The sequence below is a fragment of the Vanellus vanellus genome (assembly GCF_965231255.1).
Source record: "Vanellus vanellus genome assembly, chromosome: 2".
NCBI classification, from domain to species: Eukaryota; Metazoa; Chordata; class Aves; order Charadriiformes; family Charadriidae; genus Vanellus; species Vanellus vanellus.
Window position 1 is genome coordinate 60,474,686 of NC_138906.1, and position 119,445 is coordinate 60,594,130.

At 46.4% G+C, this 119,445-nt stretch overlaps 1 protein-coding gene across 1 annotated transcript; it reads left to right on the forward strand.

The window, feature by feature from the left end:
- The first annotated feature begins 39,479 nt into the window (after window positions 1-39,479).
- EEPD1 (endonuclease/exonuclease/phosphatase family domain containing 1) lies at window positions 39,480-108,134 on the forward strand. The gene is made up of 7 exons (XM_082479894.1): window positions 39,480-40,620; window positions 77,746-77,797; window positions 96,667-96,777; window positions 100,092-100,226; window positions 101,547-101,679; window positions 107,280-107,474; window positions 107,582-108,134. The coding sequence occupies exons 1-7, from the start codon at window positions 39,767-39,769 to the stop codon at window positions 107,779-107,781; spliced, it is 1,680 nt and encodes a 559-aa protein (XP_082336020.1). The 5' UTR covers window positions 39,480-39,766; the 3' UTR covers window positions 107,782-108,134.
- Window positions 108,135-119,445: the final 11,311 nt, after the last annotated feature.

Genomic DNA, 119,445 nt, shown 5'->3' on the forward strand with positions numbered 1-119,445 from the left:
TTTCACTGGGCTTTATTTAATCAGGAATATTTCCCTGCTAGTATAGCTCCTCCGAGGCTATTCCTCCCCGCCTTGATTTTAATTCAGCGTGTTTTTAATGCACTCTTTCTATAGCTGCTATCCGTATCAGAAAGGCACCTCTGCAATATATAACAAACAGGCGAGCGAAAGAGGGAAGAGGAGGAGGAGGATGGAGAGGTAGGAGCACAGATGCCTCTGCAGCAGGCACCGGGTGGCTGGCTCTGCTGGAGAGGACCGGCTGGCAGCTAGTGCTGAGAAGCTGGCGAAAGGCTTCTCACACGGCGTGCCGTGCCGTAAGCCAGCAGGCGGGGAGTTGGGAGGATGGCAGGCATTTTAGTGAGTCCCAGTTAACATCTGGTGCAGGGAAAGAGTGGGAGGGGAGGAGAGGGGGGGAAAAAAAGACAGCCTGATTTCTCAGAGTTAGCTGCCAACTTCTTTGCTGCCTTGCCAGCTCCTAGCATTCAAAGTCGTGAGGCGGCCCATCCTTCGCCTGGAACCACAAGATGTTTTTACACCACAAAAACCTCCTAATATCCTCGGCAAAAAAAGCAATAGTAAATGCCTGGCTCTTTCTGGGGAGGGGATAAGGGCAGGTTTTCAAGCACTGGTCTGCAGGCAGCAGGGCTGGAAAGGTACATGTGATGAGCAAGAGTTGATGCCCTCACAGAGTGGTTGTGGGGACCAAGCCCCCGCTGCTGGGATGCTGCCTGTCAGCTGGGGAGGCAGCACAGATTTTGGGCAGTATATGTTGCCTCGGTGTCCAGATTCTCCACGTTTCCTTTGGATTTCTTGGGTTTGGATGGCCCCAACTCAAAAGTCTGACATAGTAAAACTCCGAAGTCATGTATAGACGTACTCCAAACTGGGTTGAGGGGGGAAATGTGGCCTCACTTCTGTACTTGTGGCACCAACACAAGTTCTGACTGGGTTGTGGGGTGTTTTGTATTAAAACTTCTCTTTGCTCTCAATGAAAGCTGAAGAGAAGAGGATTGGGGTTTTCACATGTTTGGGCCTACCTACCCTGTCGTATTTTGTTTCGAAGCAGTAAACACTGTACTTGGTCAACTCTTCCTGCCCGCCGTTGCCGCCGCCTCCTCCTCTTATGTTTCTAGCACCTGCCAGCTGAGCCAAAATCTGTCAGCAGAAGTCCAAGTGCACTTCCTGACCTGCCAGCCCACCCAAAACATCCTAGCTATCCCAGCTTGCTTTCTTCAACCTTCACCCAGGGCTTACCGGAGCAGATAAACCTCTTTCCGTCGATGACGGGGCATCTATATCTGAGACACCTGTGCGAGCCTTAAAATTATTAGCAAAAAAACCTCAAAAATGTGTTGGCCACCGGGAGAAGAGTGTTTCCTTGGTAATTCCAGGAACAGTCTGACATTACAACACTCTCCCTTTGGAAATGGCATCAGTGGTCAAATTTGTGCCCCCAGTGCAGGGTTGTTAGGTATCTCTTATCGCCCTTTCCCACGCCCTGCTGGCAGGGACAAGGCAAGAGGCTCTCAACCTTCATGTGCAATCTGGGTCCCACCTGCACAGAAAAATCTGTTGATGTTATAGCTGTTTCTCTATGGGTTTCGTTCCTCTTCCCCTCCTTCAATTTGCGCTGTGTTTTAGCAGATGAATGTGTATGTTACAGACCACGGAGAACTGAGCTGCAGACAGTATAACAGATCCGTTATGCCGATATTCACACCACTGGAATATAAGGCAGCTTTTGAGAGGGGAGACACCACAAATACTTCTGTGATAAACCCGTTTTGTAAAGGATTTGCGGCCACCTGTAAGAAAATCAGCAGTAACCTTACATTCCCTTACACTGATTTCTAGGCTGAAATACTGAGAGCAAGATTTGGTTCAAGGGACCATAGCATTTATAGTTGTTGGCTAGATACTGAAAAACAAGCCTATTTGGTCATTCATTAACCAGGAAAAAGCAAACAAAATAGAAGATCATTCATTCAAGAGGCAGTTTATGCTCACCGAGTTGAAACAAATGTCTTTATTCCATTTATGAAGTAATTTTCTAAGCAATTAGTTTCATCCTTAGCCCTTATAGTCATGATATGCTGACAGATATTTTCCCACAGCCCAGGTATTTATCATTGGCAAATGGCTTTTCCATAAACCCCTCCCTGGCTTTCTGGGGATCTTGTTTTGTGAAGAGATGACAGTTGAGTGAAATGTGCTTCCCAAACCCTTTTTACAGTTTTAGCTTGGTTGGACACCATCGCTGGAGGCAATAAATTTGTTCATCAGAGTTGTAAGAATCCCTGCAGACACATGAGCTTGTGGGATAACGAGCAATTCAGTTTGATGTGGCTGCACTCAACAGAGCTACCTATCGCTATTTCTGTCAGACCTTTGGGATGTGGGAAAGAAAAGATTTGGGGTTTGTTAGTCTGGGTGTAACTTGTGCATTGAGTAAGGTCTTGGAGTGATGAAGCACTTGAGTGAGTTCATTGACCCAAGTCGTCTTAGTCAAAATACGTAAGGTTGTGTTTAATATCAAGGTGGGCTCCAAGAAACATTTATTTCTGAGAAATCTGATCAGAGACCTTTGGAAACCCAGAGTCCCTGTCTGTAGGGAGGCCACCGCACTTTCAGGTCTTGTGGCTCTGAAAGGACAAGCCTTGAAGAACATGCACACTCCTCTTGGTTTTGGTGTGACCATAGGCACCCTTGAAGGTAAGTGTGTGCTCGAGTGCTGTGTTTGTTCAGGGCTGTGCTGAATCTTTCTGAGAAGAAAGACCACTTTTATTAAGATCTGTTTGCTACTGAAGACCTGTTGCAGTAGTTTTTACAGGGAAGATGTTTACAGCGTGCGATGTGTGTTGCATGAAGCTCATCGGTATGGTAAGGAAAACATTAGTTCTTGCAGGCCGGACACCAGTGTCACCTAAGTGATAGTGGCCTTGTCACTGGCGGTCTGTTGAATATTGACAGTATAGTAGCAGAGGCTTCTCATAGATTACACATATCTATCTTTTAAGAAGATTAGATGTGGGCAACTTTGGATGGAGGAAAGCGGAAGAGAAAGGGTTGGATGCAGCACCATCAGCTCTGTAAATTTTGTAAACTTTGTGAACTCTGTAAATTTTAATTTACTTGATTCTGGGAAACTACCAGTGTTTTAACTGTTGCTTAGAGGCTGGCAAAGATGGTGCTTGTGCCTGAGAGCTTTGCAAGATGATTCTTGTCTTTTTCTTGTTTTGTTTTTGGTTTTTTTTTTTGGGGGGGAGGGGTGGAATTAACAAATAAGGCAGTCCCTAGCAATTTTAGAAGCTCGTATCGATATGAATAGCAGCCTAAGACAAACGCCTTGGTCTCTTCCTGACATTTGTGGCGATGAGTCATCTCAGGAACGGACCAGCCCCATGTCAGCTAACTCTGCCCAGGCAGCCAGCTACTGGTAGCTGCTGGGAACCTGCCAGGGTGGGTTTAAACCGGTGGCATGGGGAGGGGTGGCACCGTGGGCAGTGAGGTTTGGCCTCCTCGCTGAAGACCTCCCCCCCCTCCTGCCCAACTCTCCTCCAGCTGTGCATCCCCCAGGCTGGTCCCCCAGCTTTTGCCTTCGGTCCCGCTAATGGCGGCCATCGTGTTGCTCGTCCCCGCGTTACCCCCACGCCCGACAAGCTGAAACAAGACAACGATGACTCCATGAGGGTAACGGAGATCTATTCTGGGGAAGCGGGCCAGATTTATGAGCGCGAGCATGTTAGTTCCCTGCGTGCGTCTGCCGTGGCAAAGCCCCACGGATGGGCTGACATTTCAGTGCATCCTGTTTACGCTGCGGCTCAGACAGCGAGCAAAGTATTTTTAAACAAAAATGCAGATCTCATTGTAATCACCCTGTGTTGAGGAAACAAACATTTTTGCCACAATGCAAAAACAAACATTTGCTCAAGATTTAGGATTCCTTTCCCTTAAGCTATCTGCAAAACGCAAACCCTGACTTTTTCCCCTCCTCTTCCACCCATTTCCTCACTGCGGTCCTGCGAAATATCTGATGGAGAAATGTTTGCCATAGGTGACGGTTTCATATTTTTGCATTTTTCAGCATGCCAGGAACTCAGTTGCGGAGCATTTCTTATTTTGAAATGTTGGGCACGTCTATCTGAATCGACTGACTGCTGCTTGCACTGCGAGCAATGCCTGTATTTTGAAAACATCTTTATACTGAAAAAGAAAACAAAACAAAAAAAAAAGAGGCTAAAAATGACCCTGGTTGCTAAAAATACTGCAGACAGGAATAGAGAATTCACTGCACTATTTTGCAGGCTCACGTGTGCTTTGGGTTTTATTATAGGATTAGAGCTGCCAGACTATGCCGAAGGCTACGGCTGAGTTTCCATTATAAGTCTGCTTTTGGCTTCTCCCCAAAACCGCAAAAGGCTTCATAGATGCTGCAAAATCCATAGATAGGTGGACTTTAGGATGAATGTGTGGGTGTATGGGACTTGCTTTGCTTTTCGTAGCTAAATTTTGAAGTGGGGTGCCTGGAGCAGCCTGGCTGCAGAGAACATCACACCCTGGTGTGTGTCTTCCCAGTGGCCGCTGGACCAGGGACCAACTGCTGCTGTGGCCACCTTGGCTGAAAAGAGCTGTTGTTACTGGAACAAGTACTGGGTTTCACCTGTCCCACATTACACCCCGGCTGTTTGTGCAGAACCGTGATGGGGACAAATGTTGTCTGAAAATTGGCCATTGTCCTACCAAAGTTTTCTGTCCTACCTTTGTCCTCCTAAGGCTTGTGAAGAGGACTAAAAGGCAGGAGGTCCAAAAGACCCTTTTGTAGAAGACACTTAATTGTGAATAGACGTCAATGACAGCATTGACACATAAACAAAAGCATATAGCAAAAAAAAAAAAAGCAAACCCCAATGATGCCTTTTCATGTGACAGAAAGTAAAAGTTTCAGGATGGTTTCCAAGCGGGGATCCCCTCGGGGTACTGTATCGGGCTGACGCTGCCTCATCATCCTTCCTGCTTTCCTTTTTTTTTATTATTATTATTATTTTAAACGTGGTTTTATTCTTCAACAAGCCGAATACATTATTTTGCAAGAGCTTAATCTATAAAAAGCAACAAGTATGCCGAAGCCTGCCTCAGCTGGGAACAGCTCTGCCGCTCCGAGTTATCAAACTCCATTTGCACAGCGCATGCCAGGACGGGAGACAGCAGTACCTGAGGGGACTGACCCAGATAATTTGAACAGCATCATCTCTTTTGCTACTAGCGATGGAAAATAGCTGCTGCCGGTCATTACTGTAAAGACCTGAGTGGGCAAACGGAGACCACCAGCTCTCCCAGTGCTAAAACTGGACAGAGAGGCCAGCTCATCACCCTGCCTTGCACCATCGCATCTCTTGGTCAGGTTACGTCTGCAAAACGCATGAGGGATTTGGAACACCTTGCAGCTGGCGGTAACGATAATAAGGCTAATAAATAGACCGGTTGCTTGCGAAATGATCATTTGTTCCAAAATAGTCCTTATTAATAGCACAGGGATGGCGGTGGCCATCTGGGGCCTCTGCTATGCAAACTGCTATAAGAATTTGCTCAGGCTTCGCTTTGTTCTGTGGCTGGCGGGGAGCTGCGCTGCTGCTGGTTTTGTCCTAGGTCAAATGGACGCTTAAAACTGGGGAATGTTTCCCTGGTGAAATCTATTTCCAGTCAAAACATCTATTTGTTGCTCTACGTGCTTCATAACGTGACCACGAAAAGCATGGAGGAGCATACTGACCCCTTGAGTAACGGGGCTGACTCTAGGAGACTGACCCCTTGACAAACTTGTCCTGTTTAATTTCTTAATGGCATTTCAGAGCTAATTAAAACTCTCCCATGCAGATAAGCAAGAAGAAAACAAACAAACAAACAAAAAAAAAAAAAAAAAAAAAAAAAGGAAAGAAAAATCCCCCCCAAAGGTCAAGTGACACCACAAGCTGTGATGAATGTGTCCATTTGTCACCTCGGGTGCGAGGCTATCCAGAGCTGTGACATTTCCCTGGTAAAGTCAACAGCAGCTCCTTGGTTCGTAATGCAGCGTGCAATTTGCCTGCCTTTTCTTTTTCCCTCCTCCCATTTCCAGTTTGAGGACGTGACAGTCTGTAGCCACCCCCACTTCTGTACCGGTGACTCAGCTGGTCTCACGCCTGTGGGGTGCGGAGAGCTGCAGGACCACCCCAATGAGACCTGCCCTGTCTGGGAGATGGGGGGGACCGAGGGACCGGCTGCTGGGAGAGGGCAGATCTGTGCCAGCAGTTCATTTGGGGATGCAGGCACCATTATTTGCCCGTGCCGTGTATTGGCAACGAGACAGAGCCAGGTCTGCTGTCTTTGTGCTTGACTCTCAACTCCTCACCTCCTGCTTGCCCTGTGGTTCGGAGCAGCTGCCTGGTGGGATGTTTAGGCCTACGTGACCCAGCTGCCTGGGGAGGAAACCAAACCAGAAGCCGCTTCCACGTGCACACCGAAACCAATCCAGCCACCCTCTGGGGTGGCCCAGACAGATTCTGGGCCCTTGTGGCAGGGACGCCCAGTCCTCATCTGAAATAAAACCCCTGAACCACTTATAGCGTGGAGGCACCAGCTGCTTCGGTCCATTGACCCATTCCTACGGTGCTGAATTACTTGCTAATTATAGCGGAGAGGTAGACCTCCCCCCTCCCCCCGCCCCTGCCCTGCTGAGCTATGCCAGTCTTCCCAGCAAGCTGCTGGTAAGGTTTACTGGTATCTGTTACCATCAAGTGCCAGGACTTCATCCTAGCGCACAGCTGGCTCCGGCTGCACTATGCCAGTGAGGGCCTGTTACATTTAAATCTTGCCAAGTTTTAGTTTTAGAAGCAAAGGCTCGAAGCTATGAGGCCCTCCTCCACCCCCCGCTTCCCGCTGGCATGTGGCTGTTGGGGTGCCTGACATCGTTCATGGGGAAGCGATGGCACGAGGGGACACCACGTGTCCCCACCACAGCTGGCACAGGAGGGGCAGGGGAAAAAAAAATTAACCGTGAGTCGTGTGCGAGTGGATTCAGAGCTGCTTCGCTGCCTCCCTTCTCTGCACCCTTGGTGACTGTTTTGGGAGATGTTCAGAAGAGATGCAATCTCTTCTACAGTCGAAGTCAAAGCTGCCTGCCAATAATAGACATGTTCTTTCTCTTTAGTTCACCCACACAGGTTGATACGTGGTTGGTTTTGATGTTGTTTTTTTTTTGTATTATTAAGTATCAGGGAAGGCATTTTAAAGTTATAATTGGAAAAAAAAATATATATAACTGTTCCTTGTGTTGTTGTTGGGTTTATTTGGCTCAACTGTATTTTTGGCTTGGCTTAGAAAGTCTGTGCTTGTTTGGTCTGCTTTGGCCTTTCTGAGAATGTACGCTTGGTACCTACAGGGGAAGAATGAATAGCGAAATGTAGCTTTTCCTAGGGTTTCTGAACCAGGCGCAAGAGCCTGTGCTTTGACCTGACCTGCGAGAAGACCCCGTGCTGCATGTTAGCTGCTGTGGCAAACTGGCCGGAGGCAATATCTTTATTTTCCCTTCCTTCTGCGGCTGCTGCCTCTGGCACAAGTGTGCCACAGGCACACAACGTTACTGAGGGGTTTAATGGAAAGGGGTAGGAGAGGTGATAACCTGGAGCCTAGACAGGGATGAAGGGGATGAGAGAAATGGGGGAATAAGGTAGGTGAAGTGGACAAGAAGGAGATGTGTGTGGGTGGGAGGATAAAGAAACGAGGGGCTCCGAGCTGTGTACTATGCTTTTAAGAAGAGGCTAATGGTGGTGCCAAGTAGACAGAGATGTGCAGGGAACTATATATAGACACACCTACAGACTCATGCAGATAAATATGTCTCTTAAGAGGGTATAAATGATACGAGCATCTGTATACACGCACATCATCTAACAACAAATGACTTCCGAAACCGGTACTTGTCAGTGCTCATATCAGTACTGATCTATAAATCCAGCACAACAGGTCCGTTGTTCTCTAAATAGCCTGTTATTTTGATCCAGTATAATGCTTGCAAAAAATCAGGAGACAAAACGTAACGTAGGTAAGTGAAGTAAATGGCATAGGAACAAGGATGAATGATGCCCTACAGGGCATGTGCTGGAGAAAACTCTGCACTTCCAACTCTCTATCTCTGGACATTCTGAAGATGAGGACTCTAATTGCATTAAACACTTTGTGAGGGAAGGACCGATTTGGGACATTAGCTGGGCACTTTGATCTTCCCATCTGAAGTCTGTTCTCTGGCAGCACATCTTTTTCACCTGAGCATTCCCAGGGATTAGAGAAAGTAAAATCATTGAGGGGGGTGGGAAATAGCAAAGAAAAAAAGCTCTGAAACACTAGCTAGGCTGAATGCACTTTTCGGGTGTCCTCTGGTGTTTGCTGACAAGGAGTTACATTAGAAAAAGGTTAAATAAGGGCCCCAAGTACCAGTGCAGGGCACATACTCTACAAAGAGATACCTGCAATGGGGTTGAAGCTGTCCCTCAGTGGCTGGGATACTCTGTGCTGGAGCTGAGAGCCATTTGTAATTAAAGAACAGCAAATTCAGTGGGATTTGAGTCCTTTTCACAGAATCCAAGGAAACTCCCAAGCCGATACTAAATTACTACTCAAAAATTCAAAGGTTTATTATTTATTGCATGTGTCATAATAGGATGTAGGAACTTTGGCAGTGCTCTAAGCAAGCAGAAGAAAAAAGATAGCTTATACCTCTAAGAGCTTAGCTGGGGGTAAAAACTTAATGGTATATGCAATGTCACCTGCAGAGACCCACAAACCCCCAGGGAAGTTTAATCCCAGTGTGTGCAGAGTAAGCTGCTATAGGAAACGGAAAGCTTTTCCGTAAGTCTGGCTTTCTGGGCTGTGGAAATTATGTGCCCCGAGGACCTGGATCCTTGATTTTGGCCAAATGGTTTCACAGCAGCACCTGAAGCAGGGGCTGGGGTTCGGGGGATGACCACGCCAGGGTCCCTCACAGGGGGAGAAGCTTGTACTGGGGCACAGGTATCATCTGCACTACGATTTGAATTGGTGTTGCTTTGTCAGCTTTATTTCTTTACGAAGAAACATTCCGATTGAGGACTTTTTCTTTTTTTCTGTTACAAACCCAGGTTCTGATCTTATACCTGCTTCTGCAGAGAAGGATCCCAGTGCCTGGCTGATGCCTTTATCTCTTTACCAGCTGAAGGTAGCAGTAAAGCATTGAAATTGGGCTGGAAATTACAGAGTAATCCTAACCCAGCATCCACCTGTTTGTCACTGAGATAATATGGAAGCACTTCAATTAAATATAAAAGCCCCCTGGCCTCTTTAATCCAGTAGCTTAAGACCCTTTTAATATATGTGTGTGTGTATATATATATTTTTTTTTTTTTTTTTTAATGCCTGTCCAAAACAATCTGTCCCCCTTGTTTTTGCTTTTTGGCCATGGGTCAGCATTTCCCTTCTGGCTTCAGAAAGGCTGATAAGACGTCAAAAGCTGGGCTGCAGCCAGGTAATCAGGTCACTGAGGCAAAATTCAATCAAATGCCTTTTCGGTCAGTGTCACTCTGGCCCGAACAGCCCCTGGAGCCACAGCTGCCTGGCAGCTCTTGTCCCCAGAGATAAGCTCAGGGCTGACCTGCACGCAGTTTTGGTATCCGTTTAACCATTTACGCCGTTCTGCGTGGGTTTTGGTGATGGGGTTGCCTTGCTCTGCCTGTGTGTGGCTGGCAGCCGGCGCTGTCCCCATTTGGGGCTGCACTGCCCCATCTCTGGGGTGTAGTTCCTGGCTCTCAGCTGATCTGTTTCATGGGCCATCTAGCCATCCCTTGAGCCCTTGTGAACTGATGGGGCATCTACCATTAAGCACCAAGAGGCGACGAAGCTTGATGAGGCTTTGCATGAAGGACCGCCTCTTTTTCTTCTTTTTAAATCTGCCACCTTCACTGAACATCCAGAAAAAAAATAGTAGCAAAAGAAGCTGCGTGGCTCACGTGGCTCAACAGGTTTCAAAGCGATGCTTTCTTCTGCTGTCAATGACCGAGTTCTGCTCTGCAGACTGGTCCTGTCAGGAAAATTAGCCGCTTCTGCTAGCGTCTAATCCGGAGCCAAAGCTGAAAGATGAGACAAGTCAATTTTCCGCTGGGTGTGCCTTAATATTTCATTGCCAGCATTGCACAAGCCGCAGTTCCCCTGCATTATAAAATGGCATAAGAAGGATGCAGATCCCAGAAACAGGCTTTCTTAATTTACATCTCACGAGTATTGTTTGTCAAATGCAACTCTAGTAATTGCTTGCTTTCCTTTTCTAAAATGTGCTAGCAATACACTGAAAACATAATAGGATACACACATTTGGCGAGCTCTTTCCAAGGTTTTGTAGCAGACCCACTGCTGGATTCAATAACTACAAATTGAATTTTTCATGCAACTTCTCGCTTCTTAAAAATGTCTCCTTTCAAAATCAAACCCCCCAAAATAATTTGTGAAAATACTTAATTTTCTTCCAAAAATTTTCGTGTTGTGTGAAATTGGATTTTTTGGTAAGTGGAAAATGTTGTTCTTGTTGGATTAAAACATCTCCAGCATTTCTGGTTAAATGGGTACGTACTGAGCCAGAGCAAAATGGATTAATTTCTTAACATCCTTCTCTGGTGCATTGGAATAAAATAGCCAGTCGGTATCCAGCTGCTCTGTCCATCGCAGCTTGAGCACCGTCCAGACAGATACTTCCCCAAATTAATTCTCACAGCACCCAATGGGGAAGAGAGAAAACCAGGAGCCCATGATTAAATCATAGAATGGTTTAGGTTGGAAGTGACCTTGAAGATCATCGAGTTCCAGCCCCCCCGCCATGGGCAGGGACACCTCCCACTAGACCAGGTTGCCCAAGACCATGTCCAGCCTGGCCTTGAACAGGGGCCTGGCCCCTCCAGGGATGGGGCCTCAACAATCTCTCTAGGCAACCTCTTCCAGTGCCTTACCACCCTCAAAGTGAAAAATTTCTTCCTAATGTTTAATCTAAACCTGCCCTCTTCCAGTTTAAAGCCATTCCCCCTCGTCCTATCACTACATGCCCTAGTAAAAAGTCCTTCCCCAGCTCTCCTGTAGGCCCCCTTTAGGTACTGGAAGGCCACAATAAGGTCTCCCCGGAGCCTTCTCTTCTCCAGGCTGAACAACCCCAACTCTCTCAGCCTGTCCTCATAGCAGAGGTGCTCCAGCCTTCTGATCATCTTTGTGGCCCTCCTCTGGACCCGCTCCAACGGGTCCATGTCTTTCCTATGTTGGGGGCCCCAGAGCTGGATGCAGTGCTCCAGGTGGGGTCTCACCAGAGTGGAGTAGAGGGGCAGAATCACTTCCTTTGACCTGCCAGCTTTCTAAGGCTTGAGGATCTCTTACTTCCAAAAAAAAAAAGTGGCTGCTGGGATTCTCAAAAGCATTGTATCTTCTACTGAACTAGATAACACCACTGGGAATCATGCGTTGGGCCACGTAGCTGTTTGCTGCAATTCCCTGAGTGTGGCTTGGAGGACATCAGAAGCACTACTACGGTCTGCTTATCCTTCTGGTTCTCCTCCATAGCCAGGCTTTGAGTTAAGTTTCTTTCCTCAAAGATGTTTTAAATGAATGAAGCAGCTGTTGCTCATCCTAATTGATTGTAGTGAAAGTTAGAAGTGCTAATTAGCTCTCTCGCACCTTCTTCCTATTTTTATCCACTGCTGTTGAATGCAGTGGAGAAGCCATTGGATGAAAGTCCCATAGCGCGGTGGATTTCTCTGCTAAAACTTCTCCTCCGCAGTGAGGGGATTAATAGTAGGTGAAATTACTAGCTGTAAATCCAGGTGCCTGGCTGGCTCCGCTTTGGTATGTTCTTGAATGTTTCCCTTCTTCCTGCTCCGTAATTTCTGACTAATGCCACCCCACCCATTGCTGATCCTCTTTTATAACGGGCTGTCAATCAAGGCAGATCTGACCTGTGACCTACATGATGAGGAAGGCAACGAGGGTGTTTGCACCCTCAGAGTCTGTGTCCGGGTGTCTCTCCAGCTACAGGCACACAGCACAGCCGTTCTTACCGCTTCTCTTGGTAGCCCTTCCATGCTTGGTCACCATCACGATGTGCCCAACAAATGTTGTGCTGCTACGAAAACCTGTGCTTTGAGTCGAACATGTTTCTCCTTTACCTGTTTCCCATCACTGGCAGGTTGTATTTTTAAAGGTCATGCAGGCACAGAGTGAAATACGAGCATCCTGCCTAGTGCAGCTCCGGGCTGCTGCTGAAGACCTGTATTTTTTCTCCGGGAAAGGCGGGGAGAGAGGGGTGGGCTGGGGGAGGGTTGCAAACCTCCCCGCTAGAAGCACAGCCGCTTGGGAGAGAAAACGCAGGAAGAAGAGGAGATAAATAACATGGCAGTATTGCAAAAATATAGCAGTCCTGCAGAGACAGTCGCTTCTTGTTCAGCCTTCGTTTGCTGATTGATATCACTAGTGCCTCCCTGATGTGATATTTAAGTTTCCTACAGCACTCCACGTTCGTATGCCATGCGTTCCTTTACCATTTATCTTCGCAGATGTGGACACAGAGGCAGCAAAAGGTGAAATGCCTTTGCTAAGGTCACAGAGCAGATGTAGGAATCGGGAACAGAAGGTGGTTTTTCTACTTTCCCCTTTGAAGAAGAAAAAGGCAATGAATTTTGACCAAGGTCCTCCAGATGGTTTTAGCGGGACCAACGCTGCAGCTCCAGCTCCGTTGGATGCTTCTTGCTTCCATGGTGCAGCTTGCTGAGACGGTGAAAGAAAGGTAAGAGTAAGGACAGTCCCATGGGCACAAAAAAAGGGTTATCACATGCATCTGGAAAATAGAACTTTGGGCCAAATGTTGCAAGGGTTACCAGTCACACCTGAGCTTTGTGCCAGGGAGGACACGGGGTCCCATGTGGTACACAGGAGCTCTGGGTGTGGAGTGCTTCCAGCATACACCAAAATACTCCAAGGGACAGATTCAGAGAGAAAAAGCTTTGAGATTTCAGCCTGGTAAGAGCAGTGGTTTGCCACGTCGCAGGCTTGGTCCTTGAACTTACTCTCCAATAATTTAGAGAGGTTCCTGCCTCAAGGAGCTAAAAGTTTCTGGTGACACCCTTTTGCTGGTGAAGTTCAGGAAGAAGGAGCACTCCATCAGCCTAAACAGTGTAATCTGACAGCCGTTGTGGACTGTGGTTGAGGAGAAGGATTTGGGTTTGCTAGGGTGGAAAGTGAGCTGTTACAGGGTGAGAAGGTTTAATTAAAACAAATAAATAAATAAATAAAATGAGCATTTTTAGGTTTTTTTGCAAAATCTTTGAAGGATTAAAGAGATGTCCTTTAGGACAGTTAAAGGAAAGTTAAAACTAAATATTCAAGGAATTGATAAACTTTGGATAAAAATGAGAAAAGTCTTTGGGTTTTCCCTGAAAAAAGGGGCGCAGATGAGTGTGAGGTGAGCAAAATGAACGTGCCCTAAGGGGAAGGAGCCCCAGTGCCTATCCATCTGCAGCCCTGGGCAGCACCGGACCCATTGTCGCAGGAGGATGAGTCATCTTCTTCCCGCTTCAGCCCAACAAGGAGGTGAAGGCACCCCAGCACTGGGATGGTCTGGGATGCCTTTATGGCCAGCTGAATCGTGAAATACACCTTGGTTTTTGCAACTAGAAAATTACCGTTATAATTTACCCAGCTGACACAGTGGATCAAATCTCTTGCGTTCGCAGCTACTGCTACTTCAGCTGCAGGAGTTCTGCCACCTTACGCGAGCAATGAACTGGGCTTGAAGTGTGCATTTATTGTGTCCTTTTCTCCCAAGTCCTGTGTGATCCAAACCTTTTCATCCACTCATACTGTATAAGCTTTGCGCTTTTTTCCTGGACCTTATTTAGTACTTTTCTCAGGTTTTGTCTTCGGAGGGAAGCGATGCGCATATTTACATAGGTACCTACGTAGGCTCACTGTGGTATGTAATTGAGACTGGTTTCTTTCCATCTGTGTTGTTTTGGAAGGGAGTTAAGATAAACCATAACTGGGCTGCTCTATAGCACATAGAATAACTATTCTTCCACAGTTATACCAGTATAACTTTTATCCATAAAATTATACATATTTAATATCAGTGGCAAAACTTTCCCAGAGAGCTGAGCCTTTGGTGTATTCCTCCCTGAGGCTGCCCTCTGGTTTGTTTTTTTTTCTTTAATTCAAAGCTGACATATGAATGTTTTGGGTCAGCAGTGAAACTATGATGAAAAGAAGAAGAACATGGAGAAACTCTGTTATCAGACTGACCTTTCCTGGCAGAGACTCTGAGTGACGGAGGCTGGAAGGACTGACCCCGTGGCTTTGACCAGCTAACCTCAATGGCTTGAAAGTAGATTTTTTTTGGCACAAATTATGGGAGTAAACCTGAGCACAGGGAAGCCAGCAGACACTTTTCAGCTTTCGGATGGGAAAGCAGAATTCAGGCGTCTCATTAAGTGCAGGGATATTTTTTTGTGTAGTTACTGTCAGATGTAAGGGAATTTGTAAAATCTAGTTCATGGACGCATGGGGCAGTACTCAGGAGATTAAAAACAAAAAAAAAAAGAGTCGCTTTCTTGCCCTATGTCTCTTGTGACTACAAAAATATGGAAAGGAGAGCAGGGAGAGAGTTGAAAGATGCACTCGGGGCTGTGGGGATGGTCCCACAGCATCTGCCCCACAGTGTTGGCATCAATGACCCGATTACTTTCCCCCCTTCTTGTCTGGCTGCTGTAGTTGTACAACAGGACCAGTATCTGCCCTGGGGGGTCACTTGATGTAGTTTCATGGAAAAAGGACTGCAAAGACATCAGTGGTGTAGGGCTTTCCATCTTTTGGCATGTTTCTGAGTCTGGTCCTTGGAGTTGCAGGAGGGAGAGATGAGCGCCTGGAAGTCTTAACCTGCCCGTACCTCTGGGCTGTCGTTGATCCCTTCATGCTGCACCATGAGGTTAAGGTCTACAGGCTGAACATGAGTCTTAAAATCAGCTGCGATCCCACAGTTTGTAGATCTGGTTTCCTTTAAAGCAGTGTAAGCCGTAAAGAGTTTAAAAAAGGAGAGACTCTGCCAGATTGGGCAAAGCCAGCAAAGATTTATAACTCCGTGATTTTTTTAATTTCCCTTTGTTCCAACGTTAAACATTTTCCCTTTCAGCCACTTTCACTGGGCTGCCAGTGCCAAATGAAAGGAATAGGAGCATTCCAGGGGAATAACTGGCAGTGGTTTAAATATTCCTTCACCTTACACATGCTGAGCTTAAGAAGTGGTGACTTTCCATCACGGGCCTCCTGGGTCTTTCAGTTGGGTTCAGAAACTTGTGTAAAGTTCAAAGAAGAATGCAGGTCTGGAAGATATAAAGCAAGCCACGGAAAAATAGGAGTGAGGTGGAAGCTACCCAGCTTTCTATATTTGGAAATCAGAGTATGTGCACTCCCAGCAGCTGTGAGTAATTATATTATAAGGGGAAAAAGCGACCTAATGGGTTCCAGCTTGCCTGTGGTGGCACCGTGCTTTCGAACAGCCGGGTACGAATCACAGGGGTTCAGAAATTTCATTTACAACCCGGGGGCCAGCTAGAAATTTGCAGGATGTACCGATAATGTACAGCCACATGCTGCCAAAGGTGCCCCCCCCCCCCCATTGAGTTGCTGTTGGAAAGTCCCCATTTGCCTCTGCAGCAGGGACATCAGCAGCGTTTGCTGCCACCGCGGTTCTGTGCTAAGACCATTCTCACTTGTGTGATTAATGAATTTTAGGACAATTTCAGTGTTATTGGGTTTTTTCCCCTCTTGGAATGCAAGTTTTCAGTTCCCACTATGATCTGCCATACCTTAAAGGTTCAGGAGGCAAAATACTAACAAGAAAAGCAGCAATGTGTATTTTTGGGGGATGTCAATCCGGTAGGTTGAGGTGCTGCTAATGGGGCCAGATGACACCTACCGTGCCCGAGATGACCGTGAGCACTGGGATGCCAAAGACCTATAAGGAGCCAAACCCTTGTTACAAAGGAATGGCTCTGGGGTGGGGAGGGAAATGAATTAAAAAGTCCCATCTAGCAGATCATCAGCTGCAAGAAAGTCAGCACTGAATTTTATAATGCCCTGTAAAAAAAAAGAAAAATCTTTTAAAATGTGATAAATTGTATTTGAATAGGATCTGCATGATGAAAACGATTGGTCTGGTTTGCCCGAAAGCTGGGAGCAAGCCCATAGCCCCCGCACAGCAACACCCTCTGCTCCTGCTTTTGTGCTCTCCTGCCTCCCCACTCCTGTCGTGGCAAGTGACAGGCAGCATCCGTCCTGACCCCATCTCCTGGCTGCCAGTCATGGATAACGCAGGGATTTATTTTATTTAGTGTGAAGTGAATGCTTCTGGTGTTGAGGACGTTAAAGTTGAGCTCAAACGTAGCTCTCCCCTGGAGCTTGCATGGGGGATGCCGTGCCCTCAGCCTCCATCATTAATGCTGCTTGTGCTTTTTTCGGTCTGTGCTATCCGCACAGAGCAACAGCTGACCCAAACGCTGACAGCCACAGGTCATCTTTTTGCTCAGATCTTATCATCATCAAAATCTGGGTGATCAGGTGCTGGAGAGAGATGTGCTAATGGATCATCCCGGCCCCAGAGAGCCTAGTCCTTCTCTTTGGATCCTTGCTGAGCTCCCCAGATCACAACCCAACCCCTATAGCCCCTCAGAACCTGTAGCCAGACGCAGGTTGGCTTCTTGGACTCCCCGTAGGAGCTGCTGGGCATGAGTCATGCCCAAGTAGGAAGAAGGCAGCCTGCGGTCCTGCTCTGTGCCTGGGGCTGGAGCAGCATTAGGAGCCCTTGGGCCAAGCCTAAGGCTACAGGTGGATGCAGAAGGACACATTTAGCCATCACAGCACTGTGGGTCATTAGAAAAGCAAGTAGGACTTTAAATATAACGGAGCACAAATGTATGGCTTCATATTAAAAGGTATGTTTTTATCTAGGAAAAGGTTAAGCCCCAGGGAAATTAACTGGGTGAAAAGGGAGGTATTTAGGACAGTCAGTGCTGGGAAGGCATCTGGGGAGGAGAATTTCCTACCTGCCTAATGAAACTTTATACACTGACATCCACCCAGGTAGACCTATATTTCAGGGAAGTGTTAGAGGCCAGACAGATCTCCCTTTTAACTTCAATCCCAATTTCTTTCATCAGACGTACAAGGCTCTAATGAAATATATTTTGGAGAAAAAGATCTCCGGCATGGCAGAACTAAAGCAAAATGACTTCAATTTTTTATGGCCTATGTTTCTAAAAATATAAATGACTAATAGAAATCATGAAATATTCACAAAGTCAGTAATCCACGTTTACGGATAATGCTGAATTACCTCCAAAGAAATTCTTAAATGGGAATTTAATGGACATCTTTGAACAGAACGAGAAGGTTTCTTCTCCTCAGCCTCAGTCGTCAGAGGAGGAGCTTCGGGGAACTGCTAAAGCCTGTCAGTACAGCCTCACCAAAAGTCACTACACAGTCCTGCTATGGCTGTGGTGCATCTCTGGTGACAGGAGCTGGCTGCCTACTTAGCTGGTGCTGTGACACACTGATGGCTTCGGCAGTGTGCAAATTTCCCACTATCCAGGAATGTAAAATAGCATTTTTCTCTTCTGTGCCAGCGGATGCGAGGGTCTTCATGCCAGGGTATCACCAGGGGCTAGATTGTGGCTTTGGGAGACAGAAGCAACTCTGAGGTCCTTCTCCATCCCTGCACAGGCTGCCCAGTCCTGGGGTTGGTGGGAGATGGGAAGGGCTGCATTCTCACGGGGTCCCCGCCGAAGGGTCCCAAGCAGAGGGATGCACGCAGCTCTCCGGAAGCAAGTTCCATTTCAGAGCAAAAAAGCACTGACCTGGACTTGAAAAGCCTGAGATTTGACATCTAGTTCTGTCCCCGACCAGCTCTGTAGTGTTAGGCAAGTGGTTTCACTTCCCCATAACTAGTTTTCCACCTGCAAAACCTACCTGAGTTTTGCATCCCCCAGTGGGAGTGAAGAACTGCCCAGAAGGTACCTGTGACTTGAAAGTGGGTAAGCAGCCAGCACAGCCCTGGTTCAGGACACCACAGGGAAGCAGGCTAGTCCGGGCCTGCAAATGTTGCTGGGGAATAGTCTCGGGAAGACTGATTAAAAAATAACTTTAAAAAAAGATCAAGTCCTCTATGGTGACAACGTGGTTTCATCTGCTGAAGTCTCCCCAAATCCTGGTACTGAATGTAGATATTGAGGAACACGGGGCTTTACAAACTGCTCAGTATGTTTTTTGAAGAGGTTTGCAAATCTACCTAGCTTTCAAAATGTTGTATTTTAGGGTTTCTGTGGTAGTCCATTAATCTAGATTGAAAGCATGCTTGAGCTTGAGGATAGATGATGATCCAGGGATGAAATAACCTTCCCTTTTCCTTCTGAGAACCAATATGTTTTCCACCTGGAACAGGCTGTTAGAGGTTTATTAGACTGTTTCTCTTTCCCCTCGGCTTCTAGTTTCCTAATTATTTTTATATTGTTTGATTCATCAGTTGAGGACTATTTTCCCCTGCCTTCTCTTCTTCCTGTTTACTTTTTTCATTCTGCACCTAGAAATGCATGATTCTGAGCAGAACTTTCCAATCCATCACATCTGAGGGAATCTGAAATGGGGTCAGACAAGTTCACCCATCCCTACAGGATAATCCTGCCGCTCTACAACAGTCGCTGCATGTACTGCAAATGCTACAGGCTGCTGTTAGAGAGAAGGTCCCTTCGCAGGACTGACAAGAGAACTGGGGATGTATTAAATGGAGATAGTCCATTCATGGGAAAGTCGGGAGCAATCCTGCTTCTGGGGGGTGTTCACTTTAGTCATCCCCTCTCTGGGAAGGATGCCATGTTGGACTTCTTTGCTTTCCTTGCAGTAAATCTGGAAACCAGTCAGCCAGGTCTTAATGGTTGTCACACCGCTGCATGCCAAGGTCATTCAGAAAGTCACTGGTGACAGATGGGGAAAAGCAGCTCTCCCTGCTGCGAAGGCACAGGCTGCTGCCGTTAGAGCTGGTTTCTCTTCTTCACGCAGGGCCTGGGTGCTTGCCGCCAAGCACGAAGGAAAATCTGCAAACTAAGTCGACGTTTGCAGTTTCAGAACATGAAGAATAATTTCCTTCACTGTTGCCAAGGCAGGACTGAAGGCAAGGAGCTGAACGGCACTGACGCCCTCCAGCCAAGGACAGCAGCAGACACTCGCCCCTCTTGTCCCTTCGCAAGATAAGCCATTCCTGTTTCTGATGCTGGGTGTTAACTCCTTCTGGAAACACAGTGTCGAAGGACAATTGCAGTATATTACCAAGGTCCAGCGCTTCCCTTAAGAAAATACATAGCACTGAGGAGACCTTCACATTGCACCTGAAGCAATGCAGAGCCACATGCGCTGGCTGGAACAGCCCTTGACGTTGCATGCAGATGCACAGAATTAGGGCTGAGGCGGTCTCAGAAGGTCCTGGTAGGATTACTCTCTTAAAGAGGCATTTCCTTTTGGATGTCCCTCCTGGTGGCCCAGCCTGCTTAAGCCAGGCTCAGCAGAATCCACCATCCCCCACCTTCCTCTTCTGGGTTACGCTTCCCCTGTGCCCTACCAGTGGGGCTGGCAACGCTGCTTGTGAGGACACGGGTTACCCGTTCATAACAGTGATTGGAGTTAAAAATAGCCCCCCGGAAAAACCTCTGGGGAGAGAGAGGCTAATGGAAGATTTGGCACGGAGACTCATAAACCAGTTCTCATTCACTCTTGGGAGATGAGGAGACCTCCTGGTCTTCCCCCCACCCCCAATTTTTTTATCTTTTCCTCTTCTTCTCCCTTTGGATCTGGAGCATTTATGAGAGGCAAGGCAGTTGCCATTTGGCAAATCAAAGCCTTGATGGGCCACTAAAATGTATGCTGTTCCTGTCTGGGAGACATCAGTGAGACCAGATAGGAAGTTTCCCCTTCTTACACAGTTCCCAAAACATCTTGGCTTCTCTGAGAAGGGCCAACACTGACGAACAAGGTAAATACATGGACATTTTGAGAAACTCAAGCAAAGTTTGCAGCTCCTTACGTGCAGCTAGTCGGGGTGAAGCCAGAGCTATTTTTGCCGTTTTGGACCTGATCTGTGGACCCTGATGCTCTGTCTGTTCTGGTGCATCGCCCTTCTCAGGTTAAATCTCAGCACCCGGGCTGTTGTGGTGGGCTCAGGCATGCGCAGAGGTCACTAGAGCTTGCCAAAGGGTAACTTGAGTGACACAGAATTGAACATCGAGCAGAGAAAGGATGGTGGTTTCCATTTGGTTGAAAAAACAAGGTTCTGGCACGGCAGCTCCACACTATTGCTCTGACAAGGTGTATTGGGAGTACACATGTCAGGAGGAGGAATGTACAACACTTCCCCACATAAGGAAAGCTCCTTAAGCTTTGAAATGTAGTTCTGGGTCAAGCAGGGGAAGGAATAACCTTTTTAGCTTTACGATTGAGCTAAGATGCCATTTTAAACCAGTTTGGTCCAACATATCCTGGCTGAGGAAATTGCATCAACCAAGTTTAGACTGAGACTTGCCTTTTAAAAAGGGAGTAGCTGAATTTAAACACCCACACACACACACCTTCCTAGTAGCAGGAGAAAGTCACCTTTCTTCAACCCAAATCTGTTCTGTGGCTGGGGCAGGTTCTTGGCCGTCAGGGTGATGGGTTTCACCACTCCCACGGGGATGTAGATCTGGGTAGAGGGCAGCAAAAGGAGACCCCCTTAACAAATGAACCGGGTGACACTCAGTCTTTGGAGATGATCCGACTTGCCAGTGAAGCTGAATGGAAAACAAATGACACCCTCCCAAGCCAGGGAACACTGTAGGTGACAGAAAAACACCCTATTGTGGATGACAACTGTGTTTTCATAATTGAGCCAAAGCCTTGGGGTTGTGGGAGAAGATGGCTGAGATGTCATGGTGGACCCACAGTGAAGAAGAGCTCTGCACCCTCTCCCTCGGAGACACCACTGTGGTTGTACCTCTGATCACATTGAATCCACGAAGACGGCAGGTTATGTTGAACGCAAAACATGGAGCAGCCCAGGTTGTCTGTTCACCTCACCCAGTAAGTCTAAGCCCCACGCGGAAGAAATCTGGTCCCATCCAGAAACTCCAGACTTACGTGAATATTTTGCGCCATTCATACCTCTGGTAGGAAGACGTGTACACATGGGATCTGCATTTCTGCCTCCTACTTCCATTGCTACAGTAAAGAGCATCAAAATCTGATGTATAGTTCAAAGCATTTGCTTTGATGCGGTTTTGAGTCTTCCCGGCTTTGGGTATTAAAGTATCTTAGTTTTCAGTAATAGGTCACATCGTGTTTGCTGATTTTATTAACTTGAATAAAATAAGATAAATCTTATTTAGCTTTCACAATGTACCCACCATGCAAATGCCAACTGATCTGGGTTTAAAAACAATCAAAACCTACAAAAAAGGAAGGAAGATAAGTATTTTTAGCTCTGATTCAATGCACAGCAGCAAGCCCTCCGTATATGATAACTACGAGGGAGGAGTGATGCACAGGCACAGAGAGACTTGGGAGAAAAGAGCAAAAAGGGAAAAAAAAAGACAAGAGGAACTTCTTAAGCTATTATTGCTACTGCAGTCTTCTTATCTTTAACCGACTACAAGAAACAATTGTATTACAGTAAAATAATTACTGGGCTACTGAGGGCAGACAGGCAATTGCAATATTCCCAGAGTTTTCTTCCTTCCCTTTCCTGAAAATACTTAAAATAATTGGTAAACAAAGTGGGTTATTTATAAACACAGACAGACTATACAACCCAAACCAGGACAGCTACACAAGGAGGATGGAAACAATTATTTGCCTGGGATTTGGAGCCATTTAAAGGAAAAGCTTTCCCTTAAAGAAATGGTGCTGTATACCATCCAAGCTAACTTCACAGCTTGCTGTTAAATACCCAAGCTGCTTTCAAAATCTACTTGAGGATGCTGAACATATAGTTTTAACTCCTAATGAGGTGTTAAGTGGCGCAGTAATTTATTTCCTTCCCAGGGGCTAACTATCATGTCAGAAGGGAAAGGGCAGCTACCAGCCTTGACATTTTGGTGATTCCCTGTCAGGACTGGAAGAATTATTATTGCCTTTTTCACCACAGGGCAATGAGCTCTCCTGGTGTCAGCAGCACAGTGGGATTTTTTTTTTTTTTTTTTTTCTTATTCATATTATAGCAGCCTCTGCTATTCCTACTCAGGGCTAAACACTGCAGGAAGGATGACAAAGAAGCAGCCTGTGCTTGGGGAAGCTCGTCAGGCAATCTCAGCAAGATGAGGGGCTCCCACTGAAAGCCAACGCTGTGCCAGCTCGTTAGGCGCTATGGGGAAAACATCTCCGAAATGACATGGGATGCTAGCTACTTGCTGCCTTTTTTAAGCATCAGGTTTTCAAACTCAGCACAGGCCATCTCTAATCAATGTGGTTTTTAAGCCTCAGCTGTCAGCTGCTTTTGAGCAGAGCCTCTGAGGGCAAAGCTGGGGAGGGTTTGCGAAGGCTTTTTAAGCACAGACCAGGCTGAAGTCAGGAGGAGGTAAATATTTCATTTTGGTTTAGTTGCCCTGTGCCTGTGTAAGCGCTGCTTTGCTGAGACACGGTCTAGTGTGCCAAGCAGGAGAGTTGGTAGCCTTGTGTGGCCACAGAGCTCTAGCTTAATTTCTCTGCCAGTGGTGCTCATTTGGTGAGATGAGGCTGAATGTTAATGATTTCTTAGATGAGGGCAATGTAAGAAGTCAGTCTGTCTGCAAGGTGGGAAGCACTATGAAAGAAGTTACTAAAGCATACTAATAATGATGAAATACAAATAAGTTCTTGTTCTTTTGGGGTATGGCCTGGCTCAGTAAAGATGAGCTGTGTGGGCTGTCGTATATGTTCTCTTTTGGTGATAAAGGTACCGCACCACACTGACACCTAATGCCCCGTATGCTCTGAAGAGCGTGGTTGTGCATGGTCATGTTTGCAGGTGGGACTGTAAAGGGGAATGTGGAAGCAGAAGCCAGCTGGCCTAGGGCCAGAGCCTGCTGAAAGGTAAATATTTAGATCAGAAATTTGTTTGTTTGTTTGTTTTTTCCTTTTTTTTTTTTCTCTCTTTCTTGCCCCCTTATTGCTTATGTCTCCTGTTTATAACTGGTTTCTAGGAAATTGCCAGCAGGAAACATCGCTACCGTTCTTGAGTCTTACAATGAGGTTGCTTTGGTGGGACTGGTATTAGCTTCAGAGAAAGAAGCACGCGGCCTCCTGATTTCCCTGGGTTAGGTAGGCTTTCTCCATGCTGTTTTGTTTGGCAGAGCCCTGTTTTTCATCCTCTCCTACAACAAAGTCTCTGGCTCGGTGAAGATAACATCACAGCAAAGGCTTGTCATACCTGTTGTCCAATTACGTCAGTCTGTAAAACAAGCTCCAGGTGAACAAAAATAGCTTTGACGGTATGAACTATAGTGCTCTGTTTTATGACTAATTTCAGTGCCTTGGTGTGATAACTTAGATGCTGTCACTGTTAAGACTATACAGTGCCTCGGTAACAGATATGAAACTCGGAGTTAGGCCTATCTTATTTCTTTGTCTCTCTGTGTTTCTGAAATGGACTTTGCCACGTGTCTTTTCCACCCTGAAGTCTAAGCTGGGAGGAGATTTAACATTTTCCCTGCCCTATCATCATGGGGCCATTTTAAAATTATTATTTATTTATTTGAGTCCATCCGTCCCCTGGTTCTCACCGCCTTTTGTAGCTGTGGCGTAGTCCCTCTCTCCCAGAGGACGGTGCCAACAGCTGTCGCGTGCGTTGCTCGGCTTGAAGTACACTGGTGAAAGCCCCAGCTCTTGTAACACAGGAGGTCACGTTGCCGAGGTCATGCAGCCTCTTAAAAGCCGTGCAAATAGAGACACCTGAAGAGGACTTCTTCCAGCAAAAGAAACACAAGCGTGCGCGCAGGACCACTAAGCCAGTAAAGCCCATGGGACTATGCACATGCTGCAAGATGAGGAGCTGCTTGAAAGTTTTACGGCACGGAGGGTCATGCCCCGTCTAAGACAAGGTCTTCCAAGACGTTCAGCTGCACTGCATGATTCTGAGTGACTTCATGGCACAGGGAGGGGAGGCTGGTGAATGGAGGCCCCCTTTGTGTTGCGCAAAAAAAAATAATGTCTGCAGCGGAACTAGACCAAAGTTCTCCTCATTTGGACCACTTCCCCTCGCGCTCTGCAGTATGGTTAGATGTGAGCAGCATACTGCATAACCATAGCTGAGGATGCCGGCATTCACTTGGTTGCTTGCCTACTTAGACATGGGGTTATAGGGTGCCAACTTCCAGGGGTATATGCCTCTTTTTAATTGCCTCTGCATTACTCACTTGTCCGCTGTCATTTATCACACTGCGGGAGACCATTTTCCAGTGACTGTGCTCCATTCTGTTGTACGTCACCTCATCTAAAATTAAACGCCAAAATAAAATAAATATTATCCTATCTGTTAAGCATTAAGTATTGAATAGGGGGTTTAGCTGAAGAGTTAGATGCTACAGTTCACTCTGACATAGTGAAGGATAAAGAGGATAATAGGAAGCCCTTGCATAGCTAAGCTTTTTAGCTAAGAAGCCTTATGGTATATGGTTTGATCTTGTTAATATATTAATCTGAGTCAGGTGGCCAAGATTTCACAGTTCAGAAATAAAAACATCATGAGCAATGATTCAAATGCAATACGTGCCCTTGCCAAAAGCTGTTATAGTACAGTAACGTTTTGTTTTCATGTCCATACAGAAATTCCAGTCTATGGATACTGCCTTGGAAAATTGGGGAGCTGGCAGGAGAGAGTGCTGAAGGACAATAATATTTGCCTTGACTCATGCAGGATAAATGCAGCGTCTGGATGATGTTTCTCAAAACAAATGGCTCTCCCCATTTTCTCTGCTGTCTGGTTTGACTTGACAGGGTTGTCTGTATACAGGATGTGCGATGGAGTAGTTCCAGGGACACGGGGACAGATCATGCTCTTTAAATTCAAGCATTTCATTTTATTCTCTAGTTTTTCAGTTGTAAAAAGAGGTTAGTGGCACTTCCAGGTGGAACAATGATGCCACGAGGAAAGATTTCTGCACGAGGAAAGATTTCTATGATGTTCCTGAGGTGCTTTGATTAGAATGACTGGGGGGAGGACCCCAGCAGATGACTTCCAGTCCCACATCAGTAGCTTTTGATCTCTCAGAGCCGTTCCTTTTAAAGTGTGGCAGAGCAAGTACCTCTGAGCATTTTGTTCTGTGACCTAAGATCATCAGACACGTCCAGGGAAATACCTTCACTTGTGTTTTCCCAAAGGGTTTCCTCCTTGCATGTCCTATCCTACAAGTAAAGGAGACTTATGTATTAGGTCTGAACTTTTCTGTTAGGAGAAAGGAGAGGAGATGAAATTATTTGTGTGAAGCTATATATTAACCCCTCTGGCCATTTTCAGAGATCCATCATCGCTCTCTTCATTTGCCTCAGCCCCCTGGCCACTGCCCTGCTCGCCACAACCTGCAAGAGATCCTTCTTGGGGCTTTCAGTACGGTGAGAAGACTCATCTGGCCCACGCAGTCCTTACCCCGGCTCAGAAAAACATTTATTCTCAAATATTCCAGAGAGCTTAGTTTCATTTTTATCCATTACTGTAAAATAATTCCTTAATTGAAGAGACTGAAAACCTGAAATCTCTCTAGTGGAGAGACACTCGGGCATTTTGGTTTTTTGAAGGCTTGGGGGCTTATTACAGAGGCAGTAGGCTGGGCACAGAAGCAAAAAGACAAAGCTCTGAGTGTTTAAAGTCTTCATTAAAAATGAATGTATTTTATGAATGTTCTCTTCTATGTGTAAGTTCACTTTGCTGTGAAATTCCAAGTTCTCAGCAATGTGATCCTGCTGGAGTAGCATTCTACAAGCAACACGAAGGCTTTTACTGGATCTTGTAGGACTGCACTGATTTCTGGGGTCTTGCAGACCGAACTCAGTACAGCTTATACTTTGTAGGAATCCCCACTGAGGTTTGAGGGGATAATAATAATAATTAAAAAAAAAAATTCCTAACAAGAGCCTTGCAGAAGACTCCATCTGGCCCTTATGTAGGAGATAACCAGGACCATAGTCTTCTGTACAGCTGCTAGTTGGAGAAATCGCATGATTAAAAGAACTGCAGCATAGGACTCCTTCCATTAGCAGGGACCGTACCTGTATCCAGCTTCTGTATTCTCTCGGCTGGAAGCACTGACTACGTGTCTGGTCTCTGACAGACCACTGGTCTCCCGAAGGTACAAGTTCCTGAGCTATGTGGCTCAAGAAACAAGGTGCTGAACATGAGCAACAGCACTCTGGAGTCGCTCCTCGTCGCGCAGGCACAGCACTAGTGGCTACGTCAGCCCTGAGCGCATCTGCTCCCCGCAAAAGATTGGAGCTCCTGCTCAGACGAGCGCTAAGGTTAAATGGAGCATGGCTGATAGTCCTGAGACCTCAGAAGAGCGTGATCTGTTTTATCGCCATCACGATTTTCATTAGCAAACAACATTCCAGGGAACAAAATTAATTGGAAGCGGTAGTTAAATTTGATTAGCTTCAGCTAGTTTAGAAAGCTGGAGGCGGGGGCATTTTAAGATTGAACACGCTAAATTTTTGTTTACAGTATGGCGTGAGGCAAGGAAAATGGAGATGGTTCTTCACCGGGAATCCAAATCGGGACTTGCGTGCGTCTCATCTGTCTCTATTCTGAGTGCTGATTATTTTTTTCCCCTCAGTCCTTTCCTGACATTTTTAAGCATTAAATGTTAATGTAATTAAATGCTAATTTGACTGCAGCCTCTAACAAAAACAGCATGCATTTTTTTCATACTTAGAAAGCTTCACGAGTGTGGGAGTTTACTTCTTTTCCTTCAGTTTCCTCAAGTTTTGGAACCTCTCTTTCCAAAAGTGATGCTAGGAACCAGTACATGTGTTCCCAGCCTGTGACGTGACCATCAAAGTGCAGAAGAGTGTAGCTATGGAACAAACTGTGGACACTTTAAACCTGCAAACCTGGCCAGAGTGATATATCGTATCACGTGCGTTGATCTCTGGGCTATCCTATTAATGCAATTAGTCATAATCTGATTATTTATTATAGATGCTACCAAAATATAATGACTGCAAGCTTGCAAGGACTGTTTCATCCTGTATTGTGCACAGTCTTAACGTGACATTAGTATTTGATATCTTTCTTCTGAGGGACAGCAGATCCTATTTACTGTGGGAGATGGAGATCCACTTGTGTTACTTCTCTTTTGGGCTGTGCTCTCAAATGAAAAAAGGGTCCCTTTCCTGAAGCAGGGGTAATTGTCCCTTTCTGTGCCAATGTAGCATATCGCACAATGAATACGCGCACACCATGGTATCTATGTTTGGTCCTCAAAAGAAGTAAGTTAAGGGTAAAAGTTCCTGTTGTCAATTATGGTAATTTTTACAAAGTAGTTGGCTGAAGTTAAGTCCTGCTATAATTGCTGGGACTCCTAAGCTCACACATCCCCTTCGCATAGTAATCATAGCTACAAAAAACTCCTCAAACTTTTTATAAGGAAATGTTCTATTGTTTCAATTTGCTCTAATCAGAGCCTGCTCTTTGCATTAGAAAATCAAATTCCATTTACAAGATGAATAATTCCCTTGAGTTCTCTCTGCTTGCATTGTTCTGAGGTGATCGAACTTCTCCCTATTTGGCAAAAAAAGCCTGCCAGTTTTTTCTCTCTTAAAATTATCCCCATATATCATGCAGAGTGACAGCAGAAAAAAAAAGCTCTGTGATGTTGCTGGTTGAAGGCTGCCTTGCTTCTCCTTCCCCAGGGAAGGCACCTCTCCTTGATTAGGGAGTCTCTCTGCTGGACCATTTCAACAGAGCTTTGACTCAGGACTCATGAATTTACTTGTACGGTATTAAACCACTATCTCTGTTCCTGCAGAAGCAGAAAAAAAAAAAATCTTAATTATTTGAGAGCAGATGGATGAGGATTTTTTGCCTGTTTTTTTGTTCCAGTTAGACCATGTATCTTCTTTGACTGTCAAAAATAACACACAACTATAAGCTACTTTATCAGTTTAAAATGGGATGGTCACCCCCACGGATCTGCCAAGAATGGATATGAAACTACCAGTCCCATACTAGCCGTCCTCTATTCCCTTCCTCTCCCTCTCGTAGTTGTGCTGTCTGCAGCTCACCAAATCCTCCCCCAGCTCCTATTTACCAAGGCAACAAGTCCAAGACCACCATCTTCTACAAAGCTGCAGAACAATTTAGGGTGGAAGGGAGATCATCTAGTCTGACCTCCTGGTCAAAGTTGTTGAGAACCACAGTACCGTTGAGTTTTAAGTATCTCCAAGGGTGGCACTTCCTCAGCTTCTCTGGACTCCTGCCCCAGGGCTGGACCACTCCCATGGGAATATTTAGGGGGGAAAGATTGCGCATAATTTTCTGCTGAAATTGAATACATTGCAAGAGTTTAATATTATTAAAATTAGTTTTATTAGTCTTAATAATAATAACTAGGCCATGGTTAGGTGTGACAAGTTTTCTCCTCTTGCATCCAGACATGAGAGTCCCTCTCTTCTATCTCAGCAATCCTAGCACTGAGTTTGAATCTTAACACCACTTTAACATTTCAGAGGCATGAGCAAGGGTCTCTTGGTTGACAGGGAGAACAAAAAGCCATGGGCTGACAGAGACTTATGGGCAGAGCTGTCTGGAGGAGATAAAGCCGCGAAGATGCTGGGGGTCCAAGAGAAACCCTTGCTTCATCCCATGCGTCCCCACCCAGCTCAGCCTTTGCCTCTGCTCCTCTGCCTGTGCTAACTCCGAGTCATAAACAGCTCTAAAGAGCAGGAGTGGATGCCAGGGGAAAGGCAAGTAGGTGGCACAGAAGGTGGGAAGCAAAGAAAATAGCTTCTCCTGGATCATTTGCTCCTGGATCTAAAATGCTTCTCAGCTGGTCTGATTATGAGCCTCTTGTGATGGCATCATATGAGTCACAGAGCTGTTCGGTGAAGCCACTGGCAACTTAGAAAACAGCATGGACAGTGTTGGATGTCTTATTTGTTCTTTATCCAAAGATCAAAATATGTGACCATTAAGTATCTGACCCTACAAAGTGACTCATTATAGTGAGGTGAACCCCTTTACAGCTGGTTCCCTTAACAACATAGATCAGTCAAATATTACAGATTTTTTAAGCCTTTAGGAAAAAAATTAATCCTTTAAAGTTTGGTTTGGTTTGGTTTTTAACAGGGAGCTTGGAACAATTGTTTGACATAACACAAATGTCCAAAACTTTTGGCAAAACGGCTTTTTCTAATCAAGGAAAATTTGTTGGGAGATTCCATTTTTCTAAGAATTTTTTTTTTAAAGCTTAATTCAACGTTTATAATAAAGATTATAGTTGACTTTCTGTTGAATGTTCCAGTTCTGGAAAGTGAAACTACTTGATAAAATCTTTTTGAACATTTTGATTTAAAAATGTGAGTTAGAGAATACACTGAGAACTTCCTGGAACATGGAAAAGAGAACTATTTTGGCCTTTATATAAGCAGCTGTTGCTTTTTATTGTTGTTTGGTTGGGGTTCTTTTTTTCTCTTTTCTGGTTGGGTTTTTTTTCCCCACTTGATTTAAGGTAACACCAATTCTTGTCTTGCCTTTTTGTTCTCACTCACCGCGCCTGGCTTGATCTCCTGGGAATCTCTAACCCTGAAATCCAAGGGGAAGAATGCCCCTGGCACTGCTGTGGGACTTGCAAACACCTTGAAGAACTTGTCTCTGAGTATTTACTTTGGCTTATGATCCCCCAGTAAGTTGGTGGAATGTTTCTGCTGGGCAATGCACCCGACATTACACCTGCAAGAGTCTCTGCCTGGCAAAACCAAATGAAATTCAGAGCTTAACAAAGGAGAAAATACAGTGCCTTCTCTGATCCGAGGGATTTCTTCTCCAACAATGTTTCTTTCATGATTTGTTCTTGTGACACAGAGTCATCATTGTGCTTTAAACCATTACCAGCTTAAATCCAAAGGCAATCTGCAAATTTGTGTCGCCTTATCTAAAAGCAGCAAGGACAAAAGAATACAGATGGAGCAAAACTCCTTCTCCGTTTCTTTTCAATCTAGCGCAAAGACGGCGAGAACCGTCGAGTGTTTGTCTTTGGCAGAATTAGCCCTTTCAAAACCAGATGGTATCAAGATCAATTGATGTGAATGTAATTTAGTGTCCCTGCCAACTCTTAGCGTGCGTGGCTGCCTATCTCAAACACTCCCTGTGAAGGCCACGTGCTGATACCCTTCCTCATGTTGGGCAATCCCCTACTCTCCAGCTAGTCGTAAGCACACTAGAGAAAGTTGGATTCAACGGGGGCGGTGCAGATGGCAGATCCTCATGCACGGTATGCAACGGCATGCTCGGCTCCAAAGACCTCGCTGAGCTGGGCCAGCAGCCATTACAGAAACCTGCAGACCTCTATTGATATGATAGATAATGTCTATATTGATGTTCTCTAAAATAAATGGAGACCATTCCGTGTTTTCTCTTAACCTGCCTTTCTAAAACCTTACTGCCCTATGCTATTAGGAGTAATGCCTGCGAGCAGTAAAACGCAACGGGAAAAGCTGGAAGGAAAAAAAAATAATAGTACGAGTGATGCCTTGTTTTGCCGAAAATCAGTGTCCCCACCCCTGTGCAGCATGAAGGCGATAGTGGACTTAGTAGCAACTACTTCCTTAGTTTGGGTAACTCATACCTGGCAAATCTAACAGCCTGAGAGGTGAACTGTGGGCAGCCTGACAACTTTGCCTGGGAGTGCTGGATGTCAGGCAGGCCAAGAGAACTGGCACATCCAAAAGAGGTACCTGACACCTTGAAGCCCAAAGCAAGGAGGTCACCGTGCAGTCAGCCCTGTATTAAACACAGAGTGAGTTCACCTCTAGTTTGGGATGACAGTATGGTACATATACTGAAGGAGCAGTGTTTGTCGTCTGGAGGTGCTTGACTGCCACAGCTTGCATGTGTGTGTGCATGAGAAACAGTCAGATTCAGCAACTGGCACCACTGGGACGGGGCCTTAGTCAGCTTAAGCGAGTCATTCATCCAACCATTTCTCTGAGCTTATTCTCCCCACTGAGTGTCCCGTCTTCATTCTCTCCTATCTTAGGAGTCACGCTGGTGAGATACCAGCATCTCCTGATGTCACTTGGTAGGTGGCAGGATAGGGATGCCCGGCACCTTGCACCATCAGGAGATGAGAACGTCTCCTGAGTCATGGGAGGAGCACCTTGTGTCCCATAATTGTCTGCCACTGCGTAGGTTAAAGGCAGACGTGCTCCATGACTAACACAGGAAGAATGTGGCTCGTGTATCAGGTGGCCAGGGTGTGTGTGTGTGACATGGCTATCTGCAGTGTGAAATCAGAATTAATCAACTGCATGCTTCGGGACGCTTGGGAGAAAGATTAAAACTTGATTTCAGGATATATAGTGAGATTGTTTTTGAAGCAGGAGCTGCTGGGAGCCTTTCCTGAACCACAGCAAAGTCTGAGAATCCATCACAGGAAAACCAGAAATCCCACAATATTCAGAACGATGTTTGCATAGGAATTAACAGCCAACCAATATCTGCTGTGTTGTTTTCATGTTGAGTCACACTAGGGAAGACACCAGATGAATAGGAATGCATGTCCTGCAGAGCATGGGGAACTCGTGCTGCTGACATAACACAAAAGCTCGTGTAAGATGGTGACAGCTATTTTTCTGCGTGGCTCTCCAAAATTTGGAAAGCCCTCTCCAGAGCAGATGATGCTTGGCTAGAACAAGGTTTGGAGATGTGAGCATGACCTCAGCAATAACGTCACATACAGTAAAAAGAACAGTCTGACATCTTGTGTAGTTTAAGCCCTTATTCAGGAAGCAAACTCCTTACCCCAGGCTATGCGGTCTTTATTCCTGTCCAGCAGTACTTCATAGTCCCTGTCGTTCCAACTAGGCCATTTATCAGAGTACCTATTATTTGGCATAAGCAAGGACTGGGATATAGGCTTAAAACAGGAAGAATTTCAGGGCTGTGGGTTTTGTTTTGGGGGAACTGTTGGGTTTTTGCAACTCCTACAACATCTGGCAGTAATTCATCAATACTTTGGTATGGCAGCTCTAAGCATCATGTTCTTGACAGTAATGGTGTCATTGCATAGCTATCTTCCTAATCATGTTAGGATTCATGAGATCAGCTAGAAACAGCCTTTGGTCTCTACCTAATGGGCCACCCTGCTGATTCCTGTTTACGTCGTTGAGCCTTTCCTGCCCTATCCGTGGCTCAGTTATTCCTCAGTTTGAATGGATGCCGTGGCTTTCTCCTCCCTAGGTCTCTACCGACACTCATCTTGTCAGTTCTGAAACGTCCCTCTGATCTGTGAAGACTATTTTGAATTTTGATCCCACCCACCAAAGTCCTTGCAGGACCTCGGGCTCGGTGCCACCCACGGACTTTGTAAGTATACACTCTTCACCCGCTCTGTTATTAATTTGCTGTTTCTTTCCTATCCCTCAAGCCAGTTGCCCTGTCAAAGAAAAAAGTGAGGCTGGTAAAGCCATGCTGCCGTGTTTTTTGAACACCTAAATATCTTCCAAGTACTTAAAATCCTTATTTGTGCCAGCATCTTTCCAGGGATCAAAGCTTGGTTTAATGGGTCCTTCATTTTCTGTTTTAAATAGCTCAGTGGTGTTCATCTCCAGGTGCTTAGGGACTTGCTTATCCTCCAGTGGTCCAGTGTTGCTCAGATGCTCTGCTGCCAATTCCCCCAGATGCTGCTGACCTGAGTTCACCTGTCTCCTCCAAGCAGTCATCCTACAGGACCCGGTTCTAGAGGAAGACCTCTATACCGTCCTACTTTCCTACCTGCTTTAGGCTCTCATTTGAACAAACCTGACTTTCAGATGGAGAACCACATGAGTCAACTCCATCGGCAGCACAGATCCGCCTGCTCACGTAAATCAGCAGAGCACCCTCGTGAATGATCTTGGACATCCTTCCTCAGTCTTTATGGGAACTGGATCAAACCTTCATAGAAGAAGTAATGATTAGGCAGCGAGGTGTCACTCAGCAGGGAGGTTCCTCAGAGAAGTTCAAAGTCTGCTGGGAGTGGTTGAGGTCATGAAACCATTTTAATTGTTGGTGCAGGACTTGAAATGTAAGAGACAGATTTTCTCAAGAGAGTAGAGCAGAGATGCTCGTTTACGCAAGGTGCTATGTTTTGTGTGAAAAGTCTTAAACAAAATATTTACTGTTTCATAAACCAATGACCTGATCCTCAGCAGAGCTATGGCTTTATACTAAGGCTCTGTCCTCTGCAGATCTCCTCTGAGAATTTGGGGCTGAGGCAAAATTTGACTCTGTGATTTATTTTCTTCTTAACAAACAGAAGTTTACACATGAAAAGGCAGGGACGGGAAACAGATGAATCTTAGCACAAGTAAACAACATGAAGACCTGAATGACCTCTCCTTACATCTGAGAAAATCAGGAGAACTAAGAGTCCAAGTTTTGCCTCTCTGGATAATTTCAGGGTCTGAAGCACCACTGTTCATGTGAATGAGAAATAGACACTGAGGTCTTAAAAAAAATCCCAAAGTAAAACCCGCAAATAGCGGAAGTTGTAAGTAATATTTAAGTCTGGGCAGAATTGCACTGGCTGCTGCAGTAAGTGCAGAATCCCTTTGAGTTAAAAAGCTGTCTGTATGAGTTAACTAATTAATGTTCATGAAGCTCTTTGAAAAGTCAAAACATGAAATTGATTTTTTTAATGTTTCTTTAAAATTTGTTAACAAGAAAACTAATTATGTTTTAACTCTTCATGTAGTAGGTGGTTACCTAGTAACTACAAGTAAGTTATAAATGATAAATAATGCAAAATAATAATTTATTGAGTGAAACAACAGAACGATCAGGAGATAAGCCTCAGTATTTATCAATATTTCTGGCTCTAGAGATCAACAAGTTCTACTGCTTTTGAAATGCAAATATTTAGAAAGGACTAATGGAACACACCGCCCGTGAAGTCCATGGTTCACTATAAATTAGCGAACCGACTCGCTTGCATTTTAAATCTCTACCTGCCCCCAAGAGGCATCACCTAAAGACATTTGAAGGGTAAGAGGTCTATATGATGAGGAGCTGGCTGTCCAGCTGTTCATAACTGAAGCGCTGTGTGAAGTGCTGAACGCTGTATTGAACATCCCTTTCCAGCGTGTTGATTTACCTCCCCTCTCCTCTTGCTTGGCTCTCGAGGTGCCTAAAATCTCACTGCCCATATCTTTTTCACAAAAATCCCCTTGATGCTTGCTTTTGGTTGGAACCATGGAAAGCTTGCCCAGGGTGAGAGCTTAGACACCTAGCTCACAAGCTACAAATTCTGACTCTACCCCCTGCCAAATTCACAAAGTAGTGATTTGTGGGCATTTTTACCAGAGGCTTGCCAGACTAGGCCTCAAAGAAAACATTAGTTGTGACACAGGTCCACTGTAGCCCGTGTTTCTCACCTGGGAAGTTCAGGAGATGCCACCACTGGAGGGCCTGGAGCAGGCAAGCTTCTGCAAGCATGGCCTCAGTGACTTTGCCTGGGGTGAAGGAAGGACTAGATTTTTTGATTCCTTTCCAGTGACCCAAGGGATATCTGAGCGTCACCTCAGATGTGGGGGGATGAGAATCAAATTCCCCTGCTGTCTAAGGATACTGGAAACCACATCCAAAGCTCTGCTGGAAAATGTCTTCTCTAGTGTGGGTTCCTCTCATTTCCCTCCAGGATGAGCTGTCCCACCATGCACTGATGAAAGAACGGTAGAACAGTGGTTGGGATCTCCTGTAGGAGGGAAAGGTCTGGGTTTCAGACCCAACACCAACCAAAATTAAGCCCTAATCAAGGTATAAGGATGAGTCACTTCTGCTCACCCTTCTGACTATTTCTCTGTAGGATGTGACACTCGTAACTTGGCAACCCAGCACCGGTGACATCACTTAATCTTTTTGCAACAAGTTTGGCAGCCATATAAAATGCCTTACAGGAAAAAGAGCTCACGCCATAGACATTGGATTCCTAAGAAAAAAATCATGTGGTTGTGTTCTCTGCTATTCTGCTCGTCATCCCCTTCCCAGGGATTTTATTACTGTGTGGGCTAATTTCAAGCAAATTTGAGAGGTTAAATGTCTCAAAAATACAGAGTTCCTACAAGTGCCACAAAAACTGATGGCCACATAGAACAGACATCCAAATTAGTGACCCTGCCAGGAGACTAATGGATACTCGGTGTTATTATTATACATCAGAATATCAACAGAGGAAAGAGCCATCAGAAATCAGACTTCATAAGCCCCACCGCTCGTGAAATTGCTAACTCCTACTTATGACTTGTCTTCACAAAACACTGTCTGTCTTCTGCCTCGGGCATCTGTTACAAGTGTTACTGGAGATGTCCTCTCAGAAGGAAAACAATTACTTTAATAGCTCCTTTAAATAAAAATACAGGCTCTGCCATTAATCAGCTGCCTTTGCAAATCTTTGCCCGTTAAGGGCAGAGTGCAGCAGGTCTGAAAATATTGTCCCTAGGAGGGTGACTGCTCCTCAGAGCCAAGCCCTTGCTCCCAAGGGCCGTGTAAGCAAGGGCTGGAAAAGGCCCTGCCATCACATGGTGGGCTGGGAGGCGTTGTGATTGCTGCCTGGAGACTGAAGGCAAACTCTGTGGTATTCTGTTGAGCAACATCTTCCTGGCTCCTTCTAGCCCTCATCATGAAACAGAGTGCATTTGTTTAGAGTCTCTGCCGTGTGGAGATGCTGCATTTTGGAAAATGTGAAAATAGGTTAATAGGTTTTTTTTTTTTTTTAGGACTATCTTAAAATGCTGAGCAGTTACGCCCTTCAAATGTAGTGGCCTCTAGGCTGATTCTTTGCATGAATTAAGTCAAAAGACATTGCTCAGCAGTATCGGCGTCCACTCCATCGTTTTGGGTTCAAGCAATTCCATATCCTCCTTAAACATTGCCTTTAAAGGCTTTTAAATGCTGCAAAACCTCCTTCCTATGGAAAAAGTTGGGTTCTGTTCTTTCCTCTTTGAACAATTCCTGCAGGGAAGAGGAGTTTGAGACCTCCAGAGCTGGCAAGGAGATGACACTACCCTACCCCTGGGTTTCCCGCGTGGCCAGATACTTGTCCCAGTGCCACTCAGTGGACCAGGAACCTGTTTTGCTAGCTGCTTGGGGGGACAGGATGTGAGCTGGTCAGCCTAGGAGGGCTCTAGACAATGGCAAAGCAAGCCCAAAATCAACCACAGGCTGCTGGGCAGTGATAAAACCATCGTTCCACAACTGCTTGCTTCATAACTCTACCCAGTGACACACCAAAACCACTCTGCGTGATGGGCGACGGCTGCTCCTGTGGACCTTTTTCAGGTCTCCTCCCCTCTCCTCTCGCTGCCGAAGCCCGCCTGGCCCTGCGAGGTCTTCCCCAGATTGGCACCCTCCAAGCAGCAAAACTCAATTTTGTCCCCGCTGAGAGGTTTTTGGTTTGTTTTTTGAAGCCAGCCCTGGCAGGCAGCCAGCTGCTGTGGTAGGGAGTGAGTGGCAGATCCTGAGGAATTAAGCCACCCACGGCGTCTTGGAGCCCTCTAACCTGTTGGGGCTGACGGAGATCCAGGAATCCCAGCTTTGTGGCCGCTTGCCACGTTAGGGTGCCGAGCAGCCCAGGGAGGCCACCCCGCCAGCCGGGGAGCAGCAGCGGGCAGCGAGCAATCGCTTCTTGAATAAATTTAAATACACCGAGCTTGGGATTGGATCAAAGATAAAATCTAGTATCTACCTGGGTTTCACAAGATTTATTTTCAGTTGCCTGCACTGCACTGGCTGTCCATAATTTCGCCATTGTTTTTTCAATCATTTACTGGCTGCACCCCATTTTTAGCTCTGTCATGTTAACAGATTGCCTAACACTGATGTCAAGCCAGTGGACTCATCTTCTTTTTTTTTTTTTTTAACCTTTTAAAATATAAAGCAAACCTGTACCTTTTAACATCTTTTGGCACTTCCAAAAATAACAAGACCTGTCAAAAGTTGACTTGGAGCTCAGTAAGCTCCCTGTACCTGTCATTTTCATAGTGTTGACAAAAAAATAAGGGTAAGGGGCTAATGGAGTGATAACACACACCCCCCTTCTCTCCCCTGTACCCTGCATTAGCACGGGTCATATTCTGGATTAGGCGATGGGACACCCATTGCATCCCTCTGAGCTCCGCTCTCTCAGCCACGTCCAGCCTTGCAAGTTATCTCGGTGCTGCAGGTTCAAAAAATGTTGAGTAGTGCTGGACGAGATGGTCATCTGTTATTTTCTTTCTGGAGATGCTCCTGCCTTCTCCCCAAAACACAGGAAACCTCGTGCCGCCTGCAACGTAAATGATGCCTCAGACGGATTTTGGTGCTTTTCAGCTTCAAAATTTCTTTAACGAGCCTGGATCAATTTGAAGCAACCCGCTGTAGAAAGCAGAAGAGTATGTTCTCCATTGAGATAACAGCTTGTGGAGCTATTACCGTAATAATATTGCCTCACAAAGAATACTCGTTTCAATGGTTAATTGTTTCCAGCTCTGCGCTGGTATCATCCCAGCAGGATTAGGCCCAGCATGATTTCTGCTGCATTGGCCGCTGTTATCGCAGCGCACAGAGCACTTTCCAGTAGACGTGGAAGCATTTAATCACCTAAGCGAGCACTTTCTCCACTCCAACAGTCAGCAGAGAGCCAATACCCTAATGCAGCCAGTACCCATTCCCGTAATGATAATTAGCTAACTCTATTGCTCGGGTGAACAGAAGAGAAATGTCTGATCCGCAGCAGAACATCCAGTGCAGTGCCCCTGCACAATCCCAAAACTCGGTGCAGCCTGCGCTCCCTTATGCACAACGCATTCTCCTCCCCCAAGAAGCCGAACAAGTTCAGCCTTTTATTTTTGGTGAACCCAAATAATTTCCATTACTTATTACTGGTATAAGCTACTATTACAAGCTGTTCGATTTTCATTAGAGGGCCAAACAAAAGTCTTCATGTTGAAAATATATGTGGACCATATTCTATCTGGATAAAAGAAATTTATGTCTACTGCCAGCATCAGGCAGCATCAGGGCATGTAGCAGGCATCTGCAAGCCAGTGTTGCTCTTTCTTTCATTTTTTTTTCCTCCCCCTTCCTTTCAATTACACCCACCGATTATATTTCGGATTCATTGACATTGCAGTCACTCTTGTGTGGGCACAGTCAAGCTAGTTTTAAATGAGCTAATTTGGCTACGGATAGCATTGCAGGCACCGCAGCCTGGGACTCGATGCAGTAGAAGCCGGGGTAAATACTTTGGTGGCTTTACCAACGCGCACTGCGGTGGGCTGCTGTGGCTCTCGGGGCACGAACGAACCATGTTAAAAACGGGTCAGGCACACGGGTGATACACGGTGGCAGTTTTGGTGCAGGGTGGTGATACTCTGTCTCAGGGAAAGGCTAGGAAGCAGTAGGACCAGGGGCCATGGGCTGAGGTAGACCTAGCGTGCAGACCTCATACATCCAAAAGCATAATTCAGTTTGTCGAGCACTCTCACAATTTCTTAAGATGCTGGGGGGGGGGGGGGGGGGGAGAGCGAAGAAAAAAAAAAGGGGAGAAAGCAGACTTTACCCAGATGTATGAAAGCATAGTGCCTGCAACAGAAAAAAAAAAAAAAAAGCCGGTGGAGATGACAGATGAGGCTCTCATGATGTTTGAAAATGCACTTATGCCCAGCCAGCTGCGGGGAGGCAAGCCCGAGGAACTTCGGGGAAGGGAATGCTGCAGAGAGCGTCTCAGCACCTGGGACCCCGGCGTCCCATTCACCCGGAGGAAGAGAAAAGCCCGCCCTTAACTGCAAGGTGACAGCAGCAGGGCCATTTTTGGGTGCCCCGGGGGCCCTTTGCGAGCCCGACCCCACCTTTCTCGTGTGGGCGCCCATGGTGGGAAGAAGGAGGAGGTCACCCCTCCTCATCCATCCCGGCCCTCGGGATGGATGTGCCAGCCATCCCGAGGGGGAGTCCCGCCGGGACGATGGCGCCCGTAGCCCCGGCCGGTCCCCGCCGCCGCCGGGCGGGGGCGGGCGCGGATGACGCCCCGGGAGGAGGAGGCGGTGGCGGCGGCGGCTCCCGGCTCCGCCTCGCCCGGCCGAGGGGGCGGGAGCTCCCGCCGAGCTACTACTACCGCCGGCGGGGAGCGGGGCAGCGGCAGGAGTCGCCGTGAGCGCTGGGGGCTGGAGCGGAGCGGCGAAGAAGGAGGAGCAGAAGGAGGAGGAAGGGCGCGGGGGCTCTGGGGTCCTCCTGACCGGGCGTGTCGTGTCTGTCTGTCTGTCTGTCCGCAGGGTGCCCTGCAGCCGTCCGCGGTCCGTCGTTCCCCCGCCCCGGCGCGGAGCCGCGGGGCGTCGCCGGCCTCCCGCGGAGCGTGGGAGGGGGGAGCGTGGGTGTCGATGAGTCGCGGGTGGGCAGCGCCCCTCGCCCGCTCCCCCGGCTCCGGCGGCGGCCGCCCGGCGCGGTGGTGGTGGTGGTGGTGAGATGGGGGGTAGCCTGGGCTGCCACCGCTCCATCCCCCGCGACCCGGCGGACCTGTGTCACAGCCGCAAGTTCAGCGCGGCGTGCAACTTCAGCAACATCCTCGTCAACCAGGAGAGGCTCAACATCAACACGGCCACGGAGGAAGAGCTGATGACCCTCCCCGGGGTCACCCGGGTGGTGGCCCAGAACATCGTGGAGTACCGGGAGTACATCGGCGGCTTCAAGAAAGTGGAGGACCTGGCGCTGGTGAGCGGGGTGGGGGCGGCTAAGCTGGAGCAGGTGAAGTTCGAGATCTGCGTGAGCAGCAAGGGCAGCTCGGCGCAGCACTCGCCCAGCTCCCTGCGCAAGGACCCGGCCTCCGAGCACCACCTCTCCGCCACCAAGATCAACATCAACACCGCCACCCCGGCCCAGCTCATGAGCATCCGTGGCATCACCGAGAAGATTGCCCACAGCATTGTGGACTACCGTAAAGAGCACGGGCCCTTCAAAAGTATTGAGGACCTGGTGAGGATGGACTGCATCAATTCTTCCTTTCTGGACAAAATCAGGCATCAGATTTTTGCAGAGCGGTCCCGGCCCCCTTCAACGAACACCAATGGTGGCCTCAACTTCATGGCCAAGCCTCACCCCAGCCCCACTTCTCTGAGCCTCCAGAGCGAGGACTTGGACTTTCCTCCTGGGGGTCCAACCCAGATCATATCCACTCGCCCCTCTGTGGAGATGTTCGGGGGCCTGAGGGACGGCAGACCCGTGCTGAGGGTGGCTACCTGGAACCTGCAAAGCTGCTCCGTCGAGAAAGCCAACAACCCGGGTGTGCGGGAGGTTGTGTGCATGACGCTGCTGGAGAACAGGTAAGAGGCAGCCCCTCGCCTGTAGGCCCAGTTCCACGTGGGATTGTAGGTTAAAGCCCTTGGGGTTTGGGCACTCTACAGTCCCATTGTGATGCTAGTGGGACTCCCTCCTTCCTGGGATTCTTAAATGTTTCTTGCCTCTTGCATGGAACCCTGTTTGAGTCTTAACGCTGGGGCAGTAGTGACTGTCCCCTGATGAAGCTCTGTAGTCCTTGAAAGGTGGTGGACCTTCTGAGGAGGTACATATGTATTTACGCACATCTGTGCAGGGAAGACTGAGCCATTATGGTTGGTCACATTGGCCCTGTTAGTAGTTGGTCAAGGACTGTTTCTCTGTGAAGAGGCCTTTGAACAAGTCAAGGAGGTCTCTCTTGCCAGAAGCTCGGGGGGTAATAGCAGGGGAAAGGCTGCTCTGTATGTACCCTCTTTCTTACAGCGTTTCCCAGAGCATCTTACTACCACTTTGGGAGGCAGGATGCAGTGCTGCAGAGCTGCCAAGCTGAGACCTTCTAGTGTTTCTTCTCCAGTCTTGTTTGGGTGGTGACCTCCTTAACCTCAGCATTAGGTCTGCTGTCTGCTCTCCATCAGACCCACTCCTCAAATCAAAAATGTTTCAGAACACAGTCAGTGTGGTTTGGGCTGTGTAACGAGCATGGAATGCCATGGCTTGTCCCATGAAGGTGACACAGCTCGTTAACGAGCGGTGACAGGGCATCTGCTGAGCTGGAGGGACCACTCATCCTTGGGAGTGCAAGACATGGGGCAGCTGCCTGGGGAGGCTGTGCCGTCCCTGTGGCAGGCAGACCCCTGATTTCACTGAGCTGGTCTATTTGTGGTGTGCTCAAGTGAGATGGTACTTCTGCTGTTAATGGCTGAGAAGCTGAGAGCTGTAATTTTTTTTTCTTTTTTTTTCGGTAAGGTAATCAGGCAACAGTGTCTCTCTTGCTAAACTTTCTGCTTGATACAGAAATGTAAGAATGCAATAAGGATTTTGAAATAACTCTCGCCCTTTCCTTTCCATGTGTGAAATCTCTCCCAGCTGATCTGGCATTTAGTTTACAGCGTTGGGAAACTAACTTTTCTTTCTGGCTGCCATTCAAACTTCCAGCTGGAAATGAGTAGGGACAGGGGACTATTGGACTTCTGCAAAATGGATAGTGTGGGGAGGGGAAGTGCTGATGAACCGTTCGTTATCTCTGGTCGTGCCGAGAGCTCTGTCCTTTTCCAGTAACATGCTGAATAATGGCTCTTGTCAGAGCAGTTGCGGAGGTCAGGCACATGAGAAAGACGGTGACAGTGATGTGGCGTCCTGCGCTGCGGTACAGTATTCGTGGTCAAGGGTACCTCCGCTGTGCACTGCTTGAGAATCCGATGCTCCCGCATAGGAAACATCTGTCATTTTGCAGCCATCGTTGTTTGATAGCCAAAATGGAGATGATAGCCCAGCAGGGGTATTCAGATGTTACGCTGATGGCTTCAGCCTAACCTCTTTTAGTATTCCTCAACTTCTTTGCTTGCTCAGGTATCCCGTGCTTCCCCTTTCACTGCCTCTTTTGCGAGCAGTTGGTTGGCTGGAGCGGACCTTAGGATGAAGTCTGGTGGGATTGGGTATCGGGGTAAGGGGCAGAGGCGGGCAGACCTGCTGAGGAAGGAGACATCTCTGCTTATCACTAGTCTCAGGATTATTCTAATAATCGAGTTTTGGAAGAAAAGTGACTTTGGTGATTTATTTTTATTTATTTACATATATATATGAATATACATATATATACACATATATATAAAATTATTTTTTTTTAAGGACCTCATCCAGTAAAACGTTGACTGTCTGTCGCTTCTGCATCTTCAGCATTTGGGGGGAAAAAAACCACCCCAAAACAGTCCACCTATTAAAAAAGCTAGGCAGAGAAAGTGACTCGTAAAATAAGCCTGTGTTAGCCCAAGCTGGCCACTGTGTTTGCAGAGTGTGGCCCTAGCTGTTTGTTTTATTTTTGCTTGAACTGCATGATATTTTGTTTCCGTCCAGCTTAGCAAGCAGGTACTCAGTTGTACTGGGTGGTGTGAAAGGTCTCTCTGATACTTTGAAGTTTAAGAGGGGCCTCATACAAGTACTTGTTTTAGTTCTGTTTTATTGCACGTATATGTGCCATCAATCACAGAGGGAGAGTACGATGCAATTGTTTTCTGTACTTGATCCTCTTTGTGATAACATGAGAAGCTGGAAAGAAATGAGGGTAACGCGCATCCACAGACAAGCCTGCAAAACTTCCCTGGGAAAGTAAATGTGGGAACAGGACAAAAAAAAAAAAAAAATCGACACGGTGCAGGAAAAACCTATACGTTGGGAAAAGTCATACTCAGCACCTCGGGGAGGAATTTCCTCTTGCTTGCGGTAGCGTTGCTGAGGTCAGTGGAGCTTTGCAGCCGTAGTAAAACGGCCTCAGCTGAGGGCAGAACCTGCCTTCTTTCTGCGTGTGAACTCCATGGTCTCCCTCCCGGCTCCGGTTGTGTACCCTGGGGACTGATAAAACGCCTTGCAAACTAATCTTTGCCCAGGTAAATCAACTTTAGTTGATAATCAGCTGGAGAAATTCAGCTCTTGCTTCTGCAAGCAAGAATACACCGCTGCACGGGGCTCACCAACCCTTCAGCCTCGTGAAATCGGTGGCGGGGGGGTGTGTTCAAGGCTCTCTGTGTGCTCAGCAGATGTCCCACACATCCTGCTGAAATCTCCAGCTACGACCCAAACTGTTGCCTGGTGGATCTGAAGGCTTCTTAGCCTGACAGTAGACAGATGCTCTCGTGAGCTGTGCTGATGGGCACCTGCTTGCTGAGGTACTTTGTGCACAGCCACCCTCACGTGTGTAAGAGTGCTCCTGCGTGCCGGTCCCTTGTAGTCTGGGGTGGTCCCAGGTGGTCTGGGGTGGTCTTAGGAGCCGGAGCACTGCCTTGTTGCAGCACTGCTGTTGGAGGACCTGCCTCAGCTAGCTTTTTAAGTCCAGGAATAAAGCACAGCAAGTCAAGGTGACTGTATTAAAACTGTGTAAAGAGCAGTAAAGAATCTTAATCTGAGATCTTGGGGACTTTCATGTCAGCTGAAAGGGTAGTTTAGATTTTATTTGGTTTTTGGTTGGGTTTTTGTTTTTTTTTTTCTTTTCATGACCAGTTCACAGCAAGTAGCTTTGAGACCTCTTGGTTGTTAACAACGGGAAGATTACTGCTCATTTGCAGGTGAGGCTAGAAGATGGAGGAAGATGAAGGTCCTCCTGTCTTCCAGCCCTGCATAGCTTTTGCAGTGAGGGAACAGTTGTGCAGGAAGGAAAAAGGGCAGTGCCTGCTTTCAAAACAAACAAAAAGCAAGAAAATGTCGTCATATAGAGTAATCTGCTGAAGGGGAGGAGGGGGAAAAACCAACCCAAAGCCTCCACACTTGCCCAGAAGTGCAAAATTTCTTTGGAGCAGCAAAGGGAATGTATACCAAATCGGTTAGCATGACTACTACTGCGGACTTATTTTGAAATTCATCACTGCAGTACAAAAATAACGAAATACAGCAAGGTCCTCACCCTCTTTCTCATATTACAAGGATCTATGTTTATCACGGTGCTCAGAGTGGAAGAACAAGGTATTTTCATTCAGAGAACTAGAAGGTAATTTTAGAAGAGATTAACTTGATGAATGTGGAAGCAAGCGTGACACGTAATTGGATTAAAGTATCAAATGTGGGGTGAATTTGCCCAAACCTGTGATGTTTCTTGCAGGTGTGGTTCTGCAAATCTGGGATTTGTTGACAGGAGATCAGAGCTGGCCTGTCTCGGGTTGCAGGTCACCTCTTCCAGCTGTGCTCCACCCTCGGGTAGGCATGAAGGAACCAAGAGCTTCTTCTCATCAGAAGAAAGAAAAATGTAGGGTTAGGGTAGCACAATCGAAAGGGTGAGCAAGCTCAGGTCAAAGGCGGCAGGTGTTTTCATGGGGAGGATAAGCAGCCCCAGTGGAGATGTTTCCTCTGGCCAAGGTCGGTGGAGGTCCCCCAGAGCTGTCCCATACCCAGGGTCCGTAGGGAAGGGCATTCTTTCCACTCCTCATCCATACCTGCCTCAGACCTGCTCCTCCTGGCCGTAAACTGAGCTCGTGACTCCCACGACACCCCGTGACTGCTCTCTCCAGCTGTCACATGCCGAGATGCCTGCTGGGTGACCACATCAAGGAGTATGATGCAGGTGCATGCAACACCGACCGATGCACAGAGCATGCTAAAGATGCATCCTCTAGTTTAACTGCTTGCTTGAAAGGAGCCCAGCTTATGTTCCTTCCCAATGTCAAGCAGTTCATGCTGCTCTTTCCCTCTGTTGTTTGCCTTGGTCAGCTTTTTGGCGTGGTTCCATCTTCTAGATGCAAAACATATTAGTTATAAAGCCTTAACACCTACTGCGAAAATCACTGAATCATAGAAATCCCCAGGTTGGAAGGAGCCTCCAAAGATCATCTGGTTCAACCTTTCATGGGAAGGGGAGCCTAGATGAGATTATCTAGCATCCTGTCCAGTTGCACATTGTAAGCCTCCAGCGATGGGAACTCTACTGCGTCCATGGGGAGGTTGTTCCTATGATTCATAGTTCTCACTGTAAAAAAAAAAAAAATAATATATATATATCCATTTTTTATATGACTGTGGAATAACAAATACAAGTAAGGTTTGCACTTAGCACATTAATTTTTTTCTTTTCCTGGCTTAGTTTCTTGGACAGCAAGCTTCTGTCCTTACCTTTGCGGAACACGTCAGCCCCTTCCCACCCCAGCTTTGTACCCTGTTAGCTGTTTTCGCTTTCGTTAGATAGAAGCATAGGGGTCTCTCAAAGGTAAGAAGTTGCCCTCAATTTCAGTGGCTCGGTCCCAAATTTGTGTTCCCTGCTGGGGGAAGGATAGGTAAACCTCAGGCCAAAATTGCCTCCTGGGAGGCAACGGGTGGACAGGCGGTCCCCAGGTAACCCTCAGTGTGCCACCACAGAAGCTCTTTCTCCTAGTCCTAACCTGCCCCAAGTAGGCGTCCTAGGGGAATGGTTACCCTAAGCACATCCTCTTATCACCTAAAAAAAAAAAAGAATAAAAAGGCAAGCTCTGGAGCAGCCTACTGCTGTGCTCAAGGAGATGAGGAAAAAGCCATCGCGTTCCGGTCCTCGCAGTATGCACTGGAGGCAGGAGAAGCAGGTTCCCATTGCTCCCCTGCATTAAATAGGGTGGAGGGCTTGTTTTTGTGTCCAGCCTTTTAATCTGGACTAAGAGGTGGTATAATGCTTACAAGGGGCAATTATTTACCACCGGGGCTCGATGCTTTGGCTGGGGAGGGATGCGGTGTGGTACCTTGCCTGCTGGCTTGTCGCCGTGTTTCCCAGCAGGACGATGGAAAGGGATCCCACCCCTTCCAAATGGAGGGTGTCGCTTTTTTTCTCACGTTCCTCACGGCGGCGTATGGTAGTAGTAGCGATGGTTGTACTTGCTTGCTTCGGAGGCTCCACGCCAGCCTGTATTTGTTATTTCTACTCTGTCGCTGCAGCCCTCGGTGGCCCCAACAAAGCCTGGGGAGGTGTGTCTGGTTTATGTCTCTCTCTTCATACAGCTGCTTGGTTTTTCTCCCTCTCGGATTAATCCTAGGCTGGAGCCTTGCCAAGAATAATTCCCCTGCAAGAAAAGATCAGGAAAGAGGGCCTGGCTCGAGTAACCTGCCCCTGCTAATAAGTCTTAAACGGCAAAAGAACAAATACACCCTCTTCTCCTTATGTAATAGGGAGGAAATCCTGCCTCCTGCGACTTCAGGAAAAACTTGAAGAAAAAAAGGTATTGTGAGATGGTATCTTCTTATGTGCACTTCACAAAAGGATTTTTATGAGCAATAGAAATACAGATGCATGTAAAACATTAATTTGCACTTTCTAATACCTCTGAGGACAAAATAATGGGATGATGGAAGAGCTGTTGTGTTTGGGTTTTTTTGCGTTGGCTATTTTGTTGGTTTTGGGGGGTTTTGTGGACTTCCATCTATACAAGATCAACAATATTTTACTTGCTAGAGACTAGTGGGAGACTGAAACTAACTTCTGCACACCATCTGGCAGGGGAAGGCAGCAAGATCTTCTCAGGTCAGACCCTGAGTTATATCGTTTTCCAGTGAAATGAAACTCTACCAGTTTACTCCCGGTCAGGATTTGGCCCATTCCTTTGCCTATGTCAAACCACACGAAGGCTGCGGAGCTCAGTGCTAAAAAGCACGACCGTCTCCCTGGGCATCAGGGCTCTTCTGCAGTACTGCTCCCACCTTGGGCAGGGATCCCAGACCCTTTTAGGACTGCTGCTGGGGGAACAGGCGATGTCAGTTAGTTAAAGTAAACTAAATAAATTCCATTTCCAAACCTCTGCTTCATATGGATGCAGTACTGAGACCCTCTATGTGGGCATCACCTGCTCCTCCTGTAGGAGGTGGGTCACTCGCTCCAGATACTTTGCAACTCTGGAGTCTCTGTAGGAGACATCTAAAGCTGTGGGTGAATTTACAGCAAGATCATGGAGGGTGTACACCATCCCCGTGTCCAGACTCTTGGAGAAGGCATCCGGAGCCATACGTGCTGCCAGAGATCTCGGAGGTGGATGCGCTGAGCTGCCTGATCCTACTTGGTCTCTGTTGATAGCTGTGGATCTGGTGGGTTTGCCACAGCTTTCCTCCCTCAGACATGACGCAAGAATGTAGGACGGGCCCTTGAAATCTCCCCTGAGTAACCTTCCCAGAGACTTTCTCTTTTAAAGAGAGATCTGGACATCTTGTCGACTTTGAACAACTGCCTCAGTGTATTCCTTGAGCATCTGAGAGGCTGTGTCTAACCAGCTGTTTTCATCTGCTTTGAAGCTGAGATTGCGACTGGAAAAATGGTCCAGTTAAAGGCCAGTTTATCCACATAAAATAAACCTTGTTCTTCTCCTTTTTAAAATTATAATCATACCCTGCCGCTGTTACTTGTGCCGTAAAGCCTGACTAGAATGGAACAGATCAGTGGGGAAAGCGTTTGTTCGTATATTATTTTCCTCTCCCAACATGTGTACTTGATACATCTGGCAGCACTTAATGGCTGCGTGGTTTCCATCCATGCCATCTGGGCTATTCTGCACATTTATTTCATGTCACTGGCTTCATGTTGCAGATTGCAGGTATTATGGTAAACCAGAGCTGCCAGCTTACTCCTGCAGATCCTGCAGGATTTGCTGTCCTCCACGCAGCAAAGATTAAATGGGTTGCCTGATTTATGGTAATAAATCGGGGAATTGGTAAGTGATGCTATGCTGCCTGCCCCCGAATCATGAGCAGAGGCCACAAGACTATAACCTCATCCTGCTAGACTTTTCAGAAAGCTTGTGCCACGCGACTGTAGAAGACAGACTAAGTATCTAAGCATAGGGCTCCATCCTGTCAACAGAAATCTTTAACGCTCTGTCATTCTTCTGCGGTTTGGTGGCTCACGGTACAGCTGCAGGAAGGGTCGTTTTCCAGCTTTGGCTTTAAAGAGAGCAATAGGCGCATTCCTGAAGGCAAAAGCTGCCGTTGTTCTTACCAGGAAAGAAAGACCAAGGGGCTACAAACATGGAAATTAAATATGCCATGTTCTTCAGAAGGTACAAGCGGAAACTCGGTTGGTCCCTCTTAACTGGAGGAAAACACCATCTCTTCAACCAAGTGGTGGTCTGGCTCACTGTGAACGTGAGTCTCCAGCTGTGTTAAACAGGGACATTTAAGAGAGAATCTGGTTGTCCAGATTTAGCTGCACCCTTCTTGCTGGAGTTGGGCTTCAGTGTGTTTCTTACAGCTGCATTGTTAGGAGGACCCTGCTTCTTCCGTCTCTAATTAGCGTTTCCCTGGGACTCTTGCCCAAATACTAATTTCAAGGCTTGGTCGGATGAGCAGAGAAAAGTTGATAGGACACAGATTACAGTGTGCATGTAACTTATTTTTAAGTTGCATTGTTCTCCACTGGGATGCAGGTGTAAGCTGACAGTCGGAGGCACAGTGTCCTCACTGAAATAATTACAATACGCTGCAGTAATTTCTCAACACTATTATATGGTGGGGTGATGGGGACAAGAACCGTGGCGCATTATTAAAACGCTTAAAAATAGGAACTCAGTAGCTTCTTCATTTCCAGATTTTGCATTTATTATTTTACATGTGGGACTTTATTTAAAACAACAACTGTAGAGAGTCCAGCGGAGGGCTATGAAGGTGATAGAGCACTGGAGCATCTATCTTATGAGGGAAGGCTGAGAGACCTGGGCCTGTTTAGCCTGAAGAAGGCTGAGAGGGGATCTCATCAATTCTTATAAATATCTTAAGGGCAGGTGTCAAGAGGATGGGGTCAGACTCTCTTCGGTGGTGCCCAGCGACAGGACAAGGGGCAATGGGCACAAACTGGAACACAGGAAATTCTCTCTCAACGTGAAGAAAAACTTCTTTGCTTTGAGGGTGACAGAGCACTGGCACAGGCTGCCCAGAGACGTTATGAAGTCTTCTTCTCTGGAGATAGTCAAAACCTGCCTGAATGCGTTCCTGTCCGACCTGCTCTAGGTGAACCTGCTTTGGCAGGGGGGTTGGACTAGATGATCTCCAGAGGTCCCTTCCAACCTATACCATTCTGTTGTTTTACGAATAATAGCTAGCAATCCCCACCGATTTATTGGACAATAAAAGCGCGTGGTGGCTTTGCTGAGGGGAGGGTGAGACCTACCAAAGACCTCCTCTCCTATGTTGGAGCTGTGGATGTGCTTTCCACCAGGCTTTGGGCTGGTCCCCTCCCTTGTCTCGGGCCTGGGTGATTCACGGCAGGTTCTGAAATGCCCTGTGAGTTACCGACAGCCAGGTGGGCATCACGTCAACAGCAGATGAACAGTGAAAGGATTATGTTGGCTGTGCTAAAAAGAATGTTTTCTGTCAAGTAAGCCGTTTCGTCTCACCCTCGGCGTATGCAGCATATCCACATCCCGGTCAAGCCGCGTGGCATTTGCAAATGGCACGAGTATTTTAAACTGCTCGGTCACCGTCGGGGAGGATCGGCGCCGCTGACCTCCTTTCCATCCCCACTTCTGGGGGGGGGGTTGTGCAGGCAGGAGCCAGTCCTCGGCGCCGAGCTGTGATTTTCAGTGCCTGTGGTAAAATTATTAGAGGCCGGTGAGCGAGAGAAAATACATTTACCCTGCTTGCGCCCCAAGTGTGTGCGCTGTTCCAGCAGTTGAGCTGTGCATAAAAATATAATAATAATAATAAATATTAATTCTTAGGGAAAAATACATTTGGGATTATATCGTCTACACTAAGGATGGCCAGGACTACTGTGGTTACTAAAAGCACTGTGGAATAAATGCAGCCAGCTTGCGCAGAGGGGGCTGGAGTCCCTCTGTCTGATGCCACCTGGCACCTCCTGTCCATGAGGGACCCTCAGGATTATGTCTGCTGTCTGTCTGTCCATCCTACCTCTGCGTCTGTCACGGGGTGGTGGGGGGGGAGAGCTCATAGCTGTGCCCTCCTGCTCTTTGTGGGCAGCATCTCACAGGGCAGAGCTGTTCCTGGGAGCAGTTTGTGCCATAGGTTTACTGATACAGATGAGGAATTCAGAAAATTTCCTTTCCCTTCTGCGTGGCTATTTTTGGGGTTTTTTTTTGCTGTGGTTTTGTAGGTGTTTCAGGTGACGTGCTGGAGCTCCTGTGCAAATTTAGCTACAACAGCTGTCCAAACCGTTCACAGCTGAACAGGTTTTTAATGGGTTACTGAACAGCTAATTGATCAACGCGGCTTTCGCGTGCGCGGCAGCGGCAGCCGCCTCCCTGCCCGAAATCTCTGGCGCTCGTGACATGCTGCCAGCCTTACCCTCCAACTCCTTTATTTTTATAGCTCTGTTTTTTTCCCCCGCCTCTGCTTACTTGCTCGGTCGGAAGCCTGTGGGTGCGGAGGGACAGGCGCTCTCCCGCCGGCCACCCAGGGCTTGCTCCAGCCATGGTCGGGGTGATGGCCGGTCGGTGCCCTCCCTCGCCCGGGCTGGGCTGGCGGAAAGGTTAGCCAGCGTTCTGCCCAACGGGAAGTGGCGTGCTGTCGGATACGCGCTGGATGTTAACTTGGAAACCTTGCGGTTTGGTTTCTTTATTTATTCTATTCACGAAAACAAGAGCCAGTGCAGCTCCAGCTCAATGCCGCTGAATTGCCGGGTGGCGTGGCAGAAGCAACTCTAATTCGGTATTGAAAATGAGCTCTAAAATAGGCAAGTTTGTTGCTTTTATGCATGCAAGGTCAGTTCCACAGGTTTGCTGTCAAACCTACTGCTCGTGGCGTGTAAAATGACTGCCTTACTCCTCTTTTTTCTCCTTCGAAGCAGACAAAACTATGGAAAAGTGTGAACCCCTGTCAGGAAGGATAGTCTTAGCTGGGAAGGACCCATATTACTTGATTTAAAAGAGTTTGCATTTTAAACAAGGCGTCAATTTTCCAGTGGTAATATCATCTTAAGCTAACCTAGGCAGATGTGGCTCTTCCACGGGAGGCAGCGATGGGGTCCACCTGCATGAGGACCACCTTAGGGAAGTCTTTGAGGTGCTCCCCTCTCGTGGGGCTGATGGTGGTGAGGCCCGTACTGGTGCCACAACACATGGGAGAGGAAGAACCCTGTGTCTGCATGAAATCACCACCAAGTATAAAAAAAACCATCAGAGCCACTGCTGAATTAGGTGATAAAATTAATGTTAGTGGCAGGAAAATGCCCCAGCGGTACCTGACTACCCTTTGCAACCTTTATACTGGCCAGCCCAAGTTTGCCTATAATTTTGGCAGCAACAGTAGTGCAATTTTTGGCTGTCTATCTGTATTTTCCTGCCAGTCCTTTGTACAGTGCCTTCCCTTATCTTTGGCGGTGTTTACACTCCTCTTTCATCATCAGTGGAGACTGTGCTACCAGTGCTGCCCACTGTCCTCTGAGCTGGCCACCCTCCCAAGAACGTGGCATTGAGCAACGAGGAGGATGTGGCCTGGGTGAGGGTGGAGGGGTTGGTACCGCTGGCAGATAGCTCAGCCTTATTTCCAACATGCCTCGGAGGGATGTCATGGTAAAAGTTAGCCTTTGGCTACCGAAAAACTCCCCAAAGTTCTTGTTTTAGTCGCTTCTGAGTTCTCTGCCGCAACGTGGCACCGCAGAAAAGGAAACCGTGGCTTAAAGGACAAGATGAAGGTTCAGGGATTGAACAGCCCTCACTCAGCAGCTTGTGGATTTAGCAGATATTTGAGCAATTTCCACACAGAGCTGTTGGCAGTAAAAATTCTGGAAATGTTGCCTGTGGATGAAGGTTGTGCTGCGCAAGCAAAAGCCACCGCTAAGCATGTGGTGTTTCCCATTTCTTGTTTAAACCGAGACCACTTGGGCTTGGCTGTGGTTTGACTCGCTTCTCCTTCCATTTTTGGCTTCAGCGTGCGTGCACAGGGTACAGCAGCTTTTGCGAGGAGCTGTGTGCAGGGATGGTGGTGGCCCTCGATATTGCACATCTGCGCACCGGAATTTGGCAAAAAGAAAGTGAAAGTGAGAAGACAGGCAGATTCCTGTATATTGATTGTCCATAAGTTGAAAGGAAATTGCCTCATAAAAACTGCCTCTATCTTTGACCTGACCTTCAAAGCTTGCTCTCGTAACCTGAACGTGACCCCTGTCCTTGTCCTCACTCCAGTCCTACTGAACCTGAAGCCTTTTCCCTGCCTTTGCTTGCCTTTTAAATAGTCTCGCCACACCTCGAGCATTTCCAGTTACTCCATTTTGATCAAGCCTTTGCTTTCACACCGTGAGGGCTGAATGGTATCACTTCCCACCTGCGAGGCCGAGGACTTCAATTTCCTTGCATCATCCGTGATATTTCCCCCAAAATCATTCTAACGCTGCCTTCTCGTTCCACAATGTGCCGCAGTATTTCTTTCTCCTCCGCAGAAGCCTCTTGCCAGGCAGTTTGAAAATCAGTACCTTTTAAGTTATGTCAAGTTTCGGGCAAAACCTGCTTGAAAACTGCAGCCTTGCCTTTCATTTCAGGGGGCGTTGCGAACGCTTGCAAATAGAGGAGGCTCCGGTACCATTGCTTTAAATGAGAAAAGTATTTATGGGTTTGATTTTTCTTCCTCAGAGGTAATTAAAGCTCTGCAGAAAAATACCTTCTTAACTTCCTGATGTGTTGGATGTGGAATTATTTTTAGCTTGCGAGAGCAGTTGTATAAAAGGAGTTTGTATGTACGTTAGGAGCTTAGCAGCAGAAGCGCTCAGCATTTTTGTCCTATCTTCAGTTGAGCCTACCTGATTATGCTGCACGGGCGCATGCTGCACCGACAGTTTACAATTCCTCTTCCATATACATCTTATCTTCCTAAAGATAGCGTCTGGAGACGTCAGCTCTGTGAGGAGAGACTGATGAATTTATATCAGAAGAATCTTTTTGTCTAGCAGCTCTTCAACACGGTGCGCTGTTCAGAATATCTCTTAAAAATAGAAAGTACTGGAGGAATATCAACTTTGTCATGGTGGTGTCATTTGTCTTCAGTGCCTACGTATGGCTTGATTTGGCTAAACTCTGGGATTTGTAGGAGAAAGCCTGAGTTGTCCATGCAAGAATCTCTGTGCCCCAGTTTTTAAAGTATTTATTTATCCATTTTGGAGTCTACAGCCAGATCAGCACTAAATGTGGGTACCCTCTTAGTATGTAAGCGTGTTTTTGCTAGGGATGTAAGTATGATGGTCTGAAAACTTCAATTCTTCTGGAGCAGAGATTTGCCAGATGGCTATGCTGTCATTCTGGGGTTTGGGGGATTTTTTCTCCTTGCCTTCTCATGAGATCTTCCCAGGGTCATTATAACCTAAAGACTTGATCAAATGTCGTCGGTAAACTTTGTACATGTATTTATCTGCTGCAGGGCAATTTCATGTTATCGGGGAACAAGGGTCATACAACAGCTTGAATCCACTGTCCAAAGAAAGTACAGAGATTGTTGCTTCCATTTTTATTATTCCCAGTGCCTGGCTCAAGTTTCGTCTGCCAGCTCTGCTCCTCAAAACTGGCATGCTCTTGGAAACGCTGCCGAATCTGGAAGTTTGTTCCCATTGAGTTGGTGGTTAAACTTTGGTCAGTTTGCTTACGCCTTGTTTCCGTTCTCCTGGATGCTGCATCCAGTTAAACACTTCTGCAAGTTTCCCCTGTCACCCTAATTTTGTATGCTGTTTTCCATGGTGTGATTTTGTCTTGTGGGTGCAATGAATGGCAAGCTTGATATTTTAGTACTGCATTATTGCCAATAAGTATTAAGTCATTGGTTTGATTGTTTTTATAGATTGATTCTATGTCACAACTTTCGGAGGCGGTCATGCTAACAAAACCTGTGCAAGGCACTCCTCTTCAAGTAATCTGAAATGCTTTCCATGGAGCAATGATTACTTTATCCTCAGAATAATCCAGAAACGGGATTGAAAACAGTGTTTTAAAAAGGTTATTATTTCTGTTCCATGGACTGCAGGTGCATAAGCACCATTGAGAAGAATCACTGGAGCCTTCTTTCTGTTGCTTTAAGCCCAATATTGAATCCAATAAAATAGACACCAGGGCTCAGCATGCAATGTTCTCCCTTCTTCTCCCTGGGGGTGCCCGTGTTGCCACCTTCACTGTTTCTCTGCCAGCTTTGTTCAAGCCAGAGAAGATCTATGGCAGAGCGGAGGCATGGCATCGTGGTGGTTGGCAGGGCATGAGGGCGAACCGATGGGGAACTTTTTTGTGAGCATCCGCACAATTCTGTTTCATGCCCTCTGTGTAGTTGGCTGAGAGCTGCTTTATCCACCTTGAAGCTCGTTACAAGACGTGCGAATTATGTATAAAGCTGCACAAGGCCTAATTTTGCACGGCCATGCAGCCCCTCAAGCACGGTCTCCTCCCGTCACCCCTTTCTAACGTAGGGTTGCACTTCAGCTCCAGTATCTGGAGAGCTCTGCGTCTGGCCTAGCAGGCTTTCTCATTCCCACAGAAGATCTGTGTTTCTAAGACTGTTTTGTGTTGAAGCCTCTGACCTAAATAAGGTTAAGGATCTGGACTACACAATTAGCACCCAGTGCCAGAAAAAAAAAAAAAAAAAAAAAAAAGAAAGCTGAGCTCGGGCCACCGTTCCCCGCTTTGCCAGGCCCCGGTCTGCGTGCGGGGGCTCTGGCGGTCCTCTTGCATCCTTATGCTTTAAAGGCCATTCTTATGTCCAGACGTCTCCGAGCCTGGCACGCAGGGGTACTCTGTGGCTGGGAAGCTTTCAGAGCTCCTTCCTGCATGTCATTGTGCAGCTGGAAGCTGGGATTGCTTCCAGCTCCCCGAAGACACTCCGACATTGTTCCCTCCTAATCCCCTCCTCCTCGTGGAGTATGGTTTTTTGGGAGGCTAGCATGTTCCCTTGTTGGCTTTCCGCGCGGGAAGACTAAGCAGCGGTTCATGGGAATAACGTAACCCCGAATTAGCGATGAGCCAAGGCGGAGGGCGGCGGTATGGTGTGACAGTGGTACGAGGGCTCGGCTCTGCTGCGGGCTAGCAAGGATGCTTAATTAGCCGGGCTGGCTCGTGGCGCTGCTGCATTTACCTGCTTGCTGGCCCGCCGTCAAGAAGCACAAATGTTCCGCGTGGTGCAGCTCCCGGGTTTCAGCGGGAAGAAGTGATGCTTCCCTCTCAACCCCGCTGGCAGTCGCCCGGGGTGGGGGAAGGCGATTTGCTACTGGTTTGCTGTTTCTTTTTGTGCTTAGGTAGGCAGGGGAAATAAAAGCAGGTTAATGGGACAGGGAGGAGGGTGCTTTCTACTGAACCGGCCTTTTTTTCTTCCCAAACCCAGGTACAAGGAGAGAGAGAGACAACAAGGTAATGAATATATAGGTATATTCAAATACCTTTACAAGGACACGTTTCAGTGCAGGGATTTGACCTTGGAGGTTTGGATTGCATCATTTATAAGATGGTGGCCTTGAGGTCAACCCGCCTGACACCTGAAGGTGCCGCTCCAGAAGATGTTGTGCCGCTCTCGAGGCATTCACAGACCTAAGGAGACAGAGGAAATGAGGGACGAAAAGGAAATTTATTCCAGCTGAGTTATTTCACCTTTTCCTGCCTTCAGGCAGGTCAGGAGCTCAGGTGAAGTGAGAACTTCTCCTGATACACTCGACTGTGCTTCTGTTCACTCCGCTGGCCCTTCTGATGTTATTAGCTGTGGGTGTTTGGAGTGCTAAAGGAGTTGATTTGAGGAGAGGGAAGCTGGGGTAGAATTAAAGCTGTGGTCTGACGTGTGTAGAGGTGTGCTAGAGGGACTCATACGCACAGTTTGGTAGCTTGTTTTTTCTTTGGGGTGTCTTCTAATTACAAGAACCTGTAAACGGCTTTACCCATGAGTACCAGCTAGCTCCACTGGCATCCCTAAATGGATAGTGTGTAGATGTAGGAGTCCCCTTTGCAGGGCCGGGCCCTAACCTTCAAGTATCGCCTGTTCTGAATGTTCAAAAGTCATGAAGATATTCTCTAAGAAAATAACGGGATTGACTCAGAGCTGCATTTACAATTTTTGCAGAATATTGAGCTCCGTAATCTTTTTGCATTCATCCCTCAGAGCTGTGCCCTGTGGAAAAGGCTGCTTTCTGCCCTGGAGAAAGGAAAGCCGAACTGGGAGGTGGGCAGGATTGCTTCACAGCCAGGTCCCACGTTGATAAGCAAGACCTGCCATTGTCCACTGTGAGCTTTGGGGCACGTCCCGGTATGAGTTGAAGGGCACGGCAGCCGGAGGCGTGTTGCTGCCGCTCCTCCGGATAACCCACATCACTTTCGCCTCTCACATCCTGTAGGCACGATGAGTGTTTTGCTTCTTGAAAGAAGGTTTCGGCGCATTATTGTGTTTTGGGATGGGGGTGGGGGAGAGAGGAAAGCAAAAACCCAACACCTTGGCTCTGCTGGCTTAGGAAATCAGGTGGTTTGCCTGCCACGTGAGAGATTTCTTCAGCAAGGAGCTGGTGGCGTGGTGGTTTGTGGTGGTGTTGACTAATTAGTGACAGCAGTGTTTTCCTGCTGGGGGGGGGGGGGGGGGGGGGGGGGGCGGGGAGGGCTGATCCCAACAAACTGTTAGCTCACCTCGTGGTGTTACCCAACTGTCTTTGCACGCTGGCTTTGCATCTTTGCAGGCATGTGTCAGCCCTGCTTACTCATCTGAAGAGGCTGTCTCCCTGGTGCTGGCTTTCTTGCTGTGTGTCAGGGCAACGTGGATTTATTTGGGTGTTTTATAACTGAGTAGAAATTCCACCGTTGTTACCACGTATGCACATGGATAACGGCTTCTTACAAGACTGGAAATAAGCTGAGTTGTCTTTGTTTTTTGTAAAGTAGCAACGGGTATGCAATAATCCGGGTTTCTTTGCATAGGCAGAATCATAGAATGGTTTGGGTTGGAAGGGACCATCTAGTTCCAATCCCCCTGCCCTGGGCAGGGACACCTTCCACTAGACCAGGTTACTCAAAGCCCCATCCAACCTGGCTTGAACACCTCCAGGGATGGGGCATCCACAGCTTCTCTGGGCAACCTGTTCCAGTGTCTCACCACCCTCATAGTGAAAAATTTATTATTAATAACTTATCTAAATCTACCCTCTTTCAGTTTAAAACCATTACCCCTCATCCTCTCACTACACTCCCTGATAAAGAGCCCCTCCCCATCTTTCCTGTAGGCCCCCTTTAGGTACTGGAAGGCTGCTATAAGGTCTCCCCAAAGCCTTCTCTTCTCCAGGCTGAACAGCCCCAACTCTCTTCTCAGCCTGTCTTCATAGGAGAGGTGTTCCAGCCCTCTGATCATCTTTGTGGTCCTCCTCTGGACTTGCTCCAACAGGTCCATGTCCTTCTTATGTTGGGGGCCCCAGAGCTGGAGGCAGTACTCCAGGTGGGGTCTCATGAGAGCAGGAGAGAGAAGGTGTGCCATTTTTGGTGAACTGCCTGTGTGTGCCCACTCCTGTGTGGTCTGCCAGGCTTCAGCTGATGGGATGGCAGGAGGTTTCATAATGATCCTCCCTCTGCTCTTTGGGGCTGTGGGAAGAGAGGACCCTGCCATCCATCCCAGGGCTCTCCCTTTGCAGTGAAGGGAGGAGCATCTCTGCTGAGGATATGCTCCAGTGATTGCTCAGCCTCTTTTCCTGTCCTTCCTGACTATTAAATTGTGCTTCAGCCCTAACAGTAAAGTTTTTGCTTGAACTTTTTGTGCTTTTCTCTGAAAAGGAGAATGAATATTTGAATTTCTCCTTTCCGCTCCTTTCTTCTACCCTGCTTTTCTGGGAAAGCTGTCCTTAGCATTTTTCTGTGTGGTTGTGTCATGAGGTGTTACTTATGTTGTCATCTCCTCCCTGTGCGCTCCTAAAAGAGGAAGGCATGACTGCTGCCTCTTCTTGTTTGTAGCCTTTCCTCCCCAAGTGTACCGCTTTTCTCATCCTCTTGTGTCACTACGTGGTCATTTGCACGTGTGGCACTGTCCCAAGTGTAACCACCCGAGCTTGCGTTCTTTGCCTCACTGAGCATCCTGTGGACTCGGTAACAGGTTGACTTTGCCCTACGGTGTCACCCAGAGACCTGTCATACCCCTCTGCTCCATTAGGACTCTTTTTCTTTCCTCGAGCTCCTTCCCCTGAGGACGGTGCTGCTTCACTGTGACCTTATTGAGAGTGAGATACCAAATTGCAACCTTGCGCACAGCTTTTTTCTTTAGTGAAGTGCTGGTGAATGCTGCCATAACTCCTTTCTTTTCATCATCTGTGACGTGGCTGGTCTCTTCCTGAGTATTGGGGTTGGAGGCATTGGGGAGGGGATGATTTTCTTGATCATCTTACACATATATGCCATAGTAGAGTTATCATTTGAATAGTATTTGATTGCTTAAACTAGATTGGTGAGCATCCAAGGAGCCGTGGGCAGGTCTGTTGTAGGACAAGGTTGTTGCCACGTTCTGGAAGCCCCGGGTGCCTGGTTGGTACCACGCTGGGAGAGCAGCCAGCCTAATGGGGGAACAGATGTCTTCTGAGATACCGTTCTATGGACTCCCCTTCATCATGAGAAGGTGTGGAGGCTTTCCTTCTCACTGGATATCCTGGCCACCCAGACTGCAAACCCAAATCAGTCCCATTGGAGGAATTAATGTGGTGCCGTGTCTAGAAGCTTCGGTACCCTTACATGTGCTGTATAGCTGCTTAAAACCGCTCTGCTTAGCCAAGGTGAATGGTGAGGGGAGTTGGTCGTTGGTTGAGAAAGGAGAATGGGGCGGGAGGCAGAGGCCTTGAGTTTAGTCATGGAGGAATAAACAGGAAAATAAATTAAATCACCTTTTTGATGCATATGGGCTGTGAAGAAATGCTAGAGTTATCCCCTATTAGAAGTCCAATAAACTCTATTAACCTTTCTTAACGCTGCTAGGAGTTGCATAACATCAGGAACTGTTTTCTCCACCTGCTTCTCACAGCACAGAGGCTATGGCTGTGTGGTGGGTGCTATTTTCCTCTTTCCTCTATAAAGCAAAAAAGACATGGGTTAGTTGTTTTGTTGTTTTGGTTTTTTTTTGTTTTTGGTTTTTTTTTTGCCTAACCAAGAGAGATAGGAGAACTTCCTCTTATTAAATCCTGTGGCAATGCAATCCCAGCCACATAATATCCGACCGAATTGAAGCACGTGGAGACGTCTGCCTTCGGCGATTTTTATTTTTATTAGAGAGAGAGGGAGAGAGAGAGTCAGTGTTTCTCCTCTTTAAACGTGAATCCTAGTAACCCCTAAGACGTCTGGCTGGATCCCTGCCTGCGCAGGGTTACTGCAGTTCAGGGAGTTCACGCCGCTCGCAGCAGGCTGCATCCACGCGCCGGCAAAGCACCTTAAATCTTTGCCCTGCTCACGTTGTGTCACGCAAATAAGAAGACAGTGAGAATCATGCATTTAACTAAATCTCCTTTTCATGGCTCTTTGAAAGGCTTTAAAAAGATATTTTTTTAATTTTTTTTTTTTTTAAATCCCCAACAAGCTCACAGCCTTTTAAAATTAGAAGGATTTGGGGTTTTGCTTTTAAGTTTACCTGTGTCCTCTCTAAATGAAAACCTTTGGTGACAGAGCTGACACAGCACAATCATATTTATTGTCCCCTGTTACGCATCTGGTGAAGCCTATATGACAAGTCCACCTTGCTTGAGACCTTAAACCTTGCTTCAGAGCTCAGTGGATACTAGCAGGCTGGTTAAAGAAAAATCCTCCATAGATGCAGCCCTCTGCAATTCATGTAATGGTCGTTTCTATAACTTCCTATAGTAACTGGTTAAGTATCCGTGTGCTGGCGCTATACTGTGACAGTTGTGGCGGTTTGCAGGCATCTGTGTTTAATGAGAGCTGCCTAATGAAATTAATGTCCCTTTTGGTCCTCCCAGCCTGTGTGATTCCTTAAGTGCTCTGCTTCTGGTTTGAATTTTTATTTATTTTAATTTGTTTTAAATAGCATATGGCCTTTTAAGACTAAGCTGTAGCTGTTCAGTGTTTGGGAATTCATTTCTGGTGTTTTGAGAAAGAGACAGCCTAAATCTTCTGCTGCTTGACCGAGTCTTGCTGAGAAGAAAACTGCGATGCTTCCCGTTGCTGTCCTGTGCTTCTCAACTAGCAATTGTCACCCACCAGGTTTTTCCCCTGCTTCCACCACCATAATTAATCCTCTGCAAACCAGCGTTTGCAAATTGTAATCAGAATTACAGCTAGGAAATATTTGGCCAAATAAAAAAAAAAAAAAAAAAAGGCAAAAAAGGGGGATGTGCACTACAAAAATCAGAGCAATGATCTGAATAGCAAAGAATAAATGCTGAAGTAATGAATTAATGCTTTCCTTAAACCTGAAGCAGGAGCCTTATACACTATATAATTAGCACTTAGATAATGCGTATGCTTTCATGTACGGTCAAATGTCTAAATGAGGCGTTAAAAAGCGAGGTGGTCTAAGAGGAGAAGGCTATGGCCCGGGACTGTAACCACCATGGCTCTGTCCCATCTCCATCTCTGACATCATGTTGGATGACTGTCGGCACTTCTCTGCAGCTTCAGGCATGTTCTCATGGCTGCTTAAGAAGCACGTGTTTCTGAGATCCTCCCGCTCTTTCTCAGCACCCGGAGCTGATCCAGGTTAATCTGGGAGCTTCTTGTCTGCCAAGGAAATTGGTTTTGCTTAAACAGCTGCTGAATGTGGCTTGCTGACTGGGAGCGGTGACCGCTCAAACCACTTGATCTGCAGTGACAAGAGAAAGCCGGACTGTGGCCTGGCTGTACGTGTTGGGGGCAGCACCGCTTGCATGTGTGGAGGTCCACAGGGAATAGCATGTCAAATCCCCAACTTTAAAATACAGAGACAGGAGAGCTGCTGCGTGGTGGGGACGTGGCATGGCGTGAGGTCCACCAAGTGGTCACCTTTGGTGTCTGGTCAGCGCTGCTGCCCACCGGGGGAGACGGAACTCTGCCATGCGGCCGGCATGGTTGTGGTGCTGGGAGCAGGGTGCCTGCTGTGCCTGCAGGGAAGTGCTGTTATGTTTCAGCGAGAGGCTGCTCTGCCTGATGAGGTCCAGCCACACCGCGTGATTCCTTATCAGATTGGAGCACTTGGAGACTGACACTGCGGTGCGTTTCTTTTTTTTCCTTATTGTTTTGACAAATGCAGCGGTGGTATTTTCATAAATAAGAGGGAAAGTCACGTCTTGTTCCTGTGTACAGTACTCAGCTGCAGGGAAGCATTTACTATGTGTCCCGTTGTAGACAGGCTTTTTTGCAGTCATTAATTGAAAGATGATTAATCCGCCTTTGTAACAGCACCCGTTATTGCTAGCGACATAAGCTTCTCTGTATGTACTCATACGACACTCCTGATTTGAAACTTGTCCTTCCACAACTTAAAACTTTCAGTGATATCTTCCACGATATGAACTTCAGATTTCTCCTCTTCTGTAAAAGAAATAGGTCATTTTAATGAGGTTCCTTAACTGATGGGGTTCATTCTGATCTCAAAGTCATGAGATACTAGAACAAAATGGCTACTGTGATAAGTGAATGTGAAATAACTCAACTGTGCTATGTTCTAAGTACATATTAGAACAAGGGGAAAACTCTCTGCTGCGCTTTCTTCAAGGGAGTTGTTAACATGGCACATTAATAAGAAAATGCCAGAAAATGCCCTGCTGGTTTGGAGCCCAGCAGAAGCTCAAATAAAGGGTTAGTTGCCCCCCGCCTCCTCCATTCCTGAGGTGTGACGGACGTGACTGTGGTTTCATGGTGGGTGAGACATCCCTTCTGTCGTGTCCTTTGGTCAAAAGTTTCACAACAGTGTGTAATCTTCCATGAAGAGCAGCTTCAATCGTGACAACAGTTCGTGGCTCAGAAAGCTTGGGAAACCACCAAGTGAGACAATTATATGACAGTGGTGACATCCCGTTATGTGAGATGAGAGTAGTGGGAAAAGCAGAGAAGCTTCTTGGCTTCTTACTGTGTGTCCCGCTCTGTCCTCTGAAGAACCTGGCACAAACCATTGTTGGGGCGGGAAAAAGAAAACACTACTTGATCCACCTGTCTAGTCAGATAAACCTAGTCCTATGTCAACAAAGATCACTGTGGTAGCATGTATTTGCTACACAGGGTAATTATCCTTTATGATGGGTAATAAGTTATTATGCACTGTAACACTACATAATTTGTGGGAGTGGCTGCCGCGGCAGATGGTAGCCCTTCAATCCAGAAGATCCCGGAGAAACTCAGCTGAGTCAACAGAAGCCTTATGAAGTTCTGCAAGAATGCCAGCACTGCAGGTAAAATAACCCCTTGCTTTAGTACAAGTGGGCAATTGGCTGCTTTGGCATCTTCAGAACTGATGCTAGAAGAAGCTTCCTTGCTCAGAAGTTCGTGCAGCGCTGGAAGAAGTTATCTCAAGGGCATGGAGTCTTGGGGTTTTGGAGGTTTTCAAGACGCAGCTGGGTGAAGCCACAGCTGACCTCGTGATAGTCCCATGTTGAGGGGATGGTTGCATCAGCTGGTCTTGTTTGATCAACGTTTCAGTGTTTGTGGTTCTGTAGTGCTCCTGGAGACAGATAACTGGGATCTGGTTGATGGAAGATTCTTCTCTTTACCACACACAGTGTCTAGCAGTTTTCTGGGATGCAGCAGAAAAAACAGTAACGGGCTGTAGTCTGTTCTGCTATAACGTCTGTTGCATACTTTCCTTTTGAGTGGTCTGTCCCTTCTGCTTAGTATAGCTCTGCTGGAAAACTCTGCCAGCAAACAGAGCAGCGGCTGGTTCGAGGACAGCAGCTGGCTGGGAGAGTGCCGACTCAGCCGGTTTTTCTGACTTTGAGAACTGAGGAAGGATTACATTCTCTCCCGGATTAGAGCTGCAGCTATGCGATGCATCCCCTGGAGGTTTAAATCAAAACCTTTCCGTGTCACTCTGATACTCAGAGGAAAGGCTATATGAGGTTGTGGGTTTTGGCTAACTGGAGGCTTAAGCTTCATGTAGCCCTTATCACCCTTCAAAGCCACTATTAAAGTAAAAAACAACTGGACTGATAGAAAGACTATCTGGTCTGCTATTTGGGTTAAACTTATATAAATGGCACTCCAAACGCCCCATAAGCTAAATTCCCTATTCTAATGCAGTGTCATGTGGTGTTGTAGATGAAGCTGGTAGGATACTTAGCTCTTGGAAGGGAGGCTTTTAACTTCTTACACTTACATGACAGGTGGTTTTCTTATCTGATTTGACCTTCCTTTGGGCTCTTGCAGATGCCACCACAGTATTGGCTGTTAGTTATTTTCTGACTCCAATATTCATTGCATTTCTGGTGACCTAAGAGTGTGTAGCATCAGCGTAAACAAAATTCTTTATGGGTTGACATCAACTCCACTTGTGTGTAGCTTTACTCGGTTGTCTTCAGTGGCATTTCTGACAGTTAAAGGCTGGGGTGCATGCAAGACGGAGGAGTACCCTCTTCGCTCCTATGCGAAACTCAGGTTTTCTGCCTCTGCTCCGTCTGGCCCGCTTCTTTTCACAGTTTTCCATTTCTTTACTTCACGTTTTGGAATGTGCAATTGACCTCAGTTTTAGGAGGATGGATGTATGTTCATATTCCTTCAAAGCCCGAATACCAAATTGTTCTGTTTTCTGTTAGCTTTAAGTGGGCCGGCCAAGTGACAGTTTTGAGGAAGTCTCATCTACTGCAGCCTTTCCTCCACCATATGGTGTAGATGCTATAAAGAGGACGACCCGGTTGTTGGCAGTGGATCCCATCACCATTCCTGTTTGTGGAGCAGTAGATGGCTGTGCCGACTGACACACTCAGCCCTGTTGACATGCAAACTTGATAGCGTTAGGCTAGGCCTGCACTGGAGACTTTTGCTGGAGTAGTAATGCAGGAATGTTATCTTGTCAAAAAGACTTGGCAAAGTCTTTTCTTTGTCCTTTGACGCCTGCCTCTTGCTCTTGCAGGGGACCACAGCATCAAGGTCTTGTCACCAGCTTCCTGAGCTCCACCCTTGAAACACGGTTGGGCTGGCTTTTAGCCACACGGTGGCTAAAAGTCCTTAGAACATACAGACTGTCTGCTGATAGAGTTTCTGCTTTATTCTCTACCTGTTGTAATGATGCACTTCCATTTATCCCTTCTGTCGAAACATCCTTGAATTTGTCGGACAAGCACCGTAGAGAAAAGTATGCTTGACCAAAGCACCGCTCTTGGTTTCTGTAGTACCCCTTTCCCTTCGTTGCACCGCCTCTCCTCAGCAATTTCATAGCATCTCTCTGAGCATCTCTTGTGTACGTTCTCCTACTTTTATCCGCCTCCTCCACCGTTTAAACAATTCCACTTTGGCATGAAGTCTTCTGTAGAAGATTCTCATACGAAATGCGCAATTTGTTGTGGTGTTCTGCCAGCCTCTTCAAAGTAGGAACCAACTTCTGGGGGCCAATCTCTTTGTTAAGAACATATTATAAAAGACTTTGAAGTTCTGCATCCAGATTCAGTCAGGAAGCTTCAATACTCTGCATAATGCCAGGCTAAATTTTACCGGCACTCAGATGCCACCAGCTGATCGTGGTTCTCCTGCCACCAAACTGCAGCTTTGTTCTTGGGCCCTTATTTAACAAAACAAACTGGCTTCCGCTGTATTCCTTTGTAAGGTTTTTAACAGGGCAAACCCATTTTTCCGAGAGGAGAATGTGCATGTATGACAAGGTAGTATTGCACCGGGTTTCTGAGAATGAGTAAGGAGATATGAGGAGCCTTCACACACAAGCTTGATAGCATATGGGTCACATACACGATGGAGAAAGGGGATGGAAACTATTTCAAATCACATTTTATTGCTTCCCAAATTCAAGTCTGTTTTGCATGGACACAGAGGTAAACTCTTCAAGTAGAGTCCCTGTTAATCTCTTTGCATCCCAAGGCCCTATAATTGTATTGGTAGCTTTGTTCTTCGTGGCAGAACAATAGCACGGTGGTGTGCCCTTTCCCAAATGTGCCCGTTTGATTTAATTAAGGACTAGTCAGTTTTTCCGTTGCTGCAGGATTGGATTGGAGAAGGTGCCATTTCTGGAACTAAGAAGCTCTGCCCTAGCAGGGAATGATTCAGAAAATCCGTAAAAACAGCCAAATGCCAGACACCACTTACACTATAACATAATGCCTATATTTGGAAGCTCTAAGTCACCTTTGATTTTTATGAGCTTCTAAATTTTTGTTTTCAATCTTGGTCTCCTCCCTTGTTGGACAGATTTGAATAATTCAGTGCGAGTTAAATAACTTGCCCATGTCCAGTTTTAATGACTCAGAAGAAATCAATCTTGCTGCAAACACAACGCTCTTTGTGACCCTCTCTCTTCCTGCAGAGTTATAAGGAAACAGGCGTCCTTTGAAAAATTAAAAAATAAAAATAAAAAAATCCTAAGACTGCGAACATTATACAGAGCAATGTCCCTAATTTCAAAACCACTGGACATAAGGTGAATGGGTTGGAAGGGAGACATTATTACTCTTCACTGAATATAGTAAGAAATGCAATATGGAAGAAGGAAAATACATTTGATGATGATATACGTTTAACTAACAGCCAACTCCCTCCACCTTTTCATACAGGCAACTGGTTTTGGTTTGCTGTCTGTCAGAAGTGAGTTGAAACAACTCGTGTGTTTTTTTGTGAGTAAATATAACGGTCATCAGATTATCCCCCCCCTCTCCACCCCTTGCAATAGTATTCTCTTATGTTGCCTGAATCATTGTGTAGTGAAGTATTTGGCGCAGGAGTAATCAGTGACGGAGTAGGGGGAAGTGGTGACAGAGGAGCCTCCCTGGATTGTCACCCCGAGTTTTGAAGGGCGTTGGAACTTAAGCTGCGTTGCCGCTCTCTGTACTTGGTCCCCCTTAGTAGATACATGCAGACAAGATTGCTGCACTCAATATAATTTAATATAGGTATTTGATTTGCTTGTTGTTTATTCATTAGGCTACTACTCTGTAATCGTTATGTTACTGGCAGTCTCGGGCTTTCTGTGGTTTTATCTCATGCGTTTGGGAATTTGGGGGTTATTTTCAGCTGCCTAGTCTATTTTAAACTCTCTTTTAAATTTTTTTTAAAAAATTCGACAAATAATGAGTTAGAACAGATTGATCCTTTTGAGCCATTTGTCTAATTAACCTTTGCCTCTCAGGAATCAGCTTTGGTTCTGTTCAATCAAGTGCAATGCATCTCAGCCCTTAATAACCAGCATTTCTTCTGAGGACCTTGGAAGTCTTCCATGATGCTTACTTTTCTAACTGCTGCCACTCTCTTGGCATAGCACCAGTTTGCAGAGAGAGAGCTGGAGGAGGATAGGAAAGAAGAATAAGAGGACAGCAAAAGAAAAGGCCACAGAATGGCCTATAACTTAGCAAACAAAGCGTTTCTAGAAAGCGCAGTTGGCTCTGGGCTTGTGTCTTCAGTACTCTGCACCCCAAATTAAGATGGGATAGCAAATCTGCATGAACATAATAATGAATGAAGGGAGAGTATTTATGTGTACACACATGCTGCATGCACCCAAAAGGATGCTCCTTCAGCACTTCCTCTGGTTTAAACGTTTGAGGGAATCTTCAGGAAGGGAGACTTTATGCAAGTGGAAATGAGTAGACGATGTCTGGTCTCCTTCCCCCTTACCTTAAAAAGGAAAGAATTAGACCTGAGACATGGTCCTCTATGTGGAGGAGGAGATAAATAGGATGCTTCCCAGCTGCTTTTAATCCTCTCTCTGATAGAAACCTCCAGAATTTGCAGAAGTGTCCTGTTGAGCATCAGTGAGACACCTTTTCTGGGTAGATGGACAAGAAAAGAATGATCTTTCTTCAGAGTCACAGAGAGGCCGGGAGTTTTGAGCAGCTCTTCTCTTAACTTCTCTGTGCATGACCTGCTCTGCTTACTGATGTAGGAAATGTCCATATCCATGGTAGCATGGATTTTATTCCTTTGGAAAGAGCTTGGAATGGGGTATTCCCAAGGAGGAGGTCAAGAAGGCTTTTCGCTATATGTAGACATTCATGCTTTCTGCTGGCAGTTGTGGTTTGGGTCATCTGGTGAGCACTTCTTACTCCCTTCCAGAATGCTGGGAAGAAGGCTTTTTGCACTCATGCATTGGGAATACACAGAGTCCAGGGTTTATGAATCATCGCTCTGTTCCTGGAATGACACAGCCGTGCTGAAACCACAGCATCAGTTGAACATAAGCCAGACCCTCGATGCAAAGTTCGTAGAACCTGCAAAAAGATGCCTTTGCCGCAGAGGTAGGAAAGAGAATGGCAAGGAGAGGAACGTATGCGTGAGAGAGGATTGCGAGAGCACCCCTGGCCCCAGGGAACCGCTGAATTTGAAAAAGAAAGGAGTGAACTGTTTCATTTGCCTCCTGCCTGTTGGCTGGGGCAATGCTGCAGTTTTCCCTGTTCAACTCTTAGTAGTAACCATCCATAAGTCATTTTCCCCCCTTTTAGTTCCATTACAGTTTCCTTTCTCCCCGTGACAAATACTTCAATCACTCACATAATGTAATGGGATCCGCGAATGCAAACATCAGGGGAACGGTGTTTGTCCGGTCTGCGCTACACCGCCCATTTGCTTGATGGATTTCAACTTCTCTGCTCCTTCCATTTAGTCCTGGTTCCCTTCCCAGCTGCGGAGCCTTCATCTGCTCTTTGGTTTCAAGCCGTTCTGCAGGCCAATCAATGATGGCTAGACATCGAAGAACAGCTGCTTTCATCCAAACTAGGAAACTGCCTAAAAGTAGCCCTAAATAAATGTACATATATCTATTGTTTTTTATAGATACATAAAATAATATAAAAAAGTTAGAACATCTATTTAATATATTATATATGTATATATATAATGTATGTATATAAATGCATACAATGCTATAATATAGCTATATATAAAGTAAATATAAATAGATATATTTTAAAGGAAATGCAGCTCCCTGATTTTATCCTAATTTCTACTTACTGTAGATATAGTTTTCCGGAGAATCTACCAAATCATTCTGTTGTGTCATTAGCTGGCAGCGAGTCCCAAAGCAATATGGCATGGTATTCCCATCCAAGCCTGTCAGCTTACTTCATAAGCTCTCCGGTGGCTTCCAGCAGCCGTTAAGATGTGGCGGCGGACACGATTTTCCCTTCCATTTAAGGACTGATTGAGAAGACGCAGATGCTTTTAGTGGAAAAGGAGAAACCGATTTTGTTTCCTTGTCAGACTTTGTAGGGGTAGACGGAGGAAGTTTATGAGCCTGAAGTCATTAAGCATGCTTTTTTTTTTTTAATTCCGTCTGCTTTTGTTTTTACTGGGATTTGAGTGAACAGGATCTTGGGGGGAAAGAAAACTTTGTAAATGGGATATACCAGCAAAAATTAGATGGTTTTTCACAGTGCATGCATTGATGAATGTGTTAAAGGTTAATCCTTCGCTGTAGAGGCACCCCATTTAGGTCACCAGTTGTCCCGGTTGTTGTGGGCAGCACAGATCGCTTTGCAACTCCCCAGGGCTGGAGCTCGAGTTGGTGCTCTGAGATTTGTTCCTTAGTCATCTCACCCTGTTAAGCATAGTTGGAAGTGCTGCAGGTGGGAGCCCGCCGTTCTTTCACCTGCCTCTGTGCAAGGTAATCATCACGGGGCCGGGAAGAGTCAAGAAACTGAGCCTTGGATCTCATTAGACATTAGCAGGAAGGGACAACTCCAAATAGCAGCAGCAGCTCTATATTTAAACCAAAAAAAAAAAAAAACCAAAAAAAACCCCACAAAACCCCCTACCCTAAATACCCCCTCCCCATTTGCTTAAGCAGCAAGATATATGTTTTTCTGTATTTGTCACTTTTTGGCTGTTATCTTTCCCCACCCTCCATGTCCTTCCCAAAGCAGCACGTGCTTGGTGCCTAAGCTTTTGCCTGCACTTAAAACAATTAGAAAACAGTTAATCGCAGCCCTTAACGTCAGACTGTCGACAGCGGGCTGCAGCGGGGACGCGCCACAGCCCTCGCAGTGAGCACGGGCCCGTGACGGCCGCTTCCCCCATCCTTATCGGTTACTCAGCCCGTCACCTGGCCAACGCCAAAGGAAAAACGGGGGCTGCAGGCTGCGATGTGGATGGTGGTGAAACGGAGCGTGCCCATGGGGCTGGGGACGGAGGTCAGGCGTGGGGAGAGTGGGTGGAATGATGGGGAGGACTCCCTCCCAGGTATCAAGGGTCATTAGCACAGCTCAGCTGCATTTTTTTTGTTTTTTGTTTTTTGTTTTTTTCTTCCAACTCTCATGATTCATGTTCATCTTGTAGTGCAAAAGTGATTTATGAGTGAGGTCAGTTTGTGTAGATAGGCAAATACAATTTTAGCATACAAATTTGATGACCCAAGGGGTCTTGTCCTCTTCTTTTGTGTTAATTAACCCCAACGTGAGTTGCTGTTACATGCAACCATGCTGTACTCTTGGATATGCAAGTCGTCCATAAAACTTCACTGTGGGCCATAACATGGGTATGGGATCTTATCTCAAGAGCAAAGGGGGAAAGTTTAGGGACCAAAAGGGAGGGAGGAGGATTTAATGATACTCAAAATAATGTTTTGGGGTTGAGTGGGTTTTGCACAGGCTATTTATAATAATGTCTGTGGGTCTAGCTGAAGCGTGATTCAGTACAGCTGTATGCTGGAGAAGGAGCCAGAAACTTAAGAGAAGTCAAATGACATTTTTTCATGTTGTTAACTTTAGTCAGGCTTATGCACTGACTAATAAAAAGCATGAGGTTTTTGGAAAAATTCAGGCCCCAGGCAAAGATGTCTGAGCTTGCGAAGCGAATTGAGACCAATACTCAGTTCGCGTTGCTGCTGGGTGGCAAACACGGGTTAGTGAAGACTGGCTCTGAGCCACACGCCGTACTGGTCCGCAGGCAGGAGGTGGGCAGCGCTGGCTTCCCCGGGGAGCTCTGCTCTTCCAGGCTGAGGAAGGAGGCTGGCTTCTGGGAAGGAGAAGCAAAGCGGTTGTAAATCCAGCTGTGCATGCCTGGAGACCCACCGTGCTCCAGCTGTTTGCTGGCTAACAAGGTGCGGAGGGCTGAGGGTGGGTGCCAAGAGTGCCAGCTTCCAGCTGGGGTCTCTCTGCTCTAACAGCAGCTGGCCACTTCTGCAGGACATCGTGGAGAGGCCAAGCGTTTGCTTAAACGCTTCGCTGACTCTCTGGTCACCCAACTTAACACTTCACATTTTCCTCCTCTTTCCCTTCTTCCCCAAATTACCAGGTTCTGCACTGAATGAGAACCTCAGCTCCACCCAAGGGCCAGCTTGGCAGACGCAGGTCGCTCTGCTTGTTGATGCAGGGCTCCGCTCTGGAGACCTTCTCCCTTGATAGTGACAGCCAAGTGACATGTGCCCATAGTGGCTGCAAGTCCAGTACTGCGCAAGGATGGTGCAGAAACTGGCTGTAATCCTAAATCCTCTCTACCCCTATCCTAGAGCACCCTTCAGGCTGGTTTTGAGGGGAGCAACTTCTCTTCCTGAGGTGAAGACCCTCAGATGCATTCTGCATGGATGGATCTTGGATCTGCCTGGCGTGGCCGGTTTCTGTCTGTCCCATCTGCCTTGCTGCAGAGCCATAGGTTCGCTGGTTTGCAGGTAGGTGACCCTGCAGTAGTTCTTAGGAAGGCCCTGACATCCCCTATTGGAAAAGCAGATGGGATTCTGTACGCCACGTGAACTCCAGCTGGGAAGTGAAGCTCAATGCAAATGAAATGTGATAATGGCTCACCGGGAATAGGAATGTACCAACCAGCAAGGGACCTATCGGCAAGTTTGCAGTATTGCAAAAGGTTGCTAAAAAGCCTTAAGTTATTCCTGGGTATGTGGGATTAGAGAGAGGAACCCAATGCTACGTGTTTTTAAGTAAGAAGACTTTGGGGAAAGGATGGCAACGCTACCCTGAGGAGTAGAAATGTGCTGTAGCTATAGGCGTTCACTCAGCACCGTGACTCATCTGGAAACCAAAAGGAATTCCCTCAGAGGAGAATGCCATGCGTCACCCATGGCCAAAAAAAGAGGGAGTCATGTGTTTCCTTGACAGCACATCATGTTTGCATATTTCTGCTGCTGGAGGAGAGTCCTTCATCCTCATCACTGCATGTTTTCAAGTATTTTGAGTGTGCCTGGCATGCCAGGATATTAATTTCAGTAGCTTTGTTTAAATAGATCATATAAGTAATTGAGTCAGTATTCTTAATATGGTTTCAGATACAACCGGGGCCATTTTCATGAAGTCGATATAGTTACTTGCAGTACAGATTTATTACCGGTATATTTTAAAGCTGGTAGATTAGAGCAGGTGTGCCAGTAACCAAAAGGTCTCTTCAGAAAATATGTTTTTCTACAACTTTATTTATGAGTGAGTGTTCACATACCACAGGTGAGGATGAAAGAAGTGACACCGTGGTATATAGAAGGATTACATAAGTGGGGTATTGTAGACAGTGATACCTAAGGCTTCAGCATTGGCTTTTGGTAACTCTCTTTGCGTTTCCGTTTTATTAGAGATCTTTTCCTCTCTCTCAGTTACTGAGTAGCTGTATTCCCATCTGCTCAGAAATGCCTGGTGAACACGTAAGCTACAGACAGCATACATAGTTAGGAGCTGCTTTCAGTGTTTACTGATGCAGTACTTAAATAAACAGCCTGAAGGGTTTGTGGTTTTGGTGTGTTTTTTTTTTTTTTATTTTTTCCCAAAGTATTGAACCCCCCAAAGCAGCCGCCTTGAAAGAAGGTGCATTTCCAAGCTGACATTGCACAAAGTAGCACATACAAACGTTGCTTGGAAATCCCGTAAGAAATAGCAGCAAATAACTGGCTATCAAGAGCAATTTTCCAGGTAGTGGACTGTAATCCAATGGGCAGCCGTGGTGGTGCTTCAGGGACAGAAGCGTCTTACAGCTGGTTGTATGAAGACTGATATTTGCATTTGCTAATTCCTGTTGACCCAGGAAAAATACCTGGTGTCACCTGAGGAGAAAAAAGTACTGGGCAAACATTGGTCTCTGTAAAGTATTTTTCTCACCAAGAGTCAAACTGCTGTTGTTGCAAATCATGTAACAACACTGAATTTGGGTTTGCTTCTCACCCTGCATATGCAGTATCTCCGCGGGATGCGAACATTTTGCATGGGTTCTTCACCTCTGAACAAGAGTACAGCAACCCTGTAAATATAATGAGAGAAAATTAAAAAGATTCCTGCTCCCTGTTTTATTACTTGCTTCTGTGTAACTCGGTATACTTTGTTTTAAAAAAAAGCATACCAGTTGAAGGAGTTCTTGTGGGGCTTCACTGGGGTAAGTGGGGAGGAGGGTAGGTTTGTACAGTAAGATGATGATCTCTAATGAACACAGTGCTTGCGTTTGGGGCAGTCTACCGTCTGTCTTCTGCAGCTATTGAGTGTCAGATAGTCCACAATTAACATTCTAGAAATAACTTGGTCAATTGGTAGAAGCATCAGCAGCTTTGATTGATAAATTCTACCTTTTGATGATTAAGTGATCAAAAAGTCTCTGGCTTCAAAAGGAAAAAGACAAAAGTAATTTGCATAACAAAACCTACATTGTTGTACAGCTTGCAGAAGGGAACGGCAAGGTGTTAGATTTTACCTCCTACACTCGGACTTGAAGCAATCTTTGCAGCAGCCCAGCGGTGGCTGTGAGCATCCTGGATGCCTCCGCATGCGTGTTAGACTGCCTCCCCCTCACCCATCCTGGGTTTTTCCAAAGTGCAGTGCAACAGAGGCGAGGCATCCAAAACTGAAAGGCGATGCCTGAATTCAGAGACAGGGCTTGATCGTGGCTGCGTTGCTCCTGACTATGTTAATGGACTTTGTTCTCCAAGATGCATCAAACTAGGGTCCTTCTGAAATTCTGGGTTGGACGCAACACCGCGGTGTTTTTTAAATGGAGGTGTCTTCTTTGCTCAGTGCCCATCCCATTTTTATTTTGCTTGCTGGCTGAATTACAAGGAAAATTATGTTATAAAATACCTCGTGTTGGCTTCCCCTACGTACCTTCCAGTTGAGCTGACTGCTTGTGTGCAGCCTAGTGTGTTCACCAAACGGTGACATAAAATCATGTCCCCCCTGCTACTGTAGTGGTTGGGCTTTAATGGAATACCTTTTTCTTTTTCCTGATTATCTCGTCGTTTTCTGAACCATCTCCACCCTCTCCGTCTTAGTGATAATAGCTTCTGCAGACTGGAAATATATGGTCTGGGGCTATTTTGTAATTCATTGCATATAGGCTTTTTATGATGCTTTGAAGACATCTGAAAACTGGAAGTACATTAAAATGAAAGCACATTCGTGTTTAGGGGGTTAGGCTGTGAATACTTGTAGGGGAAAGCATTGTAACACCGTAGAAGTACAGGACTAAAGCTGTGTTTTGCCAGGTGCTGTTACAGGATGGACGTACATAATTAATGTATGAGATGTCCATGGACGTTCAAGAATTATGCAACATTGCTCTGAGGTTTTGAAAAATTAATAAAACTCCTTGTAGTACATGGCAAATTATATCCTTTGGCAGACTTCTACGTCAACTACTCGCACAGTCTTGAATATGAGCTTTTAACTATACTGGCTCTTTGCTGTGTCTGTCTACAGAGTCATGAAAGTCATTTAAGCAATATTTATATGCATCACTTGATTCTTCCACTGCCACCCAGATGTTTTTGTATCCCTGGGTAAAGGAAATTACCCTCTGGAGTCCAAGGGTAATATATTAAGTGACTGGTTTTAAGGCTGGGTAAGGAGAGTGAGCAGTTGGAGTTGCAATACTAGACTAGTTAATGGGTAAAAAGGCTGCCAGCTTTCTACAAGCATAGTGTGACAGCAGCTTCTGCCCTTGTGGGAGGACGTAGGGAAAGATGCCAGTATAGGTGGGCTGAGCTGCCCTGGGAAGGTGAGATCCCCTTTCATTGACCATATAGCGAATCTAAACACTAGCTTCTATTAGGTACCAAAGCTAAAGTTTAGGTGGGCTGAATCGTAACCGTGCTGTCCTAAAGTAGATGCCTGGTTCAGTAAGTGATTGTGATGTTGATTCCTTGTGCTTTCTGGCCAAGGCAGCTGCTGTGGATCGTTGATGGCAAGTGCCCGGGGATGAGGAGCATGCCCAAGGTGCTTCTCCACCCCTTCAGGGAAGGGTGCCTTCTGCATGTTTTTAACCTAATCCGGTAATTAGACTTATCTAGTCTGGTGGGCTCCGTCTATGAAAAAGCCAGTGTCGTTTTGTATTGCCTAGAAAAAACTGAGGGGTTGAGTTTGGCGTCGAATGGATTTTAAAATCTGCAAAGACTGAAGAGAATGGGGAAATGACACTAGGCCCTCCCTGCTGTGCTCTTAATTTTAAATAGGTGTAATTGGTAATGGTCTGGGCATCTCTAGAGTTTCATCTGCTTTCACAGGGTCACAGAAGGATTGACGTTGGAAGGGACCTCTGGAGGTCATCTGGTCTAACCCCCTTGCTTAAGCAGGGCCACCTCCGGATGGCTTTTGAATATCTCCAAGGATGGAGACTCCCCAACCTCCCTGAGCAACCTGTGTTAGTGCTTGGTCACGCTCACAGTAAAAAAGTGTTTCCCGATGTTCAGAGGGAACCTCCTGTGTTTCCGTGTGTGCCCACCACCTCTAGTCCTGTCACTGGGCACCACTGAAAAGATCCCTCCAAGCCTTCTTTTCTCCAGGCTGAACAGTCTCAGCTCTCAGCCTTTCCTCTTTATGTGAGATGGTCCAGTCCCTTAATCATGTTAGTGGCCTTTTTCTGAACTCTCTCCAATACGTCCGTCTCTCTCTTGACCTGGGGAGCCCAGAACTGGACCCAGCACTCCAGGTGTGGCCTCACTAGTGCTGGGTAGAGGGGAAGGATCACCTCCCTCAACCTGCTGCCAATGCTTTGCCAGTAGGTTTCAGAATAGAATAGAATAGAATAGAATGGATTTCAGTTGGAAGGGACCTACAATGATCATCTAGTCCAACTGCCTGACCAATTCGAGGCTGACCAAGTTAAAGCACGTTGTTAAGGGCATTGTCCGAATGCCTCTTAAACACTGACAAGCATGGGGCATCAACCACCTGTCTAGGAAACCTGTTCCAAGGTTTGACCACCCTCTCAGTAAAGAAATGCTTCCTAATGTCCAGTCTAAACTTTTCCTGGCGCAGCATTGAACTGTTCCCATGTGTCCTATCACTGGGTGCCAGGGAGGAGATCAGCACCTCCCTCTCCACTTCCCCCCTCAGGAAGCCATTGAGAGCAGTGAGGTCACCCCTTAGCCTCCTTCTGTCCAAACTACACAAATGCCATGTCCTCAGCCACTCCTCAGAGGACATGCCTGCCAGCCCTTTCACCAGCTTTGTTGCCCTCCTCTGGATGCATTCAAGGACCTTCACATCCTTCTTAAATTGTGGGGCCCAGCACTGCACACAATACTCAAGGTGAGGCTGCACCAATGCTGAATGGGATAATCACCTTTTTTGACTGGTTGGTGATGCTGTGTTTGAGGCACAGGATGCGGTTTGCTCTCTTGGCTGCCAGGGCATGCTGCTGACTCCTGTCCAGTCTCCTGTCAACCAGCACCCCCAGACCCCTTTCTGCAGGGCTGCTCTCCAGCCGCTCCTCCTAGAGTTGGACCCAGTGTTACTCTGTCCCAGGTGCAGAATCTGGCATTTGTTCTTCTTAAATTTCATACCATTGTTGATTGCCCAATGTTCCAGTCTATCTAGATGCCTCTGCAAGGCCTCTTGTCCCTCAAGAAAGTAAACAGCACCTCCCAGTTTGATATCATTAACAAACTTACTAATGGTGCATTTAACTCCTGCATCCAAATCATTGATAAATACATTGAACAGAACTGGCCCTAGAATTGAACCCTGAGGAACACCGCTGGTGACTGGTCACCAACCAGATGTAGCCCCATTCACTACAACCCTTTCAGCCCTGCTGTCCAGCCGGTTCTTCACCCAGCGCACCGTGTACCTGCTTATCTCACAGTTGGCTAACTTGTCTAGAAGGGTGTTGTGAGACACAGTATCAAAAGCCTTACTAAAATCCAGAAAAAACAACATCCACCGCTTTCCCTTCATCCACTAGGCAGGTCACCTTATTTAGAAGGATATTAAATTAGTTGAACAGGACTTTCCCTTTGTGAACCCATGTTGACCGTGCCTGATTATTGCATTATATTTAAATGTCTTTTAATAGTGTTCAGTATAATCGTCTCCATAGTTTTTTTAGGAGCTGCGGTTGGACTAACAGGTCTGTAGTTCCCTGGGTCTTCCCTCATGCCCTTCTTGTAAATTGGAATAAGGTTGGCTAGCTTCCAGTCAGTGAGGACCTCCCCAGACTCACAAGGCCTTTGGTAGATGATTGAGAGCGGTCCTGCCATAACATCTGCCAGCTCCTTCAGAAGTCCAGGATGAATCCCATTAGGCCTCATGGACTTGTGAACACTCAGCTGATACAGCTGGTCCCTCACAATTTGTGTCCATAAATGGAAGGTCACTGTTCCTACAGTGAACATTTTCCAGTTTCCTACCTGTCCTGAGAGTCCTGCAGCTTGGTGGGGATGCAACAAGGTCTTCTTTTGAAATTCCTTAGCATGGAAGGGATTGGCCTTTTGCGCCACGTGGGGACATGTACAAGTAACTGAAGTTGAAGGAGAATGGATAATTTATAATTACTCATTAAACTAATTATGAAAATATAGGTGTTGTACAAGGTTCTCTTGTATATCTTGATTTGGCTGTGATTTTACCTGTCTTACAGAGCAAAATCCTGCTTAAGTAATTCTCATAGTCATATTGAACTGAACAAAACTCGGTGTGCAGGATGTAGCCCCTAGAGGTAAACTTAGAAAAGAATCAGTTGGTGAAGAAACTTGGTTTTGGTTAGTAAATGGCATTACAATAATGATAATTATTGATTATGTCTCCACCCTGCTTTCAAGCACTTATGCACATTTCCCTCATATCTCCCTCAAATTTCTTGAGCTCTTGAGTCTTAGTTACTGTCTCTCATATATAATATTTTAAATCCCTGGGAGTGACTGTCGTAGGACTCATAGACACCTGTTGATACTGAAGAACAAAGCTGACTAAAACCAAAAGAAATATTTAGAGTCTTTCTCTGTGCTCATCATTCAGAAGATCCTTCAGTGTTAATTTAGGGTATTAAAAATGTAATGATTAATGCAGTTTCTCTGTAAGGTGAATTCTGATACGCTTGTAAGTCGGAAACCAGAAAATCTGTTTGGGACAGCTAAATCAAAGCAAACAGAGTAACACTGGTTCTCTCTTGCTTTAGTTTATTATATCCTGAGCACTCTGTGTATCTGTACCCCTAAAGACATTTATTTGTGAAGTGAGAAGATAAAGAGACCTTCAGTTCTGCTCTTACTTGTGTTTCTGTAATGACTGCACTGGAGTGATTCACTGTTTTTTTCTCTGCTATTTCTTACAGCATCAAGCTTTTGGCTGTGCAGGAGCTGGTCGATAAAGAAGCACTGGAAAAGGTATTTAAAATATATCTAATAGAACCATCATAATGCATGTGTTATGACAGCACTCTTAAAGTCCTATGTGTTAGTTGGGCTTCCTAACTTTATGGAAAATCATGCAGCATAAACCAGGAAATCTCTCTAGCTACACAGCACATGAAGTCAGAGGGGCGATGTTTTGTCCAAGCTGACCGCATGCTTTTGGTATTTTCTGATTTTACAATGGGCTCGGGGTAAGCAGTGCCTCTAGTTTGCCCCACATTAGCTTTCCTGAAATTAGTTCCTTGCTAATGGCTAGGATAAACAAGTGATTTGAACTGACAACGATGAATGTCTGAAGCAGAAAGAGCATCTGAGAGGCCCCTTTTGAGCATCCAGCTGAGGAGAATGGCAGGAAGAAATGCAGTTTAATTTGGTGATGAGAGGATCAAAGCAGCTAGCTACTCAACATCAGCCCTAACATCACTAGCCGAGTATATGGTGCACGTTAGCCCGAGCTCTTCTCCTGGCTGCTTTGCTTCCAGGGAGCTAAGGGATGTGCCATCCATCAACTGTCCTAGGGATGGCAGGGTTTGCAAACAGCCTGCATTCAGCTGTGTGAGGGGCAGAGAGGAAGAGCTGTGTGGAGTTGATGGCTTCCAGCGTACAAGCAGTGTGGTCCTGTTCAGGGGGCGCATCCCCCTGGTCTAGCGTCCAAGGCCTCCTGTTGGCTTAGCCAAGGTGCTGGTGCCGCGGTAGTCTGAGATCCCACCTGCAAAGCCCCAGCAAAACCAGTAGCCACAGAAGGCTGGAGGGTTTGTAAACAATAGAGCCCGGTGTTGCTCTTCAGCCAAGTGTGTTGCAAACACAGCAGTAGCCTATAGATCGTTTCCTTCTGCGTGAAGAACCAAATGTTGTATTTCTTACTGGTTTATGATTTTGCTGGGCTGGAGGGTAGGACCGGACTCCCAGTGCCCCCGCTGAGACTGGTGGGTTCCCTTCACTTTCTGTACCACTTCCTTCATCTGGGAGACCAAGGGACCAGCATGGAAATATGAGAGACTTGGTAGGATTCCAAGAAAACAACTGGATTCAGAGCCTTGCTGGGAAAACTGCTGCCTTATGGCAGGCATTGAGCTGGTGCTGACCCAAGCAGCCCTTCTGTACCCGTGAGTGACCTGGCAAGGCTTGGGGAGGAAGGAGGAGTAGGAAACCTTCTCCTGCCTCGAGCGCATCCTGCCTGTGTGAAGGAGAAGGTCCCGCAGCCCACATGGCCATGGCTACACCTGCTGGGTTCTCTAGAAAATACTGGGTAAAATGAAATGCAGCAGCAGCGGGTGCTTCAGCCTTGTGCTCTGCCACTGACTGGAGATACGTTTCACAGAGGTCCTATGTACAGCGCTGTTAATTCAGGAGGGGCGTCTCTCCATTGGTTTTGGTGAACTCAGATTTTGACCCAAAGAGGTGGGTTTTGTTAAAAGGCAGCGACAGAGGACTGGGCAGGTGGTACTGTAGTTTTCTGCACGCGGAGAAGACACGGTTCTCAACCACTCATTGTGCAAAGCAGGTTAATATTCGCAAATCGTTGTCGTTCGCAGCAGTCGGGCTTCTCTGGCACCTCACATCCTGTACACTTCTCACCTTTCTATCCGGCCTGCAACTCCCTTTGGCCCGAAGCCTCCTAAAACACGGCTTGGCAGGGGCGAGTGACCTCAGGCTGGTGGGAATGGCTGTTTGAGGCATTGTCTGGAGCTCTGCAGGAAGCTCTTCAGAAAGGCTCAGCCTCAGAAAAAAGATCTTTCTAAATTGAGCTCTCTGAATATTTGATATCTGCTTTCATACAATGCCAAGCTTAAAGAATTTAAAAGGCCAGTTTAGCCCTCTGGAAAATAACAGGGTGGAATTATGTAAGTTCAAAGAAACACGCCGATGTTATTTTTTAAATACAGGAGAGGAAAAAAAAGTAGACTAGAACAAAATCCCTTGTTCTGCCTGCTTGCAGAGTCAGGTTTTGAGAACACGTGCTGAGTTTTGTGTTATAAATCACTATTTATCTGCATCATATTGCAGCAATACAGAATATTATTAAATCCTAATATTTTAATGTTCGCTGCAAGATGGATTTTTCTGTTTTTTTGAAGGGAAGTTTCCTTCAAGATAGCTATGGACATTATAACCTAAAAGTGTTTTTCCTATAGGATGCTTTCTAGTCTGTCACAGATGGCTTTGAATTTTTGTCACCTTATTATTTCTAATATTCAATGCCCAGCTTCGAAAGTGGTGTTTTTGATACTTGCACGGAAACTCAGAGCGAGTAGAAGCATGCTGGTGAATGGCAGGGCCCCCCGAAAAGACTTAAGGGCACGCGCTAGCATTTGTGCTGCAGGCTAGCTCCTGTAAATCAAATCACAGTGAAGTTTAGCGCATGTGTAGTGAGTCTCTTGAGAATCGGGGCCTTGAGACGGTACCAGAAAATCACCTGGCACTGCAAAACACAGTTTACCGTCACCTTTTTGAAAGGGGCTGATGGTCTGGGAGGCGAGGCATATGAAGGAGCAGGCTGGGAGAACCTACTTGAACCGTTGGGGTCTTGAGAAGGTGGCAACCCCCTGTGGGTATGTCGCAGAAAGCTTTGCCCTCGTGTAGAGGAGCGCTGCTGTGCTTCAAAGGCCGCGCACCAGTTATTTACCGATTGCTTACAGCAAAAAGGGTTTGATGCCATTCTGACTGTCTTAGATACTTTATTACCTTTAAGTGGTTTTGCCACCTTGAAAATAAACTGATCACACCGTGAGAAGCTTTGTGTCATGCAAAGACTCTATTTGTTTAATTTCCTAAAGCCTAACGTTTTGGTGAATTTGGCCGAAACGACGCTTTAAGCCAAAGATCGACCGCACGTGACTGCATTTACGCCTGGGGTTGCCAAGACAGAAGGGGTGATCGGCTGGGTTTGATTACAGCTCGTCCTGGCTGGAGACAAGCTTGTCTGACTCTTGGATGCTGCTCATCGGCTGGTTTGCTCCTCTGGGGTACCACAGGCGCCTGTAAGCGCTGCAGAAGCGGGGTGCTGCTTGGGGAGCTGGACCCCAGCACCATGCTTGCTGTCGTTAAGAACGGAAAAACGATAATTTATCTCAGTGAAACAAGACCAGGTCACGTAAGAAGGACAAGAGTCTTTACCTGGAGGAAATTCTGGGTCAGAGACGGGCTTGTTTGTGTTTGTTTTGGCCGTAGCCCATCAGACCCGTTCCAGCACATACTCCACGTGAGCGGTCTCACTGGCGGCTTAAAACCAAGCGCGTGCTTACCTGCATTTTGCCTTACCTTGAACCTTCAAATCGGTCTGTTTGCTTCTCCCTGCCCCCTCACTGAGCATTGCCCCCGGCTGCCGCGGGATCGCGTTGCTGGCGTGCCTTTGCTTCAGAAGTGCGGCTGCCGTTTGCCGGGGGTGGTAACGACCGCAGAGGGCGAGCTGCCAAGGGAGGGCTTGCGGTCGTGACAGCCTCGTCCCCGCAAGGGTTCAAGGCCACTGAGGCATTCGAAAGAAGTATCTCAAGCATGCAGGTTTGTTGGCGCTGCGTCCCGCGTGAAGCATCTCTTCCTGTTCCAGAAGCGCAGCTCTGGGAGAGACCCCCAGGGACACTCTTGCCCCAACATGGGGTTTTTTGAGCGCTTTACTCAGTTTAGTTTTTGGGAAGTCCTTAACTGCAGATGAAGAACTCTACTTGGCAAGCGTTAATCGTATTTATTTGGGGAAGGGGAAAAATAATTCTCCTGAGGAACGTGCTGTTTTTATAGTTTAAAAATAAATCTGTTTAAGTAATTAGCAGATTGAACTGCCTAGGCAGGTGACATTTCACACTGGTTGCTGGTTTAGCATTTAAGTCCTTTTCAACAGGCAACAAGTGTGCCAAAAGGATTGTTCTCATTGGTGCCTGATGCCAGTAGGATGTGCAGGAACAGTCCTCCATATTGTAAGAAAAATAAAAACATTCTTTGCATTCTGTCAAATGTTCCCCCCCCTCCCCCCCCCCCGCCTTTCAGGTGTTAACACAGGCTCTTGAATGCATTTCTCCTTCAGAGATGGGTTATTGAGGAAAGTTAAATTATCTGTAGAACAACGCTATATTTAGTAACCCCCTGGCAGCTTTTTATAAGGTAAGCCTGCTTTGGGAACAAGCAACAGTAACCCATTAGTTTCCTATTTGTGTATTAATAGGCAAGTGCATCCGCTGTTACTGGGGATGAGAAAGGACTGTCCACTTGACTCCAAAGGCAGAGCAGTTTGTTGGCTTCTCGTCTGGGAAATGCAAATCGCGTAACCTTGATTCAGCAGTTTGTGAAAGTGTGGTGTTCGTCTGCAAAGTGATGCTTGTTCTGCACGAAGTGGGAAGTGATCTGTCTAGAGCGGCGTGAGAGATAGGCGGGGTGAGCTGAAGCACGGTAGGAGTTGGGGTGAGAATTGTGATTTTGTTCAGGGATGATGTTCTTGAAGTTGATAACTTGCAGCTTAAAAATCAGGATAAGTAACCTAGGTTTCGCTATCAAGGTCTGTCTGTGCCAGTGATGTCACATTTATGCACTGTGAGCTATGTCCAAGAGGTCAGTGAAAAGAGAGTAGAACAAAGTAATTATCAGTAGGCTTACATTGTCTGTATGGGAATTTTCACCTTTATTGGAGAAATTTTGGAGGTCACAAATCAAAAGGGATTGAGTTTTTTACCTGGTGTTCAGAAGTGGAGATCCTGTAGCTGTGAAGCACAGGATATATTAGCTAGGCACCAGGAGAGGCAGCGACGTAGCTTCTATCCATCTAAGTATAGGAAGGGATCCCTTCTGTCTGCTGGCCAAACGTTACATGGTCATCCACTGCGCAGTTCTGCTGGTGTGGACATGAAGAGTTGGGATGACAGAATGAGAAAACTCCGATCAGCCTTCTCCTCCAGATAGATTCTGTCCCCTCCCCCCCACCCTGAGGAGTTATTTCTCTTTCCTCGAAGACAACATCTTTATCCTGTTGAATAAAACGGGAAGTTTAGCACTGTACACAAGCAATCCCTGGGATCCGTGCTCACTTTTTGACTTTTTCCACCTCCCTCAGCAGTACTGATGGGTGGAGTTGTCTCCCATGATGTGGTATTTGTTTCCTGGGTTTCCTCACCTGTAGGAAGGACCAGATGTCTGTATTTGAGAGATGTTCGCTAGATGCAACCTCTTCCCGTCGTGCAGAATTTTCATACTGTGCCTGAGGAATCAATGCACCGCAACTGGGATGACGCTGAGGAGGTGGCATTATTTTAGTAAAAGAAAATTAACCTGTCTGTCATTGATCAGAAACAGCTTTTGTCTGAGGGGAAACGCAATGACTAACGTTGCCCAATTTTACAGGGTAGGACCCAGGAGATGAGGACAAAAGGGACGGCTTGTTTCTTTCTAGTTGCGTCGCTCTAATAGTGCAATTTCGGCTACAGTCAAAAACGAGTTTGTAAAATGCTGAGCTGCGCTGTGCATTCCCTGCTGTAGCCTTCTCCTTTCTACACAGAGCACGGAGAATTTTAACTAGAAATTTGCTTTTGTTTTCTTGATCCAGTGTTCTGTTTCCTCCAGATATTATCTGAACATAAAAAGTATGACGTCAATTGAAGTTCCAGAATTTCCAGTATGAAATGCATCTGCTGGACGTTTTTATTTATCTTTTGTCTGCTTTTGAGTAGATTGAGCCAGATCAGTGTTTAATCGTGATTAAGCCCATTGTAATCTCTGTTCTTTATAAAATCCCTCTCGGAGCAGAGCAGGTTGTTTATTTGTGAAAGGTTATCCCTAGGAGCTTGCTGGTGTGTGAAAAAAGAGGTGCTGTTTTCCATTTGCAGGGGTAGGCATCCGCACATCGCTTCTTGCGTGCATGGATATAAGTACATATGCGTGTGCGTTTGCCAAGGGCAGTTGGAAGTGAGCTATAATATGCCTTGACATTTGTGTCCAGTTCTGGGCTCCCCAGTTCAAGAAGGACAGGGAACTGCTGGAGAGGGTGCAGCAAAGGGCTATGAAAATGATGAGGGGATTGGAACAACTCTCTTCTGAGGAAAGGCTGAGGGACTTGGGTCTTTTTAGTCTAGAGAAAAGAAGACTGGGGGGGGGGGAGGGGGGGGTGTCTTATCAATACTTACAGATACCTAAAGGGAGGGTGCCAGGTAGATGGGAACAGTCTTTTTTCAGTGGTGCCCAGCGATAGGACAAGAGGTAATGGGCACAAACTTGAATATAGGAAGTTCCTTCTTAACATGAGGAGGAACTTCTTTACTTTGAGGGTGGCAGAGCACTGGCACAGGCTGCCCAGAGAGGTTGTGGAGTCTCCCACTCTGGAGACATTCAAAACCCGCCTGGATGCCGTCCTGTGCAACCTGCTGTAGGTGACCCTGCTCTGGCAGGGGAGTTGGACTAGATGATCTCCAGAGGTCCCTTCCAACCCTGACCATTCTGTGATTCGGTGACATGGAGTACTTGGTCACCCGAGGCCATTTATCTGGCCCATTACCGTTTCTTCCACGAGCACCAAGTGGCTGGTCATGCAGTCAATGCCACCCTTGCAGGCAAACGTTATTCCCTGCATATATTTGTGTGTGTGTATATGTTATTCCCATGCACTGGCATGGGAGCTACCATCATTGTCTCCTGAAGGAAGAGCAGAGAAGGGCTGGTGACACCCACCCCTGCAGGGTGAGGGTCTGCCATTGCTGTCTGAGCTCTGCAGCTACTGGGGTTGGACCACCAAGAATGTGTCTGTTGGCTGTGCAGCCAAAATATCCCACACTGTTGCTGCTGTTCAGCGTTTCGGAGAGTGCAATCACGCAGCAGTCCCAGAGAGGTAGGGAAGAGTTGTGGTTATCCTTGGTTTATGGAGGCATGCTGGAGTTACAAGGAAATCATGTGATTTTGTCAGTCACCTAAGATGACCGACTCCGAACAGAGTTGGGAAGTGGACCTCAGTCCCCTGAGTCCCAGGCACTCCTCTAGTGCCAAGACGGTCTTTCCTCTGTGGTGTGAATTGTTTCGGCGTGTACCCCAGAAATGCAGTTATTTCAGGCCTGAGTCTTTGTGCACATATTTTTAAAAGCTGTAGTCCTCCTGTACAGCGTGAGCCCTGTCTGGAAATCTTGCTTCGCTTCGGAGCTATTGATTAAAAAAGATTATAAGGCAATTGGCAACGAATGAATTAGTTGCTGTAAATGAGTTATATTTACTGCCTGTTCTTAGAACTGTCCTTTCCAGAAAGAGGTTGACCTCTTTGAAACTTAAGTACATTTGGATGTCCTCTAGAGTCAGATAAGGAAACATCAGTCTCGCTTTCAGAGAGCAGGAAAAGGAGACATAGGCTTGGCCACTGACTCACTTGGCACATTTGATCAATCTCTTCCAGCCCCGTTGCTGCCTCATTTTTCTGTTCCCCATTCCCAGAGGAGAGGTGGAATCAAACCTCTCGCTGTACCCTCTGCCTAATTCAGCCTTGGGACAGACTTCTGCATAATTCATCAGCTGAAGTAAGTTCTCCTGCCCTGTTCCTTCAAAGCCACCATGGAGTCAATGATTGACCACTTAGAGTAAAATTATCCAACTGAGTTTATTTTAATTATTTAATTCTTTTTCTCCCATTATTCTCTATTGCTTACCCTTTGGCTCTCTCACCCCCTTCCTATATTTCCCCCTATCTCTTTCCCTTGTCTTGCTTGTTTATCTGAGTGCAGGTAATACTCAGGGGCGCAAAGTCTTTTTTTTCAGACTTCATTCCCTGGGGTCAAGAAATCTCAGGGTGAAGGAAAGTATAGCTGTTATTGTGAAGGAACCATTCTTGGCTGAGTGGAGCCAGAAACCATATTGACACCATTTCTTACAACATGGGAGGCTTCTTTGGGATTATCCCATTCACTGAATTGACTTAGGAACCCTGCAGCTATACGGTATTTGCCTCTGGCCTTTCACTTCTTTTCCCCCTTTCTGTCTTCTAGGAGGGATCTAGATGGCTAGAACTTTAAGGAGATGCATCAGTAGACCTTATAGCTCTGGCCAGCTCCATGATCATTTCAGTGGCTCTCCGCAGGGAACCGACGACTACTTTGTCTTTCCAGGCCCCTCTACTGCAAACTGTTGTCAAGTGGTCAGCAGCGTTGGAAGCGCAGGCTCTCGTCTACGAGTATGTCAGGCATCTTTGATGCTAGTTGGATTTATTTTTTCCTTTAGTTGCATTGCCTGTCTCCTTTCTGATGAGGATTGGACTTCAATTAAACAAAACACTAGAAGCCATGCAATACACATCACTGGGAGCCATGGAGAGCACAGGTTGTTCTTAAAATGCTGTCCTTTAGGAGGTGCCGTCTTCTTCCCTAGAGCATGACTGTGCCGCTCTGAGAAGTGGTGGTATGGAGACTGCTTGTTATACTAGCTTGGCATTCTTTTGTGAGGCATCTAGTCCTATCCCTGGACAGAAGCCAAACTTATCCATTAGTAAAATTATTTTCTACACTTCCAGAACAAGGGGGAACAGAAAATATGTGTGTACAAATGCTGGCATGTGTTTAAGTTTTGTTTATGGGTGGTAGAAGTAATAAGGGTCCTTAGTCAGGCCTTTTTTTCCTGGCTTTCTTCTAGAAGATGGCAGAAGGCAAAGCAAGTTCATAGAACAGGGCCAGTTCTGAATAGTCAACAAATTTGGGGAAGGGTGGGGGTTTTCTTCCTTTTTAATAGATTGACACAGCAGCAAGTGTGTTTTAATGTAAGTCCAAATAGTTTTTGGGCAGTTCATGTGGATTAAGAAATGCATATGCTGTCTATGGGGAGCCAGAGTCCATTGCATCTGTAAGAGCAGAGCTTTGGTCAGGGTTGGAGAACAGTCCTGTAGACTCTTTGGAGGGCATGCTAGTGAGTGAAGACAGAAAACTCATGCAAACCTATAAATAAAGAATGTGCTATTTCTAGGAGGAATCAGTGTCAAATTGGGCTCTTTAAATTAAGGGCTAGAGGTGTGAAAAAGAATGTAGACACGTATGAGATTTTTTTAAAAAAGGTGAGATGACATGTCCTGATGCTAGCAGCCTGGGAGAGATCCTTCTAATAATAAGTGTCAAAAAAAAAAAAAAAAGCAATGGAGTAGAATATGAGACAGATTTAAATAATTTTACAGGAGGTGGTACAGTGTTCTGTACGGTGGCATAATCAATGCCTGAAGGAAGAATAAATATTTGAGTCTGGCAATGGTTGTGAGTCATATTATATATTTTTCTCTTCCTTGTTTTTATGTTCATACCACGGGAAAGAATACTTGCTCTAAGCAGAGATGTAAATCAGTTGGGGAGAACATTAATACTAGCAGTAGGAAAGAAATGGATGGAAGGAAAATGCCTGGTGAATAACTATTTTTGATGCAAGGCTCTGTAGAGGTGGCCAAGCTGTGACCTTGTAGTAATGAGGGCTGTGCCTTTTTCCTTGTGCCACAGCGGTTTCCTTAACACACTGCTCTTATTCTTCTCATATTGCACATCAGCACCATCCATCTTTACCGCCATGTATATGCCAGAAGTGCACATTTAAAAAGACAAACCCAAAACCTACAAAAAAACTCAACTCGCTTGCTAACACCTCTGGGACTGAGTAGATTTTTGTCATGGGAATGGAGAGAAGACCTAGTTATCTTAAGTATTTAAGCAGTTTTCTTTGATTAATAACATTCAAAACTGTGATTTCCCTGTTCCCTTTCGGGTTCATTTGTTCTTCTGTTGTATTAGTAAATTGTTTTCCCCTCCTCTGGTTGAAGGCAATGTGTAGGTAAGGAGATTCAGATCCTGGCAAATCAATATAGCTCACTGGTTGGCTGATTGTTTGTTTGTTTTGAAGTTGGTGAACAAGAGACTATTATCGCTTTGGGGTCTCATGTTTCATAGGATGATTTTTCTATTAGGGGCTAGGTTCTGATAAACTGATTTTGACCTCATGTAGTCCCAGTGGTTACTGGGTGAGTAAGGTTGTACGGTTTTATAGTTGTATGGTTTTACATCACACCGCAGAAATCGATTCCTGGGTTTCGTGTTTCATGAGAAAAGAATCAGCCCAGGGATTAAATGAAAAAAAAAAAAAAAAAAAAAAAAAGATGGGTTCCCAGGAAGCCACTGATTCCTGGTTGCCCGGTGCCTTATATCTAGTCCCAATGGACACACAGCTTCAGTCTCCTGTACCTGCAGCACAGTCCATGGCCGTGCAGAGCGGGGGCCGTAAAAAGTCAAAATGAGGTACATGTGCTGTGGGTCGATGTGCAGTAGCTCAATTTGTGCAAGACTTGGATCCCTCCATGTCAGTTACTGCTTGAAGCAGTAGCTGTAGTAATACACTGAGAGTGGTATTTCTAAAATATCTGACGCCACGTCGCTCTAGTAATCTCAATGATACCTTCCCTAAGCATGCACCTCTGTTCCCAGAGAGGGGTATTTCTGGTGGCAGAAGATGCAGCAAAATCCAACTTGTCTTCTTCCTTTGGAAATAATGAGTTGGGGAAAAAAACTTGGAAAAGCACCTGAGGACTTACAGCAGACAACATAGTAATAAGTGAATAATTCAGTCATGGGGTGGCTCTGATTTTAGCACGGCTAACCAGTTGAGCAGACTGTTTTATGACAACGTAGCACGCGTTTGAACTCAACCACTCATTGCTCGTAAAAGCAGCTTGATGAAAAAGATAGCCTCATAGTCATAAGGGCTTTTTTTTATTCTTCTTTGTATCACATCAGTTCCCTTAGCATGCCATTATTGCCGTTAATGATTATAGTGCCTACTTATGCAGAATAAAACAGTCTCTTGAAAAGGCTTCAAGAATAAATTGCAAAGATTTGTGACCATCCTTGACAACCTCTTGAGCCTTAATTCCTGTATTGTGTTTAAAAATAAAAAAAAAAAAAAGTCCCTAAGGGTACGAAAAGAAGTAGCCAGGAAATGTCTTCTGCAAAATAAGTCTGTCCCATGAAGTACAAGGAAACAGCTCAGCTTGTGAATGAAAACGAGACATTAAGCACCCACAAAACTTCTCCAACATGGAGGCTGGCAAATATGAGTGCTCTCTTCCATAGAGAAAGGGCAGCATAGATTTCCACTAAGTTTCCACTAAGCATGAGTGAAGACAACTTCCCATTAAATAGCAAACTGGCTGAAAGTTGTTACGTATCCCATCTTGACAGTACATAGTTAAGCATCCCATAGTTCTTCAGTAGTTGCCCCACCACTTAAAATGTGTTAGGGGAGCTATTGCATTGCCTCTTTCAGTTGTTGTTTCGCTGCTCTGCACCAAAGGTTTCCATGTCTTCCTTTTGAAGATCTATAAAAAGACATTGTTTATATAAATAATCACTTTTGTTTAGGATGAAGGTAGGAGAACATGCCAGTGAATGATCTGCATTGTTGTCCCGGGAACACTATGATTAAAGGGGAGCAGAGAACTGATTTTATGGGCTACAGTCTGTTTTTTTAATCACATATTCAAAACTAAAGAAAGTAATTTCCTCTTAGATATTACAAAGAATTAAGCAGTTGAGTGACTGTGGTAAGCTGTAATTCATCCGGGAGAGCAGTGTAGAAATTCACTGCTAAATTTTTCCAAAATAAGTACTCAAAAAGGAAAGCAAATAACTTGGGAGTACAAACTTACGCTCCCACCACTCCCCAACTGATCCTGATTAAAAAAAAAAAAAAAACAAAAAAACCCTGATTTGATTCAAACAGGTTCGTATATGGAAACAAATCATTACACATTTTTCATAATTGAGATAATGTTAGGCTTATCAGCATAATTGTTTCCCGCACATTCATGAAGCACAATGGGTGAGTAACACAACAGCGGCAGGAGAGAGGCGCGTGTCCAGCTGGATTCACATCCGCGGCCTGGTTCAAAGCAGGGCCAAGCTCGTGAAGGGGCTCAGATAACTGACGCGGGAAACGATGCCTCCAGTTTGAAGAACCTTCCAATCCTGCCGAGCATCATGGAGCTGCTACCTAACCCCAGGGGGGCCTAAATGACGGTGTCCGCTGATGCTTTGCTTTCACGCTCCTCAGGTAAGCAGAGCGGTGCTTCTCTGCGGACCCAGAATTACCCCCATCTTGAAGCAGGCAGAGCGGCCGTGGACAACTGCGCTTCTAGCCTATGTGTAGTTGGGCTTGAAAAACGAGCCTTCCTCATCCTCTCTCCTCTGAGGAGCTCAGTCTCAGAGTTTTCTTTTTTTAAGTATTAAGCTTAGAAGTGGGCTTTGCGGCAAAGCTGGGAATTGGGGTCACCGGGCAGCGAGGCTGCAGTGCAGTAAATGTTTGCTCTCCGGTCCGTAACGTGGTGCCTGGAGCACTCATTTCGGAGCTGAGTGAGAATCTGATCCTCAGAGGATGGAAAGCCTTTCTCTGTGGGTGTCTGTCTGAATTACGGGGATGCTCTTTAAGAAGCAGAAGCAGCACATTTTCCAGGAAAAAAATGAGTCGTGCTTGAGTTAATGAAAAAGCCATCGGTGCCTTCAGAGGGACCAGGACTTGAGACCCCAGTATATATGCATGTTATCGCAACAAATGAGCTTTGTATATCCATAGCATGCAAAGGCTGAGGAGATGACTGTGCCTATAGGTGCTGTATTATTTCTGAAGAAAGACACTGTTTGAGGATTTGGCTATCCTGAAGGGCTCTGCTTTCATTTCGCTGCTCGCAACGAGTTAATGGAGCGCTTTGAAGGATGCGTTAGTGTGTGTGAAGAATGTGGAGGATGGCAAGGATTTACTCTGTAGTCAATCTGAATGTTTTGATTTAGCTCTAGGAACAGTAAACAAGTACATAAAGGATGGGAAGGTATTGCCCCAGCTCTCAATGACCCAGTACAAACAGGACACGCTAGCGTGGCAGAAGAGGCAGATAAGCTTTCCAGGAGTAATTCTGTGGCTGCTGCTCTTTCCATAGATTGGTTCCTTATGTGTTTTTTTTTTTCATCCTAGAAATTTTCTCCTAAACTTTTTATTATTTCTTCAGCTCTGACTGCTTTGTAGAATTATGTACAATTAGGTAGAAGAGGGAGAAGTAGAGAACTTTTTCCAATGCAAATGTATAGATAAGGCTGAGACTGAAACAGATTCCCCGGGGGGGTTGTTTTCTTTTGAAAACACTCATCATTATCTGTCTATCAGACCCCCATCCACCTGCCAAGTTTTATTTGCCTTTATGTAATATCAGTACTTGAACAACACAAGCAATAAATATTATGCAATCTTTAATGAAGTCTTCCTAGAAGGGACTAGTTGAATGTTATATCTTAACACAGGGCCACCACGACTTTCCCTCATGTTATTTATATGGTTCCTCTGAACAGAGTTTGTGAGTGCATCCCCCACGCCAGCGGGTCCATCTATGTCTTGTGTGTGCATTTTTTGGCTACTTCTGCAAAAGGGAAAAGGATACGCTCGAGGGAAAGGCAAACAAGCAATGAAGGCCTGAGACAACACTGTGGTCGATGGGAAATGGGATCCAACATTGAGTCACTTCCCCGTTTCCTTCCCTGCTGTTCCACTTGGTTATAGGAGAATCCAGATGTAACTGAAAGGCCTGATGCTCCTCTGTGTCCCCTTCCATAGTTGCTCCTGCCTGTGGGAGGTGGATGCAGCGTTGTTGGGCTGCAGAAGTGCGCTGAGCATCCCGGCCCCGCTGCGTCTTGCGTCCCCTCTTGACTTGCCTTGCCCTGCCACATGTGGCTGCAGCAGGACAACTGTCCTGAAGTCTTTGACTGTACCTTACCCCTACCTCAGTAGCCAGTTCAGCAAAATACAGCACCCACAAGTCTCTCCACCCCCTAGCCCTTCCTCTTCCTCCTCGCGAACGCGATCTAACGAAACACTCTTCTTCTGGAGTGTCGGTGTTAAACCAGGGCGCTTTACTAAAATCCAAAGGCGTTGATTTCAAGTTCGCAGAAATATTTGTAACTTTTCTGCTCCTGGCTTTCTAGGTCAGGCTTCATTAGGATGCACCAACTGTAGCTGTGTCCTGTACGTGGTAGATTGGATTAGGATTACAGGTATTCGAGTCTGCTTTTTTCAATTGGAAATAAAAGTACATTCCACTCGGATGAATAAATAAAAGAAAGGATAATATGCATTTAATTCCAGGAACGTGATTTTTAATGTTTACAATACCCAGTGATGGAGAAGGGAAGGCGCATATATATATTAAAGGGTGGATTAAAAAAGAGCAGTGCCAGATGGTCTCATGAAGCCACTGTCAATTTTCTCATATCTTCTATCAGAAATATATTAGATCATGTTTCAGGGTGGGAGTTTTATTGGAGAGGGTTGGAGGGCTTCTCCTTAAGTGCCACTGCAGAATTTACAAGGTGTATCTTAGAGCTCTTCTGTTTACCCTTTCCTGAAGAACCAAGTCCATCACTGGGAGATGCTCTGTAGCACAGAACAGTCCTTAACTCCCTGTTTTCCAGCCCATGACCTACACACTCCTGCGGTCCATGAAATACTACTAAGAGGTGCCTCAAAAGTAGCAGGAAAGTGAGCCCACTACCACAGGACTTCAATTTTTCATGCACAGGTACAAATTTCTACTTCAAGGTTTATCCAGGATCTACAATTTGAAAAAAAGGTGGTGAATTTTGACCTAATAATATAGTTCAACATCTTTTTTTGCTGGTCAGGGTCTCCTTTTCAACTATTGTCAGCTCCCACACTTGAACTCCAAGTCTCTTTCACCACAACGGTGTCAAATCTTTGACACCTCAACATAGCTGAAATTATAAGGAATTGATAGAAGTTTCGTATGCATCTCTGGTGCTCATTAAAGCTGCTTCCTCTAGTGCCTGTTAAAAATAAAGGAACTGTGTGTATGTGACATTTAGAAATGGAATGTTTATTCCCTAGCTCTCCTCTCTTCTCTTGGTTAAGGGGAACCTTTGCTTTGGTGAAGTAAGTTGTTGTTTACCTTTACTGCAGTGCCCTTTTGGCCTGAAAGCTTCTGTGGTAATTAACCAAAGAAGACAGTTAATTGCTTTGAGTGCCTTTCTAAAGTTCAGGCAATGATTACTGAGATGTACAGTGCCATAACAACAGGCTCACCCTGGAAGCTCCTCCTCACTGTTCCTTCTCTCCTCGCCCTCCTTGCAGCCTCTGCTCTGATTCCAGGTCTGAAATGAAAGTGTCCTCTAAAGAGGAATCACTGGCTAATAAGAAATGTGTAATTTATTAAGCCCTAAGATGTTCTTTTCCTGGGTCACATTTAGTTTCCTCAGGGTTTAGGAGTAGTGCGCCCTCTTTTCGAGCAAAAGATGCTTCGCCTCATGGGAGGTCGCTGGCTCAAGTGTGGTCTCCAGTGCTGGTACTCTAGGAGTAACACTTGACAGGCAAAGGTGTTCAGCACTGAGTGGTGTCGTCATCTGGAAGAGATGACCCTGCGGTGCCTGGTTTGGGACTAGCAGCAGCACAAATAGCACCCCAAAAGAAAACAAAAGTTAGCCAGGGCATCCTGAACAAGAAGTGGTGACTTCTGCTTGTGAGCTCCTGCAGGGTGCTTGCTGGCAGCTCTCCTAGCGTGCAGAGGTACTGCACTGGAAGAGATTTAGCTTCATACCCACATTAGATGCTCTTGCTGGCAGTGCTTGGAGTGTCTTGGGGAGGCAGGCAGGTCAATCTGTAACTCCCTTGTGATCTCCAGCACGTACCAGCCCACCATATGTTCTTCTTCCTGCTCCCAAATTAGTCCAAGACCCTTTGCCTTCCCCTCTCCAGTCCCTCCTCAAATGTGCATTTCCCCAGCTTCTTCCAAACACCCTCCTTTCCAGTGTCAGTGATACACTCATTCCTGCACCCATCTCTGCTTCTGAAAGGGCTGGAAGCAACAGGCACCGGCTCCTTATCAGGGTGGACAAAGAGCAATTACATCTTTGGATCCTCCCTTCTTGGGAAAATGACGTTTTGCTGATGAGGAAAGGGCTTGTCCCAGTTCCTGGGGTGGTGGCCCTTGTTGGCGCCTTGCATGCCAGGTGGGGACAATGGGCAGGTACCTGGCACGAGGGGGTTGACCTCTCAAGAGCAGAGGCTGCTCTTTGCCCAGAGCGTGCCTGGAGCTTGGTGCTGCCACGTTCCTGCTCCCCGGCAGCACTGCCTATCCCACGAAAACCAGCACCCAGCCGCAAGAGAGACCGCGGCGGCGTAGGTGCAATACAGGGAGTCCTTGTTAATAAGCCTTGGTGCTGGTATTATGGTCTGTGGCTGAGCGTTGACTCGGTATGTGTAGGATTTAATGAAGAAGCTGATTGAATTTCAGGAAACTTGCAGCCTGAAAGGATCTAGAGAAAAGCAAAACTGGAACTTTTTTGGTAAAAAAAAAAACATTGTTCTGACTGACTGAGATTTTAATTTTGATTTTTTCTTTGCCACTTGAGGAACTCCTCCTCAAAGGGATTGGCGTACCTCTAACTTTGTTTTGCAAAGGAGAAAAGGCATTTTTTTCATTCCAAATGTGGGCTAGGACCTTGTCTGTATATTTTTACTGTACGAGGGAAAGTGTAATGTTTGACGTTGGGTTTTGTGGGCAGAACAACATGCTTTGAGAAATGCCCCTCTCACTTCAGCAACAAAAAAACCCATGACCTAAGCAAGTATGCTGTCACAGCTTCAAAATTTGTGAGCCTGTAAACCCTGGAAAATGGGCACAGATTAAAGTCAGCTGCTGTAGGCCAAGTGCTCCATTGCTGCAACCGTACCCAGAACAGGCTGATGGCTTTTTTCTCAACAAACCGTGTATTTGTCATCTTTTTGTTTGAACAAAGTTAAATCAAGGCCTGGAAAAAAAAAAATCAATTTGGAGGAAACAAAATATTCAAACTAGTCGACTACAGATGCTCTTTTTAATAAAGTGATGGCTTCTTTAGGATTTATTCAGCGCTGTCATACCCTTTGTGCTGGCTGGGCTTCCTGGGCAGCTGCAACCCAGAGATAAGTTAACTCTTTTGTCAGGTTAGAGTTGAACTCCTAATTTCAACAATCTTTCTTCTGCTGATTTGAGTTATTTAAATGTTAGAAAACTCACTCACCAAATTCACGCTGTTGAAAGTCACTCAGAATGACATCAGGAATGAATAATTCTTGCTGCCGTGGTTTATTGTGTTTATTAGGGTAGTCAGTTGAGAGCAGAGCTCTGTTCCCAGGCCGTGCAATCACCCGGCGTGCCTCCTCGTTTAGTAAGTCAGCCCAGCCCTAGCGCTGCCTGAAGGTATATAGCAGAGAATAACACGGTGTGTTAATGGGGCATCTTGGATAAGAAGCCCCAGCCAATCTCTGCATTTCAGAAAACTGCTTTAAAAGGTGTGCCAAGCATTTTTGCTTCGGGTGTGCAACCAAAATGACTCTCAGCCTTCCGAGGCAAAAAAGGGTTGCTGGGTTGCGTGTATCCGAGAAGTCAAGGCTTACAGCTTCAGCCTCCGGGATGCTGAACTTGCAGACAAGAGCAGGGTTTGATTTTTATTTTTGAAACAAAAGATAAAATAAACATGAGAATAGCTGTCCCATCGTTTTGGTGATACCCGCGTAGGAAACGCTTATATCCGTGCAGTTTATCACTGTAGCTCTTTGAACTGTGTTTGGCATGTCCCACTGCAAAGAGTCACTGTGTACAGGAGGTTCTTGTTTGCCTTGAAAATCCTTCTTGGTTAAATTGCTGCTTGATTTGGAGTGGCGCTCTGGATACAAGATTTTGTCTGAGGATACGCTTTCACTGGAAAAACCTCTGCGTTTCAGCACAGTTTCTCCTGTGTCAGATGTAACGAAGTGATGCGCAGTGAAAGTCCCGGTTGCTCTTTCGCGGCGATGTGTTTTTCCCGAGCCCCTTTCCCCGGAAAGCAGCCTCTATGGCTCTGACTGTGTGCTGGGACACATAAAGTTGCCAGAGTGCTGTGGCTGTGGCCAGGAAGAGGAAAGCCTCTGGGGAACATCAGAAGGATCTGCTGGATCTGTGTGCAAGTGTGCAGCCGATCCTTTTGCGCACAGGGAGTTTCAAGCATCCAGAAAACATCTGTCTTAATATACCATGTAGTGGTATACAGTGCTATTATATCATCTGTGATGTATGCGCAGCTGCAAAATGCCGGGTGGATATGTGACAGCCGTTCTTTTAACAACATTTCTGGAAAGGCCAGAAACTTTAGACAGAGTTCCCGCAGCAGTTACGGGGTTTGCCTCTGGTACGTGTTTTATGGTTGCGATTTATTACTTTCTCATTGAAAAGCAGATGTTGAAACATACCCTACAGTATTAAGAATCTCCTTCCTCCAATCTATCATCTGTCCTGCAGCGTGCCCTTAGGCATGATAATTTGTTTGGGGTTCTTTAGCCTAAATGCTCAGCTTCTTTGCCATCAAGGTACTTGTCCCTCAGCTCTCCGCTCACGCTGAGCCCAAAATGAGGTGAGGAGAAAGGTCCTCCTCTCATCTCAGCGCTGCCGGGGACCCACAGTCTCCCTGGGGTAAAGTCAGAGGAGTCTTAACCCCAAAACGGCAGCTATTGAGCTTGGCCTACACCCTTCCTCTTGTGTTGTGCTGACAGCCTCGGTCCTGAGGGAGAAACGTTCTACTCGTAGCACATGCACTGAGTTACTTTAATTTTTATTTATCTCCAAGTAATGCCCAGTCGGGGGTGAGTCAGGCTTGGGATGTGGCCCGGACCACCTCCTTTGGGAGCCTTCAGGGAAGGGCAGAGAGCACAGCCTGCGCCCCGCGCTGTGTTTTACCAATGCCTCGCTATATGCTTTATTTTGCAGGTCTTTTTTAAACACTGCAAAGCTGATCGTGGTTTGTTGTTATGTTTTTTTTTATTATTTATTTTTCCCCCCCTTTCCTCTCTCTCCCTAGTTTTGTACGGAGCTGAACCAGCCGACGCTGCCAAACATCCGCAAGTGGAAGGGCCCCAGAGGATGTTGGAAGGGTGTTGTTTCCGAAAAACCCTCGGGCCAGCTACACAAGGTACATTAACCCCTAAGTCTGAACTTTGGCTTTGCTTTTTCCCCCCTCCCCCCTCTAACCAAGGACATATTTTGAATGTTTAAGGCAGAACATTTTGCAAGTCTTTTTTTGGCAAGGTTTCCACCTCTTGTTTTTTAAGCTGACTGTTCCTATAGCTTTCGAGTTGAACTTGCAATTGATTTTTTGGAAGAATTATTTTCCTCAGCCCGTGGCACACTTGTAAGGAGGAAGAGGGGTGTGTTTGGGGGAAGGTATGGTGGATAAAAACAGTATAGAAATACAGAAGAAAGGCTACACACTTGGACAAGGAAAGCATCCTTGGTTTTGCCTCTGGCAGGCTGCGGTACTTTTGAATTTTTTTGTGCTACTCAGCTGAGCTCGTGCCCTAGCACAGCACCGGCTGGTGTTTGGAAGAGCTCCCCATTTTCCTCATTTGCAAGTGAAGACCCCACGGAGGGGCCGTGCAGCCCACCATCCTCACCTCGCAGAGGAGCTTCTCTTGCGCGTTCCCCAACGTGCCCTCCACAGGTATTTTCAGATATGCTGCGGACTCCGTTTGAAATCAGCACTGTGCTGCACTGAGCTTTTCCCTGCAGCATCTTCTGCTGTAGGAAGATATATATATATATATATGTACTGCAGTGAGGTACTAATTTATAAGGTGGTGACAGCTGCACCTGCTACCCTTGACAGTATTCAAGGTGTCCAGCTACGTTGGGCTGGACACCACTAACAGTGCCCAAAAGCGATAGTATCTCCCAAGGGAAATATCTCTTTTTTTCCCTTTAAGTATGCTAACGAGGTTTCAGAGCAAGGGCCTCCTCGGGCTCCAGCCTGCTGTTGCTGAATGGGATCATTTTCACGATGCGATCATTGCAGCGTGGATTTTGTTGTGGGGTGGAAGCAGGAACCGAGACCTGTCCTGTCCTGCAATGAATGGTGCCTAGCAGTACCCGGGGCTGTCTTCGTCTATTCTGAGCACTGTCGTTATTAAAGACATGGCTGCAGTTGTATCCCGTAATCACGCTGCTTAGAATCCATGTTTCCTTAATCTGGCTTTTCCAGATCAGGTTGCATCACCGTTCGCTGGTTTTGGACTGATGATTTGGGAGGTGCACCTCCTTTTATTGCCCTTTGAGTAAAACCCAAGAATGAGGAAAAACAACCAACACCAAAACAAAGCCCAAACCAAAACCCACCACCCAAACAGCACAAAGCTTGGACCCTAGCTACCACTAGAAGGACACGGAGGGCCTGAATGTGTCCCAGGTTTAACACAATTCACACTTAACTCTGATGTAGAGCGCAAATCCCCTTTAGGACATTTTAATTCCTGGCCGGAGTTTTCCTTTGGGATCTCTTGCTAGGCCAGATCATTAAAACACTGAATTTAAAAAGCTGTGCAAAGTTGTCAAAGTTGTTCCCTCTGTTTTTTCTTTTTTTTTCCAAGAATTATTAATAATTTTCTCTGAGTTTCTGTGTTAGATCCAGAGTCTTCATTCAGTTCTTTCTTGAGCTGTATTTCCAAAGAGAACAGTGAAAGTTTTGACTATGAGCTGAGTAAATAAAAATCATCATTTACCTTGTTTTACTGGTAGGAATGTAAGGATGAATGTTTCCCAAAATGATGGGAGAAGTCTGTGGCCAAGCTAAGAATGGAAATGTTACCTACTGACTCTTCATTTTTTGCTGCTTTAACAGAAATCTGGCTGTGCTGGAGAACCCTCCACTAAGCCACAAAGTCTCTTCTACCCCTTGGGTTAGTTAATGGGTTCATCAGGTTTGAACATCATAGCGTAGCCCTCAGCATATAGCATCTGCAGCACAGGCTGATCTCAGGATGCTATACAGGGCTAAATAATGCAAAATGGTGGATGGTGCATCAGGCACATCCCAGGCCTTCAACCAAGCAATGACTTTTGTCCACCGGGCTGGTGTGCAGCCTGGAGCCAGGTGATAGTGGGCAGCTGTTAACAGCTGGGTTATTCTGCCATATCTTTTCCTATAGCAGTTTTCAGGCTTTAGACTTCCGACTGGTGGAATAGTTTTGTCAGTATTTTAAAGATGAGTTATCTAAAGGATCTACCAAAGGATTTCAGCCAACCTTATTACTTTCAAGGCTCACGGGAAGTCAGCAGAGCAGGTAACACTTGTTTATCACAGCTGAAATGGAAAAAAGTCATCCTTGCGATGGATTTAACTACAACTCGCTAAGGGAAGCGGGTTTGAATGATACCAAGGAAAATGGTGTCTGAGTGATGGGAGGAGAGGCTGACAGGCTTCGAATTAGATACTGCTGCTGTGCAACCGGGGCAGGCAGCTTTCTGAAAATGCCAATTCCACGTCCTGAAGTAATCAAAAAAACCCATGCAGCGTGATAGAAACAGAGCTGAAAGGAGCGGAGAGCTGAGCGTGAAACGTTCGAGCTGGAAAAAAGAGAGAGAAGATTGACGGGGCTGAGAGGTCTAGACCAGATTTCGCGCCAAGAGACTGAAGGAGCCCAGATATTTTTAGCTTGCGGGTGACAGAAGTCTGTGAGATGGCATTCGGCATGGGGAGAAGGAGCATGCAGCATCATCTACCACAGGCCCTAGCAGTCACCCAGTAAGACCACGAGGCACTGAGGTTAGACAGGGTTAGACAGATAATCCTATGGGTATTAAACTGCCACGTTATTGACCATGCTCAGAAGAATCCGATGCCTTGACGGGACGAGGAGGAAATGAGGACCGTCTCAGCCCAAACACGTGCACAAGAGGCGGCATCTTCATTTTTCAACCCCGCGGTGGTCCTGAACGTGCTCCACCTGTAAAAGATAAAAGAGCTCATTAAATCCTTGGCTGGACCAAGCGGTGCTAAAGCTCCCTGGGTGTCCACTAGCCAGCGTACGGGCGCGAGGGGCTGCGAGTAGCAGAGCAACACGTGTTTCAGCTCAGCGCACTCAGTTTTCAATGGGGCTGCCCAGAGACCGTTCCTCCCAAATCCGGTGAGACTTTTGGCCAGGGGGTGAGAAGCATTTCTACCTGTTTCTTTATCTCCTACTGATAGGATGCTGTTTCTCCTTTACGCTTGTGCACAGCAAGTTGGGCTTCCTGCCCTCAGCAAGCACCAAACCCAAATATAAACCTGCATCGTCTTTTACTGCCTCTGCATATTTTGGGAGCAATGTACACCACTGTGAATACCAACAGCGGTACTGAAACTTGCAGGCAAAAGTTTCACCCGGGGGCTGGATTTGGACAGAGTGTGGGGGTTTTTACCTTCTTACTACTAGCTTTTATCTTTTTATTTTTCTTTTTTTTTTTCAATTCCAGGGTGTTGAGTATTCTGGCTTCCTCTGGGATACAACAGCTGGCATTGAACTGAAAGATGCTTCATCTCAGGAGAGTACTCAGACGAATGGCAATGGGAAGCACTCATATCCTCACCCATATCTTGCACATTTCAAGGTAACTGCTGTTGTGGCAACCGACCCTTGCAGAATTGAGCTTTTATGAAAAAATTTGGGGTTAGAAACTGGAAAGACACACAGTCTTCTCAAAAAATAAAAATTTGCATGGGGCTCTAACCCATCTCATCACTTCAGCACTGTGTCATGGCTTATTATAGGTCGAGGCCATGAGACATACCCATACAGAGCCTTTATGCATATGGCAGATCACCAGAATCAGTCCTTTCCTCCGCTCCTGTGGGAGCAAACCCTGCCACAAGGCAGCGTTCAGGTTGGTGGATCTTCGGTAGCATCCCCAGCCACCGCGAGTGTGACAGAAGTCACCAGTCACCTTGTTCTGCTTTTACCAAATTAACACAGCAAAAACGAGGTGTGTATGCAGAAGCAGCCAGCCACAGGGCTGCGATCCTTGTCAGTGCCACAAATTGTGTGAGTGGAGGGGATTAAGCGTAGACAGAACAGAGATAGAGAGGTGTGTATATATATATATATATAGCACAGTGCTCCTGAGAGACTTGGGCTAATCTATCTTATGTTGCTGGCATACCGCAGAGTTTCCATTTTAAAGCTTTTTCACCAGGCTGAACCTGTCTGAAAGAACATCATGCGTTTTGGAAACTGTTCTTGTACGTATTCTTGAGTGAACATACAAGCAGAGAGAGCCCATCTCTGCACAGACTGTGATGGAAGGGTCCAGGCTGGGGAACTTGACACCTCAGGTAGTGCTTTGAGAGAAGCATTCGTAAAATAATTATTAATAAATAAATTATTATTAATAATTGATATTTATTAATTAATAATGAAAATAGTTCACTATTAGGAGTAAGTATTACTTGTGCCAAGTGAGTCCTAGAAGGTAAGCAGCAGATTGCAGGGAGCCAACAGCTCCTTTCAAGGTACATTAAGTTTCTTGGTTAGTCTCTGTGACGGGCCAAGGCTAATCACAAGAGAGTCATAATTAGTCCATGTAGTGACCACGACATTATTTGTACCTTATTCGCAACTGGTTTTGCATAAACTGATTTTCATAAGCAGCCAGCTTCTTTCTGCAGCCGGGGTGGAAAGAAGCTGTTTGCTTATGCAAACCAGTTTCCCCAGAACTGGAAGAGTACCGGGTTATTGCAAACAGAGCTGCAGAACACCTTCCCCCTGTTGCTCCGAAAAAGAAGACCAACCAAAACACTCCACACACATAGTGAAGTGAGTCCTAGTCACCCAGATTTACTACCGAAAGTACTGGAAACAGGTGCCTGGGTTTGCTTTGTGAAATTCCATGCCCTGTCTGCATGGCATTGATTTCTCCTCCTTCCTCCCCCAGGTTGGGATGAATGATCTAACGCTGGTTAACCTTCATCTGGCCTTGTCGCCCTCGGCCGGAGAGAATACCGGGAAGAACCACGACAGCCACAAACTGGCAGCCTTTGCACAGACTTTGCAGGAGACACTGAAAGGTACGGCTTTTTTTTTTTTTTTTTTCCTGCCAACTATCACATGCACGCTGCTCATCTTATCTGAATTTGAAAAGAAAATAAAATCTGTCTCAGTGGAGGTTTCACAAACAACCTCGTCAGCTTCACATTGTCTTTACTGGTATTTGTATTCGAATGACGCATAGTGTGGCAAATAATGCTTTTCCCCTGCTCGCTGTCCTGTAGTCTCTCCTAATTAACACAAGCAGCGTAGGGCATCCTACTGGCTTTGACGCCATTTTTTCAAATGAAGTTCCTTCTGATTTTACGCCAGTGTCAGAGCAAGTTCAGGTCCCCCTCAAAAAAAGACACCAGGGTTAAGACCCTATTTTAAGTGCTTTGTGGAAATGATGCCTACCTGATAACAAAACAAAGTTTAATGGCTTTTTTCAAAATAAATAGATTCTATATATTTACCTTTGGATAATCGGAAGCACCTCGGCAAACCCATTGCAAATCGGGAGATGCCTGTTAATGAGAAGAGACCAAATCCTGCTTTGGTACCTGGGTGTAATATGCAGGATAATTCTGTCGGTTTCAAATATGTTGCTCTGGTTTTACACCAGGATGAGGGACACCGGAATTTAGATCTGAACTTGAGCTATGTAATAGCCAGCTGAATTTCTTTCCCTCCTTTCTGAGAATTTGCTTCTTATTCTGCAGCTTGCAAATCAAACTCCATTTCCTATGAAGCAGAACAGTGGGTTTCAGATTCGAAATGTTGCTGATCTTTTTATAGGAATAGAAAAATCTAGCCCTTCGTTTACGGCTTAACAAAGATGCAGAAGGGTCACAACATTATTTGCGTGATGATTTTCAGCTTGGCCCAGTTCAGCAAGGTTGGTCGCTTGGAAGCTTTAATATCCCTCTTGTATAACACAAAAGGCATTTGCAGTTTTTATGCGTGTTCTATTGTTTTTCCTTTTGAGCTGCGACAAGGCAGTCAGAGCTATTTTTAAGTGCTACTGATTTAAGTATTTGTCCACCTACCTTGAACCTGGAAAGGATGAAGGTAAACAAAAGGATCGTTTCTTTAATCCCTGAAGGCTGAACTGAGACACAGATAAATGTGTAGCTCTTCTGAAGTCAATGGGGTTGCACTTCCGCTGCATCTAAATTTAGACTGCTGATGTTAGGGCTCCTCTTTATGACATGTTTTTATTTTCATATGGTAGGCGTGTTACTGGAGCATGTTTGTTCTTGGCTTAGTCTTTCACAAAAGAAGACATTCAGGTTCCTCTGAACTTGTGGGACGTAGGTCTTGTTTTGTAAACAAATGGTAGTGCACACGTGTTACTTTGAAGTATTGAATTACCTTGCCAAAATCAATGTCATGCTTAAAATTACCGCCATCCTTCAATTTCTTCCAAATCAATCCATAAAATATGGGTAATAAGAACTGATTTGTCTGTGGGTACTGCAGTAAATTGGAGTTTCTGCTCCCATTTTGCTAACGGATGCCTATTCTCTTATCTTTCATTCTTACGAAGATGCACATGAGCATCTGAGGAAATTTGGTTACTACCCATAGTCTCCTGTAATGAAGAGAAGTAGTGTCCCCATATTTCTCCATCAGACCAGTGGGTCCTGGTTCCTTTTTTCCCTCTTTCTTTTCCTTCAGCAGTAACGAAGAGACATGGTGGCTGTTTGCTGCTCATAGCTAATTCCCTGCAGCAGCCTTTCTGCCTTCTCTCAAACACTCCTCCTTTTCACCTTCAGTGTGGTGACCATGGGTGGCACAGAGAAGCTATTCTGGATGTGCTGGTAGTGCATGGACCCAGGGAGCAGGGTGTTGGCTTAGTCATCTTCTCCCATCTGGCTTGACCATATTCCACCATTTACCCGGGCATCGGGCACTAAGCTTAGAAGACCTCTGAGAAGCGGTAGGGAGCCCCTTAGCAGATGATGTACCATCACATCTTTCTCATCGTCTGCTTCTCACTCTCTCCAGGAAGGACTTGGGGTTTAAGGGTCTGTTTAATTCATGAGGAGACTCATTTGGGACATGAAAAAGTCAGGGAGAGTGTCCTACAGGCGTCTCTTTGGACTGCTACAGAGCAAAGGAAGGTTTCTCGGTTCCTGCAGGAAAGCAGATTTCGACACTGCAGGGTTTCTGCAGGCACTGAAAGTCCCTCAGCTGATCGTGTTGGCACACTGGTGCTCAGCCGCTGCGGCGCAGGGCTGAGTTAAGGCAGCACTTTGCTTTGCTGGCCGAGAGCCACACGCAGAAACTTCTGAAAGTCACTGGTGCTTCAGTGAATTTGCAGGTGCGTTTGCAAACAGACCAGACTTTTTTCCTCACCTAAAGAGTTCTCTGTTGAGAGCACCAGGGCTGCTGTGAGCCTAACGGGTCTGTATGTGTGTGGCAACACCCCTGGGAGGTAATGGGACACGTGCCTGTCTGCTGCGGGATGTATGCCACCGTGTCCCACCACTCAGATGCTCTGGGTCCTCGTGGGACAGTAAAATCTGTGAGAGGGACCTTTGCAGCAAAAGCTGGGTTGGTGAGGGACCGCTTGGTAATGCATCCTGCGGGAAGAGAAAGAGGACCAGATTGCATCAACTGAGCCTCTGCTGCCCAGTCCAGAGAGGGGTGAGCCCTACCAGTCTCAAACTCTCGTCTCATCCAAAAGAGGAAAATCACGTCACAGCACCAGTAGCATTGTCTCAATTTGCTTTTTTCCACTCATCTGAGTGTAACTGTGGACATTGCGACTGCAGTTTTTGATCAGTTATCATCCTTCTTTGTGGGCAAGGGCATGAATACTTCTGGACCTTTTGCTAATTTTGGCTGAGAGCCGTCCAGGCTGACCCGTGAGACCTGAAACAAAACCACTGGGCTGCCGTGCCTGGCGTTGCTGTCAAAGGAGCTGGCAGAGGCAGGAGAAGGGCTGAGAGCGAGCCAGGACAAGGGGAGATGAAGTTGGTAGGTATCTAGAAGATTGGTGTTGCCTGCTTTTCCTGCTTAGTGCAGGGCTGCCCAACTTTTTCCCCGGTGATTCTCAGTCATGGGGAACCCCAGAAGCTCCTGTGAGAGGGGACCAGAAGCAATCCTTTCCCTCCCCAATGGCAGATTGGGTTTCAGCTTCTTTGACGTGCCCCAGTCTATTTCATCTGTCAACTTTATGCTGCGTTATGATCTCATGCTTACTTATTCTGCATGCAAAAGTTTAAATGGGTGAAGAATACAGTGATTTTCTCCCTGGGCGTGCCGCAGGCTGACTTCTTACCTCCTTTCAAGTACATGTCCAGGTGCTGGGTCTTTTAGCCTCTGCTATTTCTAAACTGTCCAGAACAGAGCAGTCAGTTAAAATTTTCACCTCTGAGTATGGTTTTTTGATAGGTTTTTCATGTAAGGGAAATAGGTTTGAGGATTTGCTAAAAGAAGTGCAATTATTTTAAGAAAAGGAAATAAAAGAGAAAAGAAAAGGAAATAAAAGAGAAAAGAAAAGAAGAAAAGAAAAGGAAATAAAAGAGAAAAGAAAAGAAAAGAAGAAAAGAAAAGAAAAGAAAAGAAAAGAAAAGAAAAGAAAAGAAAAGAAAAGAAAAGAAAAGAAAAGAAAAGAAAAGAAAAGAAAAGAAAAGATAAAAGATCAGGAAAGAAAGAAAAAAGAAAATGAAAGAGAAGAGAAGAGAAGAGAAGAGAAGAGAAGAGAAGAGAAGAGAAGAGAAGAAGAGAAATTAGATTTTGTGCAGGATCAAGATACTGCTGTTAAGATCCCTGCTTCTCTGTCATTTTTAAACACTGCCCCCCAAGGAAGTGCTCCAGAGGTTTCTGTAATGGCCTTTCCCCACTTATATGGCCAAGCTGAAAGCATGGAAGGACCCTAGTGCTGCCTGGCCCATTAAGCAAGCATTAGTCCTGAAGGACCGAGGTGGTGCGGTCACATTTCAGGCTTCCTGGTCCTGCCGAGCAAGAGATCTTGTTTTTTTTGCGATGAGATGCTTGCAAAACTGCCACTTCCCAGCAAGCACTGTCGTCCCACTAGACAAGCGCTGATTTTTTCTTTTGGGTTCTGCTGGAGCTTAAAATAGCTTAAGTTCCAATTTGGGGGTTTTGTTTCTTTTAAAGGTGGGACGGCCACTGTCATGAACACTTTATAGAGTAATATTTAAACCTCATGTCATTTCCAATATGATTTGTGACTTACAAAGGGTGGAGAAACCACAAATAGTTTCACTATATTTTCATCACCCCTCTCTGCATCTTAGCAAGCAGCATGTTTTGAAGTATTTATTTTTGTAGGTCATACGCTGTCAGTCTCGCTGCTCTCCTGCCCTTTCCCAATTAATCTTTCACGCAGTGCAAGACAGGAGCGGAATAGATTTTGTTGTTGAACTTGTGCTCCCTCTCCTGGTTAGCTACTTCTACAGCAACAGCACAGAACGAGGAGGTTTATCCGTGAGCACTAGGTATGGTACAGCGATCTGTCCGTCCACCCCATCTCCTCCCACACTTCAATCCCAGGAAGGAAAAAGCTCACAGACCCTCATATCTCTCTTCACTGAAGTCAGCTTTGGGTTAATTTTTGGTGCATTTGTGCCTCCTTGTAGCATATTCCTCCTTCTCCAGTAACACCCTGTAACGCAGCAACATCTCTGATGAGCTCTCAGCATTGGGTTTGTCGTGTCAGACATTTCTGGCAGTGGTTTGAGGTGGGCACTGGGGGCGTGCGCATTGTCCTCTTACCCCAGTGCACAGCCGGGATGTCTCCATCTGCAGCTGTGGATCTAGGAGAGCAGACGTTGTGAGTATGAAATGGGGTCCAAAGTTTCTTTTCTCACTTCATTAGGGTTGGAAATATAATGTAATGAGGTAATTTTCTATTCCCGTGAAGACAGGATTTTTCAATGAGCATTTCAAGTCATTCCCTTTGGTTTTTTGAAAATTCAGCCCTAGACAAAATCTAAGGCATCCCAAGTTCAGCAGCGGCCCTTCAGTCGGCCAAGCAAAGGAAAGCTGCTGTAGTCAGGGAGTGTCCATGCGGTTGTGAATTCATCTTCTGCCATCGGTCTTGCAGGCTGCTCCTCGGACTTGTTCCTTAGGATTTCTTAAATGCAGAGGGTTGGAATGAGCACTGTGCTTTTGGGACTATGGTATATACCAGCATAAGGCTGTGTCTTCCTGGGATCCCCAGAAAACTGTCCTTGAGTCTTACAGCAAATCTATAAAAAGACAACGTCAAGACAAGTTAAAGCCAATATGTGTTTCTTGCATAAAAAGAAAACAATAAGCTTACAAAGTCACAGATTTCTGTAAACCTCTAAGACCAGAACTGCTTGTCTTTTAGTTGCTCACTATCAATGAATAGCAAGCAAAGGGTGCCAATATAAATGAGATGATATTTAAAAACAAGCATGAAATGTGTACTGGCTGGTTTTTATTGTCATTAAGAGAATGGCCATGAGTAAATAGCCAGTGAAAAAGGCTTTAAACAGCATTTCTGTCAGGAGTTCAGAGTAAAGTCAGCTTTGCCACTCAGTATTTGTATTTTTCCTCCTCCATTTATCCTCTCTCCTTCTTGTACTTAAGCGATGGGTGCCCATTCCTTCCATTCATTTCCATTTTTCCTGTTTTCTAGGAGAAAAAGACGTGATCATTCTCGGAGATTTTAACCAGGCCCCAGACAGCAGCGACCACGACATCCTGAGGAAGGAGAAGTTCCATCACCTGGTCCCTTCCAGCACCTTCACCAACATCAGCACAAAGAACCCACAAGGGTCCAAGTCACTGGATAACATCTGGATCAGTCGGAGCTTGAAAAAGGTTTTCACAGGTAAAGTTGCTTATTAGTGAGGTCATGTAACCTTTGTTAGATTAGCGACGCGTGTCAAATTTGGGCAATATCACTTATCTTTTTCTCTGCGATTCTTTTTCATGCAGGCCACTGGGCTGTTGTGCGAGAAGGCCTTACAAACCCATGGATCCCTGATAACTGGTCCTGGGGTGGGGTGGCTTCGGACCACTGCCCAGTGCTCGCTGAATTTTACCTGGAAAAGGACTGGAACAGGAAGGAGGTGACGCGGAATGGGAACGGGGTGACAGTCGAACGCAACGATGCCCACACTAAGCACGAACGATGACGTGAACTTGAGGGTGCCTCTTCTCCTCCCCAGGGAGCAGCCGAAGGCTCTGTTGGCTCATGGCTCAGCGGCACATCAGGACTCCTCTCCCTCCTTCCCGCTCTCCTCCCAGCACCCAGAAAGCATCAGCACTTGATTTTGGTGGCCCTGGCTTTGTGCCCCTCCTGGACAGTTGTGGGGTGTCTCACGGCAGTGGAGCAATCTGCAGCTTTTTCGGGGGACACGGAGGACATTTCCACCCCCGGAGAATTGGATGAGAATTGTACAGAAAATAAAGTGTACTTTTAATACTGTACGGGATCTTTGCTAAAATGCAGCCGAGCAGAGCTTTGCTGTGAGGGTGAGGTGCGAGTGACGGTGATTTTCCTTCGCCTCCTTTGTAAATTGAGGGAATGAGAGAGGCCCCAAAAAGAGAGACACTGTGGAAATTCTTAGCAAGTTGCAAATACCATTCAGCACTGGCAAAAGCTGCCGGAGCTGGTCCCTACGTGACCTGAAATGAGGCCTGAGCGGTCCCTCCGGCTCAGCTTGGAGAGACCCCGTTCCTCCACTGCTCCATGTGGATGTGGGGGCCTCTTGTCCTTCCCTTCCTCTCTCTTTATGCTCCTGGCAGGGTGCATTTTGCCCCAGAAGGGCTTCCTGGAGCTTGGCTTTGGCTTTTTGTTTGGCGTGCAGCATTCAGTGTTGTCTTCTTCCTGCACGCTGCCTTCAGGAGCTGGGAAACCACCGACGTGTCCCTCTGCAGAACCTGGTCCACTTCTCCAGTGCCCTTTGCTTTGCTCCCTGTTCGAGGATCTCACGGGAGCAGCCCTTGTCCTCTGGCCTTGCAACTGGCATCAAAGAGGAGATGTAGCCCCGAGTCTTTGTCTAGGAGTCGGTGTTCTGAGCAGGGCTCTGCATCGGGCAGAAATAGGTCATACATCAGCGGGAGGTCTGTAGATGAGCCCACATTCACGGTGTCACTGCAAAGGCGGATGCATGTCTTGCACTGACCTCTGCCCATCAATTTTTTGGTGGTTTTTAATTTCTCCCTCTGAAAGGCCAGGCAGTTATGCATCACTTTCCTGAGCTTCATTGCTGCTTAAGCCTGGTCCGGGCACCCCAACAGGGAGTCTGAATGCAGCGTATGGTCATCGTGCATATGGCAGGGATGGGGTCTGCTGCTGAGGAGGTCTGTGCGCATCCTGGGTGGGGAGGACTTCAGTCAGCAAGCTGCCGTGACAGCGCCGGGGAGGGACCATTAAATTTGCCACCTACATAACATTTTTCAAATAGCAATTAATAAACGGTGACCTCGGAAGAGAAACATACAAGGACCGGAAAAAGCAATTCAGCATCTGCAAAAGAAATAGGTTGAGTGTGACAGGCACTGAACTGAGCTGCCCGTTAGCCCAGTGCCTCCTGCTCCGGACTGCAGATGACCACATTTTGCTGCTGAGTGGAAAGGAAAGCTCTCTGGCACGGCTCATCGGGCTATAAAGGGAAAACTACTCCTGACAGCAGTGCCACACCGAAGGAGATGATGTAACTGAAGGGTTTAGAGCAAAACAGTATCATATTCTTGTAGCATTTTCATTACTTTCTGAAATACCATCTCATTTCAGGTAGCAACAACCGAATAAATTCACATGGAAACTCACACAGTTGAGTATTTCAAACAGCTCTTCTGACTATGCACAAAACTAAACCTGGAGGAAGGTTGAGTAGTCTGGGTGTGAATCAGTCTGAGGGAGGTTTTATTGATGTTTCAAGAGGTTAAATGAATGACTAAGAGTTCAGCATCAGATCAAAAATGTATCTTTACTTGCTCAGCATTCCCTGTTGAAAATGGGAGGTGGAGGTGTTTGTCCCTGGTCATTAAAGAAGCCAGTGGGAGAGCTTGGCTCCAGCTTTCACTCCGGATCCTTGCTGCTGCTTTTTCTTTTTCCACCAGGCACAATTTTGCTGTCCCCCAATCTTAATTTGAGTGGCACCAGATCCCCCAAGCAACTCTCACTGGACCACTGCAAAATAGAGGTGAGGAGGCAACAGAGTTGCCTTAGTGGAATTCATATCACATGAGGTGAGCAGCAGTAAAATTCCCAAGAACACACCCACTCTCTTGTACCAACTAGTGTTTGGTAGTGTTTCCCTGCTATAAACGTATTTGGAGGCTGAAATGACATTATAGCTCTAGAAATAAAACTTGAAAGGACCAGATCCCATTTAATTTGCTGCAAGTATGAATAAATGCAGAGGCACCAAAGCCTGGAGAAGCACCTGCAGTCTCCTCTGTGGGTGGTGGTCTGCACGCAACAGCCCTGATGGTTGCAGGAGGGCTCCTTGCTTTGGCTGATGAGTTGCTAATTAGCACGGGCTGCCGGCAAGGGAAACGAGCTGAGCCACTCTCCTAACCCATGTGTGAGCCGTAGGGAAGGTTAACGAGGCTGGTCTGTAGCCTGCAGGTTGCTCAGCCCAGCCTGCTGGGAGGAAATGGGGAGCTCTGGAAAGGTGATTATTTGGTGAATAGAAAGATGCTTTGGAGTCTTACAGGGTCAGAGGGAGGAGGATAGAAGAGTTTGACACCTACAGGTCTCCACTTGCCTGCACGGAGCATCAATATGAGGTATGTGCCTGGTTACTTCATGTTGGGAATCAGCAGTGCCTGATCGTCTTGATGGTTTCACTGGTTTTAAAAAGCTTGCTTCGCTTTTTGTGTGTGTGACGTCCTTGGAGTATGACGAAGTGGTTGTGAGCCTGATGGATTATGGAGTTCCCAGGAGCGTTTGTCCTGTTATGGTGGCTCAGAAGCTGAAGTGGTGGCTGGCTCCCTCCTGTGCTTGCGGGAGCAAACCTGAGTAGCAATTTTATTTCAAGATGCTTATGGTAGACGCTAGGTTTGCCCAGCTTTCGGTAGTTGTATTGCCCTGGCAGTGCCCAGGGAGGCAGCAACGATGGAGGTGGCACAGAAACGGTGAGTCTTCCTTGCAAAAGGCGTGACACATGCTCTATACCTTGCAAGTTTTGGGCTCCCTTCAGGAGCCCAAATTTTGTGAGGCTGGGTTCTGCTCGATAAGTAATGTCACCAGCAGCTACAGACTGAGTTGGTCCAGGTTTATTTTTTCTTAAGTATAGTCACTTCTGGAAGGCAATTCAGCTCACCCATGTGCAGCAAAGGGTGGTGGAGGTCTTTCCTGCCCACTGCACGTGGAGCCTGGCCCCTTTCTTCCAACTAAGCACTGCCTCTTATCACCTCCTGACGCATGCCAGCCTCAGACCTCCCCTGGCCAGGTGATGTGGTGACAACTGATGTGCAGCCTGTGGTCCCCATGGTGGCTGTGGCTGGTGAGACTGCACAGCGGTGGCTTCTGCAGGGGAGTTCTGGCCTCCTCCTGGCAGCCTGTGAGAGGAGAGGTGGTTCCTGGTGGGGCACAGATGAGTGTTCAAGTTGAGTTTCTACCTTTTAGCACCTGCTGGAATAAAAGCTTAAAGCAGCACCCCACTTGATGAGGCTGAGGGAGGTATGTCTGATGTTTGGCCTCTCCTTGTTGCTCCCTGGGGTGAAGGCTTTTAAAATATCCACAGCCAAATTATTCTCCTTTCCTATTTGCTCTGACCTGTTTCCTTCAGGGCACAGCCTCGTCTTTGTCTTGTGGGCTTGTTAGGAGGATTTATTTGGCAAATCTCCTTTTGGTCACTTGGCTTTGCAGTGTTGTTGCACCAAGCAGTGCTGCAAATGGCCTAAAAAAAAAAAAAAGGAGTTGTGATACAAGAGGAGTATTTTTTATTTTGGAGAGCTGCTAAAAACCTCTGAGGATCAAACACAACTCAGTAACTGTCCTGGAAATGAACTTCCAAGAACCAGGTCGTAGCAGCAGCGGGTTGAATGTTTCCTGGTGCAGCAGGGGTGGAAGCTTGATCACACAAGGTAACCAGCCTTGGTCTTGGCACGCTTGAGCCCTCACATGAATTGGCGCTCAGTGTTCCTAGAAAAGGTCAGAAGAAGATCTGCCCTGGGGATTTCAAGGTTTTTCTAGACATCTAAATGCCTTCTTTTCAGAACGAGTTGATTTTTGGTTTTAAAACTGGTGTCTTGAAGGAGTATGCTGGCCACAGGCTGGAGCTTTGGGTTGTAAATTCAAGCACTCAGAAACTGGGTGGAAATGTCCCATATTTAGGTTATGAGCTTTTCCTTAGCTGCAGGAAGCAAGGCAAAGCCACGCAGGCATTTCCCAGCCTTTGACTTTCCAGATTTCGCACTTTCCTAGAGCTTCCTAGATGAGAGAAACTTCTCAGGAGGCTCGTGTTCGTTTGGTTTTCTGAAACAAAACACAAAGTTCTCCCCCATGCGAGGAGTCACGTTGATTCTTGTGGGAAACGTAGCCTGCAGCAGCTTTTTTTTTGTCCTCGGAAGAGAGGCAGCAGTGACTCTTTGTGAATCCACTGCTCTTGAGTTGTGACTAAAGTGCCTTGGCAGCAGCCTGCACAGCTCTCGCTGTCACCGCTCGGCAGTTCTGGGCTGTCCCCCATGTACCATGGAGCGGGACGTGACCGCAATTGTAGACGGAGCTCTCGGCTGTTTATCCCAGCCTGTGCTGCTGACCGGCTCCTCTGCTCATTCACATGGGTTTGGGTTGGGTTTCCTCCCCCAGTTAAAACACTTTAGGAGATAATAAGGTTTAACAGCTTATAACTTTGAAGCCACTGAGAACATACCTTGTATGAGGTGTTGGTACAAACCTTTCACTGTTCCCAGCAACATGTTGGCTGCTGCCAGTTGCTGCTTTGGTTGTAAGTGATGTCAGGAGGCTGCAAGTCTGGGATCGGGTGCTTCTTACAAGAGGCCACACATATAGAATCATAAAATAATAATAAGAGTTGGAAGGGACCTTAAAGATCATCTAGTTCTGACCCCCCTGCCATGGGCAGGGATACCTCCCACGAGACCAGGTTGCTCAAAGCCCCATCCAACCTGGCCTTGAACACCTCCAGGGATGGGACATCCACAACTTCTCTGGGCAACCGGTTCCAGTGCCTTACCACCCTCAAAGTGAAAAATTTCTTCTTAATACCTAATCTAAATCAACCCTCTTCCAGTTTGAAGCCATTCCCCCTCGTCCTGTCACTTGTAGAAAGTCCCTCCTCAGCTTTCCTGTAGGCCCCCTTTAGGTACTGGAAGGCTTCTATAAGGTCTCCCCAGAACCAATCCATATATAGGATAGTATACAATATAAAGACACGTGCACATTCAACCGTATCCTTGTCCCATCAGGTAATAACAAAATGAGATTATTTTGCTTGTTTGTTTTCCAGGTTTTTAAGCCTTAAGTAATTTTTACCTCCACATCTGGGAGTAAAAAAATCTGCCATGTAAAATAGAAGCAGCTAAAAGGACTTACTCCAGAGTACCCACAGGTTACATGTACACTTAGGAAATATGTGTCTGGGTGACCCTTTGATGACCCATCCTTCTGGCCGTCTCGTAACCCTGCATGCTGAGGTGTTCCCAGCCTGAGGGACACCCAAAGGTGTCTCTTTATCAGCTGTATGAAAGCACAGACCTTGTTGAAAAAGAAAATGGAATGTGTACAGACTTGAATTGCAATATTGCTCGAACTTTGTGTGAAGAGGTAACGCAAGGAGCACCAGCACTGAGCAATCAGAGCACTTTGCCACCAGTTTTTAGGGAGTGACCTTCAAGGAAGTTCTTCCTTATCCAGACCATCCCTTCAGACCTCCTTCATTTCTTGGCACACTGGTAGATGAGAGGGGCTGCCTTGCAGCTGGGTGGTTACTTTACGTCTCTCTTCTCTTATCGCTTGAGGTTATTGGCCGGCTCCCGTGAAGATCACTCACTATGTGCCTGTCTGGCCATCTTGGTAGTCTTTCGTACTCTTGTTTGGGGGCACCTTAACCTGATTCTTTCAACTGTAGGACTATTATTCATTTTCCTAGCAATTTTGTGGTCACGTTTCTCTTCCTCTTTGCACGTGAAGTTTCCCCAGCTGCTTTAAAGGGACTTCTCACCCTGTCTTCATCCACCCGTGTGCTCCCTCGGATCAGGGAGGTGCCAGAAGTGAAGCACTTGTGCAAGGTTTCCTCCCCACCTTCTTCTCCGTGCCTGGGGGGATGTATGGAAGCATATGTGGAGACCTGAAGGGTAGCAGTACTGGCCAGCTGATACACACCATGCCTTTCCCTGGCTGTCACCTTCTGGGACGGAGAGAGTAGTAAATCTGCTTGTGGCACCATGCTTTGCTTTATGCTTAGAAATAAGCCTGTCCCACCAGGCTGGGGACCTGCCGCTGCTCCTTTCTGTCTGCAGCAAGAAGGCAGCAATGTAACAGGCAGGGCTCTCAGTCAGGAAGGTGTGACCAGAGCTACACTTAACCATGTTTTTCACTTCAAAACAGAAGGAAAAAGATTTCTTTTGCTTTTGGGACAGTTGAGGACCCTTGAAGGAGCCTCAAAAAGTCAGGGGGGTGGAGGGGAAGTGTGAGAGACTGCAAACACGCAGGGAGCGGGGGGGTAGTGGGAACACGCCAAAGGACAGGTAGGAATGGCGTGGGGGCTCCCCAAAGTGATGTGTGTCTAGGACATAGCTGCAACCTGGAGGGTCCTAAGGAGAAGCGTGGAGAAATGTCTGAGCAAGGATGCTGGAGCTGGGAGCTGGGAGCTGGGGCAGAGAAGGCCTGGGACAGGAGGAAGGATGGAGATGGCAGAGCAGATGGAGAAGTGAATCACAGCTGGAGGCTTCTCTGCATGGTCCTGCATGTCTGGTGACAGATCTTTCCCAAACCTGGAAAAACTTATTTTCTGAAAGCTGGAAAGGAAGATCAAAAATACAGGGGACATCAGCTTTTAAATATTGCAAGGGGCAGGGGGAGGAGAAGAGGTTGAGTCAGAGATCACATATGGATTTTTTTGGTGGGTGGGACTTACTCTCTAGGCTCAGGGGTTGATGATGTGGTAGTGAATATATTCTTGAGATAAAAAGGAAGGCGCAGGACTGGGATTAAATAAACACAGCCTGGAGGATGAGTGCTAGAGACCAGGGAAAAAATCCAAGCAGGAGAAATAAGCAAGTGAGCTGGAGGACACAGCCTGACTGGTCTCTTGTTTGCGATGTGGCATGAGATGGAAGTCAGACCCTAATGTATACACGAGACCCTCCAAGCGCAATTTTCAGGGCGCTGCTGGGACAGGGCCTGCACATGAGCTCAGCTCTGCTATGTCAGAGTAGCTGTGGGATGGGGCTGGTGTTGGTGTGTGCCCTCTGTTCCTCCTCCAAAGCCCCACAGCATCGCATAGGCCAGCGGAGAGGGTCCCTGTGGGGAGGCGTCCACCCTGCTCTGACCCTGTGGCACAAGAGGAGTATCATGGCCTGGAGCCACTCCTGCATCACCAGCCGCGTTTCTCCTGCCACTGAGTTTTCTCAGGATTTTTTTTTCCTCTTCAAAACCATGTCTGTCCGAACCCAATCCTGTTCACTCGCATGAGCCCTGGCTGTGTGGTCTCCATCCGTGTTCTTTCTGGCTTCATATGGTGTACAGTGTAGTTGTAACTTCGGCCTTGGTCTCTTCATTGTCTAAAGAGCTGAAATAATGCTGTACTTTGCCTTGTGTGTCCATAGACACTTTGGGAAAAGGGGCTTAAAGTGTCTCAGAGGCACTATGCAACTGGGGACGATACAAAATATTTCAGCAGCACCATAAGGAATTAATTTAGACAACTTCAATGGGAAGGGTATGGCCGTGCCTTGAAAGGTAATCCCGATGGCATCTTTGTAGTATTGAATCAATGTAAATGAATGAATTAAAATTCAACATCCAGATTTTCTTGATTTAATCTAATATAGACTTTCAGTTGTGAAAAGTCCATAATTGATCGGGGAAGCAGAACTAGATTCTCCCCTCTGTATATTAAAGATACACAATCTCATTTTAAGCTGCAAGCTGAAAAGAACTCAAAGAACTTCTTAATTTGGTGCTAATATATTATGAAAACTATTAAGACACTTTTACATGAACGCTTCCTTAAAAAAAAAAAAAACAAACACAATTGTTCCAGCTGTTTCCTTTTGCTTTTCTCTTGGCTTGGACACTGCCTCTCTCAACTTCCACCCTGACTCGTGTGTTGTCAGGCTTCCATCCTGGTTTCCAGCATAAATGGTTTCCAGCTTTCCCTCCTCACCAGGCAGGCAAGAGCATCACTGGGGTCCCCTGGTGCTCGAGTTGCTCCTGAAACTGTTTGCAGGGCGTCCAGCTTCCCAAGCCTGGCACTCAAGTGCTGGAAAAAAGGATTTCGGAGTTGCAGTAGTCCTGCGGATCACCTGTAACAAGCGTGAAATATATTCACTACTGAAATATACCTGCCCAGCAAAGCTCAAGGGTTTCACACTGCTGGCACTGTAGAAGGGACATCTGGGATGCACTGGGACAGGGAGACCAGTGGTGATTTGGCAGCCTGCAGAGGGGGAAGCTTTCAGGCTGAGTTTTCCGAACTAGCTAGCAAGGGAGAGGGGATGTAATGCAATGATATTTAGCTATCTTGCAAGGCACATCAACTAATGACTTCTAAAGTATTTTCATTAAAAAGAACCCACAACCCTTAAATGTTACCCTTACATATACGTGAGGGAGCTGAACCATAAGGAGATGACAGGATTCCCTGGGGATAAGCAAGCACATTTTATAATGTGAGAGGGGACAAAGAGCCCTGAAATGAAGCAGCAGGGGAGAGGGGGGGGACGGCTCAAAGTGTTAAAGCAGAACATTTGGAGTTGCCGTTTCCCACATGGATGGCACTGAGAAATGTATCGCAGCCAAGTGGCTCCAGTGATGCCTCGGGCCATATCCCAGAAAAAGGGAGGGTGTGTAACTCCCTTGTGAGCAGCCAGACCTTCTGACAGAGCAGAGGGAGCTGTACCCCAATGTAAAACTTCACAGACCCTTCATGACTCCAACCCCAAGTGATGTTTTGCAAAACTGCATCAGAAAGCCCTCTCCTCCCACGTACAGCTTGGGGTGTCCAACCAGCTGTAGAGCCAATGCCATCGAAAGAGAGTAACGCTCTCACACAACATGATGTAACACTTCATTCTTTCATTTAACTTTATTTGTAAAAGTTGTATAAAATGCCTTTTAAAATTGGTCTGGTGAAACAGGGAGGCTTTTCCAATGTTGACCAGGTTTCTGTATAGGAATAACGTAGAAGTAGTGACACGTGGATACACAGGAAAGCAACTGAGCCAGACTGCTAGGAAAGGCTGTCGTCACATCATTGACATCATGAAACTGTGTAGTGACGTGAGCTCACATGCACCGCTGTCCATATGCTTTATTACAGAACTCCAGTATCGTGACAGCCTCCTCACAGCAGAAAATTTACAAAAGCTTCAAAATTTGAAACACTTTTACAAAGGAGGAAGGATAAATCTGATGCTAAAACCAGAAGCTGACAGCTCCGTCTATTGCTACAGTATTACTGTGATACTGACCACTTCCAGACTCCAACCTTGCACAAGGCAAATCTATTTCTAGAATAACATAGAACAGAAGTTTAATGGCACTTACTGCTTCGAAGAAAATGTGAATGGGGAGTTGGACTAGATGATCTCTAGAGGTCCCTTCCAACTCTGAAAATTCCATGATTCCGTGATGCAGGTCTTCCAGGAAAGCAAAGAGACCTGTAGTGGCGTTGAGGGCTACAGAGTGGTAAAAGAGTCAACTGGCAGTTGGACAAAGGGCTGTAGGCAAAGCATGCTGTGGCAAAGCAGGGTAACTAGCACAGCCTCCTGGTTTCAAGGACACGTTATGCACATACGCTCAGATTGTAAGACATTACTACAGGGGGAGGGGGAAAAGCACTTTGTTTACATAGAAATCACTGGAGGACAGGGAATTCTCTCCTGTAAGAAAAAAAAATCAGTTCAAATTTGTCCCTGTAATAAAGAACCGGCCCTTTAACACACCCCTGGATCAGCAAAGTGAGCCAGATTCTTCCATGGCGTAGCTCAAACGATCTCTGCCCGATTTACTCCGAAGACAGCTTTTGACTGCAATCTTTGACTTGACCTCAGCCGTGTGTGGCTTTCTTCCTGCTCCTGGCAAAGGAGCCAAAACCTGGAGCATGTGGGTGCGTGTCTGCAAATGGTTCCCGTCAGGCTGCTGCAACACCGTGACTGCTCGGCATGGCTCTAAAACAAAGCTGGGCAGGCGAAGTTGCCAGTGATCAAACTAGACAGCCTGAAGGGGGGAAGGAGAGGAAAAAAGGGCTTTTATTTCAGCGTACAGAGGCTGAAAGGCTTTCAGCTCATGAACAGCACTGACAATACAAAATTAAAGCTGCTGCGAGCGGTTCTCGGTCCCTGCCTTGAAAATACCCAAATTTAGTAAATTTATGCTTGTGGAGTGCGTTTTCTTTTTTAAAGCAGTCAGCCAGCCAGCCGCTGCAAACGCACCTGCAATACTATCTAAAAGGCAGCTGCTTTTATGGGATTATTAAAAAACCTTCAGACCTCTTAGCCAGCGGAGAGCTTTTCCTCGCAGATTTTTCTACGGATCAGAAAATGCGTTCTCAAGACTTTGCTGTTGTGGTTGGTAATGTCCTGGGTGTAAAATAAGATGGGAGGGTTATTCCATCTGTTTCATTAAAAAACAGGATAAGCGGGGAGGGAGGGATACCAGGGCTCAGGTCCATGCAAATGTGGTGTGGAGGAAACCTTGGCTCTATCTACTCGCCTTATCCAAAGCCAGGCCTGTTACCCGTGGGCCAAGGTAGAAGGGGAAGAGATGGTAGAAGGGGAAGAGATGGTAGAAGCCCTGTCCAAGGCTCTCCCTGGTTCCTGCCCAGCATCTCCTACCATAGCTGCTTCCTGGGAGTTCAGAGAAGCACTGGTAAAATGCCATCTACTAAAACAAAACTCTCTGTCAGAATACTTATAGGTGCAAAACTCAATTTGCCTCGATGATTCCATAATACTCTGGAATCAGAAAATGTAGTTTATGTAGTAAACACTCCTGCGCCATCTAAGCTATTTATCATGTGAGTAGCCATGCCTTACAGTAAGGTGCTCTCCCTTCTTGGTTCTGGATATAGCACCGTCAGTTAAAACAGAGGTAAGGTCGCTTGGGAGTGGTGCAGCACTTCTGTTGGAACACAGAAATAGGGCGCTTGTGAGACTTCTTTTCCCTTCATTCACGTCTTGTTTCTTCAACGTGGTCTGCAAGCTGAAGCTTGCTGTAGCATGGAGGTACGGCTGAGAAAGTTGACTTGACCCGCTGTAGGCTCAGGTGATCCAGTGAAGAAGTGGGGGTTGCCTGCTGTGCTGAATGTCCCCATGTTCCTGAATTTATGTAAAACACGTTAAGTCGTGAAATCACAGTTCTGCCCAATCCTTCTTCCAAAACAGTGCCACGTTGAACTTCCTAGACATGTTATGCTGGTCCTCCAAGGAGGAAGACCCTTTCTATTATTCAGCTTCTTGAAATGTGTACTACACAGATAAAGATGTGGAACAGTATAACTTTTTGAGGGGATAAAGGGAGATAACTTTTCTACCTGCTTACAGTCATGAAAACAACAATACCTGTCTTTTTTTTTTTTTTTAATGCTATGTCTCCCGGTAAAAAAAAAAACAAAACAAAACAAAACTTTGTATAGCATTACAGAGCTTTGATCTGC

Excerpts from the sequence above, each read along its gene's own strand:
- EEPD1 (XM_082479894.1), top strand. The coding sequence starts at position 39,767 with ATGGGGGGTAGCCTGGGCTGCCACCGCTCCATCCCCCGCGACCCGGCG. Across the intron at positions 40,621-77,745 it reads ATGACGCTGCTGGAGAACAG|CATCAAGCTTTTGGCTGTGC; the intron begins GTAAGAGGCAGC and ends TATTTCTTACAG. Across the intron at positions 101,680-107,279 it reads TTTGCAGGAGACACTGAAAG|GAGAAAAAGACGTGATCATT; the intron begins GTACGGCTTTTT and ends CCTGTTTTCTAG.